This window comes from Typopeltis vanoorti, chromosome 11 (assembly GCF_054136105.1).
Source record: "Typopeltis vanoorti isolate ZY-2024b chromosome 11, IOZ_Tvanoo_1.0, whole genome shotgun sequence".
Taxonomy (NCBI): Eukaryota; Metazoa; Arthropoda; class Arachnida; order Uropygi; family Thelyphonidae; genus Typopeltis; species Typopeltis vanoorti.
Genome location: NC_143559.1, coordinates 44,386,932 through 44,531,110, shown reverse-complemented (window position 1 = coordinate 44,531,110; position 144,179 = coordinate 44,386,932). Strand labels below are relative to the sequence as shown.

The 144,179-nt window shown below is 34.5% G+C and overlaps 1 protein-coding gene across 1 annotated transcript; it reads right to left on the bottom strand.

Annotated features, from left to right (window-relative positions):
* Window positions 1-60,651: 60,651 nt before the first annotated feature.
* On the bottom strand, window positions 60,652-121,329 carry Dtd (D-aminoacyl-tRNA deacylase). The gene is made up of 6 exons (XM_090400662.1): window positions 121,151-121,329; window positions 108,102-108,192; window positions 92,343-92,445; window positions 91,090-91,222; window positions 82,313-82,401; window positions 60,652-60,779 (listed from the first exon to the last, which is right to left on the bottom strand). The coding sequence occupies exons 1-6, from the start codon at window positions 121,191-121,193 to the stop codon at window positions 60,720-60,722; spliced, it is 519 nt and encodes a 172-aa protein (XP_090256788.1). The 5' UTR covers window positions 121,194-121,329; the 3' UTR covers window positions 60,652-60,719.
* Window positions 121,330-144,179: the final 22,850 nt, after the last annotated feature.

Below are 144,179 nucleotides of genomic sequence, written 5' to 3'. Positions count from 1 at the left end.
TGTAGAGGACGGTGTAGGGATAAGGTGTTATTCAGCTATTAAAGCTCTGATCATGGCAGGAGGGTAACAGCAATAGCCGAGCCTCAGTTTGAACTTCATTGGCTACAGCATTGCCATGCATTATCCTCCAAGGGTAATGGATTGAATGAATCAATCGAACATGATTCACTCTCCCTCTCGCTGAATGGGTAGCTTTATCAGTTTCAGTTATAATTATATAATATAAACGTTTTAAAGGTGTATGGTTTGGTTAGTGTTTCTAAAATTAAAATTAAGATAAAATATTTTAGTTTTTGAACTTTGATTTTTTATGTAACTTTATAGTGTAATGTATATAAATATGTATATATGTTTGTATATATGTATATAAATATATGTATATTAATAATAATTAATATAAATATTAATTAATAATGTATAGAAATATTCCTATGTTATGACCTGTGTGCTACTCATTGGCTAGATGGGTCCTTCTAGTCCTTATATAAGGACTGACTTAAAGGGGCGAAGCAAGAATGCTTTTCATCTTCCCCGTTATCGGTAGAGGACAGCGTAGGGATAAGGTGTTATTGAGCTATTAAAGCTCTGATCATGGCAGGAGGGTAACAGCAATAGCCGAACCTCAGTTAGGACTTCATTGGCTACAGCATTGCCATCCATTACCATCCAAGGGTATTATTAATCACGGCATCTCACGACCAGCTTCAGTTATAAATATATGATATAAACTTTTTAAAGGTGTATTGTTTGGTTAGTGTTTCTAAAAATAAAATAAAGATAAAATATTTTAATTTTTGAACTGTGATTTTTTATGTAACTTTACAGTGTAATGTATATAATAAAATTAAAATCTGAGAGTAAGAAAGTCCAAAACATTATTCACCCCGTTTTATAAGAAAACATTGAAATTCATTATGAACTATACTGAAAATCGCAATAAAATAAGTCCTACAAGTCAAGTCGTTTCCGAGAATAGGAACCATTAATTCAACACATTATTTCCTTATACAATCTTAAAATCTACGGATAATAGCGCATGTTCATAAATAAAGCGAATTAACCGTAAAAGACAATTTCATAACTAAATTATATCAAAATTATTGTGTTTTTTATTTATTTTTCCTATTATTATACAAATTAATAATTATAAAAATGGGAGACCTTGACAATTGCATGCGACAGGTAAACCATAAAGTTGTTTGCATGTCGTGAGAAGAATTGCTGTTTAGATGAGGTAGGAAAGAATATAATGAAATAATTGGCCTAAGCCCTTTGGAACAAGAATAAGATACAATCATATACTAAGGCTTCAAGACACATCAAGAAGTTTCTAAATGCCTGCAATAAGGAAATATCCTCTTCAAAAGGTTTTATATCAAAAGGAGCTTGTATCATTTTATTTTGGTTTCCTTATTAGCTGTGTCTATTTTGAAGACATTGGTAAATACGTCTTAAGAGTATTACTCAGGAAAAGGACTAAAGGCTTTGGAAATCTTGAAATTACTCCTTGAATTAACAGTAACAGAAAACGTACACTTAACGTTAATTAATATAAATATTTACTTAATAAATATTTTAATTGTTCTGAAAGCATGGCGTTACATGCTTAATATATTTCACAGCAGAGACATGACACAATTGTTCTAAATCTGTGATCAGGGTGACCACTCAGCAAAAATATTTAGTACCTTTTTCCTGCATATAAAACATATGTGCAGGAAAAAGGTACTAGATCTCAAAAAAAAAAAAAAAAAAAAAAAAAAAAACACTACTAAATTTTTATTTGCTTTCGTTTCATTCACTCTATTTAGGATATTTTACGGTATTACTACCTTATTATCATAGATGAACGCAATGCAAAATCGCTAAATTAACACATGTACGACAAATATGAAAAAACAACAAAAAAAAAAGTCAAACTCACCTCACAGTAGTCATCTATGAGTCTAAGAGCTGCAGTTGTCAATCATCATAACAGAAGTCCCAGTTGTATCTACCACTTAACATGTGCATTAATTTACTATATAATTTTTTGTCTCATTTTAATGTTTAAAATAATGTAACATTAAATTTTCAGTTGTTTAATATGCTATTTACATATATACGGGGGTTCCCACTCACAAGAAAAACACTGGACGTATTTATTCATTATTTTTAACAGATTTTGCTAAATTAATTAACTCTTCAGAAATAGTAAAATCTGTAGCTGATGAATGTTTCAATTTTTCTTTTGCCAAAAGGAGTCCATTCATCAATTGAGTTTGTAGTTGATTTCTAATTTTATTCTTATTTATTTTCCCTGCTGAAAATATTCTTTCAGTTTCTGCTGATGAATGAGGAAGGCACAGTACAGCTTTAACTAATGTTGTTAAATTAGGAAACATTTGTTCTCCTACAGCATTTTTCATTTCAAAAACTTTATTCCAAAACACCATGAATTCTTGGCCTTTTTTCAATGCTTTTTATTCCTCAAAGTTGCCATTCTTCATATATATTTTCTATATCTAAAAACTGACCATTGCCGGCTGGATTTCTCTTTTCAATGGGATCCAAATTACGCTGTGCATCAATAAAAAGTGGTTATTCATATTAAAATATTTAATTTTTTCTTTTGTTTTCATTGTTGTAATGATCTTATAACGCCGAGAAGTATTTCAATAGCGAAGAATATATTTTCATTGGCTAATACCAGTCGGATTACGTGAGTATGGGATCAGGGAGTGGGGGGGGGGGGAAGAAAAGGTTAGCGAACAGTGAGAAGGGGAGAAAAAAAAAGAGAAAAATCATGCTTGTGTCACTGAATGTAACATATGGGGAGGTGGGAGAAGAGAAAAATATTAAACTCATATGTCTAACTCTCATATTCTTATTTTAATTATTATTCGGAAGGAAAGAAGTACTAGATCTGTTGATGAACGTACTATAACACTAAAAATTTATATTTATAAAAAGTACTAGATCTAGTACGAAAGTACTAGTGGTGGTCGCCCTGCCTGCGATAAAAATAAAATGGTCCTTAAGTTCTTAAAAGGACTGGCTTAAAGGGGAGTAGCAAGAATGCTTTTCATCTTCCCCGTTAAATGTAGAGGACAGTGTAGGGATAAGGTGTTATTCAGCTATTAAAGCTCTGATCATGGCAGGAGGGTAACAGCAATAGCCGAGCCTCAGTTAGAACTTCATTGGTTACGGCATTGCCATCCATTATCCTTCAAGGGTATTAATCACCGACTATTTAAGTAAATTTAAGTAAAGGTGAAATATCAAAAAAATCGGACGATCTCTAAGCCACTCCATAGTGGGCGAAAGACCGTCCATATCTCATCTCAGCGTTGGTTCAACTCAATGACGGGCACCGAGCAGAACCGCTCAAATTCCGAAGAAAATAATTAACCGACAAAACACCTTCCCCGGAGACTCAAATCGCTCCCTTAAGGCAAAAACCTAAAGAGAAGTTCTTAAAAGAACTGGGCGCTGGACTGATTCCTTGACTCTTTATCCCGTCATGTGAATGAAGAAAATCTGTGTGGATGGAGTGTTATTGAGCTAAAAAGCTCTAGTCATGGCTGGGTAATGGCAATAGCCGAGCTTCAGTTAAAACTTCATTGGCTACAGCATTGCCATTTGTTACCCTGGAAGTCCTAAAAAGGACTTTACCAAACCAAGAGAGTCCTTATAAGGACTGGCTTAAAGGGGCGAAGCAAGAATGCTTTTCATATTCCCCGTTATCTGTAGCAGACAGTGTAGGGATAAGGTTATTGAGCTATTATTAAGCTCTGATCATGGCAGGAGGGTAACAGCAATAGCCGAGCCTCAGTTAGAGCTTCATTAGCTACAGCATTGCTATCCATTACCCTCCAAGGGTATTGGATTGAATGAATCAATCACCGCATCTCACGGTCGATTTATTGTCAAATCCAGATACCATATACCAAACCAAGGGAGATTAATTAATAGAAATATAAATATTTTATATGTATTTTATTTAGAGGTGTTTATTTTAATTTAGAAATTTATTTAAAGATATCTCAATTTTTTTAGAATTTTAGAAACATATTAGACTATTGAAGTATTTACGTAAAAGTTTTAATTAGAACATAAATTTTTCTTTTAAAGGAAATAAAAAAATGCATTGATGAAAAAATTTAAAAGTGGCACGTTCGAATTGCATCATTTCTGTCTCAAGCTATCAAGCATATTACATAGAGATGGAAAGACAAGTTAAATGAAATTATTAAAAGTATTATAATAATTTTAATAAAGCCGTAATTCCAAGCCATCATATCCGGATTAGAAACTTTTAAATAATGTTTAGAATCAGCATTTCAGTGCTTACGGTTCTTAATGTAAGACAATCCCGTAGAACGCTGACACAAACACAATACCATATTGCCAGTAGATGGTTTGTTTTGTTTATGTGAGAGAGATAAGCTAACCCTATTAGGAGGTTTTAATAGTCCTCTAACCGTACCTACCACAGTGTGAAACTGATGCCATTAAGACAATATCTACAGTCATCTTCTGCTGGCCTAAATCAAACCTCTCATCAATGTGAACTAGATAAAAAGTCACATATCCGGTCTGATGCGTTAGCCTCGTAGGTCAACCTTCTGGCTCGTGCACTGAACTCACGTTACATGCAGCTGATACTACAGGCGGTAAAGTTTGCGGCCTATCATCCTGATAAGGGGAAGTTCCCTACTCAACTCTGTGCAGCACAGGTCAACCATACATCTCTCTCTCTCTCTCTCTAATAGAGTCATGGCAAGACTGATACAACTCTAACTTGAGCTTTCACGTACAGAAATTGCTTTAATACCACCACTTTTTTTTTTCTTGCACAAGATAACGTCTCTTTAAATGATCATGAGAGGAGAAAATGGGAAGCCGAAGAGCAAAGAATTTAAGATAGCAGGCTTCTAAAAAATTGAGTGTAAGTCATTGAGCACAGCGTCCAATTTTCTAAAAAGCTTCTGGTTAAATGAAACAGGATATTAGTGGTGTTAATAGTAGGCAACTTAACTTATGCCATAATAGCTGACACCAAATCCTGGGATCATAACAGTCATTAATAATAATTTTCCTAATAGACAATGAAATAATGAAAACTTTTTTTTTTTCAAAATAACTTTCAAGACGCTTCTCACTAAATTAAATAAATTTTATTTTATTCATTTTTTATTTTATTTATTTATTTTTTAGATAAAAGAAAATAGCAATTGGTGAACAAATATACACACCTTTTCTTTTTCTACATAGAATCTATTCAAAATTTTCAGTCCTAATATTCCTAAATTTCATTTTCGTCGTCTTGTATTTATTATTTTTTTTTTCCCCCGGGAAGTTTCAAGTATCAAGTATTTATTTATTTGTTAGTTAAAATGTACAATTTAGAATCGTCCTCCCGCTGTGTCCTCTTCTCTTTAAGACAATTTTATATGAGAAATTGTTGAAGGAACCTCTTCTCTGATAACTTACTGTCTCTCAGAAAATAAAGAATCTATCTCTCAATACAGATGTGCATAAGCGCACGTGCTTCCAATTATTTAGCATTCTCATAATCAGCCGCAAAATATTTCATTCTTTAAAGAGGTTTATCTGTTCCAGTAAAGTGAAAAACTCGTATAATTGTTAATCTACTCTCTGCTACCGGCATATATAAAACCATATATTATTGAGAAAGAATTAATAATGATAATTACTTAATTTTTAAGACAAGAAATAGAACTAAATAAAAACAGAGAAAACTTTAAAGTGTATAGAATATAAAATTTACTGTAATATCAAATTCAAAAAAATCTTTTCGTATACACCATTATTAAATAATGTTATCGTTTCTATTAAAAATCCAATTTTGGAAATGTAGCGATCGTTAATTAATATTAACGAATTAATAATGTAATAATTAAGTCAAATATATAATGAATATAAATATATTTAAATATTAAACTTAAATATAAATACATAATGAATATAAATATATTTAAATAAATAATGAATATAAATATATGTAAATATTAAACTTAAATATAAATATATAATGAATATAAATATAGTTAAATAAATAATGAATATAAATATATTTCAATATTAAACTTAAATACTAAATAAATAAACGCAATTATTAAATAATATTTAAATAAATAATGAATATAAATATATTTAAATATTATTAAACTTAAATACTAAATAAATAAACGCAATTATTAAATAATATTTAAATAAATAATGAATATAAATATATTTAAATATTAAACTTAAATACTAAATAAACGCAATAATTAAATAATACTATTATTTCTATTAAATATCCACTTTGAAAAGTGTGGTAATCATTCCCAATAATATTACATAGATCATAATTAGATCATTCTTATTAAATTATATAATCAAAGAGAGCCAAAGGCTTCATTCGGCGATGTTAAAATAGAAATAGAAGATATTAAGGATCCATCCTTAATCATAGACGAAGAAAAAAAAAAGATGGAACCTTTTGAACGTTCCCCAAAATTTGACCATAGAGCTTATACTCGTAAAATTACAATCTTCGGCATCAGAGTTGCCTTAGCTTGCACTATATAAAAGACACGAGAACTGCCCAGGAGTCTGTATCGAACTGGTTAGTTCTCTTCAGAGACCAGGACCTTAAGAGGACAAAAACCCTCAGTCAATACCAAAGCAATCCATTGTCAGAGAGTTGTATTTTACATAAGTGAACTCCAATCAGTTCGAAGTAGTGTAAGCTAAGGCAACGTTGATGCCGAAGATTGTATTATCGTAAGTAATCTGGTCAAATTTTCGGTAACTTTCATAGTATATATTTTTTCTTTAGCTATGAAATAAGAATGTATCTTTAATATTCAATATTTCTACATATATTAAATATTGTAATTTTCTATTGGATAAATATTTTATTCTTTTTATTTTAAGCACGCACCACACTATAATATTATTTTTATATTTCTATTATATAACATTATGTTGCTCTATGGTGGCTGGGATAAGAATAGCTCCACTGCAGCCCATGCATGTCGTACGAAGCGAATAAAATGGGCACCCAGGGAGGCCAATGGATAGAAATGATGTAGCCAATGAAGTTTTAACTGAGGCTCGGCTATTGCCATTACCCAGCCATGACTAGAGCCTTTAAAGACAAGTTCACTACATCTTTTCGTTACACATGCTATTAATCTACAATATTTTATTTCTATAATATAATATAATATAATATTTATATTAAAACGATATTCATATTTCTTTAAAACGATATTTTATTTTATTCCTATAATATATTTATATTATTAAAACGATATTCATATCTCTTTAAAACGATATTCATATCTCTTTAAAACGATATTTATATCGTTTTAAGAGAATACAATTTGGCATTTATGTTATTTCTAGTAAATATATAAACTGTTGACTAGTTATAATTAATATATTCATTAAATACAATATTATTTCTCTCAAATATCCAATTTTGATAACAGTAACGTTGATTATTTGTCTTTAATTTTTATTAATTAAAGAGAATAATAATGCTAATCATCTGCCATTATTATTCAACTAATTAACGACCATTCATTAAAAATAATTCCAAGTATCATTTAAATAAATTCATCAAATAAACATAATGGTGACATTTCATAATGAATTGATATTCAGTAAACATTTTTAGATATAAAATACTAAGTGAATATTTGAATATCATTTATAAATTAACTGTCAAAGCTAGTTTCATGTTTCTTTTATAACGAATGTAATATTTCTCAGCCAGCTCGAGAACTACTATACGTATTGAAGTCTACATCTTTATTGTCAGCATTTACAGCTATTTCTCAATCCATTTAAATTGCTATTTAATGACGTATCCATTGTAGCGTGCTCCAGTTTACTTGTATATGTAGTAGTAAAGGCGAGGAAAGGGTGGGAAAGAATCATAAAACATCTTTCCGAACCATTGCATGAAATACAGACCCCGAAAACCTATGCTTGTATAGAAACCAAACTGCGGCTGGGTACTCCATAAAGTGTTACTAATGTTGCCAGGATAGAGGAAATAAATGATACCGCGGTAAATGATGGCCCCTCCTCCTTCTCAGTTTAATGCCTTCCCCTCTGTCATTAGGACACGTGCACAGAAAGATATTGGTAAATTTAGGATACCCAGCTAGATTATTACGATGCGTGACGTATCTATGAAGCTTGTAAACGTAGCATTCTGAAACGGTTGTGCTTATGTAGGCCGTAATCATGTGATTCGTTTGAAAACACTCCAACAATGCCACCTTTTACTGCTGACGTAGAATCTTATTAAAGGTAACGCATGAAAATATTTTGCTCAACAACAAAAAAATAATCGATTTTGGTCTTCAAAAATGTATTCAAGTTAGTAGAAGTACTCTGTCCTTTAGTGCATTGTTTGGATAAGTAGTCTTGGATTATAAGTCTGGGAGTTCAACATCTGGCTCCATTTTTGTTATTTATTTACGTATTTTCTATTTTTTACAGTTCTCTATAATGCATGGCGCACCAATTTTATTTATTTAGAATCTCAATATATCCAGTGAGTATTTTTTTTAGAAAGTATTTAATTCTACTTAAAATAGCTTTTCTATTATTTTAACACCAGTGACCTTATTTGAGTGATTTACCCCCCTTAACGGACTTGCTCCTGCCCACACCCTTCATTAGTGTGTCTCAATTTTTCATAATGTGTTATCGATCCAATTTAGTGTAAATGAGAACGAGAGGTGTGCACCATTTTTAATTTGTCTACATTAGTCATAGGGATCACGATGGCTTATTGCGTGTGCCGCTTACCTACTGAGTGAGACAACTGGGAATTGGATTTCAGACAGGTCACTAGGAAGATTGTTTTTAATTAATTTTCCCCCAGTTTTATTAATAATAGATTGTTATTAAACAAAGTTTGGGATTATTTATTCTTATCGTGGGTATTATAATTTTTTTTTCTTCCAAAGAAACCATCTAATAAGGGGTGGGGGAATATAGTTTTCGAGCTTGGAAAGTCAAGTAGGATCGAGAATAATCAATTTAAAGAAAATTTTCACAGGAAATTAAATTTGAAAAAGTCACATTTAAAAATGTTTATAATTAAAAAGCACCGTTCGAGTTGAAATTTAATTTTATAAAACGAATTATTAATTTATTTATTTTTATTTACTTATTTATTTTTTCCCGAAGATAGCAAGCTAGTATCTCACATAGATACTAGCTTGTTCATCTTTTTTCCCCAAGAAAAGCGTCCGGAGCCATTTACATTTTTAATTTATTTTATTCTATATAAATAAAAATTTATTTTTATTTCATACACCCTTCATATTTTTTTATTAAAGAAAAATAAAAAATATACATATAGACAGAACCTAAAAACCTGCAATTTGGCAAACTAGTAATAAAAATCAGGATATGGGACAGCCCTCATTATTTTTATGCCAAAATAGATGAAACATAAAAGTTTTGAATGTATCAGAGAGTTTGCGAGAATAAATCAGCATAGGAGTACTTTGGTTTTGTATAAATTAAAAGGCGTGGACTCTGCCCAGGAGCTCATATAGTCGCCTTTTATTTAGTGTATACTGTTTAGGTTGATTGGCCTGACTACTTTTCGACAGACAGATAACCTAAGAAGCCAAAAACTTTGTTCAGTTCGCAATTCACTGGTAAATATATATACAAGATATAAAAGGTGACTATAATATGGGCTCCTGGGCAGAGTCCGTGTCTTTTAAGTAGTTCAAGTCAAAAGCACTCGTATGCTGAAGGATTCTCATGAACTTTCTGATCACATTTAAAACCTTTATGCTGCATCTATTTTGGCAAAAAAATAAAATAATAATAAAAATAACGACGGATGACTAATGTCCTCATTTTTTATTGCTTTTTATTTATTTTTCCCTCTTATTTTTAACTCTATAGAAAGTATGATATTGCATTGCTTTGATTCATAGATTGTGTTGCTCAAGGTGAGTTTTTTTTTTTTGTTGTTTTTTTATGACAAAGTAACAAATGAATATTGTTCTCTAGTTCTATCTCATTCTTCAAGCAGTCGAGAAATCCATTCAATTCAAGTCAAGTCAATATTTTAATGGCAAGAAACAGTGTCTGGCAGTTTGCTAAATAACAGCTGAGGCAAAAAAAATGTAACTTGGTCCATCGGCTTGAGGTTTTTGTATTTAACATAGCCTTTTCAGTGCCAATTTCATCGAAACAATCCTTAATATCTTGGCTATTAATTATTCTAAAAAATTACAAAAAAAGCAGTATCGGTAATGAGAAACATTTCTCGTTAGTATACAATAAAACATTGCAATAAGAGGAGTCAACATAACAGTAGGATTCTCAAATCTGTCTCTAGGAATGCTATTTTAATGCTGCTTTTAGAGATTGTTCCTTCTGTCGCAAATTATAAAATATTTAACATTGTTTAACAAGTGTTTATCCTTATAAGGATTGGCTTAAAGGGGCGAAGCAAGAATGCTTTTCATCTTCCCCGTTATCTGTAGAGGACAGTGTAGGGATAAGGTGTTATTGAGCTATTAAAGCTCTGATCATGGCAAGAGGGTAACAACAATAGCCAAGCCTCAGAACTTCATTGGCTACAACATTGCCATCCATTATCCTCCAAGGGTATATTAATCACCGCATCTCACGGTCGATCTATCATCCCATATTTATTTATTTAAGTCCTTATAAGGACTGGCTTAAAGGGGCGAAGCAAGAATGCTTTTCATCTTCCATGTTATCTGTAGAGGACAGTGTAGGGATAAGGTGTTATTGAGCTATTAAAGCTCTGATCATGGCAAGAGGGTAACAACAATAGCCAAGCCTCAGAACTTCATTGGCTACAACATTGCCATCCATTATCCTCCAAGGGTATATTAATCACCGCATCTCACGGTCGATCTATCATCCCATATTTATTTATTTAAGTCCTTATAAGGACTGGCTTAAAGGGGCGAAGCAAGAATGCTTTTCATCTTCCACGTTATCTGTAGAGGACAGTGTAGGGATAAGATGTTATTTTGAGCTATTAAAGCTCTGATCATGGCAGGAGGGTAACAGCAATAGCCGAGTCTCAGAACTTCATTGGCCACTGCATTGCCATCCATTACCCTCCATGGGTATACCCATTTTAGTCGCCTCGTACGACATGCATGAGCTACATTGGTGATACTTAAGTAAAGCCAATCTCTAAAAATTAAGACGATCCCTAGACCACTCAATAGTGGCCGAAGGACCGTCCATCTCAGCGTTGGCTTTCCACCCACACACCACTACCGAGCAGAACCGCTCATATTCCGAAGAAAAGCATTCACCGACAAAGACAAAGCGGGCCGTGCCGGAGAACACTTTCCCCGGAGACTCAAATTGCTCCCTTAATGCAAAAACCTTAAGAGAGCGAATTCAAACTATCGAATCTCAGCGTCCAATTAGTCGTCTCTTACAACATGCTTGGATTTACAATAGCGCTATTCTTATTCCGGCAACCACACGGGGTTAACACGTATTTAAGAATTCAAATCACAAAGTTATTGTTTCATATTTCAACTCATAAAGGGTGTATTAAACTGTGAATTCCGAAAAGATCAGAAAAGGCCATATTTGAAAAATATAATAATAAAAAAAAGAACTATAAACAGTTACAAATAAGTTATAAACATCATTATCACTAATACCAATATTTCATATGAAATAATGTACGAATATAAAACAATCCAGTCTAGAGAGTTCATACAAAAGGTTCTGTTTATCCGTATACCACCAATACTCCGATGCTCTTTGTTTCATGCGTAAAGTTTAATTGCTGTATTAGCTTTGATAATAAGCCTGAAATCATGTGCAACAATATGGCAAAAAAAAAAAAAAAAAAAAAAAAAAACCTCGTGCCCTACTACTTGGTATTCAGGAGTCTCTCTCTCTCTCTCTCTCTCTCTCTCTCTCTATCTCTTTTGTAATGCTAGGAACAACATCCTTATTGCTCCCTAAAAATCTTTTTTGCGATTTGAAGACATCCATTAGTAGAAACATGCTAAAAATATTTTTAGCATTATTATTAATCAGTAGAATGATGACTCTATTGTAGTAAGATCGCAACCCACAAATTTGCACTTTTCACACTCCCTCTGTGCTCACCCCTCTCAAAACTAGTTCATAACGCTGGGAAACGCCCACGTAGACACCATACCGAAGCGAAAAACAGTAGCAAAAATAGAATTCGCAACGAATATTCACACTCATTCTTTTCACGTAGGTATTACCACCTGCGTCGTGGGCTATTTTTATTCGACTTTCTCCCAGCACTGGTCCATTTACTCGCCGATAATCACATTTACTCGCTGATAAGTCACATTTCGGAAACTGTCAAAGAGTCGTGAATCACCCACCAAAAGTGATACGGCGAGCGTGGCACATCATACTAGGCGAGCACGTGCCCGAACTAACGCCAACCGAAGCTATCGGTCTTCTACTAGACAGCTGCGTTCATCGAAGTTTCATAGCGCACGTGAAATTAGAGGGGGGGGGGGGGGAAGAATAACTAGATTGGTCTCGATTGCCGAAACCCATTGATGTAGTAACGTCTGTACCTGTGCTTGTGGTATGCACGGCAAAAATTGTATTTGGTCTGACTTTTCCGATATTTCTACGATTACATAGATCTGAACTCTTACATGATGACTACTTTGTGTCATTGAAATGATTTTGTTTCATATTTTGTTGCAGATTATATTATGTAACCCGAAGGAATGGCTGACTAAGAAAATCGATGCAAATACACATTTAAAAAAATCGGTAGCATTACAAAAGAAAAGAAAAAAATAAATGCCATTAAGGACATCCTATTCTTGATTACCAAGGGTTTGGAAACCTCATCGTCTTACCCACTTATCTACTCTTCCTCCTCATCAAACTTCAAGTGCACTACCAAAGAAGATGTGTACAAAAAAAAGTGCAAAACAGTAAAAAAAAAAAAAAAGACTGAAAATACATGACACATTGTCATTTTACGTACTTATCATCATATCTCATACATTACGTTAATTTGCAATCATTTTGCCATTCACGATTTAATTTATTTAATGGAAGGAAGGCAGCTGGTCTCCATGTAACCTAATAAACTATCCCTTGTAGTTTGAATAGCTGATCACATATGCTTATAATACCTATCTGAAGCAACATGCAAACTCAAACTATGAAAGGAAGATTTCGTTATCTCTCTGGGCCTATCACCGATCTAACGCAATCAAGTTGGGTACTCAGATGCACACTCCGGTATTTAGAAACACACAGGGACAATGTGAACGTTTTGCCAATTTGGGAAACTTTAAAAGCGGTTGGAGTGATAGGTTGATCACCTCATCTTAAACATATAAACGAGTAGTACGCTTATTTAGTGATGTACTACCTCAAAATGCTCAAAGACAAGTTTAAAAAAAAATGCTTTAGTATTCTATCGCGTGCCTTTTATTTCCGGCCAGTTTGTTCCTAGACTTCCCTCGAGTCTTTCTCTTAATGAATGAAAGAGATTTAAGCCGGATCTACTGGTTATAACAACCTACAGAAGACCTCCACTCACCGCTACATGTTTATGGATTGCATGTATTTTAGAATCACTTTTCCCTCATGAAAAAAAATGTCATTAAAAAAACTTGCTGCCGAGTTTTTTTTGGAGTGAAGTGTAGAATGCAAAAGCATCGTCCAAGATTGTCCGATTAACTCGATATTGAACCGAGAAACTCCTAAAAAAATGATGATGATATTGAAATTCCCCAGATACGATTCATTTGCTTATTATACAGCCAGATCTGAGTTTACCACGGCTCAGCAAGGTTATCAAAAACAAGACGTATATCTCGCTGTGAAAGAAAGAAAAATAAAGTTCACACAGAGCTGTATCGCACGTGCGAAGCCAGATTGGAGACATCTCTAATATGATTACAGATGGAATGCGTTTTCTACTCATGCATGCAGTAAACAAACAAACAAACAATAAAGGCAGCTAATAAGTGTTCCTCTTACACATAAGCGAGCAGCCTTGCCTTTTCTCACGAAATACTTAACCCTGACTTCGTTATCCAAATCGGTTATTCTTTTTCCCATTACTGAGAAGAAAGAGAAGTATCGATCCGTTTTTGTAGCGTGCGCTAACATTTCATTTTACAACCAGGAAAAAATACTCATTACAAAAATTATCGTATAATAACTCAGTCTAAGCTTGTTAGAAAAACATCGTTGTCCAATAGGTTGATAAAGCGATCAGAGGGGTTATCTCTTAAGAGGGGGGGGGTATTGTTAGTGGTGTTTTATTAAGTCATGGATTGTGGGGAAAGAAAAACTCAGCTATTACGACTAATAACTCCCTACTTCTTCTTCTTCTTCCACTTGAATTCATCAAGGGGGCATTGAAGAATCAGGAACAATAGATGCTGTACTAAAGTAATCTTTGCAATCTTTATAGTTCGCTGCTTGCTCTTATGATAGTTGATCCATAACCAGACACAAGAGCCTAACTGTAACATGATATATTCAAAACACGTGATACACTTATTGGTAAAGAAAAACGGGTAGCATTAAGTAGTCTTGTTTTTTAAGTGTTTCCGGATAACGAAAACTTTTAAAAACAAGATAAATAACAAAATTGGGATAGAGATAGAAATGTTCAGAGCTTCATGTCTGCTTGTACTTTCTACGTTGAAAATTATGCAGGCTGAATGCACTCAATACTCATAAAAACATGGCAAAATAGCTGTACTGTAAGAGCAGGTCTATAAAATATAAACCTAACATTTTATATATATTTATATTGGGGATATTTCATGGTATACATATCAACAATTAAATATGGTACAGGCAGAAAATAAAGTATATATAACATGAACGTTGAATTTAAAATATAGAATTCTATAAAAATATTCGTAATTCTATATAATTGTCTACTTTTTCTTGAAATAATAATTTCTGCAGTCTGTTTTCTTTTTTTTCTTAAAATCATATTTTGAATATAGAAGGCGTGGTTGGCCGAGTGGTTTTCCACTCTTTAACCGAAAGGCTGTGGGTTTGAATCCTGCCGTGGGCATGATGTTTGTGATTTTCTGTGAAAATGCTAGTGGTGGTGGGCGGTAGATGGCGTTGATGTAGATGATTGTAGTTGGGGCGCGTTGCAGTTAGTGAATTGAGTGGTGGAGAGACAGAGTTGTAGAATAGGTGTTGTATGAGTCCTTGGATTCCCTGGAGGTGTCACGTAATAATAATAATATGTTACTTAAGAAAATATAATTGCACCTGAATGAAATATCTGCACGTGAGCTTCGTTCAATATGAAATAGCTGCACTTGAATACGATCCAGAGTAAAATAATTACACCTGAATGCGATTCAGCTTAAAATAGTTGCATCTGAACACTATTTAGGTGACCGATGGTTCATAAAAAAAAGTCATATTTTACGTCATCATTTTGAACTGGCCAGGAGGACATTACATTAAAAATATGCATCTGCTGAAATCGTGGGCTTTATACCATACGATCATATTTGGATGAGTGTGTCATGATAATCCATACTGTTTCACAATTTTTTTTTTTTTCTCTGATAGAGGAACTGAAACTTGTGCTACTAACGGCTATACTTGCACAAGGGCATTTCTTAAGTACCCACTCTGAGTAGCATTGAAACGGTTATTTTTTAGACCCCTCATGCGTGACTATCGTGACTAGTCATCGTAAAGTTCCCCCAGCAGGTGAAAGACCTGGGCGAAGGTTAAAGAAAAAAGTTTGAGAGGAACTAAAATGGGTGGATATATCGATCCGTCCTCGGGCAACTAGCTACTAGGGGAACTGAAAGACAAAGTTTTTTTTTTTTTTTTTTTTTTTTTGTAAGCCTAGATATAAAAGCTTTGCAGTTATAGCTATATGAAACTACTAACAACGCGGCATTTTTAATTATTTAAGTGAGAATAAAATGTTTTTGATTAGTCCAAACAACGCATCGTAAATATTATAGTATTCATTTAGTCATAGCCTTTATAATGCCAATGAAATTACGATACCTTTCAATGCAATACTGCGCAAGCCTCCTACTGAATCACGCCCACCAAAATTGATTGAGTAGGAAACGAACCAGTATTGATCACACGAATCAATGACATGGCGATTTACAATATGGATCACCAAAGTGAGGGGCGTAAATGGTCATCCCTACGGTATGCCATCTGAAAAGAATTTTATTTGAAAATATAAGGGATAACATTTCTTCGGCAGTGATATTTTCAAAAATCTTTATTACATTAACTATCAGAACACGGGGAAAAAGTATATAGTAATTAATAACAGTGATAAAAACGTGTCTTTAATATATTCATAAATTAATTCATGCATTAAGAGTAGAAAGGATGACTCATGATGAGAAGATCAATAATTAATCTCTTTCTTAGATATTTAGATTATTCTCCGGCACGGAAGAATATAAGTTTAATTAAACTCCGTCTAGTCCTGGATTACTAGTTCTTTGAAAAAGGTATTTAAATTATGCGCGACACGGAAGAATACACTCGGTTTAATTAAACTTTCCGTCTAGTCCTGGATTACAGGTTCTTTGATGCAGCTAAGAATTTATTCTTTGACAAACAGTATGAGATTTTGAGTTATGCTCGGATCATTGGGCAGTAGAATCATAACTGAATAATAGGCAATCTTAAAGTTCTTAAAAGAACTGGGAGATGGACTGAGTCCTTGACTCTTTATCCCGTCATCTGAATGAAGAAAATCTATGCGGATGGGGTGTTATTGAACTAAAAGCTCTAGTCATGACTGGTTAACGGCAATAGCCGAGCCTCAGTTAAAACTTCATTGGCTACAGCATTGCCATTCGTTACCCTGGAAGTCCTAAGAAGGACTTTTCTTCGATGATCGCCGATCACCTTGAATAATAGATAATCTTATAGTCCTTATAAGGACTGTCTTAAAGGGGCGAAGCAAGAATGCTTTTCATCTTCCCCGTTATCTGTAGAGGACAGTGTATGGATAAGGTGTTATTGAGCTATTAAAGCTCTGATCATGACAGGAGGGTAACAGCAATAGCCGAGCCTCAGTTAGAACTTCATTGGCTACAGCATTGCCATCCAACGGTATTGGATTGAATGAAGCAATCACCCAATCGATCCATAACCTGTAATGATGAATACATAATCTCAAATATCTAAATCATATATTAAAAAAAAGGGGTGTGCTTTGTTTTACTTTCCATTTATCTTCATTTATGCCATATAATTATTTCTGAAACACTTTTCTTGCTGAGTAAAAAAAAATTATTTTCTTTATTTTTTATTATTTCCATCTTTATTTTTATTTGTTATTATTTCGTCTTTCAAATGTCTTTCTTTCCCTTATAACGAATGCATTTCCAATTTTTATAAGAACGAATGCTCAGAATAATTCTAGAAAGAATCTGAAATTTGAGAAGAAATATGGAAGACCACTCAAAAGTTTCGAAGACAGCGCCGAAAGATCGTCCAACTCACCGTTGGTTCCACTGAGTGACGAGCCTCCCCCACCACTGAGCAGAATCATCCACTGACAAGGCCCCTCCCAGAGACTCAAAATGCTCTCTCAGGGCAAACCCCCCGAAATCTAAGCATCCCCCCCCCTCACCGGGAGCAAAATTTCGGAAGAAACCTAAGAGAACGAAACTCTCGAAACTCTGCGTCCCATTTTAGTCGCCTCTTACGACATGCATGGGCTACAGCGGCGCTATTCTTATCCAGGCCACCACACGGGGATACGAGATTAACGATTAACATTTCTGACCTAAAGGGTCAAGCAAAATGCTTTTCATACTCCCCGCTATCTGATAGGGAAACAGTGAGTGGAAAAATTTATAAGCCAATTGCTCGCCCTGAGCGGGATGAAGATTAAACATCAGAAGTTCAGTTTAAGATGGCTTTTGGTCTTTTATGTTTGAAGTAATCCGTTGCTACGTAATTTGCAGCTAATTGAACCAGTTTGTACAGATGCTTTTGAAAAGAACTTTGTTACTATAGTTTGCAGGAAAGTGTAAATATAGGGTACATCTGTGTCCCTATGGAGAGTTTAGGATCATTAGATTTCTTACGAACCATGGAGCGTTTAGGATCATTCGTTGACATTTATTTTGCACACGTTGTAACTTGAGAATATTAGTATCAGTGGTACGGCTCCAAGCCGGAGAAGCGTAAGTGGGTATAGGACGAACCATCAGTTTGTAGATAAGTAATTTGATTCTGGTGTTTAGCTTACTGTTACTGTTACTTAATCCTGTTGATTAGAGCAGTGGTCTCCAAAATTTCTGATCGCGTACCCCCAAGACAGAAAAAATAAATACCGCCCACCCGCAATTGATTGAGCAAAAATCTATTGTAATAAGTATTATAAAGAGGAAATATGCCTTGTATCATCATATAATAATTAAAAACGCTAGATATTTCTACACATTATTTTTATTATTAATAGCTTACAAATATATTTATTACAATACTTAATGTGAACAATGGCTTTGCATTTCTTTCATAATTTCTTGAAATTCTGGTTTGATGGCTTGTGATACTGCGATACGAAGGTCTGGTTCCAAGTTTAATTTATTTCGATATTTGGTTTTAATACCTGTCATTGCAGAAAATGATACCTCACATAAATAAGTAGAACCAAACGGTAGGAGTGCATCATTTGCTGTGTTTACTAACACAGCAAATGATGTGTTAGTAAACACAGAAGAAATTCGTTTTTCAAAGTTGTGTTGTATCTAATGTCAATTAAATGCTCTTGAAAAATAATCGGAAGGTGGTCAATAATTGATGAAAGAAAGTAATATTCTTTATCTGTAATTAATTACTTAATTTTTCTCCTATCAATATAAAACCTTTTTTGACGTACCCCCACGTATCGACTCGCGTGCCCTCTGGGGTACGCGTACCACACTTTGGAGACCACTGGATTAAAGGATAGAGTTGAGCAATGGCTTTTGATGTCTTTACACAGAGAGCCTTGATATGGCAGCTGAAAGTTAGCCTTCTGTCCAGTAGTACACCAAGGTATTTGACTTCTGTTTGCCACGGGATTTTTGTGTTAAACAGGAACATGTCCCCCTTTAGGAACATTGGTCTTCTGGTGAGAATACAAAATAGTTCTTATAAAAACTGGGCGATGGACTGAGTCCTTGACTCTTTATCCCGTCATCTGAATGAAGTAAATCTGTGTGGATGGAGTGTTATTGAGCTAAAAAGCTCTAGTCATGGCTGGGTAACGGCAATAGCCGAGCCTCAGTTAAAACTTCATTGGCTACAGCATTGCCATTTGTTGCCCTGGAAGTCCATACAAAATAGTTAAACAACGAGTAAACTTAATATATCAATCAAAATAGAAATATGTTGGTGTCTTATAAATTTCCATTGTTAGTATTTAGGCGATTCTTTTTATGTTTCTTTTGCACACTTGCGAGTATTATTTATTTTCCGCTAAACATTTTTATATTAAAATAATGACCATAAACTCTAACTCACGCTTCAACAATTTTCTTTACAGTTGACTCCTCGTTTGTAGAACCGTTTATTACAAGAAACGAATTATTGTTGACAGTTATTGGTGCACTATGTCATTTAAAATGAGGGTACAACGCATGCACATATTGAGTTTCGCTTATTTTTCTCCCGAACATATCCCACTCGATTTAGCAACAACTGTTATCCATTATCATGTAAAATACGTTAAAAGAAATCTTTTTTACTGCATTGCAGGTTTTAATTTCCTTTCCAATACAGTAATAGTTTGATCGTTGAATGCAAGAAATCCCCTAGCGGTTTACTTTCGTTTTAACCGTTACGGCTCATTTATTTCTACGGTAAAATTATTGGAAAATTTAAAGCAAGTTTGATTATTTTTTGTAGCACGTACATTGTCTCCGATGACTTGGAATCACATTAATACAGCATTATCGTAGTAATTTAAATGGATTAGTTTTCTCTTTTGCAAGTTATTCAAGTATTTATTTTATTCTGTCTTATTAGTTGAATAACAATTTTTTTTTTTTAGTTGAAAAAATAAAATCTGTCGTTTGCGTGTTCTGATTGTTTAGAATGAAAACTCTAGGCATTAAGTAAATATTAATAAAACATTTTTAGAGGTATTTCAAGGTAATATTAAGATAAATGTCTAGGGATTCGCTGGTTTTTGAAGTGTTTTGTTAGAAATTATTAACTTTAGTACTGAATTTCCAAAAATGCAAATCATTATGGACCTTAAGATTATCTCAAAACGATTTGCTGTTTTCTTAAATTCTCAAACATTAAAAAACTATTTCCCCCCTTCTTCAATGTTTGTAAATTTACACTGTTTTCACTGCAAAACAGTTTCATACTAATGTCCACAAAGCAGATAGAGTGCCACAACTCCTTCAGGATTAACATATCTTTCCTTAAATTGATATGGTAATTCCACAGGTTCAATTGTTAATTGCTGGAGATCAAGGATTTGCCAAAGGAAATCGTGGTCTGTGGGATAATTAAGGCACTTCCTTTGACCTAAATATTCAAGTGGACATCTAGTTATAGGAGAATATTCGAAGTCAGTTCGTGACTATTTTGGGCAGCCCCGAAACTCCTGTAAATTTCATGTATAGATAGAGAGAGAGAGACTTTTCTTACTATGCATCCCCCCCCCAACCATTTTATTTTTCTAGTTGCTAATCTCTCAAAAACTTGCTGTAAATCCTTAAGGATCCGTTGGTTTATAAACTGTATAGGACTTGACACTCAAGAAAGTTTCGCTAATTTATTTATAAACCATCTTACTCTCGTGTAACAGGAACTAATTCAACGGTGAGCATTCCATTCACCAATGAAGCAGCAAGTCCGCTGATTTTTCCATGCTTGAAAACAACCTTCAATCACCATTGAATCTTTTCTGTATTCAATTCTTTTTTTTTGGTTGTTGTGAATAAAATTTAAAAAGTCCTGAGACTAGATCAAACAAGTAGGGAGGAATGAGTGAATATTACGCTTTTTTTCTTTTTTCTTTCTTTTTGTAAGAAATCCCTACGAACACAAAGCAAAGTAAGCCAGTGCACTCTCATGGTAGAGATACTATTCCTCGCCACAACTTTATTTTTGTGGCTCTCTCCTCTCCTCTTAGAGTACCTTCCGCGTTCACAGATAGGTCTTGAAGCAAAAAAAAAAAAAAAAAAAATTTTTAGCAGATCTGCTTTTACTTATGACTCCGTCATCATATGCAGCCTTAAAATCCCACAATTAAAAATTTTTAAAGTTAAAAGTAAAAAGCATTTAAAATTTCACAACCTTCTGAATCCTCCCAGACTCCAATTTCACAAAAACACTTTGTTCTTAATAACTCATAGCGGAAGAACGATCTTAAATAATCTTAATGATCGAACGAAGGACTCTACAAAACTCAAGGATATATTTCGATTAGAAGAAACAGTCTTTGCTATTCCCAACTGACTTGCCTGATCGCAGTCGAGCTATATTGTAAACGAAGGCACAGAAAAATAGTGATTTGTTCGTTTGTTGTTATGATGGCGATGACAATCGGAAGACCTATATAAATATATAACAACATTTGTAATGTCGATGGGTGCTATAGGTTACATGATTCAGGAACTCTATTCTGGACTACTCTTCAAGTTTCCCCAGGACTCCAATATTCAGAATGATAATCTCACACTGGGTGATGGTAGTTGTCTATCACCTAAAGACATTCCATTCAACCATCTACAGGATTCTAACCACAGTCTATAAGTTGAAAAGTGGAGACACTGTTCACTCAGCCGAACAGACAGACATAATTGTTGGTATGTGAATTACCTGCTTTCCTACGCCTCAGTAACCGGGACAACAGCTAATAAGAGTTAGTAGTATTTTTGTATTGCTTTTGTTCATCATCCATTGCCTTCGATGCGTGAGTAGACTATAGTCGTCGCGAGAAAGGGGTGGCCGTCTAGTAGCCAACTTCCGAATCTTTTGAATGACACCTAGTCAATATTGCAAATATTTTGGAATCCATCGAATCATATTAACATGTAGACTGTCTCATTTCCATACTTATGCATTTCAGTAACGCGGATGTCTGAACAGTAAACAGAAGTGTCGCAACCAATATTATAAATAGATTGTTTGGCGTCACGCTACGTGTCCAGTTTTATAAAGAACGTGTATTCATATATATGCTTACTGATTCTTTGAATACATCGATTTTCGTTTTCAATATGAAGCCATTTTTACGTCAGTTATCAACATTTTTGTAATTAATGATTAGGTGAGATTTTACCAAAATACACAGCAAAATTCAAAGACAATATTTATAATCAGTACAAATATAAATAAATAAAAACATGATTTCAATGATTCAAAAAGCTTTTCTTTAATCGTGCTAAAAATAATTAAAATTCCATGAATTAAACTATATTAGTATTCTAAACACGAAATCGAAGAGACTGTTGATGGTGATCATATAGTTGTCACGATCGACAGTTTCAAGAGGCGGGGGCAATTAGTAAATCATACATGAAGCTAAACCGATGTGAAAACTTAATCCTTAAGCCTGATAGATTGCTCACATAAACTATAAAAATGAACATGTTGGAGAAACGTTGACATGTGAGAAACACATTACAGGCGTTTCGTACACGTGCAAGTGAGGGGTTCGATTTTACATTAAGTAATGAAATATAAATGCTACAAATAAAATCTCCTTAAGAAAAATAAAACAACGCTATATCCCCACCACACACAGTAACAAAATACCAGGTATTTTTTTTTTTTTTTAGTTTAATTTTTCTTCGGTTGTAATTACATGCTTTAAAGCATCACATGAGCTTTGTGCTTAATAACAGGAGCCTAAAAAGTTGAATATTAGGAAAATACATTCAGTCTTACTGCACAGGAGGGAAGGTATGATACCAGCTGAGCACTTCTGTACCGTATCTGAGTTAGCCCACACGGATTCGAGCCCACCGAGAAACCTTTGTGTGCTCGTTCGAATCCCTTGAAGAATGAAAATTTTGTAGGCATTCTCAAGGCTAAGTTGGGTGGTCTCAGGCAGTTGTTATTAGTTTTTTCTTTCCCTGAACACGAATGCAACTGACATACATAATGTAGGCTTTAACTGCTACTATGCTAATTCTAAACAACCCTCACCCCCGAGGGAGTTTGTTTCTCTAACGTATATGTAATTAAGTCATTAACTTGAAATAGCCACCAGCTACGCTGGTGAAATCGGGACTAGGCTATTCCGACGATCACAAAAAACATTACACACAGTCATTATCGAAACTATGTTATTTGTTAATTTAGTTAAACCTTCAAATTTGAGTTAAAAATAGCTTGTATTTAGGCTGAAATAATTTGATTCACAAGAATAAAAGCTAAAGAACATGCATTTCATGGATGAAAAATTCCATTATACACTTGGAAGATTTTGAATAATGTGCTGATCTGCTTTGATGAGTAGACAAACAAAAATAAAACGGAAATTTTTATGGTTCAAATATAATGAAAAACGTTTATGCATCAAATAAATGTCAAACGGATTTAATTTGTTTTTGTTTCCATGTTTTATTCTTGTCCTAATTTTGAGTTGATGTTCAATTCGGAGAATTAAGAGTACATCGGCGTTGCACTATGAAGATAATCCATTCCGAAATCGTCATGGTTTATCCTATAAAGAAAGGTAAAGCTACTCTTGAGAGACGTGTTGCAGTTTTTCAAAACCTGAACTTTGGTGTAATACAGTTTTCGTAGCTGCATTTTGTTTTAATAAATCAAGAAGTGAAATACAGTAACAACAAATGTATAATAACAATTTGTTTTGTTCTAGTGCAACTGATTTTTATATCTGCTTTCATAAATCGTTCAATTTATACACCACAAGGACAGCAGAGTCGTTGGAATTGTACACCAATTAAGCACGGAAAGATCGTTTCGAAAATAGACCACATAAAAAGCCTAAATCTAGCATTTATGTGTCTGAGACCAGAGCCTTTCTCCTCCTCTTTCTCTTTCAGCCTTTTGTGTTATTCATTTAAGACACGTGCACATGCATGCACTTTTAGTACTTCAACGAACGTGAAGACCATCCATAGTTAAACTATTGGAAGAATTCCAGAAACAATGAAATATAAATGCTACCGAGAATTTTCTTTTCTTTCTTTCTATTGGACAACAATTCGATTGCTTTTTTTTTCTATCGTTTTGTATTTAATCCACTTCTCAATGTGTACCGGAGTAATTAGTATGTTCTATAACTGTAGACCTTTCTTCCTGTAGGGATTTCTGATGAATAACAGTCTCGGAAACGAAACAAGGTAATTTCAGGAGTGATCAATTGACCAAAGGGAAACCTCTCTGGCTAGAGGATTAGCAAATTGCAGTGCTTTACTGAAATTACCTCTACACATGCAGGAAAAGGAGAAGAAAAAATAGTGGCAGAGTATCGATTTGGAGGCCGCCTCTCTCGTTTTTTCCCGAGTTCTGAATGGTCGTACATTTAGCAAATTTGGAAGTCTCATGAAAGTGGCACATATGTTTAGTACATGACGCTGTTCACCTTTCTGAAAACACGTGACTATAATGCATTGGTATGCTTAACAGTGAGAAGAAAACAACTGACAATGGAAGTGGTTCTTTGTTACACAGAAACGGAACTTCAAGATAGAAGTGAGTGAGAGGGGGGGGGTGACAGGGGGAAGGATGGTGAAGTGGAGTAGGTAACACCAAGGAATGAAAATCAATACTGCCGCTCCATTTGTGCAAGCGGGAAGAAAGGCGAAGAGGGGAAGGAGGAATGAGAGTCAAAATTAATGACATGGCACATACTACTAGCCGTTGCTAGGCAACGTACTTTAGTTCGGGAAGATGTCAAGCAACCGCCAAAAAGGACAGTGAAGTCAGGTAGCTGCAGAGGCCGTGTATCACATAACTGATGGGGAAGATACACGCGAGTAAATATACGCTAATGAAAAAAAAAAAAAAAAAGAGAGAGAGAATTTCATAAATTTTCTTTTCAATTCTGAAAGCTGTATTTGTGCGAAATCATCGAGCTTTGCATAGCGTGCATGACATGCACACAATGGAGACGACGAGTTTGAGGAAGGTCAGAAATGTGTTATTTTAATCAAATAAAAACTGAAACTTGATTTTGCAATGACGTCTCTTTTACTCTCCCGGTAATTGCGAGAGCTTATTCCATCATAGTTGTGAAATGGAGAACCGATGCGCAGAGCCATCTGTTAGTAAATTTTCGAAGTATTCAGTCTTGCTTTTTTTTTGGATTTCAATAAATGAATAAAATAAAAACAGAATTATTGTTATGACATTTTAACTAAGCTGCTTTTCTGATGATAATAAATTCATAAGATTCATTTGGGAGTGGCTGGATGACATTCAGAAAGAAAATATGTTTTTTTTTTTTTGTTTTTTTTCTAAATATAAAAAGTTTTCATGGGTGCAAAATAATCCTATTAAAGAAAATCGTTATGACAAAATATTCTTCTGGCCTTGCTTCGAATTCAACGCCATTGATTTTTTTTTTTTTTTTCCCCAGGAAGCGCACCTTTACTTTTGCGGCATTCTAAAGTAGCACCCACGTTCCTTGACCCGTACCAAGGTGGAATACGTGGTGATGCATTTGTAAATGCTGGCACTTCTAAACTTTTCTAAGTTTATGTACCTCTCATACCAAAATAGCCTGAGCTTGTAGCAACAATCTTCGCTGTTGGGTTTTATCATCTGTAAGGCTTGTCACCCATAATTTCGTTTATCCAATGGCTAACAGACTTTCGAGAAAAAGTAGATCGTTGTGCGATTCAGTTACAAAATTTTATGTCGCCTCAATGATGAAATTCCAACTTATGTTGACCATAATTTAATACTTATGAATTGCTATTTTAAGTTACAATTTAGTCAACTACTGCTTACTATGTAAATAGAAAAGGTTCTAGAATAAAATCGATACCTATCTCGCATTGAAATGGAGTCGTTTACAGAGCTCCTGATGAAGAGGGGTAAAAATACCACTAAGGCTCATTTAGGGCAGACTTTGGGAACCTTTCTGTATCTGCCAGCAACACAATTCAAAAATAAATAAATTTATAAATAAATAATAATAACAGAAAAATTCTAGTATATACATGAATTTTTAAACTTTCCAAGTAAATATAGTTTTATTTGTATGATTTCAGTAATTACAGATGTCATCCATATTACATATTTTGGAATCAAAACGTGATTCATTTTATTTTTAATTTAATTAAATTTTTATTTTTAAATTAATGAAACTTACCTACAAATATTACTACAAACATTTAATGAAGCAACAAAATTATATAATATGAAGATATCAAAAACTAAAATAAAATGTATGACAATATCACAAGAACCACAAAGATGCAAATTAGAATTGGAAGGTACTATTATTGAACAAATAACGAATTACAACTATTTAGGTATACAACTGAACTGCGAAGGAAGGCCACATCTAGAAGTTGCAAAAGCTGCAAGAGTATCAGGATGCTTGAATGAAACAACATAGAAAAATAAACATTTTAGAGTAGAGACAAAAACCAGAATTTATAAACCAGTAATCAGGCCTATTATGACATATAATGCAGAAACAAGATAAATGGTAAACACAAGTGAAATGAATATATTAAGAAAAATAGCAAATAAAACTAGACTAGATAAAATAAAAAAATACAGATATAAGAAAACAATGTGAAATACAAGCAATAAATAATCGTATAGCAACCCGAAGAATAAAATGGATTGAATATGTGCAGAGAAGTGAAGAAAGAATAATAAAACTAAGTCTATAGATGGAAACCAAATAATAAGAGAAGAGCAGGAAGACCTAGAAAAATATTAAAAGATACTATTAAAGAAGATTAAGTCTTGGTCGCAATAGATATTGCATCTAATGCATGAAGAAGAAGATTTTTAAATTAAGGCTTTTTAAGTGCTTTAAATTACAAGATAAAATATCCGGATTTTCCAAACAAAACTTGCAACTGTCATCATTTACAATTACAATTTTAATTTTCAAAACATAACATGCATAACTTTCCATATGATCTACTCCAGAAATGTTGGGTTTCTATCTGATGGGGATCAAAAAGATCGAAACAGTGACAGGCCTAACTTGATGGAAACTTACGGATAGCTTATTCTTTAATAAGTTTCAAACTTGGTTTCGAAAAATGTTTTAAAGTATTAATTTTAAAAATCCGTTTTTTATCAAAAATTTTAGGACACCACATCATTAAGTACATCATTTTCCCATCACCTCAAATGTCATAGATTTCAAATTAATTTCCGAACACCAAAAAAAAGGGGGGTCCATAACTGCGTCGAATTTTTATACGTTTTTCATACGGAGGATTACTCTTTCAGAATAATGCTAATTTGAAAAGCATCGTTAAAAAAAAAAAAATAATAATAAACTGACTAGACGTACAAGAGTACTTTAGGAAATGTGAATTGAAGATGGCGTGCTAATAAGATAATGCATAAAATTTTAATAAGACGCTGGTGTGTACAACTAGAACCTGAAGCTATCGACCATGATACCTCGGTATGAAATAAATGACTGTTTCGCTGTTCTTCTCTTCTTATAACGATAGCGAAGGGCGTTCACTCAGTTTGAAGGAAATTGGACTGATAGATGATTAGTTCAGTTTGTTGAGCTCGTAGATTTTCTTACATGAACGTTGCAGTTCGGAGAGGGTAATTTATTTTTATTACTTTTAATTTATGGCATTTCCATCGTATGGGATGTATACATTTCCAGAAGAGCAAGATATTTCATTTTTCGATGTTTTTGAATAAATGCTTTCGAACGATAACGTAGTTGGATGAACGACGGGAACAATGAACCTTTCGGTTGGACAAGGTCCGAGTTCGATTCCCATCATAGGAAGAATCTATATATGGAATTTTTCAACTGAAAATGTGATAGCCGATGTCATACGGAGGCATCAAGGTTCTTTTCCCGAGGAAACCTTTACACGTATATCCAGCATACGGACAAATCGGTCAGAGAACACACGCAGTAAACGCATACAAAAATACTATTACTGGGCAATATATGGCGTAGTGCGTCTCCTTAGAAGTGCCACGTAATAACATCAAAATATGTGTAATGAGTTTCCTATGTCTAAATTGTTTTTCGCCTTTTTTTTTTTTTTTTTTTAAGCAGTGTTAATCATAAAACAAACTATTCCTTTTTACACTGGGATAATACATCATTACTGATTACAAAAGAAATTGCATCGTTTTACTGCAATAAAAATACATAGCAGTTATGAGGCATTTTTGTAATATCCAAAAATATATTCCTCTTTCTTGCCTTTATTTTCAATAGTATCCTGTTGGCCTTGTAGTCTTTACACGAAGATTCTGCAGTTGATTGAAACTACACATGCATGACGTGGCGTAGCAAATCATCCCCCCAACAAGTAGCATGAAAGTAGAAGCAGTCTGAACGTTAGCGAACTCTGTCAAGCATGGCGCGTAGTTTTCCATGAATGGACCACGCCCACCTGCTTGTTATCATGTTTGCAGTTAGTCATGTTTTTCATTTCGATTACAACTGAGTACCAATCAAATATACACAGTGCATATTACGTATTTAAAAAAAAAAAAAAAGGTCTGCTCATAGAAAAAATAAAGTTGTTAAATGAATGAAACAGAATTGCGTTTTATATACAGTATATATATATATATATATATATATATATATATATTTTTTTTTTTTTTTTTCTTTTCGAAAAGTCATTCATATTAATGAGTTAACAAAATATAATGCTGGTTTACAGTGGTATATTTCCACTTAAATAACAAGTCACGTCTGTCCAGTTCCATACTTATATTTCCGATCATATTAACCACTGCCATATTCGAATAACCAACAATATAAATTTAGTATTACTTTACTGCCCTCTATTGAGGTCAGACGAAGTTTAAGTTTCTTTTTTTTTTTTAAACCGCTCCATTTAATAACAGAGATTGTAATGCATTTGTTGAAACTAAAAATGAAAATTTGCCTACGCTCTATTTTTTTTTTTTTTTCATTTTTTAATTCATATGATAATGGATACATGAAACATTGAAACCAACAGTCGCTTTGGTAATGGGATGGCATATGAGAGAACGTAATGTCGGTTGCCGATGCAGGTGGTCAAGCTTTCTATTTAGAGAACGAGATTTTCATTATTAATAACCGTGGCACGTTAATAAGCAGTAATTATCAAAATTAATAATTACAAGAGTGCGTGCATCGTGGCGGGGCAGCTTAGGGACTGCTAAACGGAAATGTCTCTGGGTTGATGTGCTGTCAGAAAAGGATGTTTTCTGATCAACCTGCACACGAGCTGAATTTTTGCCTTTTACCTACAGCGAAAGAAATATCGGAATTATCTTGATTTTTATTACTTTCAAAAATGAACCACCCGAAATTTTCGCTTTAAGAAAAACGAAAAATCATACGTTGTTTTATAGAGTACTTTTGGTGTTGATATTCGAGCATACAAAGGCCATTTTATAAATGATAATGATAATCAAGTCGCGCACTGTTTTTATACATTTCATTTGTAAACACAAAACTGCATTTTTCACAGCAATACAAGTTTAGAAATTAACAGTTTGTAGAGTTTAGTGCAAAAACGAAGAACGACTTCCATCATTTAAAAACGCGAAATGATATAGTTGAATCGTGGTAATCCCATTGAAATGGCGTTTACCTCCATAACGCTAGGCAAGAAACAAACACCGTTATAGATGGATTCTAGTCGCCGACTAGAGAAACATTTTCTAGATTTTGTGGCCGTTTCCCATATTAGTCAATCTTTGACACGGCAAGTAGTTTGCCAGAAACTCGGTTTATTAACCATGCAGCTCATAAAGCGAACTTAGAACTCACTATTTTAGACATGTATAAACTTTTAGGGTTTAGGATCACGAAATGGCAGCACGCGTCTGCTATAATCTCTCCCCTGAAAATCTTGATTCACCATATTCAAAATATAAGAAGTCGCTAAAGGATGCATTTTATACTGAATATCCCCATGGCAAAGGACAACTGATAATCCTCCCCATTAGGTAGGTGGTCATAATGTTCTGGCTGAGTGTACACAAGTACATACCATTGGCGCACCCAGGGAGGGGGAAAAGGGGACCCCCCCAAAAAAAAAAGAAAGAGGGAAAAAACTTAGAAAAATTTCCAAAAAATCTTTTCCTAATTAATTTTTTTTTTTTTAAATTTATGTTGTGTCGTGTTCTTCTGTTTCTATACTACTTATGAATTAGCGGTCACATAAGTTGGGAATACCCTCTGGCTCTCGGGAATCACGGCCGTTGTGAACGCAAGGCGAAGTAGTAGTGCTCGGGCGATACTTTGTTTGCCCGAGCCGGACCAGAGATCACGGATATCATGTATTGGCAATCATTGCAGATGCTCAGTAGGTCGTATGCAATGCGTAGTGTGTACTGTATTCTCAAATCGTCTACTCAACTCGCCCCCCCTCAAGATTAAATCCTGAGTGCACCACTGGTGCATACTGTTGCAAAAAATGATTAGTTCAAAATAATTCGGTGATTCAGTTAGCAGAGCAGCCTGATTACTATTAATTGATAAGAGAATATTAATTGGCGTCATAATTTTGACTAGATCTGATCATATCAGTGGGTCTGAAAGCTTATACACTCTGTCCTGCTCTTGTCCACTACTTGAATTGCCATTAGAGACAGTGTGATATCAAGATACATGGAAATCAAGTATCATGATCTACACATACTATCTACAAAGACAAGAAGCTAAACATTCCAAACAAATAACAACAGAGAATCTAACATAGCATTTGCAGAATGCATCTTTTTTTTTTTATTCAAATAATTTTCATGTCATTTTTTTATATTCATGTTCCGTCTGAGATTAACTTCTGAGAAGTTAGTTGTTGAAAGTTTTTCCACTTGGTTACACTATAAATTAAAGATACTAAGAAATTATATGATTGGTTTAATCCTTTATCCAAGTGTAAGCAAACAAAGTTTGCACCTGAAGTATCTTCAGGACTGGGGCAACTCGTGGTGAAGGTGGTATGACTTCATATCACTTGCCTTAGTATCCCATAATGCTATGCATTATGGGAAGGGTCACTACCCAGACCGGTTTTGACCTTTATTGAGGTCTCATCAGTAGGAGCCAGGCCAAGAGGTGATACAAGGTTGAGTGTAATGCAGAAGTCATATTTCTATATACAAGTTGCCAAAAAGGTCTCACCTTATTATAATACTCTGGATTAGAGATAGTTGTTGAAAGTTTTTCCTGTTATACTATAAATTGAAGATACCAAGAAAAACCAAGTATATAATTTCTTGGTATCTTTAATTTATATTTATTTTGAGAAGGTAATCTTTGATGGAACTATTTTATTCGGTACACATAAGTGTAAAATGTTTTGTTAACTTTGAAATAACTAAGATCAATACGATTGTTTTTAATGTTTAATTTTTTTTTTAATAATACACTCAGATTATTCAGTGATAAAATTACTGTTACAGTGATTTTATCACTGTGAATAATCCTAAAAAAAAAAAGATGTATTGGGATACCATCATATATAAATGTCTATATTGTGAACTTGTGAGCTCCAAACTGCATTTTACACCCAATTAGTTTTACACAGAGCTTTTACCCCTTTAACTGCTGATTTTATATTCTACTGAGATTGTCCCATGTGCTGAATTAATTTTGCAAAAAATTTATAAATAAAATAAATTAAAATTCTTACTGAAGTAAGAAGTCCGGACATCATCATACATTCTTGATATATTGATATACACTTGTTCACTCACAAAAATGGCAATAATAGTGTTTTATAAAATTTGCATAATCAAGGGGTGTCAATTTGATTATGCAAATTACACACATCAATTTATGTAGGAATTAATCAAAATATATAAAGAGCATATGATTACATGATTAATTGTACCAGTTCAAATTTTTCTCTTTAGATGTCATACAAGGATAGAAACCCAAGTCAAATAAACTTCAATTGGTTGGCAATAGATGGAGGAATATACCCGCGAAGTTTGAATACCTTACAACGATTCGTTCCATACTAAAAATTGTCTGAATGTGGGAGGCAAGCGAACCGTACATGTACGGGCTCAGCAAAGCAGGCATGTATTTCCGAACGAACGCGTAATAATACATCCTCAGCAGTTAAAGGATTAAATAATATGCAAGCATACTGCTACAAGTTATTTTAATAAAATAATTGTATTAACTGCACGTTAGGGACTGCTAAACGGAAATGTCTCTGGGTTGACGTGCTGTCAGAAAAGGATGTTTTCTGATCAACCTGCACACGAGTTGAATTTTTGCCTTTTACCTGCACAAAAGCAATATCGGAACTATCAGCTATTGTTAGTTATATGGCAACTGAGTTAGCTGTTTATTATTGATGAAACCCAGTGGTGTAGCTAGAGCTTTTGCACCCAGGGCAGTTCCTGAGTTTGCCACCCCTCTCAATACACAAAAATACTACAAAAAGTCAAAACAATGTATAGAGAAATAAATTAAAACACTATATTTATGTTTATTTTAGTTGTAAGTATAGTTGTTAAAAACTAATCACTAATTAAGTAATAAAAATTACTAAGTTAACATAAATAAAAGAATCACCGAAAAATAAAATTGTCTCACGTGAAAAGTGCTGCCCGGTGCAGACTACTCTCTCTGCCCACCCTAGCTACGTCACTGATGAAACCATAAAGAAAACAATGCTATAGTTCAAGATATGCTATTAAATTGGTTTATGCCAAAGTAATCTGATAAGAACTTTACCAATTTATAGTACCAGAATAAATTAGTATTTATGTACATTTCACAAATCTGGTCTTTTTTTTTTCATATGATGGATGTGCTGTACAAAATGGTTCCAAATCACAAAACAAAATTCTTTGAAATATGTCATGACAGCAAACATGGTCTATATTCTTGATATCTATATCTATGAATAGTCCATATGTTGCCACAGGCTATTACAATTTCCAAGAAACACAGTTAAGGATCAAAACAGTACCTTTTAATAAGGTAATACAGTATATGCATATTCTATATTGCTACAGGTCACAATGTTGTATTTGCCACAGACAACTTAAATCTATATTGTAAACTTTCCATACTTCTGACAAGATTCATGGGAAATAAACGTCCATTCTTCACACAGGAGTGTCTTGTCTCAAGTACTGCCAATGTTCGTGTGTAGAGGCTTAAGTGCTGTGAGAACATCATGTTGGAGGCTTAATGGATTGTATACAGCACTTTGGAAGTATTAAATTCTGTTTTAATCCTTTCTGAGTGCTGAATACAATCCATTAAGCCTCCAACATGATACTGCCAATGTTGTTTGTCTCCAGGGATGATTCTTTTCATTGTATAAGTTCAAAGATTTACATCAAGATCTGAAGTAGCCAGGCAATTAAAGGCATGTTGTTATCCTCAAACAAAGCCATGGTAGAATTTCTTGGGTGACTGGAAACACTGTTTTGCCAAACAGGCATCACTCTGCATTGCAGAATTCCTTAGGAACAGCATCATCTAGAAAGATCTAAAATTTACTGTTCATGAAATATATAAAAACCAATAGACTTAATCCATACCAAGAAAAATACTTGGCATGGAGCAAGTCTACAGGACAATACAGTCCTACTTCATAGCGTCAGACTTTTATGATAGATCAGACCAAGCTTGATTGCAACTTCAAGCTTATTACATCATTGGTGTAAGAATTTAACTATCCACTTTATGTTCATAAAGTTTTTTTTCTGGCTAGCAAAACAGACAGCCATGGCACTTGCCAAAAGGTTTAGTAAGAATAAAACAAAGTTTCCCAAACTACTGTTTTCATTAAATATCCAATAATGCAATGAAACCATTTTACAAGCTGATCTATTATCATATCAAAAGTTAATAAAAGTAATGCTTTTCTAATCAATATGGTAATATTATAGAAATGGATCCTGTAGATAACATAAAAGCAAGAAGTGTCCAGAAATATACTCACATGTGAATGGGAAAGACTGGGAAATCAAGGAAGAGAAGGAGGGCTGCAGTATTCAGAGGGAGTCGTAATGCAGTTCAAGAGAACCTCAAGCATTGAATCTCATGAACCATATGTGCTATATGCAACCTCTTAATTATCAGAGGTAATAATTAAGATTTGGTTTGAATGGAATTACAGCCAAAGCAACTAAGGCTATGAAGCCAATATGTTATGTTAGTTATCATCTGAGGATTACTGAATATTTCTGAGTTTAGCTAACTTAGTATAAATTCGGTATGTTAATTATATCTTTTCCAGGTAATCTGTTTAATGGGATGAAAAAACCAAAGTTTTTTTGTTTTGTTTTTTACGAAAAAAAACTCTATGCCTCTATTCAAGCACTGGCTAACACATTCAATTAAGTCTTTATAATGATTTCTATTGAATTAAGGGAATTAACTAAACAGGAATTTTAGTTAGGAGTTACTGTACAATCCTTGAATAATGATTATAATGATGATAGTTACATTATAGTAATTAGTCAAGACATAAAAAGAAAATAGGTAGTTCAACCAGGATATACCAATTAAAGGAATTAATGAAGGAGACAAGGAGAAGAACCCAAACTCTAGTCATAACGTCAAGAATGTCACCAAGAAAGCTTAATCATATTTATTAAGTGCCACTATTAATAAGCAAAAGCTTCCCAAAGGAAATACAGTTAGAAAACAAAGAACAAAATCTTTTTTTTAAAATGAAAATCTTGCCCATGATAGGTTGAACATAAATACTACATATAGGCTAAGGGTTAGATAATCCACTATAGGTAACAAATTAAAACTTTCTTTTAAGCAGCTTCAAGTCTCCAATAAGCAGGACAGTGGTCTCGCATGGTGATGGAATTCACCTACTACCTAAGAGCAGTTGCAAACATCCATATCCACAGCAGGATTTAAATCCAGGGCCAAATAACTGGAGAGCAGAGATGATATTCCAACAGTCAACAAAGACTGGGTGGGTTAGAAAATTAATAACTTCGTATATGAATTGACGACTGGTATTCTCTCTTTCTCTACTAAAGAATGAAAGCAGAGATGGAAAAAATCAAGTATAAATTCATAATTTTTTGGTGAACACCTGCCAGGGATGTACCATACATTATAACAGCCCAAACTAATTAATGTTTCATTGCCATTTTTTTTTTTTTAACCTGCAATTTTCTTCCAAACTGATTATTATCTTTCAGGTCTATGATTTGACCATTTGCTATTTTCCAATGTTCAGAATGCATTCCAAACTACTCTTATATTTTCTTTATTTATGCTGTTTGTGATATCTTCATTTTCAATATAGTTCTTACCTGTGGTCTCAAGTCCAAGTGTTTTATTTCTTACACAACCCACAGATTTATATGTTAAAACTGGATGAAATATAATCTTGTATATGCTACCTTGATGTTTTGGCCGATCCTTTCTTGTTTCATATAAATTTATTTGGCTTATTCCATATAAATTTATTGGCTTTCTCCCATCTCCACTAAAATTCATGGCTAAATAACTAAAATGGTAACTGAATTATTATAAGTTTCTGCTGAGAACACATCTGATATTTTCTGTTTGTCTGCTTTCATTTAACTTTTTTTTTTTTACTGCTGATTTTCATACTAACTATACTATAATAATTTATTTATTGGATTAAAGCCTTTCAAAAAGGATGACATCTTATGCATACAGTAAAAACACTTAGCTTATTATCACTTATTTGAACATGATCACTTTCCTTTAAAAATGTGATCCATAAAAATTATGTAAAAGTCAAAATAGAGTACAACTTTGCTTTATACTGTACCTGACTTGACTTGATTTAACATCATATGCATCAAACCATATACATCCGTTAAATATTTGACTGCTGATTTTCCAATCAGCAATCAAATACAAGATGCTAATCTAATCTTAGCAAATGATCCTTTCCCAAACCTTGCTAGTCCTTTAACAATTTGTCCTTCAACTATTCTGCTTGGAATGTTTACATAACTGAAACACTCGGTGGAAAATCCCTCTTATAAATCTGATTGGGCTTTATTTCTCTTTTTTACAGACTGATATAATTAGCGCTCTACTGCAATCATTTGAGACTCGACTGGCTAAACCAAGCCTTTGAATTATGCATTGTAACTAATGCAAAACGTTTATACAGCTGTCTCTGAACTATACCAAATTACTGAAAAAGAAAAAAAGAAAAAAAAACAAAGCATAATGCTATTCTAAACAAAATATTCTAGAAGAAACTATTCACTATAATTAACTATGCCTGTGGTACCCATAAGTTCTTTATAATGAGAATTAACTATACTGTTATCTCTAAGTTTCAGGTTGAATATCAATTGAATATCCATTACTTGTTTTAACTCACTGAAAAATTCTCGCAATTAATTACTCCATATATTCCTTACCGTCAGTTTTCATACAATCGACTAACTATAGCAAACTCATAAATAATTTGTTACAGTGTATTTCCTTTAGAACAACATGGAGCTTTCTGGCAGTCTGTTATAATGGTGTTCGTTACACTGACAGGCAAATATATCACCTTTATAATAAATTTAGTTTAATCCTTTATCCAAGTGTAAGCAATCTGGATAAAGGATTAAACTAAATGGGGTGTTTAAGGGTCAAAGCTGTATAACTGAGAGGAGACCTCCACATAGCCTTTAAGGGAATTCGGAGAACCAACCAGGGCTTCTGACCTAATGTCCAATCCTCACATTCTCGTGGTGCACCCTGTTGGGTATCTACCTGGATACTGAACGAACGAGGATGGGCAGGCAATTTGGGATTTAGCTGACCAAATTGTATTCCTATTGGTTAAACCAAAATACAAAATGATGGTACAACATGACAAAATTTCATGCCGGCTGGGGCGTTGCCCGGTTAAACAAGACCCCAGTTTTTTTGCCAGGGAACCAGGGCGAACAGCGCAAAGTCAGCTACTGGAACAAATCTGAAAACACACCCCAACTCAACATCACCAGAGTTAAAGATCGGTACTATCAACATAAGAAGCCTGAATGACAAAGAAATGGAGCTAGCGGAAGATCGACATAATAGGGGTGACTGAAACAAAAAAGACAAAAATTGGTGAGATTTTTCTGAGCAATAAATACAAAATGTTATATTCAGGCAATGACAATCAAGGAAAAGAAGGAGTAGCCATAGTATTCAACACAAAATACGATGCTCATCTTCTTGAATGGCAGGCAGTGTCAAGTAGAATGATTTGGGCAAATATCAGAATGGGGAACTGGACAATGAGACTTATTTGTGCCTATGGTCCCTCAGAAGGTTCTACTAAGATAGAAGTGGAGGAATTTTACTGACACAATGAAAAAGGAGAAGTTGGTCCTTGTCGGGGATCTAAATAGCAAAGTAGGAAATGATTGTCAGACATACAAAAATGTTTTGGAAAAATTTGGAGAAAAGATCAAAGCTAATAAGAATTGCAAATACCTGTTGGATTTCTGCTCAGGACATGGACTGGTTATTACTAACACCATGTTCCAACATAAAAATGTGCACAAATTCACATGCAGAGAAGAGGCAAGGAATAATAAAAGTCTCATTGACTATGTTATTGTTGATAGTGATGTTTTCTCCCTGGTGCAGGACACCAGAGTGTACAGAGGATTTGAAATTGGAAGTGATCACTATTTAGTCTTGAGCAGGATAAAATTGAATTTCATATTGAAAAGAATAACATATAAGAAAGTTTTAAAGCGAATAAAAGTTGAGCAGCTCTCAGATGTGAACTGTAGACTAAAATACACAAAGATTATTGAATAAAAAATGAAAGAGTTTGAGAACAGGAACCAAACCTTGGAGATTCAGTGGCAAGCCTTGAAGGAAACCCTCATTGATTCAGCTAGAGAGGCATGTGGTGAAGTTGTCTGCAAGGATAGAAAAATTAGAACTCCATGGTGGACACAGGAAGTTAAAGAGGTAGTGAAGAAAATGAAGAAAGCATATCAAAAGTTCCTGGCAAATAAGTCAGTTTGTGCTCTTAGAGAATACAGAGACAAATGTAAGAAAGCTAAACACTGTGTAAAACTAGCTAAACAAAAGTCATGGGAGGACTTTGGCAAGAAAATAGAAAATAAATATCAAGAAGGTGGCAAAATATTCTGGAGGTTGTTGAAGAAGCTAAGGAACGGAGGAAAGAGTGCTGTAAAAGGAGTTAGAGATGATAAAGGTGACATGAAAACGGGAGAAAAAGATATCCTTGAAGTATGGAGTAATTACTTTGAAAAACTGCTAAATGAAACAAGCAGTGGTGACAGCACAGTGATAAAAAACACTGCCCAGGCATGCAATCAGGAATACATATCCATACTTGAAGTAGAAAAAGCCATCAAAGGCTTGAAATGTGGAAAGGCAGCAGGAGTAGATGATATTCGACCAGAAATGCTGAAGTATGGTGGTATAAAAGTCTTACAGTGGCTGCACTGCATAGTTCAGAATGCCTGGACAGAGGGACGAATTCCAGACGATTGGAGTAGAGCTCACATAGTACCCATATATAAAAAGGGAAATAAAACTGAATGTGAGAATTACAGAGGTATATCCCTACTGAGTGTTCCTGGTAAGATATATGCAAATATACTTGAGAAACGGTTGAGAAGAATTGTGGAAGAAAAGCTTGTTGAAGAACAAGCTAGATTCAGGTCAAATAGAGGCTTTCAGTATCAGATCTTCACTTTACGACAAACAGTGGAGAAATCATGGGAATATAACAAAGTTCTGTATTTAAGTTTTGTCGATTTGGAAAAGACATATGAAAAGGTGCCAAGAGAGAAGCTATTCAATACGCTACAGTTATATGGTGTCAATGGGGCATTATATCAAGCAATACTTATTCTTTATTTGAGTTGTAAGTCAGCAGTTAGAATTGAAGGAAGTACGGGAAGATGGTTTAATGTTAAAACTGGTGTGAGACAAGGATTTACATTATCCCCTCTGTTATTCATAATCTATATGGATCACATTATGAAGGAAAGTGGTATTAAACATGATATCAAAATTGGAGATGTTAATGTCAGCTCTTTGCTTTATGCGGATGATGTTACACTTCTAAATAAATTTGCTACAAGTCTGCAAGATTCACTGACTAAATTGAATAACTGTTGTGATAGATATGGTATGAAGGTCAGCATAAAAAGGCAAAGACAATGAAAATAGGCAGAATCATTGAAAATGTCAACTGTATTGTGAATGGAGAACCTGTGGAACAAATAAAATATTTCAGCTACTTAGGCACGATTTTTAGTGAAGATGGTAAATTAAATATAGAAATAGACAACAGAATCAAAAAAAGCTGGTATGGTAGGAAGTCAATTGAATAAATTCATATGAAATAAGAGAGAAATTAGTTGGAGACAGTGTTCAAACCAGTTTTAACTTATGGATCTGAGAGCTGGGTCAGAAGTAAAACACTTGACCAAAAACTAGAGACCGCGATATGAGAGTCCTGAGAAAGATTATAGGCGTGAACAGATGGCATCAATGGCAATATCATATTAAAAACAGAGATATTAGGAAAGAACTTGACATTGTCAGCATCCAGGAATGCATTAGCAGAGCTAATCTCAGGTGGTATGGTCACTTAAACAGAATGGGCGAGGAAAGATTGGCAAAACAAGTGTTCTCTGACAAGTTGGCAGGAAAACGACCCAGAGGAAGACCAACATATAGGTGGATTGATACAGTACAAAGTGCCTTAGATGATAGAAATATAAGATCTGGTAATGTTGGAGTCTTGACAAGTAACAGACTGATTTGGAGGAAAATTGTAGATAGGAAGTTAGTAATGATGTAAATTTTTCATGTAGTACTATCATATCCTATACACCCCTTGAGGGTACATGGCAGGAATTTGATGATGATGATTAAACTAAATTTATTATAGTCTAACCAAGTAGGAAAAAAAATTTCCAACATATAACCTTTATGTTCTTTGAATGCTTTTTTTCCAGTGACACATTAGCATGACTTTCGTTTTGCTACTTTTACACATTACTTTCTCATATTTTTCTCTATATTCTTTAAGATTATATTCTGTCTTACTAGCCAGGACCTTTCTTATCAACACTTCTTTAACTTCTTGTGTACATCATGGGTAATTTTATGTATCTGAAGCAATAAATGTCTTCAAATCTTGCACCCAATCTCTAAGGTTTAGTTCAAACTTTCACTTTTCTCCCAACGACATTTGTATACTGGAATCTTCAATACCCATCTAAGAGTTGTTCAACTGATTCTTTTTAAAACCTTTTTAACATTTTTCTTTTCAGTGAGATATTCATGTTGATCCTTCTTAAGACTAAGTGGTGGTAACTTTCTATTTGAAATTTGCTGTATCTTTATCTTGAACCAATTTGAAAACATTATTAATGATATTGTAACCAATAAAACTTTTTTTTTGTCTTTTTCTCCAGCAAAATTTATGCATATTGCGGTTTAGAAAGAAAACAGCAAAATGGCATTTGCTTCCAAAGTGCTTAACTGCCTGAAGAAAGATCGTTATTGGTCTGATTCTAGTTGCTGACTAGAGGAACTTTTTCTAGTCCTTTCTTCAGCCAGTTCTTGAGTTAGTGAATTTTTGGCAAGCAAGTGGCTTTTCTTCCCAGAAACTCATGTTTTTAATCCCAAAGTTAAAAAAAAAAAAAAAATTCTCGCATTATTTCAATATAACTATTTCAATACAGATATATACATATAATGGTTTAGGGACATGAGATTGTGGCACTTGGTTACTGTAAAATCTTCCCTGAAAGACTTGATTCATTGATAGCTTTGAGGAGGAAATTAGCTGTTTATCAAGCTTTAGAAAGTTAGAGCCAAAGGTACTCCCTACTCTCCTGGAGAATAAAGACATAAGGTTTATCTAGTCAGTCTTCTGAGTAGTAATCCAGAAAGAAAGATTATTTATTAGCTTTTCCTTTTTCTTCAAATTTTCCCTAAATATTTATATATTTTGCAGTGAAGAATTTATGGAAACACAACACACATGTTAGAATCATTACTTTACTTATCATTAAGAAAGTAACATTTGATATTTTGACCACTGTATCGAAGTGCCTGAATGCAGAGGTTGAAACATCGAATTTCTTTCTTCATAATATGTAATTATTCTAACATGTGTGTTGTGTTTCCATAAATTCTTCATTATGAATGCTAATCACTGTGTAACCTTAAAAGAAAGACATATATTTTGGTTGTTTTTGATTTACAGCCAAAGCAGCTGAGCCTGCTATTTTCTGGGTTTTTATCTCTTCCTATGCTGTTTAGGTCTGTAATGAGAGCCAGCTTTTCCTTTTAACTGCTGCTCTCTAACAAAGACTACTTTTTTTGAGTCTTTGGGATCATAGTAAAAATAAATCTTATTTTCTATTTCTCCATTTTTAAATCTGTCCAAACTACTCAAAATTGACTCTCATTCAAAAAGTTCATGTTCTGACTTGGCATTCAATACCTGAATAAATCATCTTATACTTTAAGATTCAGAAATATCAGAGGTGCTTCTTAAGCTGATGTTGCCATCTTCAATTCAGATAAGGCTGTTTAAAACAAAAGCTGACTCAAGAGACCTGCCCTGGTTCCCTGTTCAAAGATTATGTCTGGGACCTTTGTATTATGATGTTATGTCCATGATATCTGATTATGTTGTGCCATCATGCTTATTGCAAAACATTAACAAATCTAAATCTGACTGTGAAAGAGCTAAATGCAAAATCCCACCCATTGCACAATGGTACTCATGCCTTTTGGTCCTTTGCAAAAACCATGGAGTGCAACTTCTGTCCATCTGTGTCTCAGCTAAAGATCATCAAGATGACACTTCTCCCACTCCTGCACAGATGATCAAGCAAATCACCTCCAGTCATACAAGGAACAATGCACTGTATGCTTCCTGTAGTTTTGCATCAAGCCAATAGAAGAATTTTAAATAGCCTGGATACCAAAGAGACTTCTGGCCCTGACAGTATCCTATTCCAACTGTATGGAAGATACATACTTCAGAACTTATTGTTATACATTACACATTACTACAATTAACTATACTCAGTTGGCATCCACCCATGGGCTTGGTTCCATGCTATGGAACTAAGCCCACATTCAGCACATTCCAAAAACACAGGAGACAAAAGTCTGCCATAAACTAGCAATCTACTGACCTTGCCTTGGTGCTTTTTAAAATAATGACCTTCTAAAATTAAGATGGTCATTAACCATCAACTTCTTTATCACCAGGATACCCACCATCAATGACTGGCAGTACCGATTTTATTACTCAACATCCATGTAAATTATAATAGACAAGACACTGTCTACTATGAGTTAAAAAACATAAACTTGGTTACTTTGCAACCAAGCAGATCTCTTGCCTATGAGAAATCTCTGCTGTTGCATTTGACAGGATTTAGCATAGAGGGTTGTTTAGCAAACTTATCTTGTGGTCCACTTTCTACCCTTTATAACTGGTAGCCAGTTTTCTCTCTGGTAATTCACTCTGAGTAATGGCAAATGTGTTCTCTCTTTGAATTACTCTACCAATATAGGTGTGCTTCAGGAATCTATTACATGACCCACCCTCTTTATTCCTATATATTAAAAACCTAACATCAAATCCTATCCATAGCTTCACTAATGACAGTATGCACCATTAATCATTCGTTTAACAAACCTTGCAGTGCTCAAACACTCTTAAGATTCAAGATCTACAATCAATGTTATAAACAATGTTCTCCATACTAGTATTTAATGGGGTGATGACAACCTAGACATCTTCAATGCTACCAAAATAAAGTCCTGTCTTTTTCCTCACACAAAAAAAAAGTTTGTTAATCTTAATGGTAGATATGGTTTCTCTTCAGATCTCTTTAACAATACATGTGTTTCAGGGATTTATTATATAACTCATCCTCTTTCTTCTACATATCAATGACCTCTCACCAACTCAAGATGTATTAATAATACATACCTCAACTGAAAAAAGCCCCTAGCCCTCCCATGGCACAATCACATCACATCACATCACATAAATCCTTCAAGCTATGGCTCCTTTCCCCCTCAAAATGTTTCTTTTTTGCCTATATAGTAACAAATGCAAGCAGTATTGCTGGGTTGTGAAGATTCAGGATTTGTATATATAAAATTCTACACAAATCTCAAATCTACACAATCTAGAAAAACACTGTTTTTACATTCAGGGCAGTACACTAAAAGCTACCTAGTTATGGCTACTAAACCACAATCCTTCTCTTTCACAGATAGTCTGCTCTTTTTGCCTTTTCTACAGATATGCTTCCACAGAAGTGACATTCATTATCCTTCGACAGCTAAGCTAACCATAACATGAAGCATTGGTACCCAAAATTCACTTACAGTTCAACTACTAACTCATTAGACCTGCTTCTCCTGCTCCTCTTTTATTCTATATACTTACCTCTCTTCTGCAGAAGAACTATCTCCACGAAGTATATTCTCCAAGGACCACAACATCCAGCTGCTTGTAAAGAATGTTAACAGGTCTTTTAACTCTTGGCCACACATGGTAGCAATCTATTATAAGGTTCAGACACTTCCCATGTGTGAGATTGATAAAAAAAAGATGATATAATTTGATCAGCTAAGTCTCAAATTTACAGCACATCCTTGTTTTTCACTTTCAAATGGGCACCTAGTAATAGGATGAACAACCATAAAAGATAATAACTAGATACTACATAAGAAGCCAATCAGTTCATATTTGGAGCAGAAAATCAGCTTAAAATAGTTGTAGATATATAAATAAATAAAAATTAGAAGTAAGTATATAATAATGTCTTACAGGGGTGAATGCTGGTCTTGAAATTCACGCTTGCTCTTGTTATCATTCAGGGAATGAGAGGTGTAATTGAAGTCTGATTAGCGGAATAATGAATTACACCATTTAAAATTATGTACAGGTAACCCTCTTATAACAAGGATGTTAGGTTCAGCAGAAATGCCACGTTATGCGAGTCTCAGATCACATAGAAAAAGTAGGGTTATGTTCCGAAATTGTTTTTTTTCTTCTTCTTTTTTGAAATTATATAAACAACAATGACATATCCAACAAAAAATATATTTCTATTTAATTCAGGTAATTCATGTAAGTTAAGAAAACATATAAACTATGAAACAAATACATAGTATAAAAATTACAAATTGTACTTAAACTTCATTGCACATAATGCATCAATGTTTTAGGCAAAATAAAATAGTGCATATTTTAATCTTTCATAGCACAAGGAGTTGAAGATTGGTTAATAAACACTGGTTCTGTCATGTAATCACCTGATGCATTACTACAAAACAGTAGAGTAATTCTATCTTTGGAAACTTTGAATCCAGGAGCTGATCTTTCATTTTTTTGAAATATAGGTGCGTTTTTGTACCTTTTTTTTCCAATATAACCCGGATTCATCTGCATTGAACATCTGGTCTGCATTATAAATGTTTATAAACTTTGAGAGTTTTTTGTTTAATAAGATTTCCATTCATAAGAATTTTCTTTTGAGGTGCAATCTTCTATCGAAATCATTAAAGATTTCTCCATTTTTATTAGAATATCGCGTACACGAGCAGCACGCTTTGCATTTATCGTTGATCCAGTAATAAACACTTTCTTGGATTTTATGTTCATTTTGTTTGATTGTTTGAATTGTTGATTCATTTAAATTCAAAGTCCCTGCAAAAACTCCTTGTTTTTCTCCATTTTTCAACTGATCCAAGATTTTGAATATTTTTCTTCGAGAGAAATTAATTTTGTTTTCAATGTTGGTTTTTCCCTTTCGTTGCAGTTTGTGGCCATTACTATAAAAATAATTTTTTACACAAAAAAGCAAGCATTGCATATTGTATGTAACTTACCAGAAAATAAAGTACTCAGCTTGAGATGAACACACTTATGATTTTTAATGCACTTTCCTGGCAGAAACGAGGACAATTTTCAACAACAAACGTTTTATACGGTAAACAATTGAGGTACATGTGTGCTAAAGGGTATTTTCCCTAATATAAATTCACTACTTATAATTACATGTGGGATACAAGCAGACACAACTTTAATGAAGATAAAATTTGATTTTTAAGTCGCACGGTGAAAAACATATGAAAAGATAAAGGGCTACTACAATTTGTAGACCGTGTTTTTATCGGAACCGTGTTATATCGGAACCGCGTTATACAAGGGTTATTACCTGTATTTAGAAATTTATGTACATTTAATCATACAAATACAACATTTATTTTACAAATGCTATTCTATCTTTTTTCAATTTAGCTACTTGAATACAAATTCTATCCTACAGTTCTTCTTTATGAACTGGTCAATAACATCGTCATAAAAAGTTGGTTGTAACTTAATTTTCCCAAGCAACATGCACACTTGTAAAGGCTGGCTGAAGCTCACTGGCTAGAGCTACTTTGACTGCGTATGGCCCGTATTTAAGCAACAGGGTGAGATGACGTGGAGGGAGCAGAAATGGCTACGCATGAGCATGAAATCACGGTGCTGAAGCGAGGACCTGGATGCTCCCACAACCGAGCAAGCCAAGGTTGTTTGATTAGTGTCAGCCTTCGATACACAACGCAAAGCTCAATTATTGCCACTGTTATGTCATTGTTTTTTCTATATTTTACTTTATTCCATCTCTAATTAGCACACTATCTAATCTACTATTGTGCCTCTTAAATATTAATTCAGTACTATTTCCTTTTCGGATACTGGCAAAATTTATATTATGCTGCGCCAGCCAATATCCTATAACAGAACAGACTCTTGTTTAGAAGAAACAATTCTAAATTCAAAAGGGATTCGCACAATAATTAATCTCACGCTAGCGCTGTACAGATTCAGTTAGCAGTCGTGACCTGAATCTCACTTAAGCAATAATATCTATTTCCCTCCCACCATAAGGTTCTATTTCATAAGTGGTGGTTTGAATTCGTAATCAGGCATAAACTCAGGTATAAGGTGCAAAACATGTTTATTGGATAAGCACAAAACATTTACAGTTAAGAAAATTCAAATACTCAATAGAACAAAACTCACTCTAAGTTAAGGTTCATACTAAATCACAACAATGAAACTGAGTAAGCTAAATCCTTCAGTTACGAAAAGATAAGCGAAAAGTGTAAGCATAACACTACTAGGATATAATTCCTTTCACAAGTTATTCACATAACACGCATTGAACACTCATTAATACTCTATCAATAACTATCTTAATTCCAAATTTCATTAGTCAAGCCTAGCCATTCTCAATCAAAACACTGCCTATCAACAATTCTTCTTTGTTCCACGGGGTTTTAACTAATTCAATCAAATTCTCACTTAAAAGTTCTCTATTAGTGTCCTTAGTTTACAGTATACACAAAATTTTTATTCTTCTAAGCGATTTTTAACATAGAATGAAATTCTTTACATTACCAGATCCTTTCTGATTTCATGCCACCATCGCATGTAGATCTGGATTACCTTACTGTATCATTATCGGCTGTCTCTGTGCCTGGCGATGCACTACGCTTTTCTACGCTTTGAATCATTTCCAGACTGTGGCGTGCTTTCTACCACTCCGCAGAAAATTTTCTCCGTTCTCTTCGATGGGACTTTATTCAAAGGCTCGATTCTACATAGGCCGTCGTAGCATGATCAGCTTCGCTTGGAAATCCTCAAGCATTCTCAGGAATAGGCCTTGTCCGACATCACTGTAGTTAACCCACTGCTCTCTCATGAATCACCTGACAAACCTCCTAAAACTGAAATTCAAAAACCGAAGAAGAAAAAGCCCTTTGATATCGTACACATAATCTTTTATTCGCCCTTTTGTGCGCCCTCTATTCGATCTCCTTTACTGCACGAACTCACAGTTCATGCCCCTTGGGTGATCCCACACTCTCCCCAATCTGTTAGCTCACCGTATTCCAGGTAGCCGTTCTGACGTCATTTTCCACGTAGGTACAGCCTCCAGCGCTACGCTCGACTCATACAGATTACATACGATTATTTTGGATTACTACTTATTATCTGTTTGGAAATTTCGTAATGTACTAGACAGCTTAATGGGATTTACAAATAATTTAACAATTCCTTTACACAATTCTCACTATTCTAACATAAAATTCTCTGCTTCTGAATTCAGTTATGCAGGAATAAACTTCAGTATATAGCACATATAGAACATATAATATCACATAACACAAGGAAATCTTCGCAATTATATGCTGATGTGCAGGTATCTCCTTAATTAGTAATATTTATTATGTTAAATCCTGAATAAAGAATTTCTTTGCAAGATTCCTTCATTCAGGATCTAACACTGTGCAAGCTTAAAAGTCTTCTGTCTACAAAAATAAAAGCCTAAATGGAATGCTTATAAATGCATGCATTTATTAACAAATAAATATTACTTCTTTCTTAATTAATGAGCTTGCATAGCAAGCATGGAGAATTTGCCACTGATGTCTTAGTTTTGTTTGGACTCGGTCTAGGGACATGACTACCCTAGTAAGATAATGTTCGACATTGAAGACGAGAACTGCATCTGATCAGGCATCTCGCACTCCTGACCTGAGTGACTAAACGGATAATATCACTGGAAAGGCTTATGTGTTCACAGTATGTTATTTATTTTCACAGTATCGATGACAACACAGAATGATAAGAAAATATTTATTAACTTATTTGCTGATATTTCACTGGTATTATATCCAGCATCTTCAGAGCACAAAAACAGTTTGTCACAGAACGCAAAACAACAATTTGGTATAACAGTGAGACTAGTTTAAAAAAATTGTAACGGACAACACAAGAAACTAAAGTCCTAATTAGGTGCCATCTATGTTGGAAAAAAGAGAGAAAACAAATATTAATTAGATCTTAAAATGACTGTCTCCCAGATTTTTGGTAATTTATACAACCATATTTGTTGAGGGTTGGAGTATGTTTTAAAGCTTCTGTTGATTCCAAAAACAATCTCTCTGACTTATGACTTCTTTGTAGCACCTTTTGTTTTCTTCCAATTGATCCTATGTGAAGTGATATCCAAAGGTGTTGTGTCCTGAATAAACTAAGAAATGTTTTAACATGAATTATTCAGGACACAACTTTATTTAAACATGGGCAGAGAATGTGGCATGTTGGCAATAGATTAGAAAGATAACTTTATGTATATAAATCAAAACTAAGAGCAAGGAATTGTACAAAAATGTATAAAAATGTTTGTAAGACCTAATCTGTAATGCATGTGGGTCAGATATAGAAATTAATTAAAGCTGTTAATTCTATTTAAGAACCCCAATTCGTGTATTATAAAGTAGCAAAGCCTGTGAGCCACAGTTCAAGGGTCACCTTTAACCGTCCTATGTTATGCTTACCAAAAGGGGGGGAAGGTAGTTATAGGAAAGAGAAACTAAAGCGCCTTCCAAGAAGAACACAACATGTGCACGTGCGATGTAATAGAGGGAGCTGGACGCCATGATGTAAACCCACACGACCGCGTTGGCGGGTTATCGCGATAGCCAAGAAACACCGAGAAGAGAACGAAAACAAAAAGGCCAAGCAAACTCCACTCAAGGCTCTTTTTTTTTTTGGTTCCTGTTTCCTGACCTCTCTCGGACATAGGGTCCAGTCCACTCCGACGGAGAAGTTCCTGGCTGGCCGTGGAAGGCATTGGTTCATCTGTCACAGCGTTTGAGAAGGGCCTAGCTACCTCCTAAGACTAGGATAGCTGTGCGATGTCGTGCGACGGAGGAACCAAGCAGATGCCGTCCATTCTGGCTATGCTCCTGAGCCATATCCCCTTTCCCACTGAGGTTCTGACCATATAGTCGATCAAAGGTGATCAGACAAAAAGCAAAGTGAAGAAGCCTTGATGACCAGACAAGGCAAGAAGAAAGACATAGCACCAATACAGAGACAGTAAAGTAGACTTTAGTATTGATTTCCAGTTAAGAAAGAGTGTTTCCCTAAGAAAGTTTGTGAAGTGGATTAATTTTATGGAACTTTAAGAACTATCTACAACTTGGCTCAGGCCCATTTGTTTGAGAATTATCTGCCTAACAAGGCCATGTTTATTCTGCAGGAATTAATAGTAAATGTGTAGAATGCTATAACCAATGACCACGTGAATGTAAAAGGTGCATTAGATATTAATGAGATAATGTTAAGATACTTATAATGGTGGTCTATGCAAGCTTATTTATATGCTTTGTATATTAGTATTGAATGAAGGTTCTTACTTGAGAATAATTCAGATTAATTAGTAATAATGCTTACTTGTATGATTTCTCTATTTTATTAAACATGTTTCTTAGTACCTGCCTGACCTGTAGTTAATATATGAATTCAAACAGCCGCTCATAAAAATATTGACGAACTTAGCGGAAAGAACCCACGTGTATGATTAAACAAAGCGAGTCACGACTGCATGCAAGAATTTAGTGTACTGAACATAAATTTTATTGTAGTTTAATTATTGTGTACCATTCTGAGAAAGCCATCCTGGGTAAGAGTCCCATCTATCCTCGGTATTGGCAGGCGCAGTTTATAAATTTTGTCAATGCTCATCGGATGGACTCTTTTAGAATGATGTGTAAATGGTCACATCCCACACAAGGACAAAGCCCTAAACACTAAGTAACCTTCACGTGGTTAAACTATAGAGAGGCCAATAGGACTGTTTATAAAAAAGGGGGAGATTTAAAGAAAGAAAGGAATAAGTATAGTATGTCTAAAAATTGAAGATTATATGCGGGAATAAGAGATAAGTTTAACAAGGAAGTAATAAAAATAAACAGCATATAAGAACCAATAAACAAAAGGTAGCGACATAACAAAGGCATGGTCTGCTAGACCCGACTTGCCATAACAATAGTGCTGGATGTATTTTTTATATTCACCGAGGCAGATGAATTCATTTAAGGTTTAAATAACTAAACAAGAATTAGAAATCAGCCTGAAAGAAACAAGAAACGGAAAATCACCTGGAGAAGATAAACTACGTTCAGAACTATATAAATATGCAGGAACAAGATTCAAAGAAAGACTCTTATTATTTTTAAATAAAATTTATTCAACTGGTATCCCCCCAATAGAATGGAAAAAAGCAATTGTGATTCCTATCTTTAAAAAAGGTAATAGAGATGACCCTAAAAACTACAGAGGTATCAGTATACTAAATTCCTGTTACAAAATATATAGCAGAATCTTAAATAGCAAACTAATGAAATATTCCGAAAACTTTATTTTAGAAGTACAGAATGGATTTAGAAAAGGAAATCATGTATAGACCCAGCCTTCTGCCTAAAATTAATAATAGAGAAAAGAAGAGAATACAATTTAGAAACAGATATTGCATTTATTAACTTTGAAAAAGCATTTGACAAAGTTAAAAGAAACATTATTTAACATATGAAAAGAAAGACAAATACCAAATAATATCCTAAAAGCTTTATCACAAGTATATATGAAAATAATCAAATACAAATAAGATTAAATCACAAGTTATCATATACGAGAGAGATAAACCAAGGGGTCTGACAGGGATGTCCCCTCTCAGTAACTCTATTTAATACCTACTTAAATGAAATAATAATAAAATGGAATAAAAATTTACATCAAGGAATTAAACTTTCTCCTACAGTAAACTTAAACACTCTCCTCTTTGCCAACGACCAAATAATAATTATAAATTCTGAAGATAAACTACAGAAAGCTATTTTAGATCTAAATGAGATATCCAAAGATTATGGTATGATAATATCAACAGAAAAATCAAAAACTATGGCCTTTAAAGGACAGGATCCAGCAAGAATTAAAATAGTAATAGATAACAAGACTTAGAAAAGGTGAATTCATTTAACTACCTAGGATGTACAATCACATATGAAAATGAAAAAGATATAAACGTAAAAATTGCAAAATATTTAAAAATAACAGGTGTAATTAACTCTATATTTAAACCAAACCTAGTTCAAAAACAAACCAGACTAAAAGTATACAATACATTAACCCTAGCAGTCTTAATGTATGGAAGCGAAATCTGGACAATAAAACAAAAAGACAAAGATTAACAACAGAAATTAAGTTTATGAGAAAAACTGCAAAGTATACCCTATTTGATCACAAAAGAAATGAAGAAATTATGAAAGAATTAAACCAAGAACCAGTAATAGAAAAAAATTAAAAAATATAAACATAAATGGATGGAACACGTTCAAAGAATGAAAACAGAAAGATTACCAAAACAAGCCTTCACGTACAAGCCATTAGGAAAAAGAAAACCAGGACGTCCTCTTAAACAATGACTTCTAGCTGGAACAGGCCATGCTAGGCCTAAATCTTTGATACGCATGATAATGATGATGATCATGGATGAATTCATAGCAATTCTGTGTTGGAAAGTTGCATTGCATGTTAGACCTGCAAAACCTTAAATTAAAAGTACTAACAAAATGTGAACATACAGGCAGAGTTCATATCTTTTTAAGTAGTGTCATACCAAGGCAACCCCAATAACAAAAGTAGTCATAAGCGATCTGGTCAAATTTGAAAGTTTTTTTTATGTTTCAAATTATCAGTCTACGAAATAATGGATTTATAATATCTTATACCTACAATTTACAATGCCAAATTGGAGACCTCCAACCTCTTTCTTTTTTATTTCTTTACTTTTTTTGGGTAGAGTGGGAGATATTTAATCTTAATATCTACCTCACAAACAATATATAGTTAATTTTTTTAAATAAATTATAATTCTGGTAGTTATTTTTCTTTCTTTTTCTAGGGGAGAAAAATAATGCTTAAGCATCAAGGCTAAATAATTATGAAATAACCATGTATTCTATAAGGAATGTAGAAATTTAATGGACTAAACTAACCCAATGTCAGATTTCTCACCTCACTACAGTGCACCCTATTATTAGGGTGCACTGTCCACTGTGACAAAAATAATTAACTAACAATCTTAGCTGACCAAACTACACTCTATTAGCTGAAGTTATGTGGGTACAAAATAATCATACATGTTGTGCCTGGCCAGAATATCTCAGAATCAAAGAAAATAGTGAATAAATCAAAAGTAGTTTAAAAATTTTTCCTGCTACATGCTGCACCATTGTATTATTATTTAGTGTTACCTGGGGGGAGTAGGTAACAGTAAATCCAGCAAAACTTCCTAGTTTGCAGGATATTGTTAATCATCGTGTATTTATTTATATTCCTTTTTCTTTTTTTGACAGGATGTGAATGAAGTATTTAAGTTCTTGATCACTCTTGTCTTGTATTATTAGAAATGTATGTGCTGCCTCTTAGTGTTTTAATCATTCCTATCTTTTGAATGGGGCAGTGGTGACATGCAAGTATCTTCCAGCATGGGTAGAATTTCAGTACACTGAATAAATAAGTTTGTTACCTCTGGCAGTATGCCAAGAAATGGTAGCATCCAGGTATTTTCTAAAGTTTCAGAGTAAAATTTATGCATGGATAGACTGTTCAAGTATACATACCAGCCACTGAATTAGAAACATTTATGCAGATGTATATAAACGTCACAAGGCATCTATGCAAAATACTTGGTCACATGTTCTAGGCAACTATTTAAGAATGCTGCTGGTCAATATTCATCAATAGTGTTGATTACAATGGGAAAAACAAAGGATCTTTCAGAGTTTGATAAAAGGCTTACTGTGGGTACCTATCTGGCTGGAGCCATGATTCTGAAAACAGCAGAGCTGACTGGTTTCTCAAAAGGTGAGATATCTCAGGTCTTTAATTAGTGGAAAAATAACTCACATTGCTTGTCTAAAGGTGTAACTGCATCTGTCACAGTCTGTCAGGAACAAGATCACCATTGTCTGAGAAGGCTCGTATGGACAAACAGAACTTCCTGTGTGCAACAATTGACTGAAGCTTAATGATGGCTGTTCCTGACCCATATTTCACCGAATTATGCACAGGGAATTGAAGAGGATCGATATTGGCAGTCACAGAGTGTGACTGCCAATGTCGTTCAGAAACCACTAAATTAAATAAAAGTTCCTAATTCAGTGGATTGTGTGTAAGTACGTGAATTCTTCTAGCTGTTTCATTGCACCTAGATAGACAATAGCTACTCTGGTAGTTATCTTTGGTACTTACTTCAAATGATCTAGAATTAGAGAAAGCTGTAAATCTAGAGCAAGACTCTCTCTGTTTTTTTTCTTCAGAGTATTTTCCTTCACACTGAAAGAAAGTTTTGTCTATGCAATGTCATATATGGAAATCCAGTTTGTTCTGGATGCAAATAATTTATGGCTCATATATTGTAAATTACATCACCAAATAAAGAAGATCCCAGATTCTTAGAGGAAAAAAAGTTGATGCAATACAATGCTGAATTAAATATTCAGCCAATTCATACTGTAAAATTTAAACATTTTTGAATTAAATTTTATAAACAAATGGTTTCAACAACAACAAAAAATACACTAATTAAATTTTTTTTATCAGTTTTAAATGAGAATACATACACCACTGATTTTCTGGCAACAGATGATTTGCCACCTCTTTTAGTCCATAAAAAATTATAAGAGGGTACTTGAAATTACTGCAACCACCTGACTATTAACTTTGACAGCAGTAGAATTCTCTTTAATAGACAGCATGGATTTGCTAAAGGAAGACTGTGTTTTGGCAATCTGCTTACTTATAATAACAAGATGATGAATACATTGAACAAGGGTTGTGTTAGATCTTGAATGAGGCCTCTTTCAAGAAAGAATCATTCATTCAAGATTTAACAAGAAACACAATTCTGAGCTAAAAATACTTGTACTATTAGTTAAGAAAGCAAAATATAAAAGAAAACACGTCAGAATTACCTTAGAAAGAAGTAAAATAGAGGAGAAAATTGTATGTCTAAATAGAATTATATTGTTTAAAATTATTGATGTCAAAAATATACTCTATGTAAGAATGTATGTCTAAGTGCAAACAAAGATCCAAAGGTTGCTAGCTAGCTGCCCACAATGACGTAACAGCCAAAGTGAAATGGAAATCAAACTACAAAAAGAGTGCGCATCAAGGAGAGAGGTATGACGCCACTTCGTAAGAGCGAACAGGAAGGCGCCATGATAAAATTCGAATGCGGAAAGAGGGCACTGTGACAGAGGATAAATACGAATTCGCGCGTGTTTGAATCCCCCTATTTTTTCTGTTCCTGTTTTCTCGTGCGGACCAGCGATGCTGATGATCGGAAGGAAGCTTGATGACAGCGAGCTGCAACCAATTTCCCGTTCCTGACTAACGCAAGTCGGACAAGGCTACATGCGAGATGATGGCAGTTCTCCAAATTGGGCCATCAGTAAAGCTTTCACCGATGTTGAGATAACAAAGGATTCCTTTTGATGGAGGTTGAGCTAGCAACAGCAATCCATGAGATGAGTGAGTGTCCAGCAAAGAAAAGTGGCCATTTTGTAATGAACACTACTTCCATGTGGCAGCAATCTACCATAGCAGAAAGATACCCCCTCACAAAGGATGGACGAAAGAACCGCGACATCTTCATGTCAAGGTGGTAAAGTACTGACACTTTTTTACCTATGTAATAATTAACTTTAGAGGAAAGAAGGAACAAGATTCTGACTAGGAAGAAAAGGAACTTTAAAGTAACTTTGTGCTCAGTGATTTAGTGACTGTGTTGGTCTGTTAGTCTGAGAACTTAAGATTGTGCAGTTCCTAATTTAATGTAAAGGGTCAAAATGACAGAAAATTTAGTTTAGAAATTGATCTTATATTTTGTGCTATGTGTGAACCTAATTCACCCATGGAATGTGAATAATATACTTGTCAGTTTGAATATTTCTTATTTGCTTAATTAGTGATTTAGTAATGATTTCAATGATTTGCCTTTGACATGTTAAACTTAATTGTAATCTCTTTAGCCATTTAATAAATATGTTTTTCTATGTAAGCCTGAGTTTTGTCTGAGCATGAGACTAATTTTACCACTCACAAAATTATGGACCAATGCATAAGGGGAATATAAGGGGAGTTAAGAGTATTTTGGCCATGACTGTATGCTAAGATTACTTTAGGCTACTTAATTCCTTTAATAAGGTTAGGTAACACTTGACCTCCGGGAAAGCTTCTTTGGACAAGAATTTTCCGTCCTAAAGCTCTGACTGGCACAGCTAAAACAAACAAATATTGTCAGAGCTTGAAAAGGGAAAAGGGTCCCAGAGAGATTGTTTAGAGATTTATTCTTAGTTGGCACAGGAGAAATAATAGTAGCAAAAGCTTTCAATAGTTTGTCATGTGGCAATCTACATGCAAATGCAGCATCATCTGTGGTGGCCAGTTAATCTACTATCCAATCCCATTTGTTCCAATTTAGCTACTAGGATTGGATAGTATGTTAACTGGCCACTACATGTGATGCTGCATGTGCACCTAGGCCACTTCACAGTAGTGGTAGTGTCAACAATAACTCCATATCCAATTGCATTTTATAATTTATAATGTATTTTATTTAATCACTTAATTGACATTTAATTTACATCGAGTATTTAAATTTCTAGTCGTCCATGATAGTTTAGAGATATGGGAGGGGTATAATTTGGTTAAAAGTATACTCAGTGGTGGCCGGTGAAAATTTTAAGTGGGGGTGCTGCATATACAAAAAAAAAAAAAAAAAAAAATCCTAATCAGTAACGAATTTATTAATAAATAAATTTACATATTAAAAATTGCTTTATTAAAAATATTTCATTCTCACCACGAACAAACACCAATAATAAGTTTTGTATCGATAGCAATGACAAGTGCAAATGAATATCGGTGTTAGATTGCAGTGCATTTGTTTCGTGTAACGATAATTGAAAAATATAATTCTTTTCATATTTTCAACAGTGACACTCGTCATAATTCAGCCTTGTATCTATAATAAATAAATAATTATATGTTATTTTAACAAAATAAAATAAGATTTATACAAAATAGTTCACCACGCACACACACACCAATAATAAGCGTTTCATATCTAACAGAAATAAGGCGCGTAAGCATACTAAAAATACACTGCCGTTTGAGCAATTACAGTTGGGAATGACGTAACGTGCAATGACAAGAGCAAACGAATATCGGTGTTAGATCGCAGTGCATTTGTTTCGTAATCTAAAGCGTTAATCAAACAATTCCAATTATTAATTATTCAATCAATGTCAAAACATAAGCTTTAACCTTTAACATGTTGTACTGCATTTATATAATGTTGTAAGTATTGTTATTATTTATAAACACAAACAAAATTTAATTTTTTCATTTTTTCCTTGGGGGTGCTGCAGTGTTGCAGTGCTTATGTATGGGCCGCCACTGGGTATACTGGTAGATTATTATTACATAACCTGGTTGAATGAGGATGACATTCTGACAGGAATAGAGATTGAGGGATATGTAGTCTTTGGAGAAGACAGACAAAGCAAAAAGGGAAAACTAGGAGTGTTACTGATGATGGTAGAGGAGAAAGGCCCATTTGGGATGGATATGGGCCAAACTGCTCCTAAGGAGCATATAGTGACAGTGGTTTTGAAGCAGTATGGTGTGAAGTGGAGGTGAACAAGATGAAATGTTTAGTAGGATGTTGTTATAGACCTAGTAATGTGGAAGGGTGTGAGAAGGATATGTTTAGGCAAAGCGAACTGGCCAGAAAAGGGTGATCACTGGGTGATTTCAATTTTGATAATATAGACTGGAATGAAGAGAATGGAGAAATGAATGATTTTCTTGGGTTTTTATGGGATCACTACCATAAGAAGTGAGTAACAGAGGCCACACAGATCAAGGGTGTTGGATTTGATTATCTCATCAGAAGACACTGCTGTAAATGAAGTGTCACATTCTCCTCCAGTTGGTGAAAGTGACCATGAAATGATCACTTGGGTGGTGGCCAGCCATATCAGGACTTGTGAGAAAGGATTATGTGTGTAACTACAGGGCAGGTGATTATGGCAAGCTCAGGAGGTGGCTTGCAGCGATATCATAGAATAAGGAATTGCATGGAAAGGAAATCAATGCTGATGGATCTAGCAGAGGCAATGACTGAATGTATTCCAAAGGTCAGGAGATCAAATATGGTAGGTGTAAAAATTGATGACTGAAGAGGTGTAAAGCATGCAATCTGGAAGAAAAGGCATCGTGGAGATAATCAGTTACGAGGGTGGTCTGAAAAGATCTTGGCCTAACAATTAAAAAACGAATTTATAAGTTCAAAATTATTTTTATTTTTCACAATAATCTCCCTTAAGACTAATACATTTATTCCAGCGATGCTCCAGCACCATTATTCTGTGCATGTAGTGGTTCTCAGTAAGATCTGCAAAATATCCCTCTACAGCTGCAATCACCTCTTGATTCAAAGAAAAACGCTGACCAGCGAGGAAGAGTTTTAGTTTTGGAAAGAGATAGAAGTCAGAGGCAACCAAATCTGGGGAACAGGGTGGATGTTCCAACAATTCATAGTGCAGATCCCTTAATTTTCCCATTGCCAAAACACCTTTGTGGACAAGTGCATTGTCCTGATGAAAGATGATTTTTTTGTTCTGGAAAGCGGGTCTTTTCTCACAAATTTTTTTGTCTAGTCTGGTTAAAAGATCAGAATAATATTCCCCGGTTATTGTTTTACCCTAAAAAAATGCCTTTAGCATCCCAAAACACCGATGCCATGACCTTTCCTGCTGATGGAACCGACTTTGTCTTCTTTGGCACTGAACAACCGGCTTCTGTCCACTGTTTTGACTGCTGTTTGGATTCTGGTGTGTAATGGTGAATCCAAGTCTCATCCATAGTAATAAATCGATGCACAAAATCAGTTTTTATTCTTGTTAAAATGCTCCAAGTGCTGTTCAGAGATTTTCATGCGAGTGCGTTTTTGATCTGCTGTGAGAAAGTGCGGCACCCATCTTGTGCAAAACTTTTTCATTTGCAATTCTTCATGCAAATATTCTACATGTTCTTTTGAAATGCCTATAGTCTCAGCAATTTCATACACACTTTCACTCGCCAGTCATCCAATACCATATCATGCACTTGATCAATGATTTAGCATTGTTACACTTTTTGAACATCCTTCACATGGATCATCTTCAAGGCTGATATGGCCACTTTTAAACTTGGCAGCCCAAGTGTCTTAATTGTCGAAAACGAAAGAGAAGAGTGCCCATAAACTTTTATGAACTTCGAATGAGTTTCTTTTGGCATTAAACCTTCTTTTACAAAGAATTTTATAACCGCACGATACTCAATTTTATCAGCAGTTATAATTAAAAGAGATATGGACAAGGTGATTTGATGTTAAATCAGATGTAAGATAGTACGTAAGACATACTATCTCCACTGTTATTCATTATCTATATGGATCACATTATGAAGAGAAGGAGCATTAAACCTAATGTCAAAATTGGAAGTATTCAAATTAGATACTTACTTTATGCAGATGATGTCATACTCTTACATAAATTCAGTACCAATCTTCAAGACTCTCACTAAAAACTGCATAATTGCTAGGTTTGAAAATTATCAATATAAAGATGAAAATTTTGAAAATAGGCAAGAACCTGGAAAACATCAACTGCGTTTAAATAGAAATCTAAGGAAGAAATAAAATATTTCAGCTATTTAGGCTCAACTTCTAGTGCAGATGGCAAATTAAATTTGGAAATAGACAAAAAAGAGATGGTAGTTTAGGAAGCCAGTTAAATTTATATGGAATAAGAAAGAAATTAGTCAACGCATTGTGTTCAAACCAATTTTAACTTATGGATCTGAGAGTTGGGTTAGAAATAAGAGCTGATTAAAGATGATAGATTATATACATGCAATCTGAGAAAAAAATACAGGAGTGAACAGTGCTAATCATAGATATTATGATTACAAGGGGGGGGGATCTGGAAAGTTCTGATAAACACTTAGAGCAAAAATGACATTAAAGCAACTGATATAACTATAAGAAAGAACGTACAAGGATATAAGAACATAAGTTACCTTCATAACTCTGCTACTAATATTTTCTTTCTTATGGTTATATCAGTTGCTTTAATATCATTTTTGTCTAGGTGTTTATAAGAACTTTCTGGACCCCCCCCCATACTTAAAGAGAACAAGAGAGGAGGACCCATAGGCCACCCAACATCTAGATGAATTGGTGCAATTAGTAGCACTAAATGTAGAAGACCAAAACATTAGATGTAACCATATTGGAGACTTGATAAATAACAGATTAAAATTGTAAACAGGAAGCTAGTAATAAACTTAATTACATAGCACTATCATAATATCCTGTACATCACTTGAAGGTAAGTATAGATATCAAGAAGTAATGGCATTCAATCAAGGACAGAAATCAGTCCATAACAAAAGGAAGCACTTTTGACAGTTTATTTGCATCATATTTATTAGATTAGAAATCTACACAAGTTATTTCAGTTTCACCAGTTTATATGGCCCTATACGGAACTTTAATTGAACAGTGCACTTCAAAGTAGCAACTGCATAAATTATCAAACATCTTCCGAGAAGCCAGAAAAGAATTTAACCATAATCAGATGGGGTGTTTTCATCGATTTTCAGGAACTCTGCTAGCAGACATAAGATGTACTTGTGTCTAAAAGAAGATGTAAAACAATTAACAGACCTCCTTTAGAGTACTTCATTCAAGTTTGAAGTCTATCTTAGAAAGAATACTGATGCTGTTGGGAAAATGAGAGTGCAGAAGAGAATGACTAATCAGACAGATATCTGGAATTAGCAACTACTCTTACTTTGATTTTGTAGGATAAAACCTTGGACACAAGACGAATAAGATAGGATTTGATTGAAGTTTATGAAGCTGTTCTGTTAAGGAAATGAGCAATTTTAATTGTGGAAATATTTTACATTTTCCCAGGAATCACATACTAGATGATAAAGTTTTAAACTGCCAAATGATTGCTATAAGTTACATTAATAGAATATTCTTTTATGAAAAAGCAGTCAACCACCGGAATAAGCTCGAGAAAGTATTGTAACAGTAGATATTTTAAACAAATTCAAAACTTAAGTATTTGAAAAGCGTTCATTTAGTACAACTGGTATTTTTGTAATTTGTACACTGAAGTTCTAGATGCAGTAAAAAAATAATAATAATTAAAAAGCAAAAAATTATAAACAGTTTAACCAAGGATCATACCATAAGCATTGAATGAGAAGCACTTCATGCATATGTACATATGTAAAGAAAGACAAATACTGAACATTATATATAAACAGGACTGCTATAATGTTACTGTATGGAAAATCATGGTAGTATAGAAGTCTTCCAACTGAAAGAGATTAAAAATGGACGAGCCCAGTCTTTGATCACATGATTCTCTGTGATGCATTTTAATATAACCACATCAGAAGCATATAAATAAAATAGTTGTGTTTGAAGTAAAAAGAAACATGATATTGACACATCTCACATAACAATAACTTATTTAATTTATATATACATAAAAATTTATGTGATGCCAGTTTAATCCTTTGTTAATATTTTGTTTCTTCTTCACTTCTGTGAGGCTCAGATGTATCACCTTCACATGGTTTCTGAAATATTAATATAGTATCTCATTTTATATATCTATACATTATCTTTGGATTCATTTTGAATAAACAATCAAAAGAAAAAAAAAATATTCTTAATAGTATATTACAATAAATCATTGAAGAAACAATAAATAAAGAACTTTAATTCATTATTTCAACAGAACAAACAAAAGAGTTAATAAAAACTAGACCTTATTATAAGAAAGATATCATGTATTAATCACACAAGTAAAGATTTTGTTTTAAGTTTCATAAAACTTCAGTGTGGGTTGAAAAAACAATCACAGAAATTTGATTTTAATGCATGTGAAATACATACATTAAAATGTTATTCACATAATTCACATAATTTTAGACAAAATTCACATATAATGTTATATGTGAATACATGTCTAAAAGGTTTTGATTGTAATGCACATTTCACCTCTTTGTATTAAAATTCTACTATTGTTTGTCAATCAATTTAAGAGAAATAAAATAAAACATTTGCTTATGTCATTAATAAATCAGTATTTCAATGTGCATACATGTATTATGTAATTATAAAGACTAACAGAGAAATTACAAGACATTTTACATTCAAAATTCATCTGAAAATGCAATGCCAACATTTAGCATCAAATGAAACTCTTCTTCTTCCTAGCATTTGTCCCATTTTAAGGCATAGTCTGCTCATGTGGAATGCTTCCTCCATCTTGCATGGTCTTGGGCAATTCTACTGGTGACATCTGCTGTACACGTCTTTAGTTAGGCAATCAAGTCAACATGTCTTTTGTCGGTCTCTTAGTTGCTGGCCGTCGACATTAAACCTCATCGCCGATTTTTCCAGAGAGACTTCATTGCTACATAGCATCTGGCCATACCATCTTAGGAATGCCTCTTGCATCTTCTCTGTTACTGGTGTGATGCCAAGGATCTTATGTATGTTGATGTTTGGTATTCAGTCGAGCCTGGTGATGACAAGTGTCCATCTCAGCATTTCCATGGTGGCAGATTTGCTCGTGTTTCTTTGTTGTTGGCCAGCATTCTGCTCCGTACATGGCTACTGGTCTAACGACTGTTCTATAGACCTTTGATTTTAAATATAGTGGGATCTTATCACAAAGAACTCCAGTGACTTGTTGCCACTTCATCCAGGCAGTGCTGGCTTGGGCTTCACCATCTGTTGTCATATTGCCATTGGAGCTAATGCTGGACACTAGGTATTTGAACTGGGTGCATTTGTTCAGCTTTATGTCATCTATTGTAGGTGTGTCACTGGTTTGGTCACCTCCTTGCATATATTCTGTCTTCTTGATGTTAAGTTCTCATTCCACACTCAGGTAAGCAGATTTTCCATTTCTGCACAAGCTGTTGGAGTTCATTTTGCAGTGTAATGCTTAGCACTACATCAGTTTGAATATTCTTGGTTACAGTGTCCATACAAAAGATGAAGAGCAGGGGTAAGAGGGCAGATCCATGATAAACTCCTACCTTTAGTGGGAAAGTGTCAGAGCTTAGCTGTGCAACATATTGTGCTGGTGATGTTTTGATATAGCATTTTTATGCATTGCACATAGGCTTCAGGTATATGTGTTCTCAATGCCTTCCAGGTGAGATCGTGTGGTATATGGTCGAACACCTTTTCTAGATGTTTCTCCATTAAGAGCCGACGGCATGGATTTCATCTGTTGTTCCACAATTTTTAATGAATCCACACTGGTTTGGTGAAATTTTTGAAAAATTCAAAAATCTTCACTGTGTGGCAAAGTAGCTAAATTGGTCTGTGGTTTGAGCAATCACCAATGTCCCCCCTTGCCTTTCCAGATGAGAATTGTTATACTGGTTAGCCAGATTGATGGTATTTCATTTTCATTTATGATCTTGTTAAATAACATTGTCAGCCATTGTGCTCCTCGTGGTCCAAGTAGCTTCCAAATTTCTGCTAGTATATCATCTGGGCTAGTGGCCTTGTTGTTTTTCATTTGATGGACCACAGCACGTATTTCATCAGTGCTGATAAGAGGAACAAAGTGCAAGGATTGCTGTGGCTGTTTGCAATGGTGGGTGTAGGAACTCTTCTTAGTATCAAATGAAACTTATCTGGCTAAACAACACAAAGATTTCATCTTAAGCTCACCATTATTTCTAAATGATGCACTCATTCTTTAGAAATGTTACCTAAAATCCAACTGTTTCTTATATGCCAAGTATTAATATTTTATCTAGTTGTATAAACTAAGAGATAGTAGCCTGCTGTGCATGTATGGAATTCATCCTACTGTAATGTATTATACTGTTAGTATCAGTTTGCTAGGATAGGTTAATAAAGCTACAAAAAAAAAAAAAAAAAACTAAACATTTTGTTCTGTGGTGATTTTTATTAAAGGGTGTCCCAAAATTCACGCAAGATTTAAATTTAGCGCCATTTGTGCGGTAAAGTGTTGCCAACGAGAAAAAAAAAGACAGCGTGACAGCTGACAGTTCAGGGTTATTAAAAATGGGGCGCTACATGAAAGAACAACGCATTTTCATTGTTGAGCAATATTTTAAAAATAATGAAGGTTTGGCAGCTACAGTTCGCAATTTTCGTATAAAATATGGTCAGAATAGTGATTTAACTTCATCAACTTTGAAAAGATTAATTAAAAAATTCACTCTGGCCATCCTTCAACAAGTCGTTCAACAGAAAACATCGAAGCAGTTCGTGAGAGTGTTGCTGAGAGTCCAGGAACATCAATTCGGCACCGTGGTCTTGAATTGGGCATTTCGAGAAGCTCTCTACAGCGTATTCTCACAAAAGATTTGCATCCTTATGCTTACAAAGTTCAATTGACTCAAGAACTGAAGCCTACTGACCACACACAGCGAAGAGAGTTCGTTGAATGGATTATGGAACAACAACAAGCGGATGCTTATTTTTCGAACAAAATCATCTTCAGCGATGAGGCTCATTTTCATCTTGATGGCTTCATTAATCGACAAAATTGTCGCATTTGGGGTTCAGAAAATCCACGAGTGATTGTTGAGAAACAAATGCATCCACAACGTGTCACTGTTTGGTGCGGATTTTGGGCTGGAGGCATCATCGGTCCATTCTTCTTCGAAAATGCGGCTGGTAAGGCAATAACAGTTAATGGTGCTCGCTATCGCGACATGATAATCCAGTTTTTTGTGCCTAAATTGCAAGATATGGATGTGGACGACATGTGGTTTCAACAAGACGGTGCCACATGCCATACAGCCCGAGAAACAATTCCATTACTGCACGAGTCATTTCCTGGTTGTGTAATTTCCCGTTTTGGTGATCAGAATTGGCTGCCCAGATCATGCGACTTAACGCCGTTGGACTTTTTTCTTTGGGATTTTTTGAAGTCTAAGGTTTATGCCAACAAGCCCGTGACCACCCACGCCTTGAAGGAGGAAATTGAGCTCTGTATCAACGAAATTCAGTAACATTTATGCAAAACGGTCATGGAAAATTTCGACAAAAGAGTGCATATGTGCCAGCAAAGCCGTGGAGGCCATTTACCCGATATGCTATTCCATGCATAACCCTATACTGTATACTTTATGAATCAATAAGAAATTACAATTTTTAATTAAAAACTTGTGTTTTCTATCAAAATTACTTCTTGCGTAAATTTTGGGACACCCTGTACATCTATTTAAACGTTTTTAACCCAGCATTAGTAAGGTAGGGTGTCTGTGACACCTCACCTTACCAAAGATATAGAAAGAAATAATTGTAACAATGCCACCTTACTAACGCAGAGTTAAACTGACAAAATTGTCTACTGAAACATGAGATAATAGTATATGGAGATGCTGCTATGGCATGTACACAGGTCTGAGTACTTCTATCATTTTAAAAGGCAAATAACTGAAAGTGACATGTATTCTCAATAATGATCATCAGAGTTCAATAAATTATGCAAAACCCTATTTAATATGCAAAAAATGTCTTACCCAAGACCTGCACTCTAATTTTAGGAATGACATTTCCAAATAAGTCAATAGGAGTTCCACAAAGTGATTAGTAGTGTATTTTCTTAAAGTTAAAAAAAAGATCTTTTTTTTTTTTTTTTTAGAAAGTTTTGTTATTAAATAAAAGATATTCGATTTTATCCAGTCTGCAGGTGCTCGGCATCTGGCAAAATCTATTCATCATGGGTGAATGGGCAAGCGTATTTGTCAAGACCCGATGATCATCAAGCAATGATAACTGTGGAAAATGTACATAATTTAGTTTAATATGATCAATGATTAACTTTATATAAGATAACAGACAAGGCTGAAATTTTCATCCACTTGGACAGTTTATTCATCCACTTGGATAGTTAATTTCAACTGAAAATCCAAATGCGAAATGAGATGCTCACGTTTTGCCAAATCTTTTTGTCAGGGGTAAATGACCACTAACACAGAGGCCTCCATACCTGCTGGATTTAACAGCATGCAACATTTGTTCCTAATACCCAAGGAAATTTGAAAAAGCCACCTTTTATAACATCAAAACTATTAGAGGTCAACCAAGACACTTTTGATCATAACATAATTTCAAACAGTGTCATAAATTTAAGCTGTATTGATGCAGAGGAGGACTTTAAAGGAGAGTGAATTTCAAATTACTCTAAGTCAGGGATTCTCAACCTATGGTATGTGTACCACTGGTGGTACGAAAACAGATTTGCTCACTGGTACATCTAATATCTTGAATTAAATATAGTGGTACGCCACTGGAAAAGGTTGAGAACCCCTGCTCTAAGTCTCTTATCCTAAATGCCATTATATCAGATGGACTTGCCTTTTATAAAAATGGAACTTATTTTAATACAATACTTGAGCTTGTTGGCTTTTGCAGATTTCAGCAATACCAGGTCTAATATGCGATATTAGCTACCTGCATCTCTTTGTCTATATTAGTAAGTTTTTCACGCTTTTTAGTTTTTATTGAGAAACTGAGCTCACAAATACGATGCTGAAAACTGTAACAAAATTTTCAGTGTGGAGAGAGCTGGGTATTCGGCTTGGACAAAAATCCAAAATTCCTCAAGAGCTATTTCAGAGAATTTCATTTTTAGAGCACGATCCACTGACAAGGTAACTAACTGTTCTTCTTGTAAAGAAAATTCACAACTCAATGTATTAACTGTGCCAAATGGATTTCGTATCCAGTCATAATTGTATGTATTTAAGGAAGGAAAGTAACTTGAAATCTTTTCTTCCAATATTCTTAAATGCTCTGTTATAATGGAAATACCTGTTTTACATTTAAATATTTTACATTTTTATTATGGAGCAAAGGAAACATATCCACTGTATTTTTTTCTGATATGCGGTTTTTCCAAAGAGACACTTTTTTCTGAAAAGCTGACAGTTTGTCAATGGATGTCAAAATATTTTCAGTTTTTCCTTGGATACTTGTATTAACACTATTTAAGTAATGAAAAATATCAGCCAAATATGCCATTTTAGCACACCAAATATCATTTTGAAGACATTTTACATCTGTACGTTCATTTTGAAAAAAATGCCAATAATTGATTCTTAAGTTCTAAAATTAGGAATAGCACTTTACCCATGGATAATCATCTTATTTCAGTGTGCAAAAGCAAGGATTCGTACTTGGCTTCCATAGATATGCAAAGTTTTTTTTAAAAAGGCATGCCTTTAAAGGTCTTGACTCGATGGAATTTACCATATTTACAACTTGGTCTAGTACAGGTTTAATATTGCCAGTGACGTTTTTGAAACTAGGGATTCTCTGTGCAAAAAACAGTGTGTAGAAATAATATTTGGGTTTATTTTCTTTGCAAGGGTAACAAATCCTTTAATAGAGCCTACCATTGGTGGTAGGCTCTATTAAAGTACAAATTCCTACACACTGCTTCCACAAAATTTTAAAATTTTCTAAATATGACATAATAGAATCAAAAATATCTTGTCCTGTTGTACGTTCGGTAAGTTCTCTGCAGCATAGAAACTAATTCACTATTCTGTTTTTATTAATGAAACGAACGAATCCTAATACATGAGCTTCACTGCTGATGTCAGTGGACTCATCATTTGTAAAGCAAAATGTTGTTTGGAAAGTTTATTGGTAACTGTTTTCTCAATATTATCTGACATATTTTTAATTTTACGTTTTATTGTATCGTCCGAATGAGGAATTTTCATAATTTCCTTTTTTTTGCTTCTTCGCCAAACACAATGTTCACTATTTCACAACATGCTGGCAAAATAAGAGACTCTGCTATAGTATGTGGTTTTAATTTTACATCAATTAATTCAGCTACCTTAGATGATGCAAGTTTTGCCTTAATGGAAATTTTAACAGTATTTTCAAAATATTTTACTTGTTTAACTTGCATGTCCAACAATCTCTTGAAATAATCTTTAGTTTTTGAAGCAAGATTGGCGTGCTTCGTAGTAAATTGGAGTTTGACCTAGAAGGAACCATTGTGCTACTGAATAGTTTTTCTCTGCATACAAGATACTGGTGCATAGGACATTCTGCATCATTGGTCCACGTAAAACTGCAACTTAAATATTCATATGAATATTGTCTATCATTTTTTTAATTTACAACATCATTACTACCACTTCCAGTTGTACTTGCCCCATCATTAATATTTGCCTCAGAATCACATTTTCATTTAAAAATAAATTTATCCATTGTGTGCTACTGCAATGTTAGACAACTCACAAAACCAAATACACATTAAAATGGACTATGCGCTATTACGATGTTACACAACACTTCTTATTTGGCACTACAGCCCCATGTAGGGCGTTGGCCTTCAATTTTTGGGCTTCATAACTCACTACGAGGTGGCGTCATTACCCCCATGTTCAACCATGTGTAATTGTCTGTGAAGAGTTGCATTCTTAAGACCAGTTTGCCTGCTTTGCGGGAGGAAAAACCAGATAAACTGGGGAGAAAAACCCTGCAGTCCATGTCCAAGACCGGATAATTTAGCTATGTCCGAGAAAGATCCTTAAGCTCCTCACGTCGGCGACGAGAATCAAACGCAGGACAGTCCTTTCCCAGGCATGTGGTTGCCTGGGAAACAATATGGTTGTATAATAACTCAGCTAACCGCATGGGCTGTTACACAACATACAAACCAAATACACATCGCTGAATGACTGTAAAAGAGACCTCCTCCCTGCCCCTCCTGGAAACACATGACCCATAAATGATATTCTATTGGCTAAAATAAAGAGCAAAAAGGCTACATTTCGGCGGTGCAAAAATTATAAAAATCAAGTAGATATTAAATCCAGCATTATTTCAAAGCTGAATACAGAAACTATAAAAGTTTTGTGTGAAATTTGACCAGAGAGCTTATGGGAATACACTCGCCGGCATTTACGAGTTGCCCTAGCCGGACCTTATAGGAGACATGATCACTATGCCCAAGCATCCATATATTTGGCTAGGGCAACTCACAAATGCTGGCGAATGTATTCCCATAAGCTCTCGGGTCAAATTCCATATACGAAACTTTTATAGTTTCTGTATTCAGCTTTGAAATAATGCTGGAATTAATATCCACTTGATTTTTATAATGATATTCTATTGGTTTAAGAGTCCACACCCGCAGCAGTCTTCAGTTGTTAGGATCAGAGTAGCCAATTACACTCTGAACTGTGTTACATGGTATCTTTCACCGGCAGAACACTTGTAACCAGTTCACGGAACAGAACTGTTCCGGGGAACAACGATTAAGAACCACTGCATTACATCAATCTGAATACTTTTTGAGCAAATCTCTTATTGTGAGGCTATGGAAACTTTATTAACACATTCACACTGAGCACAACACAAATTGTGGTGTTTGGTAACTCACATTCTACTCCATGAGCCAGTACTAAATCGTCTCATATTTTGGGTTAGCTTAAACAGAGCATCTATGAGAAAGTGACTGAAATGTGCATGCATGTATGTGTGTGAGAGAGAGAAAGTTCATCAATTAACACCATGTTGTCCTCTTCGAGTCAGCATCAAAAATTTTTAGGGAAATTTTTGTTGCACCAGATGAAGTGTGGAAAAGTAGTTTGGAGAGATTTGAAATAAATTTATAGTTGTGTTGGTAGCTGAACAGGTAGTAAGTTTTGTTTTCTTGAATAGAAAAAGAAATTCCAAGTTTTTGGAAGATAAGGATGTGATATATTTGTGTCAGAAGAAAAATCACATCTTTCCTGGAGATTTGAATAAAAATGTCCTGTACTCTGAATACAAAGGTACAGGAAAATAAAATGAGATCTTTTTTTAACCACAAAAGACAAGAAGATTGTGTTTTGGTAATATTGAAGTTAACAAAGTTCTTCTCACCACTAGAGAATGGCAAGAGATCAAGAAATCAAAGTCAATCATTATGGAAAGTCTTGAGGTTTGCACCTTCTGAGTAATACAAAAAGTATGTCAATTAAAGAAGAGGTGCAGTATGTACTGTATACTGTAATCAGCAAAACTATAGATAGGATATGAAGTTGGAGAGAGTGATCATTTAAGTATAAGAGGAGGGGTGTAGGAAAATTATAGGAACAAGAGTATGGGCTCTGATTCTGGCATTGTTAAGTATGAAGAGAGAAAGAGTGGAGTGAGAGAATCCATATTAGTAGTCAGTGATTAATTAGTGAGTTGTCAAGTATTGAAAAAGCTAAATAATGATTTCTCCATTATTTTCAAGAGAATTCTATTATTTTTGAGGGTAATGGAAAGAGAGCTTGAATGGCTAACTTTTATTTCCCAATGTTATCTCTTTTTTTTGGGGGGGGGGGAGGATGGGCTGAATACAGATTTACTTCCTGCTACAGAACAGGTACTGGATTAGAATGAAAGATTATAAAGACTATAATAGGACAATCGGTGTTAATTTTTAAGCACAAGTGGGGAGTGTGAAGTGCAATGGGGAGGGAATATCATCAGAACAGAAGACTTGATATTCAAGCTAATCAGAATTTTTTGGATGTCTTTTTGATTAAAAACTAGAGGATATATGCAGTGAGCTGTTCTTAATAAAGTGGAGAAAATATTTTGCCTTGGTTGTGGTCATCTGTGCAGACATTCGAGAAGAATAATGCAAAGAGGTCAGCTGCAATTTTGGGCAATGAAATGACAGTATCAACTGGATGCAACAGAGGTGGAAACATGGAAAGGCAGAATTGCACCTAAAGACCTTGGCAGAAAAAGTAACAGGGGAAGAGCAAGAGGCAAATTTTCTGCATTTGGCCATTTCAAAGTCTGACTCCGAATTATTAGTGGTCTTCAGCCTCTAAGAAAAATCTAGGCTTGGATCATGGTTTACAATTTAATAATAAACCCTTTATATTTATATATATATATATATGCAGAATGTGAATGAAAGAGAAATATGGATTTAAATGCTGGTTCACCTTGAAAGACCACAGGAGCTAGATGCCCTTTGGTAGAATGGGAAATACGCATATCATTATTTCTTGATATGTAACCTCAAGGAGAGTACAGAATGCTATGATAGTACCACATAATTACATTTACATTATTACTAGTAGCTTCCTATCAACAATTTTCTTCCAAATTTGTTATTTGTCATGTCTCCAAAATAATGATGAATCATCATACATTTTGGTCTACTAAGATACCACTAACTGCAATAATATATCAAGGTCTTTTGGTAACTCTGAATTTTTTCCCTGATTTCTTGGCATCTAACGATGCCAAGAAATCAGGGAAAAAATTGTGTATTTGGTTTGGTCTTTCAAGGTGAACCAGCATTTAAATCCATATTTCTCTTCCATTCACATTCTGCATATAAATATGAGTGGTTATTATTAACTCTTATTATTATTATCCTTCTGAGGAATCTTTATTATGAACAAGAAGCTACTGTCCGAACAGATCTTGGAGAAACTGAGTATTTCACAATAGGTAAAGGGGTGCGAATAGGATGTATTTTATTTCTGTACCTGCTTAACTTGTATACAGAGAATACACTTTAAGAATGGCAGGGCTGGAGGAGTCTTCAGTTGGAATTCAAATTGGTGGAAAAAATATTAATAATTTGAGGTATGCAGATGATACCACCTTGCTAGCAGAATGCAAAGAAGATTTGAAGGAACTTATTATGAAAGTTAAAGAAGAAAGTGCTAAATATGGTCTTAAACTTAACCTCAAAAAGACAAAAGTTATGGCAACATGTGAACGTAATTATTTTGAAGTAGATGGGGAGAAAATGGAAGCAGTTAACAATTTTGTGTTCCTAGGATCACGAATTGATAAAGATGGTTATTGTACTGAAGAAGTTAGAAGATTATTACTTGGGAAAAAAGCAATGACAAATTTAAGCAAGATCTTTAAAGATACTTGCCTCACAACAAAAATCAGAATCGTGAAAGCAATGGTATTCCCTGTGGTGTTGTATGGATGTGAAAGTTGGACCCTGAGAAAGAGTGAAAGAAGGAAGATAGATGCATTTGAATTATGGATTTGGAGACGCTTACTAAGAATACCATGGACTGCAAAGCAAACCAATAAATCAGTGATAGACAGAATAAAGCCAGATTGCTCCCTTGAAGCTATAATCATCAAGCAAAAATTGTCATACTTTGGACATATTATGTGAGCAAATGACAATCTGGAGAAGATGATGATGCTTGCTAAAGTTGATGGAAGCAGGAGAAGAGGAAGACCAAGAATTGGATTGGTGGATGGAGTTAAAGAAGCCACTGGAGTGCGCTTGGAGGTTCTGAAAGACATGGTCAGGGACAGATCAGAATTGAGAGTGTATGTTCGTGGAGTCGCCAGGAGTCAGAAACAACTCGATGGATCATAACACACACACATGATTAACTCAGCAAAGATCTGGAGGGAATTCTGTTTTATGACAACTTTCACACTAATAACATATTTTAATCCCTATACAGCTGATCAAATCAAAACATGATCCTTTAAAATACCTTGAACAAATAATGATTGTGAAATAAGTGCAGTGCAGTATATTTTCATTAATGCAAAAAAAGTATGCAGGAAGTTTTGAGAGATTTCGCTATAAATCGTTTAAGAGACCCAGAGTATAAATCCATGCATCACAAAAAAATGTGTGATTGCACAAAATGTGAAATTTATCTGATGTTTATCATGTTATTATGCATGAAACATTAATTATGATAGATGAATGGTAGCATGTAAAGTGTTCGTGCCATAATGGTAGAAACATAGTTTATATTCTGCACACGTGCTTTGCCTGAGGAAGCTTCCCTATAATGGAATAGAAATTAGTTATGATCAAAACATATTCCTGTTATTGTCTGCTTCTGAACTTTTTCCTCGCAGTGTAAGTATGTAAAGATTCATATACATTTCTGAATATTAAAAATAAAAAATGGAAACTCACATAAAATGATATTTGTTTGTAAAATTTTTGCTTATGTTTCACAGACATCTTCAGTACAAAAATAGAACAGCAATAAAACAATAACAGAAAATTCTAAAATGTGCACCACAGTAGCTAGTGCAAGATAACTAAAACAGTCAATCTTTTCCTAACTAAAAAGAAAAAAAAAGTAATTACATATCATTAAAAGGTTAGGAAAGATGATTTTAAAAAGTACCACTTCCTATAAAAGAACACAGGCTATTTGATCTCAATGGAGCAATGCTTCGCAAGTTTCTTTATAAAGATGTTCTATAAGAAATCAACTTTCATGAATGATTCTTGTCTTGTATATTACAGTGAACTCTAAGCTTCATAGAGATGACATGTTCAGCAATTTGATAACAACTTATGTTCTTCGCAACGAATAAAAACAGATCTTCCAGTTTGTACATAATGATAAACCACAAAAACCAAGGAATCTGGTAAACACCCAGAAAGCCAAGAGGAGGAGCTTGACTTTAGGAGAAATAAAGGAAAGTGAATTTTTTTTTGACAGAATAAAAGACAACAAACATCTTCAGTGGTTTTAAAAATTTCACTTTGCATTCAGAAATTCCTTGTATCAGGAATAAGAGTTCTATCCTCCTGAACAGAAGAGGCAGGGATCATAAACTGTGAAATGCTTTTTTTGTTTTGATGAAGGCATCACTAAAATCATTTAATAAGAAAGCTGACTTAATGTGTTGTAATTCTTTCTGTAGAAGTTATCCAAAGAACATAAAGAATGAGTACTATGTAATAAGATATTAGGATGATGTAGTGATTCTGCATGAATATAATGGCCTGTATTTCAGTATTTTTTATCAATTTTCAGTTGATAAAGAATTACTAGATCCAGAAAGGTTATTTAATCATCCTCGTCTTTTTCTTAAGTGAACTGGATTTTGGGATGAAGTGCATTTATTTTGGATAGAAGCTGCTGTAACTCGGAAGAAGTATAGCCATTCCATAAAATAGTTGGAGAAATAGGACTGCTCACACAGCTGTCAAATAGCATTTATGGATCGGCTAATTCTACATCAGCTGGATGGCAGCCTACAATTTTCAATTTTTTAGAAGACTCATACATGCTATTATATTCATGCAGAATTACACATCATCTTAGGTCAAAAAAGTTGGATCTATGAAGACTTTATAATATTGTGCCCATTTTCAGATATATCTCTCCACTTTTTCATGTCTTTTAAACACAAACTTCCTTCTTATAGCTCTCTAAGTATTTACCAGATTCCATGTTCTTGTAGCTTATCATATTATAGACATACTGTAGGATTCTTTTTTTATTCCTTGTGAAGAACATAAGTAGTATATCAAATATCATGAACACAAGCAGTTCAACTTGCTGAACCTGCCATCTCTAGACATAAAATTCACTGGAATAAGACAATAATCCTTCATAAAAGTTGATTTCTTATAGAATATCTTTATAAAGAAACTTGTGAAACATTACTCCACTGTCCTAACCTAAACAGATTTGATGGGTCCCTGTTTATCTCCTTTATGAAAGAAAGTATATTTTAAATCAGCTGATCTTTCCTAACTTTCACTAATAAGTAATTATTTTTTTTGTTTTAGTTAGAAAAATATGGGCCATTTTTGTTATCTTACACTAAGGTGGTGCTTTTAAGAATTTTCTGTTATTGCTGTTTGATTTTTGTACTGAAGATGTCTATGAAACATCAGAGAAAATTTTATAAACAAACATCATTTTTAACATGAGGTTTACCTTATTTGCATTTTATCTAATCTTGAAACAAACTTTTGAATATTTTGCTGTTGAAGGCCACAAAAAAAAAATTCACACACACACACACGCACGTCATTAGTGATCAATGAAAACTGCTACTCTTAATATCAAGGTAATTCCTAGTCTTTGTAACTTGTAGTAATAATTAGCATCGATAGATTTTTTGGAAGGGTATTTGGAGATTTTAATCAGCAATTATTGTAACAGTACTGTCTCCAGTGCTTTACAGGACTACAAATATCTTGTTCTGCTATAAATATGATGCCTGGAGAGCAGCTGTTGAGGTTTAGGAATTTCAGTGTGTTATCAGACCTGTGATTCCAAATGAAGATAGTATCAGTTCGATGTCTATCTGTGTTATAACTTAAAACATTTCCATATAAAGGTATGGAAGTAGGGGTGCTTAAGGGTCAAAGCTGTATAACTGAGAGGAGACCTCCACATAGCCTTTAGAGGAATGCAGAGAACTGACCAGGGCTTCTGACCTAATGTCCAATCCTCACCTTATCATGGTGCACCCTGTTGAGTATCTACTTGGATACTGAATAAACGCGGATGGGCTGGCAATTTGGGATTTAGCTGACCAAATTGTATTCTTATTGGTTAAACCAAAATAAAAAATGATCGTACAACATGACAAAATTTCATGCTGGCTGGGGCATCGGCCGGTTAAACAAGGCTCCCGTTTTTTTTGTCAGGGAACCAGGCGAACAGCGAAAAGTCAGCTACTGGAACAAATCTGAAAACACACCCCAACTCAACATCACCAGAGTTAAAGATTGGTACTATCAACGTAAGAAGCCTGAATGGCAAAGAAATGGAGCTAGCTGAGGAATTAGATAAGTACCAGATCGACATAATAGAGGTGACTGAAACAAAAAAGACAAAAACTGGTGAGATCTTTCTGAGCAATAAATACAAAATGTTATATTCAGGCAATCACAATCAAGGAAAAGAAGGAGTAGCATAAGTATTCAACAGAAAATACGAAGCTAATCTTCTTGAATGGCAGGCAGTCTCAAGTAGAGTAATGTGGGCAAATATGAGAATGGGGAACTGGACAATGAGACTTATTTGTGCCTATGGTCCCACAGAAGGTTCTACTAAGATAGAAGTGGAGGAATTTTTTGAGGCTTTAGAAAAAGCAGCTGACACAATGAAAAACGAAAAGTTGGTCCTTGTTGGAGATCTAAATAGCAGAGTAGGAAATGCTTGTGAGACATAACAAAAATAATTTGGGAAAATTTGGAGAAATGAGCAAAGCTAATAATAATGGCAAATATCTGATGGATTTCTGCTCAGGACATGGACTGGTTATTACTAACACCATGTTCCAACATAAAAATGTGCACAAATTCACATGGAGAGAAGAGGCAAGGAATAAGAAAAGTCTCAGTGACTATATTATTGTTGATAGTGATGTTTTCTCCCTGGTGCAGGACACCAGAGTGTACAGAGGATTTGAAATTGGAAGTGATCACTATTTAGTCTTGAGCAGGATAAAATTGAATTTCATATTGAAAAGAATAACAGATGTGAACTGTAGACTAAAATACACAAAGATTATTGAAGAAAAAATGAAAGAGTTTGAGAACAGGAACCAAACCTTGGAGATTCAGTGGCAAGCCTTGAAGAAAGCCCTGATTGATTCAGCTAGAGAGGCATGTGGTGAAGTTGTCTGTAAGGATAGAAAAATTAGAACTCCATGGTGGACACAGGAAGTTAAAGAGGCAATGAAGGAAAAGAAAAAAGCATATCAAAAGTTCCTGGCAAATAAGTCAGCTTGTGCTCTTAGAGAATACAGAGAGAAATGCAAGAATGCTAAACACTGTGTAAAACAAGTTAAACAAAAGTCACGGGAGGACTTTGGCAAGAACATAGAAAATAAATATCAAGAAGGTGGCAAAATATTCTGGAGGTTGTTGAAGAAGCTTAGGAATGGAGGAAAGAGTGCTGTAAAAGGAGTTAGAGATGATAAAGGTGACATGAAAATGGAAGAAAAAGATATCCTTGAAGTATGGAGTAATTACTTTGAAAAACTGCTAAATGAAACAAGCAGTGATGATAGCACAATGGTAAAAGACACTGACTAGGCATGCAGTCAGGAATACATATCCATACCTGAAGTAGAAAAAGCCATCAAAGGCTTGAAATGTGGAAAGGCAGCAGGAGTAGATGATATTCGACCAGAAATGATGAAGTATGGTGGTATAAAAGTCTTACAGTGGCTGCACTGCATAGTTCAGAAAGCCTGGACAGAGGGATGAATTCCCGATGATTGGAGTAGAGCTCTCATAGTACCCATATATAAAAAGGGAAATAAAACTGAATGTGAGAATTACAGAGGTATTTCTCTATTAAGTGTTCCTGGCAAGATCTATGCAAGTATACTTGAGAAGAATTGTAGAAGAAAAGCTGGGTGAAGAACAAGATCGATTCAGACCAAATAGAGGCTGTCAGGATCAGATCTTCACTTTATGACAAAAAGTCGAGAAATCATGGGAATATAACAAAGATCTGTATTTAAGTTTTGTCGATTTGGAAAAGACATATGACAAGGTGCCAAGAGAGAAGCAATTCAATATGCTACAGTTACATGGTGTCAATGGGGCATTATATCAAGCAATACTTAGTCTTTATTTGAGTTGTAAGTCAGCAGTTAGAATTGAAGGAAATACAGGAAGATGGTTTAATGTTAAATCTGGTGTGAGACAAAGATGTACATTATCCCCTCTGTTATTCATTATCTATATGGATCACATTATGAAGGAAAGTGGTATTAAACATGATATCAAAATTGGAGATGTTAATGTCAGCACTTTGCTTTATGCGGATGATGTTATACTTCTAAATAAATCCGCCACAAGTCTGCAAGATTCGCTGACTAAATTGAATAGCTGTTGTAATAGATATGGTATGAAGGTCAGCAATAAAAAGACAAAGACAATGAAAATAGGCAGAATCATTGAAAATGTCAACTGTGTTGTGAATGGAGAACCGGTGGAACAAGTAAACATTTCAGCTACTTAGGCACGATTTTTAGTGATGATGGTAAATTAAATATAGAAATAGACAACAGAATCAACAAAGCTGGTATGGTGGAAAGTCAATTGAATAAATTCATATGGAATAAGAGAGAAATTAGTTGGAACACTAAATTAGCTGGACTGTGTTCTATATAAATTATACAAGACAGTGGTCAAACCAGTTTTAATTTATGGATCTGAGAGCTGGGTCAGAAGTAAAACATTTGACCAAAAACTAGAGACTGCAGATATGAGAATCCTGAGAAAGATTATAGGCATGAACACATGACATCAATGGCAATATTATATTAAAAACGAGGATATTAGGAAAGAACTTGACATTGTCAGTATCCAGGAATGCGTTAGCAGAGTTAATCTCAGGTAGTATGGTCACTTAAACAGAATGGGCGAAGAAAGATTAGCAAAACAAATGTTCTCTGCCAGGTTGGCAGCAAAACGACCCAGAGGAAGACCAAGATATAGGTGGATTGATACGGTACAAAGTGCCTTAGACGATAGAAATATAAGATCTGATAATGTTGGAGCCTTGACAAGTAACAGACTGATTTGGAGGAAAATTGTAGATAGGAATTTAGTAATGATGTAATTTTTTTCATGTAGTACTATCATATCTTGTACACCCCTTGAGGGTACATGGCAGGAATTTCATGATGATGATGGTATGGAAGTAATTTTTCTACATAGAAGTGTACAGTGGAACCTCAGTTGTCAAACATAATTCATTCCTAAAGGCTGTTTCAGGAACCGATTTGTTTGAAAACTGAAACCATTTTACCATAAGAATTAATCTAAAATGGATTAATCCGTTCTCAAAACCGAGATGATTGTTTATTTAAACCTTTATAACAGTACTTCATGCATAAAATCATATACAAAAACAATGAAAATGCATAAAATCTTACACAAAAAGAATAAACACAATAAATAGATAAAATATAGACAAAAATTTAACTTCACTTTAACTATATGGAGGGGAGTTGATGGAGTAAGTGGAAGGAGGTGAGGAAGGACAGTACCTTTCTATAAAAACATCAGGTAACTGTCCTTCTGGTTTTTTTTTTCCCTCTTTCCTGTCTCTTGGCACCACTCGACTCTGCTTGAGACACACTGGGTCTCTGTCTCACTAAAAACCAGTCCAATGAGATTTGTTTTTACCTGTGTTTTAAAATGGGAACATCCTCCTTCCTTCCTCTGTGTCTGAAGACATTTCCTCCACCTCCGTCTTTTGCTGCTCCAAGGTGTTCCAGTTCTTCCATGGTGAGCTCATTCCTGTGATCTTCCACTAACTCCTCCACATCACCATTGTCAACTTCCAAGCCCATGCTTTTGCCAGAGACACAATATCATCAACAAGAGCAACATATTCGGCCTCAAAGCCCTGAATGTCTCTGTCTGCTACAAAGTCTGGCCACAATTTCCTCCAGCCGAGTTCATGGTCCTGTAAGTCACTTGTGCCCAGGCTTTGTCAAAGATACTTAAGCCATGAAGGATGTTGAAGTAATTTTTCCAGAATTCTCTGAGTGTTAATTCTGTGTCAGAGATCACCTCAAAACACCTTTGAAACAGTGCTCTGGTGTAGAGTTTCTTAAAGTTCAAAATGACCTGCTGGTCCATGAGCTGGATTAGAGGAGTTGTGTTAGGGGGGCAGGAAACTTCACTGTGATAAAATCAAACTCCTCCACTAACTCCTCCTCCAAGCCTGGAGGGTGAGCAGGAGCATTGTCCATCACAAGAAGGCATTTAATTGGCAATTTTTTTTCTTGAAGGTATTTTCTCACAATTGGGGCAAATACTTCATGGATCCACTCAATAAAAATTGCCTGGTAACCCAAGCCTTACTATTAGCCCCCACATAACAGACAATTTACTTTTCATCATGTTATTTTTCTTAAACACCCTCAAGATTCTCAGAGTGGTACGCAAACAATGACTTGACCTTAAAGCCATTGTTTTTAATACATAGAAGTCCCACTTGCGTTTGTACATAGCAAAAGAGTCAACCTGTCCTTCATTGGTTTGTGCCCTGGCAATGCTTTTTCCTCCGAAGTGATGTATGTCCTCTTTGGCAATTTTTTTACAAAATAGGCCGGTTTCATCACAGTTGAACACTTGTTGGGGAAGAAAACTCTCAGCCTTTACATAGTCACTAAATTCTTGCACATATTTCTCAGAAGCTTCTTGGTTTGAACTCACAGCCTCCTCATGCCTAACCACACTATGTATACCACTTCTCCTCTTATTTCTCGAAACCACCCTCTACTAGCTTTGAACACATCAGTTTCAGCACTCGTACCAGGGTTTTTCTTTAACAGGTCAACATGTAATCACCTCACTTTTTCACAAATTATAGCCTCAGGAACACTATCACCAGCAAACTGTTTCTGGTTTATCCAAATCAGCAACAATTTAGTAAGAACTTTCACTCCTCTTGCAACATCAGCTCCCTTGATTGTCTCTTTACTGTTGAGTATTGTACAGTTCGTTGATTTTGCCATACTGAACTACATAGCAAGATCAGAGACACAAACACCATTTTCATGTTTGGATATGATTTCTCTTTTCACTTCTATCGTGGTGCTAATAACTTTCTTTTCTTTTATGAGTTGTGGCACAGGCGAAGGCCATGGCATATCAAGATCTGTATGATCAATTAGAAACAAAGGAAGGACAGAGAAAAATTTACCAACTAGCAAAATGTAGAAATAAAGCAGCAAAGGACATCTTACATATGAGGCAGATCAAAGATGCTGAAGGAAGAGTATTATGGAGGGATGTGGACATAAGAAACAGATGGAAAATATACTTTGAGGAACTTTTGAATGAGGAAAATGCAAGGACTCACAGAGAAGATGGGCAGCCTTCTGAGGGGATGGTGCAGAACATCAGTAGAGTGGAAGTGATGGAGGCCATGAAGAGGATGAGGAATGGAAAATCGGTGGGCCCCAACAGAATTCCAGTGGAGGTATGGAAGGCACTGGGGGAAGAGGGAATTGACCTGCTGTGGGACCTGTTCATGAAAGTTTGCGAACAGGAAAATATACCCGAGGAATGGAGGGAGAGTACTCTTGTTCCCACCTACAAGGGTAAAGGGGATGCACAAGACTAAAAATTACAGAGGAATAAAGTTGATGTCACACAAAATGAAAATCCTAGAAAGGGTTCTTGATGGTAGATTGAGGAAGGAGGTGGAGATTGCAAAGGAACAATTTGGCTTCATGCCTGGTAGATCAACAACAGATGCTATCTTTGGGTTATGGCAGATGATGGAAAAGTATCGAGAGAAACAAAGGGAGCTACATCTGGCATTTATTGATCTGGAGAAAGCATACGATAGAGTGCCAAGGCAAGAAGTCTGGAGGTGTCTGAGGGAGAAGAAGGTTCCGGAGATATATGTCAGGTTGGTGCGGGAAATGTACAGAAATGTGAAAACAAGTGTTCGGACCTGTCTGGGACAGACAGAAAGTTTTCAAGTAACAGTTGGCTTGCATGAAGAGTCAGCATTAAGTCCGTTTCTGTTTAATATTGTGATGGAGGTGGTAACAGAGGAGGTGAGAGAAGATGCGCCTTGGACAATGTTGTATACAGATGACATCTTGCCGTGTGCAGATTCAAGAGAAGCGGGAACTAAACTGGAAAGATGGAGAAAAGTACTGGAAGAGAGAGGTACGAGACTGAGCAGAAGTAAAACAGAATATATGTGTTGCACAGTGGGTGGCGGACAGGAGACAGATCTGGAGCTGGAAGGAAATGTCATCAGGAAGGTGAGAGACTTTAGATACTTAGGTTCAACAGTGGAAGAAGATGGAGGAACTGAGAAGGAAGTGGGATGCAGGATATAAGCAGGTTGGAGGAACTGGAGGGAGATGGCTGGAGTGTTATGCGATAAGAAGGTGCCGATCAATCTGAAAGGCAAAATCTATAGGACAGTAGTGAGGCATATGCTATAGAAACTGACATATGCTATGACATATGCTATAGAAACTGTGGCCCTGAGGAAAAATAACATCAGCAGGATGGAAGTAGCAGAGATGAGAATGCTTAGGTGGATGTGCGGTGTGACCACAAAGGATCGTCTGAGAAATGACTATGTCAGGGGAACAGTGAAAGTTACGAACTTAGGAGCGAAAATACAGGAGGCAAAGTTGAGATGGTTTGGTCATGTGATGAGGAGGGAGGACGAATATGTGGGAAGAAGGGTCATGCAGATGGATGTGCAAGGAAGGCAGAAGCGTGGGCGGCCAAAGAAGAGATGGAGGGAGCTGGTAGAAGAGGAAATGAGGATGAAGAACTTGGATGTGGTGACAGCCCAAGACAGGAAGGTGTGGAAGAGACTCATTACAAACAGTGATCCCACTTAAATGGGAGAAGCTGCAGAAGAAGAACTATATAGCAAGATCAGAGACACAAATGCCATTTTTCATGTTTGGATATGATTTCTCTTTTCACCTCTATCGTGGTTCTAATAACTTTCTTTTCGCTTTGCTGCTATCACTATCCTTCTTCGTCCCCATGGTGGCTTATTTAATTTATATTTATGAAATATTTAATTTATATTTAATTTATGAAAAAACAAGAAAACGCAAAGAAAATCAAGAAAAGGCACTGCAGATTCGAGTAGGTGTCTGTACTGAGTGGAGACTGCCACGTAACTGATGCTCTCCCACCTTACATCTCAGCCCGCGGAGCACGTGGTGGCCGGTTTGCCTATTTGGGAACAGAGATTCTGTTCAGAAACCAGTGCGTTTTTGTTCATAAAATATGTTCGGGAACCGATATGTTTGAGATGAGAGTCATTTAACAACCGAGGTTCTACTACTACAGTGACTCCTCCAATTACAGAGCATACAATGCCAACAGTAATCCACTGTGACAGAATTTCAGCATGCCAATGTTACTATCCTTAAGAGTTAGAAAGGTTTAACAATGATCTAATAGATGACAGCTCATGCTCAGTAAAGTATCACCTGCTCCTTCACTTCCCAACCAGAATTACTACCTTTATCTGTGCAAATGAAGTGAAATCACTTCTCTTGTGCAAAAGCAATTTTCAAAGCCAGAAATGATCTAAGAGAAAAATTTGGAGAACACTGGTCAGAAATATGCATTATAGCTTTATATATATGGTTTTCAGAGTCTCCCTCCTCTCTCTCCAATTATAATTATTGAACAATTTTTTCCTTTAAATAGTGAGTAAACAAAGCTTCTTTATAAATATTACATGGGATATAAAAACAAGTAAAGACAGCTGGTATTTAACAAAGAGCATGTGTTAACTATATCTACAAAAATGTCTATAATTAATTAGCAAAAATAACTCTTATTAATGTTCCATACCTTTGATAACTGTGGACATGATTCAAGATCTATTGTTACAGGACCATCATTTTGAATATGAACTTGCATATAAGCTCCAAATTTGCCATCTTAAATAAATATATATATATCATGATAGTTACTTTATTAATAAAATTAATTAAGTAGCTGCTCTTAAAACTAAATTGAAATATTACGAATATCTGAAAATAAGTAAATTTATCAGATATTTCTAGATACCAGAAAATATAAGCAAGAGAGTTATTTTCTTTTACAGAATGATATTATGACATTCCATAAATGATATTCTGAGAGTTGCACATCAATCAGAATACAGGTGGAAAAACCCATTAATTTTAAACGTATAAAGTCTCCCTCCCCCCATAAAAAAATAACAGCTTTCTTAGGACTTACAAGTATAAACAGTTGGCTATCACCATTATAACAAACTCATTCCATATTATCAATTACCAAAATTCCCATTTCACCTAAAGAAAATTCATTATATCAAACTATCCATTATAACCAACTATTCTTGTGGTCACTAAGACTTTGCCACAGTGGAAATCAACTATGTTCAAAGCAGATATGAAAACTTTATAGCTTATAGCCATTAAAAATATTTTAAAACTGAACCATTTCTTTTTTTGGCCTTTCAGGAACTTGGATTTTTCTCTTCTTCTTCTTCTAAGAAGGTATGGAGACAAAGAAGTCTGAGAAAAAGGTGTGGGGAGGGATAAATAGTTTTGAGGATAATGCAGAAAAGAAATGATTTCCTATGTAAAGCTAAAAAAGAAGTATTTAAAAAAAAAAGTTGGTTCTGTAAGGTGAACTTATAAATTTCATTCTTCAAATGTAAGTTGAATATCCATTTTGAAATTATAAGATTTATATGACTATAAGGCCAGAATGGGCACGATGTTTCCATATGATTTTATTAATGGTATCAATAGTGTGATTATCAATAATATGATTTTATTAATGGTATCAATAGTGAAAAAAGTATAGGAATTATTTGAGTGATTATAGAGCATTTGAAATAAAAGGAACAAGTTCTGGTTGGAAACCTAACAGCAGAATAAGATACAAATTATAAACTTATGAAAACATTCTTGAGCAATAGGCAAAAAACAGAGGAATTATTAATTACTTTACAAGTGTCTATGGAAAAAGGTAGAAATGAAGATGGGATAATTAAAGTGAACACGACAAATGTATCTATAGATCTAAAAAAGGAACTTGAAACTCGTAGAGTTCTTAGTTCCTGTTCTCGTTTTAAACTGTCTGAATTCAATAAGGCTGGGAAGAAGGTATGCCTCATAGTAGTAAATAAATGTCAGGTTTAATTAAACCACTTATTTTCCATGAGTCACTAAGATGATATCCCATAAATAATCAAGTGAGTTAAACTTGTATAATTTACAAATTTAAACTGAATGTTAATTCGACATGTTTCACCATCTTTTCTTGACTAATTTGATGACTAAATTTCTTGACTAAAGAAACAGATTTGTTTCTTTAGAAAGAAACAAATAAAAAGATATTACAAACAAGAAAAAATCTCAAAGACTTTAAACAGCAATTGTTTTTCAAGTCGAAAGATATTGAATAGAGATACACTGGGAGAAGTTTGAAATCCATAAAAAAAAAAAAGCCCATACACACTGTTTTTAGTTTCTTTCTTAGAAGCAGACTTGCATTCTCGAGAATATAACACAGGACATCAAACGTATGATGACTAAACTGTCTATTAATTTCAGCCATGTGTATGATGATTAGAAATCATTCATTCATTTCTAATATCTTCCTGAAGATACTTTCAGCCAAAAAATAATTGTAAAATGGTGAAGGCAGAAATGAAACTTCAGTTTAAATTAGTAAATTCGATGAGTTTAACCTGCTTGATTATTTATGTAGTTGATAAAAAAAAAGTGTGAAGTTATTAAAAATATAAGATAATAATAATGCCAATTCACAAGGGAGGGGGACATTGCACCGAAAGGAGAATTATAGGACCATTAGTTTTATGAGAGTTACTGATAATGAAATTAATGGAAAAATTAATTAGGAACCTTATTAAGTAGATCCTTGAAAGAGAGAAAAAGATCATGAATTCATTTAATAGTGCACAGCATTGTTTTGCTAAGTCAGTAAATCTTGACAAATCTGTTAACTTTTTTCTATAAAGAATTCAAAAGGGAAATAGATTCCAGCAATGACTACAATGTGGTTTATTTAGATTTCAGTAAAACCAGTGTTCCTTGTAGGTACCTGCTGATATCTGATTACGATATTAATGATTATTTAGTTGAATGGATAAGGAATTTGTCGAAAGGTAATATTCTGAGGGGTGACTTCAAGGAATCAGATGGATTATTCTGCAGAGTTCAATTTGGAAACCTTTGTTATTCAATATATTTATAAATAATGAAAATTTCTCTCTTTGTTAAAGATATAAAATTAGGTAGTTGTTGATATGACCTCAAATTTATTCAGCACAATTTAAAAAAAAAAACTAGAAGAGAGGAAAGGGAAGCACACACACACACACACACACACACACATACAGGGTGTTCGGGATAAATTTGACAGTTTCGTAAGGAAAAAGAAAATCTTCTTTGTATCTATTAAATTTAATGAATTGACAAAAAAACATTACAGGCAGAGTTAATTACAATACTATCAACAAGATTTACTCAAAATAACCACCATTAGCATCGATCACAGCTTCAATTCTGCTTCGGAACCTCGAACAAGCTGATGCTACAGTCTCCCTGGGAAGGGCCGCAAAAACTGTTTTAATTTTATCCATTAACTGGGCTTTTGTATTACTGGAAGTGCGATTGGTGTCTTTTTCAACTGCGCCCCATACAAAATAATCCATGGGGTTAAGGTCTGGGGAGTTTGGAGGCCAAACATTTGGACTGGTGAAGTCGTAGAAATTTTGAGACAACCATTTTTGACTTTTCCCAGAGGTGTGGCAAGGGGCCGAATCCTGCTGCCATACATACAGCCTACCATTGGCTACCCTTGTTATCCAGGGCTTGACTACAGTTAGCAACTCCACGAACAAAGCCCGAATTCCAATGCCAGGGTTCTTCAACACCTGTTCCTGCAGATTTGCGAGGAATTCTGCTGTACGAACGCAATCAGATCGTCTGCTAGGGATCTTTCTTCTTGCTACATCCTCGTAGTCACCATTGCAAGTCTCTAGTTCATGCCTGATTGTTTTTACTGTATTCAGGGAGCATTAGGCAGCAGTCGTAATATCCTTATTTTGGTGGCGGCACGAATCATCATGTATCTAGAAGTGTGTGTTAATACATGTAACTTACGGAAAAATATAATTAATTATAAATATGTCAAATTTATCCCGAACACCCTGTATATATATACATATAGAATTTCATGATGAAGAAATTTAAATTCAGAAATATATTGTAAAACACATAGCACCTAGAGCACATTAGCCACATGTGCAGGGAGCAAGAAAATTTCTCTCTTTGTTAAAGATATAAAATTAGGTAGTTGTTGATATGACCTCAAATTTATTCAGCACAATTTAAAAAAAAAAAACCAGAAGAGAGGAAAGGGAAGCACACACACATATATATACATATAGAATTTCATCATGAAGAAATTTAAATTCAGAAATATATTGTAAAACACATAGCACCTAGAGCACATTAGCGACATGTGTAGGGAGAAAGTGACAGTTGAAAAAGAAGTTTATTGACATTTTTCTTGAAGAGTTGGAGATTATAGTTGTTGGAGAACACTTAATGAAGAAGGCTGTTCAAGAAGACAAAAGTAGCTGGAATAAAAGATGAAGAGAAGAAACAGGTTTGGTGTGTTTGCAGTTGTACTGAAAGGGATGATGAGAAGCTACTGCTCTTGTATTAACAGGCATAACAGAAAGTGGAGGAATAATGGTTGTCAGTTCAATGTATAAGACATATTGAAGTGAGTAGTCAATAAAGTGAGGAAGAGATCACCTATGAGTCATACTGCTCTCCTCTGAGCAGCACTGAGAATTTTTAGGGAGATTTCAAGTGCACCACCTCAAACATGTAAAGAGTATGTTGAATTTTTTCTTGACAATTATTTATAAGACTATTACACCTTTTTTAAATGATCTTTGTCAAGTAGCTTTATTTTATCCTCCTACATGTTTCGCCAATTTTTCTATTGGCATCCTCAGGGAATACAAACTAGTAAGCTAAAATGAAGGTTACAGACTAGGTTATAACTGATGGTTCTAATTCTAAACAAGAATCAAGGCCTAATTTTACCAGAAATTTGGAAAACTTTAATCAGATCATTAAACATCAAAGAAATGAACTTTCATAACAATTACGTCATGAGCCATAACGAATAAATCACGTTAACGAGACACACATTGTCACACACACAATACCAATTTTTTGTATGAATTAGAACCATCAGTTATAACCTAGTTGTAACCTTCATTTTAGCTTACTAGTTTGTATTCCCTGAGGATGCCAATAGAAAAATTGGCGAAACATGTAGGAGAATAAAATAAAGCTACTTGACAAAGATTATATAAAAAAAGTGTAATAGTCTTATGTAAAGAGTATTTTAAGATGGGCAAATTTGGGCTTTGCATAGAGTTAGCAGCTCTAAGTGAAAGATAATATCTTGAGTGGAAAAGAATGCATGCCTAGTTTTCTAGTGTCTAAAGAGGCTATACATGTGATGTGTTTATGCCAGGTGTTTGTTAGAAGTAACCAGTCCTGGAGTAAAGATCTGATTCTTCTGTTTAGTTGATTTGTATATTACTAAATGTAAGGATATGAGAGTTGAGATCCCTTTTATGAGAAAAATGGAATGACTGCATTTTGGTAGTACTGTACTACTAACCTACAGGTGAGGTTATCCTTGCCACAGTAAAGGATGGTTTGGAAATCACTCGTTAAGGTAATGTTGCAGATGATATTGAAGCTTAGGATATCTGAGTGCTGCATGGTTTGTTGAATGACTAGAATGAACTCATTAGCAAAGCTGCAGATAAGATTAGTGGTGATTGAAAGTAGGTCATTTATGTATAGAATGTATAGGAGGGTAGGTAATAATTTGGATTAATAAGGCCAAGAACCTTATCTAAAACTGATCTCGGCTTAATTAATCCAAATTTCTAATGGACATTATAAAAACTGAAAGTATACAGAGAAGATTCATACCAATTTATATTGGTATGTTTATTGAACCTTCTTGTATATCTTCAATTATTTTAATGTTTATTAACAAGCAGTCTGGGTTTAACAAATCTTGAGAGCATCATTCAAGAGTGAGCTGTCCATTGACTTGTATAGATATTATGTCTTCATTTTTGTTTGCAAGTAAAGTTTAATCAAAAGAAACTTCACTTGTCTTTCTTTAAATAAAATTTCCATATGCTTTTGCAGTTTTTGAAATGCTAAGTAACTCAGATAATAAAATGTCTTCTGGTCCTGAAAGAGAGAGAGAGAGACTTACAAGTATTAAAACTTCTCTTCTACTGACAAGTGAAGCGTCTTTTAATTAAACCAACAATCCACAATGATTCCTAAGTATTTTACCCAGATTATTTTTGAGCATAAATTATGTTTCTATGAAAATAAGCTACTTGGCTTGATGTGGGATCTTTCTTAGAAATGCAGTTAAACAGCAGCTAGGATTAAAAAAAAAAACTACTCTGGGATATAAAAAAAAAAATGATTAATACAATAACAAGTTCCTAAACTTTTGGAATAGAAAGAAAGAAAAACAATCATTGCTATCTGAGTTAGGCCACTGTGGTAAGGTTTGAACAGTACATTTGAACACAAATTTATAATCAAAAGCTATGCAAGATTTTGGTGCTAGTGCTCTAGATCCCGTCTCGAGTGTTATCAATATCATTTTGATAAGATGAATATGGCTCTGATGTTCTGAAATATGTTTTTTAACTGATTTTTCCATATGACCAATGACCCAAACAGGATGGAACTTAGGAAAGCAGGTAGCAATAACAGAGATGGGTTGTCTTTTGGAGAAGGTAACAGATCATGGATTTGGCTGATATTTGAAGATGACTGGGTTACAATTTCTTCAAAAATATGTGGCACTGAAGTTTTTGAACCAGTGTTCTTTATAGCACTGTCCTTTTCACTTTATTATGGAACTTCTTTGAAGCAGTATTAGACTATTTTTCCCACTCGTGCATATATCATTTGGCTTGCAAGAATAAGTTCTTTAATATGCAAAACATATTTATTATGACATGTACATACACAAATACAAGTAGTTAAAAGGTGTATAACCTTTAAATAAAGGACAGGAGATCTGTGGATTTTTACCTCCCTTGGAGGATGCTAACAAAAACTGTTGATTTTTTGGTAATTCTTGGATCACAGCCATTTAACAGTAGTTTATATGAAAGTTTCCAATTCATGCCAGAAAAATACTTTGGAGGAGCAAATTTTAGGTCAAAATTATAAAACTAAAAAACTAATATTATGGAAGTATAAAATTATAAAAGTCAACTACGCAAACTGAATAAGTTATCAGAAAAGGCAACTTCCACTGATCAAACAATGAAAAAAAAAATACTCAAAACATACTATGCTAAGCCCTTCTAGACTTTTGATGCACCTCAACTAAATAAAAAGAACTGTCCTTTCAATCTCTTATGGATTTCATAGGGAGGTCCAACCTAAAAAATTTCTAAATTTTTGTCTAACCTTATCCATCTTCCAACTCACATTGTTTCTTCCATAAAATTATTCTGAAAAATAAAAGAAATAAAACTCATATCTTCAAATATTATGGTCAACTTCAACATTACAGTTGTTTTCACAAATATTTCTCATGCTGAGTCAGAATTTTTACCCCAATAATTCCCATCAGAAAAAATAGACTTATTTTCACCTGGATAGACAAACTATACAAACAGGTAAAAACAGACTGCTATAGACTCACCATTACCCTCAAATATGGCTGATTTTTATTACAGCAACTCCTGGAAAGAAACTTAAATCATATGCTATGCTAATGATGTTTTCACTATTTGGAACACCACTCATTCAGAGCTGCTATTCTTTCTACATAAAATTAATAACTTACATCTTAGAATCCAATTTTCTTTGGAGAAAGAATTATCATGTGCTTTTTTTTTTTTTTTACACATTTTCATTAAATGTGAATCTGACCTTCACTTTTTGCTTGTGTCTACAGCAAACCATCTTTTATGGGTCACTATGTACTTCTTTCATCTGCATACGCTCCTCAAAAATACGGAATTAAAAAATAGTTTTTTTCACTTGGTTACACAGTACATTATACTTAAAAATTGTTAACAATTTGCCATGACTGACTGTGGTGATGTTCATGTCCAAAAACCATGAAGTTACAGCAGTTATGACACAGTGCACTGTCTTGCTGAAAGAGACACTGCCCAGTTCTGTAGAAACATCACAAAATGGGACACACTGCACTGTTCAGATACCTCTCCGAGTTCAATGTTTGTGGTACCACAAACAGAAGTCCAAAGCTAAACCAGGAAAAACAGGACCATACCATCACACTGCCATCTACAAATTTTATAGTTAGGATTACACACCCTGGTAAGAGACACGATCACCAGGCATCTGCTCAGTAGAGGATGTAGCATGATTAGCCACCCTATAACACAGCTTTCCAAGCTTCCGCATCCCACTATACATGCACTTTACAAAACTAAAGATGATGATACATGTTGGTTCAGGTAATACTGCAGTCCTACCAAGGAAACCCATGTCGTGAGCTTTGGTTCTGAATGTTTTTGTGAAGATTCATGTTCCAGTCAATGCCTGGAACTCTGCATTTGATATGTCAGCTGATGAATCATAGTTTTTACATATTATCTTTCATAACACCCTACAGTAAAATGTTTGGTGAAAGCAGCAGTTCACTCCACTGTGATTAGCACTTGCAGTTGACTTCCTGTGCTTCCATCTTAGTATGGTATCACTGATTGATGACTTGGGATGGCCCAATTTGTTAACAAGCCTCAACATGGCATGCTATCAGTGATACTCTACCAGTTCCCTTCTTGCAGCCATTTCACACGGACATAACTATATCCGAGAACATGATATTCTTCCAATTTATATCAGCTACAAACACGTGACTCGTTACATGGTACGATGCACCTTGCCCATGGGGATGTCTGATGACTTCTTTCCAAGCAGTGTGTGTGTATATATACACACACTGAAGAAATGTTATACAACATACTAAATTTTGGCCTGCTGTTATTACTAAAATGAGCAATTTTAGTAATAACTAAAATTGCTGGTTCTGAGAGATCATTACTCTAGGTTTTCTTTATTAGATATTTTTAGATTTCTATAAAAAGTCTGCAAATATGTTCTTAATTTATAGTATTATTTTGCCTGCCCTTTTATATGAACAGTTATAATACTAAATACCATTAAATATGACAAAGATCTGTTGCAACTACTTTCCCAGTGAGATGGATAAGTAATACTTTGTCTATTACTTAGACAAAGTTTGAATCCTATCAATGTAACATCTGCTCCTAATAAGCTGTATATCTTATGAGTTTTATCTTTTTATTGAAAACATTGGTGAAATCAGATATTTAATGGAGATTACTGTTTAAGATAAACAGTAAATTATGTAAAGTAATTTGCATATTAATACTAATGTATACTGCAAGGTAAAAGAAGGATGAGATGATGAATAATAATGTATAAAAATAACTCTAACCTAATATCTCATAATTTTAAATAAAATAAAAAGTATAAATCAATTACCTTTTACATACTCTGGATTATATGAGTTTCTCAAGTGCTGCATAAATTCCTCATAAAACCTTTTTGATTGGTCTAATCCCATAGAAAGATGAAAATCTGGTTTATTTCCCTTTAATGTGCAGTATAATGTAAACTAGAAAATAATTTAGTACTTTAATTTAATCCAACATCTGTTACTAACATAAGTGGGTATGTATATAGAGAGGCCAGTTAATTAGGTACCTGCATCATCAGACAGTATTATGTGGCCACTTCTGATTATATATATGATCTAACAACTAGAAAGCACAACACAATGAATACCATGTGACCAGAGATAGCATACTAAAACATATAATGCATCAAACTTTGACAAAGATGGAGTACAGCAACAGAACTTCACTAAATTCCACTGCTATGTTTCAATTCACAAGTAGCTGTGAGCACAGTAAATACAGGAGCACCAACACCAGATGCATGCTTAGGAATACGAGGGGAAAAAAAATGGTTGCTTAGTCTGAAAAACAGTGATTCCAGTTGTTCAGTGCTGACAGCAAGATTACAGTGGCAATACTGTGGCCTAGTACTGGGTATAGCGTTCAAGGGCATTCTCTTGATATGTTACTTTTATTAATGCAATTAAAACAACATCTGATTGCCACAATCTTTGAATACTGTTGCTTCCAGGCCCATTCTAACATGTGTTAGTACTGCAGTTCAGGACTAAGGATTAGGTAACTTCAAAAACCATGTTCCAGAGATCAAACATGGAACTTATTCCATGTATATTATGCTTCCATAAGCAGAAAGAAATTAAATGAAATTCATCTACAACTATGCCCACAATGGAATTCAAACCCACAAACTTGCCAGTGAGTGCAGAGATACTATCTGTCAAGCCAAACAAACAAACATGTGATCAAGTCTGCAACGAATAAGCATTCATATGAAATGTTTTTAGCATCCTGGAATCTATGTCATGACATTGAAGCTATTTTGAGGACTAAAGGGGACTATGCTAAAGTTATTTAATAAATCTACCTAATAAACTGGCTTCTCCATGCACATTAAACACATAATATAATGGTGTGTGGCATAACTTCATTAAAGTGAACATAAACCTTAGCACATATTCTTCCTAAAAAATAAGTATGCACATTCACATCAAGATATTCCAAAGTGCTAAAGGACTGCTATACTTATATGCAAGGTTTATTTTATAAATTTAGAACTTTTTTTTTTTTTTAAATCAGACAAATAATGAATCCCCTTACCTGGCTCACACACAAAATTTCATATTGCTTATCCTTTACACTCTGATTCCACCTTTTCCCATTTTCATCTTCAAATATTCTTAAAGAAAGTAGTTTTCTAACCCTAAAGAATTAAACAAAAAAAAAACGTTTTAGTTAAAGACATCCATCTATTTATATATTACACAATTTTGAAATTCAATATCAATAATCATATAATAGCAAATTGTGAGAGCAATTAATTAAAAAAAATTATGATGCACTATAATGGCCGATTGCTTAGGTATACAAATGTTCAAATTTTTATGTTTTTATTTTAGTGTTATAAAATTTTATGACAATTCTACTCACCCACAACAGGCTAGAAAGCTCCAGCATTACAGTGGTATGGGTGAACCAAGAGGATATTAACTAGGAACTTCATTCTAGAGATCAAACACAGTCTTTTTCATGTTTGGTCTGCAGATTTCCGACTTTAAGTATTTAGTAAGCAGAGCAGTATTTTCATGTGGGAAATTACAATCATCTATCACTTAAAAGCTTCACAAACAACCACACCAAAGATAGATTTGAATCCAAGCTCTGTTAATAGCAAAACTCAGCAATGCTATCAAATCATCATCTGAAAATCTCAGGATGGATAATTCTACATTAACAGGAATAATTATTTAAACAAAATATGTTATCTAATAATCCAAGCAAAACAGAAGGACAAGTAAGTTGGAAAAAACCTTCCCAGGATACAAAGCAACTGATGCTTATGTTCAGTTATGTCAAGGATCTCTGTTCTGTATCTTTTTTTTTTCAAACTGGTGTACTTCTCCAACAAAGGAAGATATTGTTAGTATGCGAAATTAAAATTATCAAAAAAAATGCCTTAACATAAATTTAATTATGAATGTTTAACAGAAACATTCAGGCAATGCAGTCAGCCTTAAAAAAAAGTTATGTTTTATGAAGTAAAAATGATATAATTAAAAAATAAAAGAGAGAGTATTTTACTGTAATCGCAAACATATCTGATAACAATACTACATTTAGAGGGGGAAAAGGATGGATTGTCTTCATATATATCTTTTCACAGATTCACCATGGCACGGAAAAATATAATGTGTGTGAAGGTGACAGACTGAATAAGATTCCTAAAAGAAGAATTATTCAATCAGCAATATAAATACCTTACAGAACACTGGACTTAAAAGAGAACCCAAATTGCCATAAATTAAAATATTATATTGAAACTGAACATAAAAGTGGATTTAATATAATGAGCGACTAATGAGTGCATTCTCTGGATGATGAATTAAGTAAATCGATGCCAATAAACTTCAACACTATTGTCATCCAAACTATAGATCTCAAAATAAATTTTGACAAATACTTAGAAACTGGGTATAATAGAAAACAAAAATGAAGTAGGCCTGTTATGTACTGCATCATTTACTTTCTTAAATGCAGTCCAATTTATATGATTAACATGATTAATACAGAAAGTCCTCACTATAGCCCTAATTTTTTTTATTCATATGGAGTTTCCTCCCTTTTCTCCCCCATCCCTATTGGGGCGAGTTGAGCCCCCTCATGGGGGGTTTAAGTATTTATGTCTATAGATCAGTGTGTGTTCACGGGGCCGTGCTTGCAGGATGAAAAACCCCAGATAAAGTGGGGGGGGGAACCCTGCTGTCCACACCCAAGACCGGCTAACTTGGCTATGGCTGAGGAAGGTCCTTAAGCTCCTCAAGTCGACGACGGGAATCGAACCTAGGACACTCCTTCCCCAGGTATATGGCTGCCAAGCGACTAGGCTAACCGTGCGGACTATAGCCCTAATAAAGCCCTATATAAAAGTACAATGCTATGCTAAAAGCAATTTACAAACTATTTCTGCAGTTCCAACTGGTTCGTTATAGTGAGAGTTGACTTTATTTTAGTTTTCACTTGTTTCTGAGTCAAAATTAGATGACTTCTAGTCTCAAACTGAAATAAATTGTTTATATAATATTCAGGGGTGCTTAAGGGTCAAAGCTGTATAACTGAGAGGAGACCTCCACATAGCCTTTAAAGGAATGCGGAGAACCGACCAGGGCTTCTGACCTAATGTCCAATCCTCACCTTCTCGTGGTGCACCCTGTTGGGTATCTACTTTGATACTGAACGAACAAGGATGGGCTGGCAATTTGGGATTTAGCCGACCAAATTGTATTCTTATTGGTTAAACCAAAATAAAAAATGATGGTACAACATGACAAAATTTCATGCCGGCTGGGGCGTCGCCCGGTTAAACAAGGCCCCCGTTGTTTTCGCCAGGGAACCAGGGCGAACAGCGAAAAGTCAGCTACTGGAACAAATCTGAAAACAAACCCCAACTCAACATCACCAGAGTTAAAGATCGGTACTATCAATGTAAGAAGCCTGAATGGCAAAGAAATGGAGCTAGCTGAGGAATTAGTTAAGTACCAGATCGACATAATAGGGGTGACTGAAACAAAATAAATACAAAATGTTATATTCAGGCAATGACAATCAAGGAAAAGAAGGAGTAGCCACAGTATTCAACACAAAATACGAGGCTAATCTTCATGAATGGCAGTCAGTCTCAAGTAGAGTAATGTGGGCAAATATGAGAATGGGGAACTGGACAATGAGACTTATTTGTGCCTATGGTCCCACAGAAGGTTCTACTAAGGTAGAAGTGGAGGAATTTTTTGAGGCTTTAGAAAAAGCAACTGACACAATGAAAAAGGAAAAGTTGGTCCTTGTTGGGGATCTAAATAGCAGAGTAGGAAATGATTGTGAGACATACAAAAATATTTTGGGAAAATTTGGAGAAAAGAGCAAAGCTAATAATAATGGCAAATATCTGTTGGATTTCTGCTCAGGACATGGACTGGTTATTACTAACACCATGTTCCAACATAAAAATGTGCACAAATTCACATGGAGAGAAGAGGCTAGGAATAAGAAAAGTCTCATTGACTATGTTATTGTTGATAGTGATGTTTTCTCCTTGGTGCAGGACACCAGAGTGTACAGAGGATTTGAAATTGGAAGTGATCACTATTTAGTCTTGAGCAGGATAAAATTGAATTTCATATTGAAAAGAATAACATGTAAGAAAGTTTTAAAGCGAATAAAAGTTGAGCAGCTCTCAGATGTGAACTGTAGACTAAAATACAGAAATATTATTGAAAAGAAAATGAAAGAGTTTGAGAACAGGAATCAAACCTTGGAGATTCAGTGGCAAACTCTGAAGGAAACATTGATTGATTCTGCCAGAGAGGCATGTGGTGAGGTTGTGTGCAAGGATAAAAAAATCAGAACTCCCTGGTGGACACAGGAAGTTAAAGAGGCAGTGAAGGAAAAGAAGAAAGCATATCAAAAGTTCCTGGCAAATAAGTCAGCTTTTACTCTTACAGAATACAGAGATAAATGTAAGAAAGCTAAACAGTGTGTAAAACTAGCTAAACAAAAGTCATGGGAGGACTTTGGCAAGAATATAGAAAATAAATATCAAGAAGGTGGCAAAATATTCTGGAGGTTGTTGAAGAAGCTTAGGAATGGAGGAAAGAGTGGTGTAAAAGGAATTAGAGATGATAAAGGTGAAATGAAAACAGGAGAAAAAGATATCCTTGAAGTATGGAGTAATTACTTTGAAAAACTGCTAAATGAAACAAGCAGTGATAACAGCACAGTGATAAAAAACACTGACCAGGCATGCAGTCATGAATACATATCCATACTTGAAGTCGAAAAAGCCATCAAAGGCTTGAAATGTGGAAAGGCAGCAGGAGTAGATGATATTCGACCAGAAATGCTGAAGTATGGTGGTATAAGAGTCTTACAGTGGCTGCACTGCATAATTCAGAAAGCCTGGACAGAGGGACGAATTCCCGATGATTGGAGTAGAGCTCTCATAGTACCCATATATAAAAAGGGAAATAAAACTGAATGTGAGAATTACAGAGGTATTTCCCTACTGAGTATTCCTGGCAAGATCTATGCAAGTATACTTGAGAAACGGTTGAGAAGAATTGTGGAAGAAAAGCTTGGTGAAGAACAAGCTGGATTCAGGCCAAATAGATAGAGCATGTCAGTATCAGATCTTCACTTTACGACAAATAGTTGAGAAAGCATGGGAATATAACAAAGATCTGTATTTAAGTTTTGTCGATTTGGAAAAGGCATATGACAAGGTGCCAAGAGAGAAGCTATTCAATACGCTGCAGTTATATGGTGTCAATGGGGCATTATATCAAGCAATACTTAGTCTTTATTTGAGTTGTGAGTCAGCAGTTAGAATTGAAGGAAGTACAGGAAGATGGTTTAAAGTTAAATCTGGTGTGAGACAAGGATGTAAATTATCCCCTCTGTTATTCATTATCTATATGGATCACATTATGAAGGAATGTGGTATTAAACCTGATATCAAAATTGGAGATGTTAATGTCAGCTCTTTGCTTTATGCGGATGATGTTATACTTCTAAATAAATCCGCTGCAAGTCTGCAAGATTCTCTGACTAAATTGAATAGCTGTTGTAATAGATATGGTATGAAGGTCAGCAATAAAAAGACAAAGACAATGAAAATAGGCAGAATCATTGAAAATGTCAACTGTGTTGTGAATGGAGAACCTGTGGAACAAGTAAAACATTTCAGCTACTTAGGCACAATTTTTACTGAAGATGGTAAACTAAATATAGAAATAGACAACAGAATCAGCAAAGCTGGTATCGTGGGAAGTCAATTGAATAAATTCATATGGAATAAGAAAGAAATTAGTCGGAACACTAAATTAGCTGTATACAAGACAGTGTTCAAACCAATTTTAACTTATGGATCTGAGAGCTGGGTCAGAAGTAAAACACTTGACAAAAGACTAGAGACCGCAGATATGAGAGTCCTGAGAAAGATTAGAGGCGTGAACAGATGGCATCAATGGCAATATCATATTAAAAATGAGGATATTAGGAAAGAACTTGACATTGTCAGCATCCATGAATGCGTTAGCAGAGCTAATCTCAGATGGTATGGTCACTTAAATAGAATGGGAGAGGAAAGATTAGCAAAACAAGTGTTCTCTGCCAAGTTGGCAGGAAAACGACCCAGAGGAAGACCAAGATATAGGTGGATTGATACGGTACAAAGTGCCTTAGACGATAGAAATATAAGATCTGATAATGTTGGAGTCTTGACAAGTAACAGACTGATTTGGAGGAAAATTGTAGATAGGAAGTTAGTAATGATGTAGTTTTTACATGTAGTACTGTCATATCCTGTACCCCCCTTGAGGGTACATGGCAGGAATTTGATGATGATGATGATGATGATGATATAATATTCAACCTTTTATTAGCAATGGAACAATTTAATACATTAGCTTGTGAATTGCTGCACTGTAACTGAAAATATGCGTACATAACACTGCATATTATGAAAGTAACAAATGTTACTTTCATATTAAGACATTTCTATTTTGAATAAATGAATAACAATTGCATAATATAAAAAGGATACAAATAATCACCATAATATAATAAATTTGAGGTGACAATCGATGCTATAAAAAAGTGGAGAAATGGAATAAAGAGTTTAGATGAGTGTGACAAAACTAAAGCAAAATTCGGATATTTGCTATAATTACTTTAAAAACATCCAGGAGAAATACAATCATGTGTACGAGGGTGTCCTGAAAAGTTCTCGGTCTAACAATGAAAAAGAATTTATAATTTCAAAATTATTTTTATTTTTCAACATAATCACTCTTAAGACTAATACATTTATTCCAGAAATGCTCCAGCACCATTATCCATCCCTGTAGTGGTTCTCAGTAAGATCTGCAAAATACCCCTCTACAGCTGCAATCACCTCTTGATTCGAAGAAAAACGCTTACCAGCAAGGAAGAGACAGAAGTCAGAGGGAGCCAAAGCTGGGGAATAGGGTGGATGTTCCAACAATTCATAGTGCAGATCCCTTAATTTTCCCATTGCCAAAACACCTTTGTGGGCAGGTGCATTGTCCTGATAAAAGATGGTTTTTTCTTCTGCAAACCGGGTCTTTTCTCAAAAGGTCAGAATAATATTCCCCTATTATTGTTTTACCCTTTTCAGGATAATAAATAAACAAAATGCCTCCCAAAACACCGATGCTATGACTTTGTCTTCTTTAGCGTTGAATAACTGGCTTCTGTCCATTTTTGACTGCTGTTTGGATTCTGATGTGTAATGATGAATCCAAATCTCATCCATAGTAATAAATCGATGCACAAAATCAGTTTTATTCTTGTTAAAACACTCCAAGCACTGTTCGGAGTGTTTTAACACTCCGAACAGTGCTTGCAATTCTTTGCAATTCTTTGCAATTTTTCATGCATAATATTCTCTACACATTCGTTTGAAATGCCTATAGTCTCAGCAATTTCACACACACTTTGACTTGCCAATTATCCAATACTATATGTGCACTTCATCAACGATTTCTGGTGTTGTTACTCTTTTTGGATGTACTTCACGTGGATCATTTTCAAAACTGGTATGGCCATGTTTAAACTCGGCAGCCCATTTCCTAATTGTCAAAAACGAAGGAGAAGAGTGCCCGTAAACTTTTATGAACTTCGAAAGAATTTCTTTTGGCGTTAAACCTTCTTTTACAAAGAATTTTTTTACCGCACGTTACTCAATTTTATCCATTTCAAGAGAGACAGACAACAATTTTGCTTCAGACAGCTATATTAAAAAAACTACTTGATAGAATGACTTGCAATTTTACATGGATGCTTGTGACAGATGTACCAACTTAGAAAAAAATAATTGTGCCGATAGTGTTGCATCTATGGTTGAGGCCGAGAACTTTTCAGACCACCCATGTATATTTCAATAGTGGACAATTAGAAAAGTGAAATGTGGAAAAGGAGCTAGAGCCAACAAATCAACACAGAAAGATAAAAGAGAGAATAAGCCTGGCTAGAAAAAAGAATATTTTCATTTTGCAACTAGCAAAAAAACTGTGGGCTTGTTAACCTACCAAATGTGCTAAAGATTTTACTTTTTTTGTAGTTAGAATTACTATAAAAAAAAAAGAAAAAAAAAGCACAATTTTGAAAGTGTGCCAGAAAATCAAATCCCAGATCATCAAGATATGTATATGCAGTGCTTTTTTTATCAAAAATACGTGCCAATACTTATTATTTACAGAAAAAACTGAAAATTAAAGGCTAGGAAAACAAAACTGAAAAATTATTTGCTGATATTTTTACTTCATAGTGTGATAATGTTTTTGGAATAAGAAAAACAAATTAAATAGAACACAGTTTATTAAGCATCAGTTTATTAAAAGTATATAAAAATAAGTAAACTACAAACAATAATTTTTAATTGAAAAATGTAAATATCATTAAATAACTAAGCATATCTGCATGACAGGTAAATATGTAAAAAAATAATTACTGAATGCAACTTAAATTTCTAAATGTACCATATCCATATATCACACATCACTATTAATAAGGGTACCATACACCATACTGTTGAATACCATCCCAAAAAAAGTGATGTGTACAAAAATTAAGAAGAATATCTCTAAGTGCACTTTCCAGACAAAATTTATACAAGAAAAACAGCTGAAGGCAAAGAAAGTTAAAAAAACAACAACCCAGCTTCATCAAATAGAAAATGCTGAGATTCATGTTTACTTTAAAGCAAATATACAACAGCTCAGTCATGAGAATATAACAATCTCTAGTTAAGGTTGTACATCTTAAAAGCCAGTCATGGAAAAGGAGAAAGTGTACCAAGAGTTCCAAGCAAATAAATTAGAATATGGTCAAGCAAATACAGAGAAAAATGCATGCAAGTAAAGCAATGTGTAAAACTAGTAAAGCAAAAGCAATGAGAAGACTGGTCAGAATTTAGAAGATAAATATGAATGGTGCCCAAATGTTCTGGAGGCTATTGAGAAAGCACTTAGGAATAGGGAAAACAGTGCTGTAAAAGGAATCAGATGATCAAGGTGGCAAGAAAACTGAAGATAAAGCTATCTGAAATGTGGTAATTACCCTGAAAGATTCTTAAATGAAACAAGAAGAGACAGAATAATATTAGCTGGTACTCAAAGAAACGCAATTATATATATATATATATATATATATATAAATAAATTTGTATAAAGAGAAATTAATGACTAAAACCGAGAATAATTGTAAGATTTTAATGGTATAACACACTACTAGTTTCGGCTTTGGACAGCCTTCTTCAAGTGTCTTTTAAAAATAGGAAACAGCAATAAAAACACTGAAGTTTAAAAAAACTGAGAAACACAGGAAAAAAATTGCAGTACATAATTAACATGAAAAAACGTAGTTACATTTAAGTTGTTCTTTCAATCGTGGCATTGTTTGGTAAGTGCGTGCTTGCAGTCTCTCGTGAACGCCAGTACTGAACAACAGCAGAATGGCTATCTGGGAGGTTGTAGCTCAAATTTATATATATATAAAATATACATAAGGTAAAAAGAGACATCACAAAACATGAAATGTGGGAAAAACAGCTAAAGTAAATAATATCTAATCTTCTAACTATGCCTTCTGGAGGATGCAACGCAATGCAACTACTACAAAAACTTTCATACCTCCATATTTGAGCATTTCTGGTCAAATCTCATCTATTCCAGCACCTTTTACACATTTCAGGTTTTCATGGCTTTTTTTAACTCACATATTGACACACACACACACACACACACCTATTGAAATAATAAACGAATAATAAATAAATGATAGTAGAGGGTCAAATTAAGAAACTTTTAAAGAATAAGAGAAATTAGTAAAACACTCAACTAACTATATGCAAAACAGGGTTCCTCTTCATTATTTTCTATTACCATTCCACACATCTTGTTTCATTTCACAATCTTTTTGGGTAATTCAATGCAAAAAATAAATGAAAAATAAAAAAATATGTAAATAAATAAATAAAAAATATATATATTTTATTTTTATTTATTTATTTATTTGTATTTTTGTATTTATATATATACAAAATATATATATATATATTGTATTTTTTCTACCTTATTATTTCTACCTTAGCACACCGGGCCAAATCTTTACTAACAGAAGAAAGAGAAATTGAAAATGAACTCCTTTTCCTTAAAAAGACTTTTATCAATAATGGCTTCTCTCCTAATAAGATTGAAAAATTTCTTTCTCTCCGTCACTCAACTGCTTCTGAAGATTCCACTTCCCCCAGAGCCTTTATTTCTTTGTCTTACATCAGCTCTCTTTTACCAAAACTAGTTAAAATTCTCAAGAAATTTAACTTCAGAACTTGCTTCACTACGCTACCAAAACTTTGCTCCATACTTAGTAAACCTAAAGAGAAACATCTTCAAACTCAGTTTCCAGGAGTCTACAAGATCTTATGTGATTGTGGAAAGCCATACTACGGCCAAACTGCTAAATCCATCCTTCTACGTTTTGAAGAACACCGTAGAGATATTTCCTACAACAGGACCAGAGCCAGCGCTCTCTCTCTAGCCACGTTCTTTTCTCCGTTAACTCGGATGAAGGCCGCCAACACATTGTGGACTGGACACAAACTTCTAATATACATGTGTGCTATGATGAACTTGAAAGAAAGATTGTCGAATCCAGAGAAATTGCCTTAGATTCTTCCCATATAAATAACTCCCTAAGTTTCAATCTTTCTGATGCACACATTGCCTCTGTTCAATACTGGTGCACTCGTGACAGCATGTAGTCAACTTTTATTTGGAACTCAAGCTCGCATTACTGTTTTCAAAATGTACTACTGTATTTTTCGACTAGTACTGTTAATGCAATTTTTAAGTCTGTTATTTTTTGTATATTTCTTTGATTGTGATACCTGAAGAAGTTGATCCATTCAACGAAACTAGTAAACTAGTAGTATCTTTTTAAATAAACCATGTCATCTCTTTATCTCTCGGTATCAGTCATTTAAAATAATTTATAATATATATATATATATACACGCTGTATATGTCAGCATATAAGACAACTCTCAAATACTATAGAAAAAGCCCTCAAAATCATGGGTCATCTTATACGGCAAGTATAAAAAGGGAAGCTTAATTTCTTGGATGAACATTTAGGTAGTTACAATACATCATTATATAAGAAAATAGGCAGTGTTTATAAACAAATCAGATTCATTTTTTGTTACATAAATTTATTTAAAATATTACAATACATATGTTTCTTAAAAAACAAACACTAATCATTAACCTCAATTTTCATGTTAATTTTCTTCATCATCTGTTGAAAATAGATGATGAAGATCAGATTCATTGTTTAAATGATCATGATATGGATCCCAGTTCGAATCCGGTGAATTGATTTGGTTTCAGTGTCCCACAACAGATCATTTTCCGTACCATCCATAAGATTAGATTAACTTGGTTCCATTAGCCAAACATGACAACATAACCGTAAACCTTGTTTTTTCATGATCTGTACTTTGAACTAGCACACTCTTACTATCCTTAGACTCTACTGTTTTATTGCTTATCATATCAAAGCTCATAGGAGTTTCATCCATGTTTCCAATATTTGACAATAAAAATTTATGTTCTTGTCTCAACTGAATAATAAATTTATGGAAACTGGTAAGTGTGTGGTCAAGATCTGTTGGCAGTTTTTGAGCAATTTTCATTTTTTGTCATATTACCAGATTTTGTCTGTTCATAAAACGATTACACTATCCTGAAGTAGCTTGAAATTCTATTTTTTGTAATAAGTTAACCATTCTGCCTTTGTTCAAATACCCATTCTGCAATGTGATTTTCCAGTTGCAGCCATCGGGTGATCCCCATTCTCATTGCACATTTTTTCTTTGGCAATTTTTTTAAAAATATCTTCTGTCTTCTTCCATTCTCTTACCATCTTCTCAGTGTTATATCAGACTTTCTTACAGCAGCACAGTTATTAGCTTGCTTTGCCATTTCAATTACCCTTATTTTAATTAAATCAAGCTTCATGCTTTCTTTGTTTTGTTGCTGGTTCCATGATTTTAAATGATAACAATTTTACTAATCCTAAAATTTTTTTAAAAAATGCAAAATTAATAATTAATTAAAATTGGAGCTAATCACTTTTAATTAGGGTAATTCAAGTAAATACTAAATCTATGCTATGCAAAAAAATAACGGATATGCATAGATATAAAACTAACGGATACAACAACAATACCTAACATTGCATTAATACAAGAAAGAAGAAATTGGGGAGTCATCTTATACAACCGACATAAGATTAAAACCTAAAAATAGCTTAAAATTTAGACCTCGTCTTGTATGCCGGTCGTCCTATATGCCAACATTTCTTTCTTGTATTAATGCAACGTTAGGTATTGTTGTTGTATCCGTTAATTTTATATCTATGCATATCTGTTATTTTTTTGCATAGCATAGATTTAGTATTTACATGAATTACCCTAATTAAAAGTGATTAGCCCCAATGCTACAGGTTTACAACTAACCTTTCATGGGTGGGAGTAATCCACCTCTGGATTACTGTGCTTAGGTCTGGTCTCTTGGGTTTTTTGGGGATGAGAAGTGGTGGAGAGGATTCAGAGGTGAGCGACCAAGATGGTGAGTGGCTTGTGGAATGTTCCCTATGAAGATAGATTGAGGGCATGTGGATTGCAGAAGTTGGTTGATAGGAGAAAAGAGGGGATCATAGAAACAGAGTTTTATAGGATAAATGCAGGGGGAATGTTTCAGCACTTGGCTATAGAGACCAGAACAAAGGGTCATCCCTGGAAGTTGAGTAAAGATGTGGTTAAGTAGGAGTGTGAGGACTAGATTTTTTTGCTTAGAGAGTTGTGAATGAACAGAATGGGTTGCCTGAGTCACTTGTTAGCACTTTAGAATTAGAATACCTCTCCATTAATGAGTTCATAGAGAAGTATGACAAACTATGTGGATAAATCAGGTTTCCAGTGATAAACCTTCAGACTCTATGTATAATAATAATAAATAAATCCTTAACTCATTTTTTGTAACAAATTTTGCATGAATACCAGCAATCAAAAGACAATGAAAATAGGCAAGAACATTAAAAACATCAGATGCAATGGGGAACCAATAGAACAAGTAAAATAATTCAACTATTTAGCATAATTTTTAGTAAAGATGGAAAAACCAGAATAGACAAAGATAATATAGTGGAGGATCAAATTAAGAAATTTTTAAGACATTTTTAGCACCAATTTTAACTTAAGAATTTCAAAGCGGGGTTAGAAGTAAAACAGCTGATCAAAGACTAGAGACCACAGATGTGAGAGTTCCATATGGGATCATTGGCAGAAGAATATTAAGAATGAGGATATTAGGAAGGAAACTGACACTGTTGACATTCAGGAATGTGTGAGCATGGAAACAATGGTCAGACAGTGCAAAGGAGAAGTCTTAGAGGTCTTTCTATTTGGAAGTGTTGTAGTAGTGCCAAAGAATACAAAGCAGGAATGACAGAGGAGGACATTCCATTTTTATGATTTTATGATCTGAATTCCCAACAGGAGAAGTCACCTCAACAGTGTACCTAGAAGGAGATATGCTTAAGAAAAGATCTAGTTTGTTGGGTGAGTGGAAAAGACTGTCAGGTATTCTAGTTGGTAGTTGAATAATTTCCTTTAGGTCACTGATTATAGGAAATAGCTTAACATCTCTTCTCATTTGGTTTGTGGAAAAACAAATAAACAAACAAAGCCAGTTGGAGTCGTGGACACTGAAGTGACCAAAGAAGATGACTTTACTATTAGAATTTTGGGAAATCAAACTTCAAGAATAGGAATCTAGAAGGATATGATTTTCAGAACTAGAATTGGTAGAGACAGCAGATGAATGATACATAATGAAAACAGGAATCTTAAACCACAGAAGCTAAAAAGAGAAGATCCAAGATTAGGCATAATCTGGCAAGGAATATCTAACTGCACAAAAGCACAATCCTTGTGGCAGAAAGAATTAAGTAAAGTATAATTTGGAAAGTTAAGATTGAAGTGGTTGTTGTGACAGCAATTTGGGATTCAGTAAAAGTGCAGGAAATGAAGTTTGAATGTATGTAGATGGTGGCACACATCATGTAAGCTGGTGTTTATGCCATGAATGTTGGTGAAGATACTGTGGAAAAGATTTTTGTAGGGTTTTATGAGCTTTGAAATTTTTTTCTGAATTTTTGAGGGAGGTTTGTTTTTATCTTATCTGCAGTGACACTCTCCATGCTATAACATGGTCCTGACAGTGCTCCCCAGCACACAACTATATGGCCTCCATCCAAGCACAATTTGGCAATAACCAAATGATTATGTTGGGGACAAAACATAGATGGCAGCAAAATTATGTGCCAGCTGACTGAGAAGCCATTAGAATGCATTATCCTGGTTGTCTTATATGCTATGTAGCAGACAGTTGCAAACTGCTTTACCGTGCCCTCGAAAATGGAGAGGGTAAGCTCTTGATATCCATGATATATTTGACAGACTCTTGAAGGGTATCATTCATAATGCATGGTTAGAAGATTGGGAGGGAAAAACAGAAGACCAAATGATTATGCTAGGGACAAAATATAGCATCACATAGTTCAGGACCCCAATAAGCAAGGTGATGGTGATTCACTGGCCAACTAGGAAGGTCTCTGCTGCTAGCAGGATTGCTTGCCAACAGCAACAGAATCTCTTTGGTGGAAATTGGCCAAACTTGAGAAAGTAGAGTTAACTTGGCGAGGAAAGGCTCCATATCGTAATTTAATATACAGCGTATTACACCACATAATCGTAGCATTTAAAAACAGCTTTTCTCTAGGTACTTTATCATATGCCGTTTTCTAGATCTACAAAACAAACACATATTCTTTATATATATCATATGCCGTTTTCTAGATCTACAAAACAAACACATATTCTTTATATATATCTATATAATAATATAATATATATTATATATATATATATATATATTATATTATGAGTCTGCACGGTTAGCCGAGTGGCTATATGCCTCACAACCATATGCCTGGGAAAGGAGTGTCCTGGGTTTAAATCCCATCGCTGACGCGAGGAGCTTAAGGATCTTTCTCAGCCATAGTCAAGTTAGCCGGTCTTGGGCATGGAGAGTAGGGTTTTCTTCCCAGTTTATCTGGGGTTTTTCATCCTGCAAAGCAGACAAACTGGTCTTGAGAACTCAACACCACTAAGGACATAAGATATACCGGGGCATAGGGCTGACCACCTTATCGGGTGAACGGCTGAGGTTGGGTGATTAATAAACCCTCGACACCGCAAGGTAAAAGAGGGAAAAGGAAGATGAGATTATATATATATATCTGTAATTTTTTTTTTTCCTGGTCCAGAAACCTTACTCTGGAGATCTATTTCAAGACAGTTCAGGCCCCCAATAAGCAAAGTGATGAAATTCATCACTTTGCTTATTGGGGGCCAATTAAAAATTAAGATACTGGAAAGAAACTTGACATGTTAGTATTAAAGAATGTGCATACAGAACTAATCTAAATTAATATATCATTTAAGCAAAATGGGAGTTACAAACGAAAACCAAGATCATGATAGCCTGTTGCAGTTAAACTCCTGTCTCAAAAATTGTAAAAATGTTGACTTATTGAAAAATGTCATGATATCATGTGTCTGCTATAACACAGAAAGATAAAAAAAAATATGGAGGGACATCAAAATTATAGAAACATCATTCCCCGTAACTTCATTTTGAAGTAAACTAAAAATGTTTATTTCAAAACGAATTTATATTTATGTATTAAAGAATTGTCACATTGAATTTCTATAAATAAAATATAGGAGGACATTTTTTGTATGATTGTACTTTCATTTAAAATTTCAATAACTACAGTCAGTATACTTTAGTTTCCTTATTATACTTGCTAATTCTTGGAAAGTATGATAGAAACTGTTCCCTCTATATACAAGTAGCATAGTATATAAGTGGAGTAGTAGCCAAGTAGCTTATACTTGGTAAATTATACTTGCCAAGAATTGTATTCTTGTTTAATCCTTTATCCAAGCATAAGCAAACCAAATTTATGTGAAATACTTTCATGGCTATACTACTTGTATATAGAGCTGTTAACATCAAATCAACTGCCTTAGTATTCCTCTATATACAAGTCGTGTAGTTATGGAGATACTTCATGTGCAAACTTTGTGTGCTCACACTGTGGTAAAAGATTAAAGAATACAATTCCTTGACAAGTATAATTTACTTTGTAACCAAATGAAATATCTAAATCTGGTGGTACATTATCTACTCAACTGTTTCCCAACTTCACAGGTGGTGGATTTCAAGCCGGCACACTCAATACTATTCTTTCAAAGCAACACTACTGAATCAAGTCAAATGTGCTGGATGTAAAGATTAAGGAGTGGAACCATTACATGAAAAGTGGTAGATGAGTAGAAAATGCATATGAGATTGAGGAAGAAGGATAAGAGAGGATAAAATGCATAATTATAAACTCATGTAATGAGATTGATGAATTCTATGAAGATCTTATATATTAAGAGATGAGAATTTAGAGTGGTTGGAAAAAATTAACAGAAACTTCCTGTATAAACTTATTCTACATTACAGGAAAATGCCTGATAATTCAAATTCTGCACAGCTCACCACACAACTTACTTCAAAATTTCACTTCGCAATTCTAAATATGTAAATAATTTTGAATCCAAATAATTAAAACAGTGACATAAAAATCTAAAACTGCAAAGTCACTTACATATATTCAATATCTTTCTTAGTATCATTATGAGATATTCCTATGAGAACACAGATTCCTCTTCCTATAGAACTGATAACTTCATCATCCACTAAAATAAATAACATTCATACTTAAAAAAGAATACAAGAAGCAAACTAATGCAATAACAGTACTCATTAATAACCAGCAAATGATATTTACTCCATGCTGCTATAAACTAACTGTGGTGCAAATCTGATAGTAAAATCAAGTTGAGAGGTTTGCACTTATTGAATTTAAACAGGTTAAATTTAAAATTAACATTTTTTCAACATTTTCCTATCACTGAATGTTGTCAACTCTCATGTCTATAAATATAAATAATGAAAAGGGAATAAATACATTTATTAAACTGACTAAAATTTCGGCAGTTATTGGCATCATCAGAGCACAATGATAACTTTGACAGGCACACAGCACTAAACTAAGCAATTGAAGTCACAATTTAAATTGTAAATGAAACATAATGTCGTTACATGGTGCCTTCTATGGGCCGGATAACTACAAAGTTACTTTGGAGAAGTCCAACTATTAGGCCTTAAAATGATAGTCTCCAAGAATCTTTGGTAAATTAATGCAACCATACTTGTTGAGGTTGGGAGAGTGCTTTATGGCTAATGCTGATTGTAAGAATAGCCTCTCAGACCCGTAATGATTTCTATGTAATATAGATGTTTTTCTCCATCTGATCCTATGTGAAAGAGCATGCAAAGAATGGTCTACTAACGTACCATACAGATGATCTTGGATGTAATTTTTATGTTGTTCCAGGCATATGTTATCTGCTAGAACATAAAAATCTACCAGTCTGTCCAAAGTAGGCAAAACTGCAAGCACAAGGAACTTTATGCACTCCCAGATGTTGAGGAGGATATAATCAATCTTTAGAACATATGAAAGTAGCTAGCTGAATGAAAATTTTGATAGTATGGTATTTGCAGAGACATGTGTATTGGGTGTAAGAGGGATGGGAAAGGGGGATGCATGTATTATTTCATCTATTTTATATGGGCTGTAGCCATTGGTTAAAAAGGTGTTGCAAAAATAGCTGCTGTCCCTGAGATCAGTTTCAAGAGCTATATCATTTGAACAAATAGCCCTGGCTTGATGAGTAAGAGTTTTGAGGATGTCATACTATTGGGAAAGGTAGTAGTGCAACTGTTTATGTAAACTACCTACTATGAGTGGGTTTTCTGTAGATGAAGAAAGATAATGAGCCATTAGGAAATCATGTCACTAGTGCAGCTAAAAAGGGGACACTATTATTACTTATAGTGAAGTTTATTTTACGATGTTGGCTGTTAAGATGTACCAAAAAATGTATCTAATGTGTCTGGATCATGAGGCCAAACAGCAAACACATCAACATAGCAAGATAAACTGCTGGTCTTAGTGTGGCTGTGTTGAGTGCTTGGTTTTCAAAATGCTACATATAGAAGTCTGTTAGGGGGGGGGGGAATCCATAACAGTCCCATCTAGCTGTATGTATATTGTCCTTTCCACAGGAAATGGCCTACATATTAGATGGATCTGAATAATTCAATTATGTTGGGGGGAGATTGCTTAATAAGGTCAAGGATCTCTGTAAAAGGTATATTAGTCAAAAGTGAGGTGATATCAAAACTGACCATGATGTCAGAATCAGTCAGAGTTAAATTTTCTATTAATGTTTTAAAATAGAAAGAATTTTTAATAGACAAGGGACAGTTGCCTGTAAGGAAGGAAGGTGATTTGAATAAATGTTTAGTTAGTTCGTAAGTGGAGCTGTCTATGCTAACCTAGTACTGGATGTAGAGGGTATTTGATTTATGAATTTTAGGGCCTAATATATCCAAGGTGGTTTGACATGATAAGGTTTAAGTTTTTTGGTAATTTCTTTAGGCCTGGAGGTAACTTTTTTTTTTTTTTTTTTTTTTTTTTTAATAATTTGTAAACTTTTTTCTTTTGGGATTTTGGAGGATTCCAATATAATCTGTAGAGGAGTCTGGTGAAAATGAGCAAAAGATTAGTAAGTTTAATAAATGTATTTTTTTGCTCTTGGTGTGGGTTATACCACTAAGCATTATTATGAATAACAATACAACACCTAAGCCTTTCTTTATGTACAAACAATGAAAGTTATTAATTAAACAACTTTGTATGTGTACATCCACACCCACTATATGTAGATGAAAATTATCCAGGAACCCTACTATACTAGCCAAGCACAGTAGTTTTCCAAGTCAACCTCAGGACTGTAAGAAGCACAAAGGTGATCTCATACAAGACGATGATAATTATCTCCCGGCTAAAGACATTTTCAAATACTGGAGAGGGGAGATTATTCAATGATTAATAACAAACTATTCAAATATCAGAATAATGCACTTAAGATTAAGTACAAAATTAAACTATAAGTTTAATCATTGTATAAAAAAGTATACAATGATTAAACTTATAGTTTAATTTTGCTTTGTCTTAAGTGCATTAAGACTAAGTACAAATCAAACATGAGTATATCACAGAAGGCAGCTTGATTCTACTTCAGAAATAAAACAAGTCATAAAAAATATTATAACGGATAAAGACAACCTTCCTGTAGAATACTGCAGTAATTAAAAAAAATCAAACACTAGATTCATATTGTTTTATTGAACTAAAATTTTATTAAACTAGAATGACTTCCAACATGCAGCACTATGATAATGGCTCAAACACAGATCTTGAACAAAGCTCCTTAAGTCTGAAAGAAAACATTTACATGAATTAACAAGCTTGATTTACAATATCTTCCTCTATTAGGAAAATAATCTTAGCTTTACATATTTAAATGTGAATCCAAAAATTGAATGCTGTAATAGATTTATGGACATCAATAACAATTATGCATGACTCGTGAAATTCCTGGATTTCTGAAATTCTCATAGTACTATCTATAAAAAGGGAAATAAAACTGAATATGAGAATTAGAGAAATTTCTCTTCTGAGTGTTCCAAATAAGATTTATAGACGTATACTGCGAAGAGGCAAAGAAAAACTGTGAAAGAGAAACTTGGAAAACAAGCTAGTCAGGCCAAATAGAGGTTGTTAGGATCAGATTTTCACTTTAAGATAAACAAATGAGAAATTGTGGGAATATAGCAAAAATCTGTATTTAAATTTTGTAGATGAAAAAGGCATATGACAAGGTACTAAGCAAAATGCAATTCAACATGCTATAGTGAACATGCCAAAGTCTATGCTAGATGTGAGCTATAAATCAGCAGTTAGAATGAAGAAGGAAGATGATCTGATGTAAAATCAAGTGGGAGACAAGGGTGTGGGCACTATCACCACTGTTATTCATCATCAGTATGGATAACATTATGAAAAAAAGTGGCATTAGGCCTGATATCAAAATTTCAGATGTTAATCTCAGATCTTTGCTTTATCCAGATGAAATTATCCTGATTTTTCTGTTATTTTTGGGTAGCCATTTCCCAGTAGGGAAAAGGCTACTCAGTGATACTGCTAGACTTTGCAAAAGCATTTGACAAGATCCCACACAGAATGTAATTGCATAAAATGGAATAAATGGGGATGGATACAAATCTGGTGATTTGGATTACAGGGTAGCTGATAGGCAGATATCAAAAAGTGATTTATGGATGAATACAACTTGGCTTAGTACTTGGTCCTATGTTGTTTAATTTGAACATCAGTAATATAAGAACTGATATAATAGAAAATATTTAGCTGTTTGCTGATGATGAAAAACTAGGAAGAGCAATAGTAAATGAAGGTCATCATCATGCATATCAATGATTTAGGCCTAGCATGGCCTGTTAATGAATGAAGGTGAAGTAAATGAAAGTGATGCAGAGATTGTGCATGTAGATTTAATAGACCAGCAGTATGGGAAAAGATAAATGGCTGCTAGTTTAATGTGGCCAAGTGTAAGGTACTTTGTACTTTGGGAAGAAGAGATCACAAGCTGTATATTATATTAATGGCGCTAAACTGCAAGAAAGTGATGTAGCCAAGAACTTGGGGGTAATTGTGGATCGGAAATTAAGTTTAGAGGGCATATTGCAAAAGTAGCAAAATCAGCATATCAGATTACATGGTTGTTGAATATTAAAATAAGGTTTTAATAAGGCCACATCAGGGCTACTGTGCACCGATCTGGACTGCTGGATTCCATGGGGATGAAGAAATGGTGGAGAGGATCCAGAGATGAATGACAAAGATTGTGGCAGGTCTATGGAATGCTCCCTATGAGAATAGATTGATGGTCTGTGGACTTCAAAAATTAGCTGACAGGCAAAAATAAAAGCATTCAAGTTAGTAAAGGGTTTTTTTATAGGATTGCCACTGAAGGTTTTTTTCAGTACATGGCAATAAAGGGACACCAGTGGAAGTTGAGTAATAGCATGGTCAGCAAGGCTGTTAAGACTAGATTTTTTGCTTAGAGGTTGGTGAATGGGTTGCTGGAAGTGGTTGTGAGTGCTTCATCAGTAAATGACTTTAAGGAGAGGTATGAACGGTATTGTATGAATAATGGCTAGTGCATGTGAATAATAGATTTACTATGATAAGTCTTCTGACTCCATGGAGATACCTGTATAATAATAATACATCAGTGATCTTCTCTCACTAACATCAAATCCTATTTTTAGTTTTGAAGATGTCATCCTTCACAAAACCATGAAGAATAAGGTTTCAGGATCTTCTATGGCAAATGCCTTAAATGCATATCTTCTAGGCATTCTAATACATTTTAGTAAATTTTAATGCCATTAAAACAAACCCAAATGATTAGAAAATAGGCAAAATCTTGTCTACACATAAAAAATGTGATGTTCAAAAATGTAACAATTATAGACCAATTATTCTTCTTTGCCACTCTTACAAAATCTTTGTAAAAATAATACAGAATCATTTAAATAACATTTACAAACAGCTAATAAAAGAGTACAAGCTGGCTTTAGAAAAAAAAACAGGTCAACAATTAACCATGTCTTTACTCTTCACAGTCTAGCTGAAATCACATGGAACAGGGGGAGAGACCTTTATTGCTGTTTTGTGGATTTTAAACATGCATTTGGTTCTGTAAATAAAGGAAAACTTATTCAAATATTAACAAAGTAAAACATAGACTTTGAAATATTAAGATTTATTTCAAACTACTATCAGAATACAAGTGCAGTAGTTCAATATAAGCATACCACAACTAAGAAACCTGAAATCAAATACAGAGTTATGCAAGGATGCCTACTCTCCCCATGCCTTTTTAACATTTTCATCCAAGAACTCATTAAAGAAGCACTGTCCTCAACAAAAGGAGTAAATGGCAAGAGGGAGCAATCACACATCATATATGCAAATGATGTAGTAATTATTATTATTACGGGCAACTCCAAGGAGTCCATAGACTCATCAAGGGAGGCCCCAACATCATGTCAAGAACAACTATTCGACATTCACACAATATCTACTATACCTCGCCTTGAACTCATTTACAGTCATGGCATCCACAACAGTTTATTCCACTCATTCACCACTCTCCAAGTAAAAAACCTAGCTCTAACACCACTGCTAACAACGCTCTTGCCCAGCTTCCATGTATGGCCCCTAGTCCTCCCACCAGCCATTCCTATTCTCAAAAATATCTTCTGAATTAATCTTATAGAAACCCTTCAGTAATCTGAATGTCTCAATCAAAAAACCCCTATTCTGCCTATCAACCAATTTCTGCAACCCACAAATCTTCAACCTGTTCTCATAAGGTTCATTCCATAGACCTGCTATCATCTTGGTCACTCGTCTCTGGATCCTCTCCACCACCTCCCCATCCATAAGAAACCCTGGCACCCATATCTGGGCACCAGGGCTTCTGACCTAATGTCCAATCCTCACCTTCTCGTGGTGCACCCTGTTGGGTATCTACCTGGATACTGAACGAACGAGGATAGACTGGAAATTTGGGATTTAGCCGACCAATTTGTATTCTTATTGGTTAAACCAAAATACAAAATGATGGTATAACATGACAATGTTATACCATCATTGGTGATATATCATGAAATGATGGTATTTCATGCCGGCTGGGGTGTCGCCAGTTAAACAAGGCCAACGTTGCTTTTGTCAGGGAACCAGGGCAAAGAGCGAAAAGTCAGTTACTGGAACAAATCTGAAAACACACCCCAACTCAACATCACCAGAGTTAAAGATTGGTACTATCAACTTAAAAGAAGCCTGAATGACAAAGAAATGGAGCTAGTGAAGGAATTAGATAAGTACCAGATCAACATAATAGTGGTGACTGAAACAAAAAAGACAAAAACTGGTGAGATCTTTCTGAGTAATAATTACGAAATGTTATATTCAGGCAATAACAATCAAGGAAAAGAAGGAGTAGCCATAGTATTCAACACAAAATACGAGGCTCATCTTCTTGAATGGCATGCAGTGTCAAGTAGAGTGATTTGGGCAAATATGAGAATAGGGAACTGAACAATGAGACTTATTTGTGCCTATGGTCCCACAGAAGGTTCTACTAAGGTAGAAGTGGAGGAATATTTTGAGGCTCTAGAGAAGGCTACTGACACAATGAAAAAGGAAAAGTTGGTCCTTGTTGGGGATATAAATAGCAGAGTAGAAAGTGATTGTCATACATACAAAAATGTTTTGGGAAAATTTGGAGAAAAGAGCAAAGCTAATAATAATGGCAAATATAGTTCGCCCTCTGATTAGAAATCCTTCGACACTTCTGTGCATCTCAGAAAAAGCAGATTCCATTCCGATAATAGGGTAATCAGTCCGTATTGTGGGATGAGTTGTTTATTATTACTGGTCAGAAAATTAACTTCTCTTTTATGATTATTATAGTTAACTATGTTGCTTGTATAACAGTTGGAAAATTTCACCTATAAAGCACGTGATTTCGCGTGTTGGCGACCAATTCGGACGTCTTTTTTCTTTCTCCTCTTCAGCATGAATCGACTATTCTTGGAAAGACGCGAAGCAGGGACCTACAAACGGTGGACGAACTATACCTGTTGGATTTCTGCTCAGGACATGGACTAGTTATTACTAACACCATGTTCCAACAGAAAAATGTACACAAATTCACATGGAGAGAAGAGGCAAGGAATAAGAAAAATCTCATTGACTATGTTTATTGTTGATAGTGATGTTTTCTCCCTGGTGCAGCACACCGGAGTGTACAGAGGATTTGAAATGATCACTATTTAGTCTTGAGCAGGATAAAATTGAATTTCATATTGAAAAGAATGACATGTAAGAAAGTTTTAAAGCGAATAAAAGTTGAGCAGCTCTCAGATGTGAACTGTAGACTAAAATACACAAAGATTATTGAAGGAAAAATGAAAGAGTTTGAGAACAGGAACCAAACCTTGGAGATTCAGTGGAAAGCCTTGAAGAAAACCCTCATTGATTCAGCTAGAGAGGCATGTAGTGAAGTTGTCTGCAAGGATAGAAAAATTAGAACTCCATGGTGGACACAGGAAGTTAAAGAGGCAATGAAGGAAAAGAAGAAAGCATATCAAAAGTTCCTGGCAAATAAGTCAGCTTGTGCTCTTAGAGAATACAGAGACAAATGTAAGAAAGCGAAACACTGTGTAAAACAAGTTAAACAAAAGTCATGGGAGGACTTTGGCAAGAACATAGAAAATAAATATCAAGAAGGTGGCAAAATATTCTGGAGGCTGTTGAAGAAGCTTAGGAATGGAGGAAAGAGTGCTGTAAAAGGAGTTAGAGATGATAAAGGTGACATGAAAATGGAAGAAAACGATATCCTTGAAGTATGGAGTAATTACTTTGAAAAACTGCTAAATGAAACAAGCAGTGATGACAGCACAGTGGTAAAAGACACTGACCAGGCATGCAGTCAGGAATACATATCCATACTTGAAGTAGAAAAAGCCATCAAAGGCTTGAAATGTGGAAAGGCAGCAGGAGTAGATGATATTCGACCAGAAATGATGAAGTATGGTGGTATAAAAGTCTTACAGTGGCTGCACTGCATAGTTCAGAAAGCCTGGACAGAGGGACGAATTCCCGATGATTGGAGTAGAGCTCTCATAGTACCCATATATAAAAAGGGAAATAAAACTGAATGTGAGAATTACAGAGGTATTTCCCTATTAAGTGTTCCTGGCAAGATCTATGCAAGTATACTTGAGAAACGGTTGAGAAGAATTGTGGAAGAAAAGTTGGGTGAAGAACAAGCTGGATTCAGGCCAAATAGAGGCTGTCAGGATCAGATCTTCACTTTACGACAAAAAGTCGAGAAATCATGGGAATATAACAAAGATCTGTATTTAAGTTTTGTCGATTTGGAAAAGGCATATGACAAGGTGCCAAGAGAGAAGCTATTCAATACGCTACAGTTATATGGTGTCAATGGGACATTATATCAAGCAATACTCAGTCTTTATTTGAGTTGTAAATCAGCAGTTAGAATTGAAGGAAGTACAGGAAGATGGTTTAATGTTAAAATTGGTGTGAGACAAGGATGTACATTATCCCCTCTGTTATTCATTGTCTATATGGATCACATTATGAAGGAAAGTGGTATTAAACATGATATCAAAATTGGAGATGTTAATGTCAGCTCTTTGCTTTATGCGGATGATGTTATACTTCTAAATAAATCCGCTACAAGTCTGCAAGATTCTCTGACTAAATTGAATAACTGTTGTAATAGATATGGTATGAAGGTCAGCAATAAAAAGACAAAGACAATGAAAATAGGCAGAATCATTGAAAATGTCAACTGTATTGTGAATGGAGAACCTGTGGAACAAGTAAAACATTTCAGCTACTTAGGCACGATTTTTTAGTGAAGATGGTAAATTAAATATGGAAATAGACAACAGAATCAACGAAGCTATTATGGTAGGAAGTCAATTGAATAAATTCATATGGAATAAGAGAGAATTTAGTCAGAACACTAAATTAGCTGTATACAAGACAGTGTTCAAACCAGTTTTAACTTATGCATCTGAGAGCTGGGTCAGAAGTAAAAAACTTGACCAAAGACTAGAGACCGCAGATATGAGAGTCCTGAGAAAGATTAGAGGTGTGACCAGATGGCATCAATGGCAATATCATATTAAAAACGAGAATATTAGGAAAGAACTTGACATTGTCAGCATCCAGGAATGCGTTAGCAGAGCTAATCTCAGGTGGTAAGGTCACTTAAACAGAATGGGTGAGGAAAGATTAGCAAACAAATGTTCTCTGCCAAGTTGGCAGGAAAACGACCCAGAGGAAGACCAAGATATAGGTGGATTGATACAGTACAAAGTGCCTTAGACGATAGAAATATAAGATCTGGTAATGTTGGAGTCTTGACAAGTAACAGACTAATTTGGAGGAAAATTGTAGATAGGAAGTTAGTAATGATGTATATTTTTCATGTAGTACTATCATATCCTGTACACCCCCTTGAGGGTACATGGCAGGAATTTGATGATGATGATGATTTAGCCACTTTTGCGATGTGCCCCCTAAACTTCAACTCCCTATCCACCAACACTCCCAAATCCCTTGCCTTGTCAATCTCCTGGAGTACAGTTCCACCAATGTGATATACTGTTGCTGATCTTTTCACCCAAAAATGCATAACTTTACATTTAGCCACATTAAATTGATATCCATTCTCTTTAGCCCAGTCATCCAAACTATCCAAATCATCCTGCAAAATTTTGACATCCTGTGCACTCAACTATTGTTCTACCCAACTTTGCATCATCAGCAAACAAATGAACAGTTCCTCTCAGATTCTTTCCTATATCGTTAATGAACAAATTGAACATTAATGGTCCAAGAACAGAATCCTGTGGCACACCACTAGTCACAGGCCATCTTTTGGACTCTACTCCTGAATAAACCACTCTCTGATATCTCTCCATTAACCAACTTCCTATCCATCTCACCAACCCTATATCCATCCCCATAAGCTGCAGTTTACTGATTAGAATTCCATGTGGTATCCTGTCAAAGTCCAGTAGAATCACTGTAAACCCATTACCCTTATCCAGTTTAACCATCACTGTGTTATAAAACGTGAGCAAGTTACTGAGGCATGATCTACCCTTCACAAAACCATGCTGTCCGCCATACAGTATCCCATTTTCATCTATCCTATCCTGTATTTTCCTCTTGACTATTTTCTCCAAGACCTTGACAACGATTGCTGATCTTTCGGTAATTTACAACAGTGGTCTTGGAACCTCCTTTATGCAGTGGAACTATTTTCTCCTCTTTCCACTCCCTTGGGACTAATCCAGACCCAAGACTCAAATTAAACAAAATGGTTCAAGGGCACTGACAATTCTTTAGCCGCTTCACGTACGACATGAGCTGGTATACTATCCAATTCCACAGATGTACTGACATTGAGGTTTTGTAATAGACTATTCACCTCCACTTCATTCACAAAACAAGTCAAATCTCCAATACCAACTTGCAAAAAACCTGCAGAAATTATAATATGATTATAAATTCAAGTAAAACATGGATAATGAAAATTGGAAGACACCTGAAGAAAAAAAAATAATATATATATATATATATATAACGAATATTGGAAGACACCTGATCATACTTTAAAAGGAAACAATAAAACAAGTTAGTGGTTCTAATTATGTAGGAAGATACCGGATTTCAAATTTAAATGACAGAGAAAAAATTAAACACAGACCCTCCACAGAATGGTCAATGGTGAATAAACTTCCTACAACTCTAAAAATAAAATTATATAAAAATATAATACTACCAACAACTCTCTACAGGGCAGAAACCCAGATTTTAAAAAAAAAGCAGAGAGGAAACTGTTGGCTTTTGAAAAGAAATGCTTCAGGAAAATTAACAGAAATCATTGGACAGAACATAAGACTAATGCACAAGTACTACAAGATTTGAATATCCCTAACCCAACAATTCTCAACATAGTTAAAAAGCATCAACTCCATTGGTTTCTTCATATTGTGCAAATGGAACCAGACAGCCTTCCTCACCTAGTATATGAGGACACTATGAAAGGTACAAGATCCAGGGCAAGCCAAGATTAACAAAGCATAAAGTCCTTAGAAGTGCACTGGACTTTCAAAGCTTTTGGAATATGAAAGAGCCTGGACAGAGAATGATGGAAGGCTCTTATCCATTATGGATTTGACCCATCTTGAGGATGGAAGAGAAGGAGAAGTAGAAAACACAAACCTGCATTAATACCCATAAGAAAGACTAATTTCCCCTCATTTTCTGATAAAACACCATATACCAACAAGGATCGGTCTTCTCTTCTTGGACTTTTACATCTAGCCTATCCAAACATATCATATCCATAGTCTCTTCAGCCTCAAAAAAACTTGGTATTCTTTTCTATTCTAAAGATTACTTCTCTTTTGCTGAACTCTAAACACATGATAAATCCCAAATCTGTCCAATCTTAGAGTGCTCTCACATATTGGGTAGTGGCCCAATTCTCCTCCCTTCGGAATGCAAAAATCCAGAAGAGAAATATTTGCCTAATAATGACCCTTCACTCATGACTCCCTCCACGGGCTTTCTATTTCTGCACTATATCTTTGCTATCAATATTTCCATGGAAGCTGCCCCATTAAACTGATATTCCATATCTCTGCCCTATGGAAAGGTCTCCCCATACTGTTTGTCCCAATGCATACAACCTCCATCTCTTCAAGAAACATTAACAAATTCCTTTGCTCTATTTAATCATTTGTCTGCAAATGGCACTGTAGTGTTATAGGTCTTGAGACTTCTCATGTGTGGGAGTGATAAAAAAAAAAATAATAAATAAAACATCCAGTTTTACTGGGAATTTGTAGTAAAATGTAAACAAAAAATTGGAATGGTCAAATAAAATACTATTATCACTTTAGGTCTGTAATATTGCAAATAGGATGGAGGGGCCAGATATAATAAGATACTATAAATGTACATATTCCTTTAGCAGGTTTGCCTGCTTAGAATGATGAAAACCTGGACTTTTGAGAGGGAAAAAAAACATAGTTGCTTCTGTATGGTGATCGGTTAACTTGCCTGATGTTGTAAAGCCTTAAATGTTTCATATCCCAGGCATGATTCAAAACATCTTTTCAACCACACACCATGTTCATTAACAACTTTCTTTATTTTATTCTGTGGGGCTCTCCCCTTTTCTTGACCATCCCTTGACTGGTTGTGCCCTCCTAATAAGAGATTGTTTTTTTTTTATAAACTCGAGATCCGTGTGTGTTCACGGGCTGGTTTTCCTGTTCTGAGGGATGATAAACCCAAATTTCCAGGTGAGAAAAACTCTCTACCTCTGTATGAGACTGGCTAAAGAGACCAGATAAAGATTCCTCACATCATGGATGGGAATCAAACCCAGGTCTTTCTGACCAAAGGGCTTCATCTATATCAACTGAGCTATGGTATATTACCATAGCTGAGTTGCATTCTGCTCTGCTCATTACCAACTGAGCAGAGCAGAATGCAGACATCAAGGCTAAATTTAGGGGTTCCAGGATATCTGAAACTGATAACTGACTTTAACATAAAATTTAATTTATAAATTAATGAAAAAGTTTCAATTTATAAATAAACTGCATGTTATTAAATAGGTGCTAAATAATATTTTAAAAAATGTTGTGTAGGGGTCCTGTTTTTATATTTAAACAATGATGATTAATAAAATTATATTAAAATTGGCAATTTAAATTCATTTAGATTACAATTGAAATGATTATTAAAAGTGCTCCGGAATGTTTCGCATAATGTCTAATGTGCCGACTACATATCTAATCCATGACTGTTCATTGCATTTATATTATGCAACAGAAACTGAATCAGGACAGTGCAAGCAAATTATTTCTAACTTGATTCCTTTAAGAAAGCGACCAAACATATTTAATGGCCTAACTATCGAATACAAAAGACGTCTCTTCTCTATACTTTTCACGTTTAAAGACTAGAAAATACATAAATACCAATTTCTCGTTTTTGTGACAGAAGTCAAAATGATTTACACAACTAACCTGTAACGCTTGCTTTCATAACTCTCTGAATAACCGCTCTCATGTTTATCAAAAAATCTATAAAAAATCGCAATTAACGAAATATATTTGTGCAAATAGTGATATATTTTGAAAATAAATGTTCGCTTGGCTATTTACGAAATAAGCTAAAACTGTGATTGTAAATAGACTCCACACGCTTCGAAACACGCTACCTTAGACGTCTTTTCATGAAGCATTGCGCCCTCTTTACTTTGGAATTTCGATTTCAGAAAATATATTTTGTGAGTTACCCTCTAGTTAGCCATCTTCATACAGATATTTTCAACAGTCGTGCTCTTGGGCAAGGTTTTTTGTGCTACAAAGGCAGCAAAGGCGTTATAATAAAATAAGGTGGAGATAACTTAGAAAAACGAAAGGAGCGAAAATGGCAGTAGTTTGAAGCAGTATGGTGTGAGGTGGAAGTGAACAGAATGAAATATTTAGTTGAGCGTTGCCATAGACCTGGTAATTTGGAGGATAGTGAGAAGGAAATGTATCGGCAAATCAATCTAGCTAATAAGAAGAGTGCGATCATTATGGATGCAGTGACAATGCAGAGGCTGCTGTGACAAACTGTGGAGAAATAGGAAGGTGGTTCCGAACAACAAGAGGCACAAGACAAGGAGACACGGTATCCCTAAGCATCTTTATCATGCTTTTAGAAAGAAAAGTGGAATCATAAAGGATAATATAAGGGGAATTCCGATTCAAGATACGAAAATAAACAGTTTGCGATTTGCAGATGACATGGTAATTATTGAAGAAGATGAAGGGAAAAAAAAACTAAAAAGAATAGGGTGCTGAAGCTAAGTGAAGAAGGAAATAGATATTGACTAATAATGAGCATCGATAAAACAAAAACAATGCTATTCGGAGAGAAGAGAATGAAAAAGCAAATAAAGGTCAATGGACAAGAGATTAGGAACTACACGTACCTAGGCAGCAACATGACGATTGCTAGGTATGTAAAATAAATTAGTGAGTCTCCTCGTAAAGCTGAGACTTCTGGAAACATGCTTATTCTCAAGAGCTCTCTATGGCTATGAGACATAGTAATGGTCAAAGACTCTGTGAGACGAAGATTGGCTTTCGAAAGAGCTTTATAAAAAGATTCTACGAATTGGATGGGTGTAAAAAGTAACAAACGAAAGTTAAGTGCAAAGAAAATATAATGCAGGAAATAATTCAAAGGAAACTAAAGTTTTTTGGACATATCTGCAGAATGATTAACAGTTAATAGATCAACACCTTGAGGTTTGGCGATGGACAGTATAAATAGAAGGGGGACGGCCAAGGTGAGTGTGGATAGACGATGTGAAAGAGTGGTGTGGAAAGAGTTTGCAGGATTTGAGTCATCCGGCAATGGACAGAGAGAGAGAAATGACAAAGAATGGTGAAACAAGCATTAGACACAATGACCATTGTATCCTTGGGCAAGGATGATGATGATGATGATGATGAATATAGATAGGAATGAAAAGAAAGCTTCTGTGGCAAAGAGAATAAATTGAATAAGTTTTTGAGGCAAAACTACCTTATTCAGTACATAACAGAGAGTGTTATTGTAAATGACATGTTGAATCTTCCTCCAGTAGGTGAGAGCGAGGAATCATAGGGAGTTTTTTCGATACGTGGTCAGTAGGAAAAAAAAAGAATCATTATGAAAATGATCAGAGGAGGATATAGTAGATAGTAGAGATCTTAAATGAACAATTCATAAGAGTATTTCATCCTCGTGAATGCAACATTATGCAGCACTTGATAACAGTGGAAAGGTAGCAGATGCCACTAATAGTGAGTGAGCAGGATGTGTATGAGGAATTGAGCCAACTCAATGTCAATAAAGCCGTAGGACTCGATAGTATTTCACCACGTGTCTTGAAGAAATGTTCCAGGGAGTTAACAACAGCTTTAATATGAGTCTTAGATTTGCGAGAGTTTCAAAGGAGTGGAAAGAGGACAAAATTGTTTTGCTTCAAAAAGGGGGTGAAAAGACTAAAGCTTCTAATTACATGCCAATCTATTTGTCTGGAGTTGTATTAAAAGCGCTAGAAAGGCTAATGAGGACTAAGAATCAGAATACTGATTCTTAGTCCTCATTATCCTCATCAACTCATGACAACATAAAGAATACTGTTGTCATGAGTTGATGACAACAGTATTCTCTTTGATGGACAGCATGAGTTTGCCCAAGGAAACTTTAACAGTCTACTTACTATAACATTTGACAGATGCATTGACAAGTGGGAAGCATACACGGTGGTATATTTAGATTTTGTTAAAGCATTTAACAGATTGCTACATTTATCATTATCATCATCATCATCACGAGCCATGGGCTCACTGCCCGTTAGTGTCCGATGTTTCCTTCACTAACCTTTCTTTGTCCAGTGCACAATGTCACAGCTTCTGTACACCCATTCCACACCAGTCCTTTATGTCGTATATCCATACTCTGTATGGTCTACCTCTTCTGTTTACACCATCCATAATACCAAACATAAATGTCTTTATCTTCTGTTCCTCACTTATTCTACAGATGTGTCCAAATAATTGCAGCTTCCGTTTTATAATCTTCTGCATTATATTTTTCTTTGGTTGTATCTTCCGACAGAGCTCTTCATTTGTAATTTTCTATACCCATCCTATTCTTAGAATCTTCCTGTAACAAGTTCTTTCAATTGCTACATTACAAGTCAATAATTAAACTTGAACAGATGGGGTTGGAGATTGGCTATCTGATAGTTATCAGAAAGTTGTGTATGGGAAGCAATATCCCAGAAGAGGAAAGTCACCGGTGATGTGCTCCAATGATCTGTTTCGAGTTCATTACTATTTAATTTGTAAGTAAATATTGGAAGGGCTTGAATGGCAATATACAGTTGTTTGCAAATGATGCAAAGTTGAAGAACCATAAGGAATACAATGGATGTTGTAGCCTTGTAAGTGGACTTGAGGAGACTTTCTCTATGGGAAAATGAATGGGGCGCCTAGTTCAACATAGCAAAGTGTAAGGCTTGAAAGTTTGGTAAGTACCAATGGAATGCAGAGTATAAGATTGGTGTTGATATCTTAGAGAAGGTGGAGAAAAAGATGGAACTGGGGTTGGTGGATAAGAATTTGAAATTTCAGGGACATTTTGCTTAAATTGTGAGGACAGCACAGCGCATTATGGGAATGATGCAGAGAATACTGACCTGTAGGAGTAAGTATATTAAGATTCGTGTATAAGGCTTTGATATGGCGTTGTATGATCCTGTTCTTAAGTATCCTGTTTTTTTTTAACTTCCTCCCACCAATCTTTTGAATTTGTTAGTTTCATCCCAGTCACCCCCCCCCACTAGCGGAGTGCAGACGAATTATAAAACCTATCCAAAATTTCCGAAAGGTTGTAAAGAACTGGTTATAAATTCCGTTTAGCAAGAGAGGGACTTTCTAGAAGGGAATAAGGGTTTTGCGAATGAAAGCGAGATGATATCATGCAGAGTGTCTGAAAGGTTTCCTTCTTTTGCCTTAGCACTCTATTCTCTCAGGACAAGGGAAAAGAACATTTACACACGTGTGTGTGTGTGTAAATGTTCTTTTCCCTTGACCTGTCAAAATTTTACTAATGATAATACATTTCATTCTTCCTATTCTATTTGACTAATCTTCCAGTGCTCAGCCTTCCCAAGTTTCAAAGCCAAGTTGCAACCAGTGCTTTGAACATTGATCTCCACATTCTTCAATGTTCAATGAAGATAATGACAATCTAGCTCGCTTCATTGACTAGGACCTAATAGGAACTAAGACAGCTCCATTTCTTGCTGTTCTCCTTTAATCATGGTTTAATTTAGTGTTTAAGTTTCCGTTCGAAAGAGCGTTTAGTGCTAAAACAATAAAACAGAAAGAATTTGTTCGTTATTAACAACACGTGTGCCATTTTAGAAAGAAAAGAAATGAAGAAATTATAAAAAAAATTAAAAAACCAGGAATCAGTAATAGAAAAAATTAAAAAATATAAACATAAATGGATGGAACACGTTGAAAGAATGAAAACAGAAAAATTACCAAAACAAGCCTTAAATGACAAACCATTACGAAGAAGAAAACCAGGACGTCCTCTGAAGAGATTCAACGATGACGTCTAAAGCTTGAACAGACCACTCTAAGTCTATGTAAATCCTTGACAAGCATGATGATGATGACGATGATGATGACATTTTATCTTAGTATGTTGAAATGACATTTTATTTATTTTACGTTACTTTCAGTTAACGAAAGAAAAAAAAAAGAATTCTCTAGTTTTAAACTTCATAGCTGAAGACCCAACAGCAGTCATTTTTCCATAATACTACTTTTCATATAAGCATATACCGGTAATGTGATGCATTCCTGTAAGTTTATTTACAGTATATGAATTCTGTATGCTAAAAGTTGTAAAATCTTCGTAATACTTGGGTACTTTGTATGGGAAAAGAAGAGACAAGGAAATGGTAACCGTTCAAGGAAATTGGATAAGTAAACTACTCCGAAGAACAGAAATAGATGCGATGAAAGAAGAGTAATGAAAGCCAGTCCAGTGAGGTTTAAGGTGGACAACGTTCGGGAAATGTCTATGCATGCATCGCTTCCGGATTCGCTTTGAAGGAATCTTGTTTTTATAAACTAGCAAGTCAGTTAACGGTACCAAGAACTGTTATCATTATTTTAGTGCACTTAACGTACATCAACCTTCTGTTTTCTACCATATGTACTTTAAACATTTCGCATAAACACAGTAATTACAAAGGTTAATGTTCAAACTGAAAGAAATAAACACTACTGTATCTAATAAAAAAAAAAAGTTGAACACTTTAGGCAAACACCTAGCACGCACTAACTACTGAACATGAATCTGCTTATAAAATAGTTTAAAATTTTCGTCAACTGATTTGTCACCTCACTCGTTTCTTCCTTTTTACAGCTTTCTATCTTTCTGTTAGCAGCTACTTAGAATTAGTTACGGTTAAACTAATAGATTTATGGTTATCTATAATTGTTTTCTGCTGTGGGCATTGCCACCATTCGGATTCAGTATGCCTTCAGTGACCGATGGTACCGATTAGTTAAACGAATCATACAACATATGGCCAAACAATTGCCATTATCCTTATGATTTTGTTTAGCGGAAATTTAAAAGTGGGCTACAGCCTATCGTGAGTAATCCGTTAAGGAAGTTCTTTGTTGTAAACGAAACAATGACCGAAGAATTTCTCAAAAGTAGTTGAACTGCAATCCTGGTTACTAACTTGTTTTTATGAACCTGACAAATAGCTGAAATCCATTTTTGCGGACTTCTTGAGCAGTTGGTTCAAATAATAGTAAGGAAACTGACTTTCAGGAGTGCATATATTTGTTTGTCCACCGTATTTGATTTCAGGTGGCTTGTTTTTTGAGAAAAAAAAAAGTTACGTGAGACGTCATCATAAAAATATTCTCACTTTATTTAAACTATGTTAAGAATAATAGAATACAGACAGTACCATCGACAGGGTGTAGCATAGAGGCAGTCAGCCTCACGGCGTGGCTTAGAAGAGCTTATAAACAGTTTTATTGTGCGATGTCCTCGTAGAGCAAACATTTAATTAATATTATTATGCAATCTTCCTGCATTAATGTTTCTCTTGTAATAAAGACAAAACAGAGATGCAAAATATAAGAAAATTGGAGATTTTCTTATATTTTTGTCTTAAATCAATCCATCAGGGGCAATATTTAATTGTTTACCTCAGGGCGCGATCTAATCTGCCGAACCGCCATGCATATGGAATAAATCTTGTTTAATCTTAATGGAATTTTCAAAATAGTTCATGTTGAATACGTTGGCCAAAATCCGCAGGAACACTTGAAATTTGGTTATATCCTGTCACGATTCTGTAGAGAATGTTCGTTTCTATTAACTTGAATAACTCCTTCTCTCTCTTCTAGGCTCAGTCGACATGAATGAAGCGTTTACTTATTGTCCCAATACTGGATTTAAAAAAAAAAAAAACATAATAAGTGGCTGCATGGCGCAATGAAATCCGAAAAATGATTAAATGTAGTCAAACAAGTAAGTGGCAAAAAAAAAAAAAAAACCGCTATGAATTTCCCAAAGGGAAACTTTTGGTTTATGAGGGAAAACCACTACTGTGGCATGTTTCGTGGCCTCTAAGATTATTGGAGAAATTATGTACAGAAAAAGTACAAGACTGCTTAGATATGTTTGATAAGATTAAACTTAACTTCTCTCTCCACTAATGAGCAAACATTTTACCCTGTGCTTCAATATCAAAATAATGAAATAGTTTAGTATTTCAGCATTAGTCAAACCACAAAAATTCTACGAAAAATGTTATTTAGAATATTTTCTTTTTAATGATATCAAGAAAATGAAGGTGAATATATGGGGGAGGGGGAAAACATACAGAGTAGTAAATTTAGATTTCTGAAGACTTTTTTTTTTGGGGGGGGGCTACATCTGGATGAAAAAAAAATTCGAGAACAGGTTCGAATATGTAAGGGAGTGGGATACTTCAGTGAAAAAATTGGAAAGCTTCACCAGTAAGATCATTTTTACTGGTGAAGCTTTCCAATCAATCAGACTTTTGGCGCATATTCAAGTAACCTGAGATGAAAGCAGAAATATTATAAAACATCTGGAGAGTTATGATTAATATAAGATTAATAGTGGTTTAGAAGAAAAGGAATGCGACTGGAAAAGAAAAGGAGGAAAATGAGAAAGAGAAGGAAGCGACTGGTAACTGTACGTAAAGTGAAAGCAATATCACTAAAATTACTGCTCAAAAGAACAAAGTATTTGTATACTGTATAAATATTAATAAGATAAAAATGATGCAGGTGAATGATAGTCGTATATTATTTTTAAACTATGCATTATGTTTCCAAAAATTTTAGTAATTAAACTATAAGATCATAATATGTCAGTACATCAGCGGACATACCCAAATGTGGGATCGAATTTCAATATGGCATGGATATTTGTCTTCAGGTGTAGACAACCACTTGCTTACTGTTATGTTTTGTGGAAATATTAATAGTATGATATTGGACTTTTTAAATTGAAATACAATGACTGGAGCGTCATGTTTTATAACATCCTAATAACAATTACACTTGAGATACAGCAATTCTGTGAAAGAAAAAAAAAAGTATTATTTCAACAAAACAATGTCCCTGTTTCGTATACAAAACTATAATAGTTTGGTGTGGACAAAACCAGTGGACTGGCAGGCTCAGATCTATTTGCTGTTGTGTATGTTTTGCATGTGTTGGGTTCAGCATATTGCAAATTATTGCTATTGCGTAAAAGAAATACAATCTTACACCCACCACAGAAAATTCGCACGTACATTAAAAATCCACTAGCCTAGTTGGCTAAGTGGTTAACACACCCAGTGTTCAATTCAATCAAAAAGCTGCCGGTTAGAATCCAGCCGCAGTGTTTATGAGTGCTTGTAGGTGGTAGATAAAGCCCTGCTCTAGAAAAAGTTTCTAGAGCAGGGCTTCAAAATTATGTAAAGAATAAATGAAAAAATATATATAAAATTATTTTAAAAAAATAGAAAAAATTTCTTGTCCCATCCACGAAAGTAATGTACTGTGTGCTTATAACCTTTTTTGGGCGATCACCAGCAGAATTACAATTATAGAAAATATTTGAATACAAAACAATAGCGAAATGCGTTTGTCACATTATAACTTTTCTAAATAAGCAATTATGTAGTATCGCTGAGAATAACATCTTTCAAAACTTTTGTAATAGTAGGCAATTATTACGATTTTTTGTTAGGCCGATGGAGTAAAGCTTCACACTTTCTCTGAATAAACGTTCGTAATTTTTTTTTTCTTGTTTGTTCATTAAAAATAAATTATTTTGAGTTGGCAACCCTGAAATATACTTGTTGGCTTTCTCCTCGTGTTCTAATGTTTATGGAAATTATTCTTTTATTTCTTCATTGTAAGTTACATTAGACAATATGAAATTTGAAGTCATTTGGCCTTTATATCACACACACACACACACACACACACACACACACACACACACACACACACACACACACACACACACACACACACACACACACACACACACACACACACACACACACACACACACACACACACACACACTATTGATGAGCAAACAAAAACATATCGCAAAATAAATAAATAATAAAGACACGATGTCTACTTTACTTAAAGGATAGCCTCATTCAGGGCCGCGGCTAGGCTGGACGTCTCCCACCTGCAAAACTGAAATGTGCGCCCCAAACAAATGGCAATTTATTTATTTATTTTTATTTTTGTCATAATCATGTGGAAAGAATTTACAAGAAATTTTTGTGAATTTGTAACTGTAACTTTGTAAATTTGTAACTTTTTCTAACTGTAAATGTGCAGCAATTATTATCATTATATCGACTGACTAATTATTATTACTTAATTCGTTTATAAAAATTTAAAGAAAGAATGAAACTTCATACTAACACTTCGAAAGGGCGACCACCTTGTAGTGATGCCCGCCTGCAATGTAGACCCGCTTCCGCCGGCCCTGGCCTCATTAATATCATAGAATGATATTATATTATTAGCTTAATTTATAATTTCCTTATAGTGAAAAGAAACAGGAAAACTGTAATGAACTGGTATTTGCGAATTCTTAGAATTTTCTTTGGGTATTACCAGGACATCCTATTCATTATCTGGTAAATAAGTTTATCCTGTCTTTCATGTATGCATGTCACATAAGTAACAATTACTATTCAAAATAATTTGACACACACACACACACACACACACACACACACACACACACACACACACACACACACACACACACACACACACACACACACACACACACACACACACACACACACACAAAGACAACAACAACTGAAAACGAGTTCAATGTTCACTGACAAAAATCAATCCCAAAGCAATTCCAGTAACACATAATTAATTTCTCGATTACAAGAATCGTACTGAGGGCTGTCATCAGAGCAGCATAACAGTAATCCAGTGAAGAAGATAAACGAATTTACCTATGAAAAATGAAAGAGGTCTGGAGAGCTTTAAGTTTCATGGAAAAACATCTTCAAGTTCATATTTATTACAATTTTTGTAATAAATGTTGTAATAAATGTTGTAGTAATTAAAAGTTTAATTACCACAACATTCATTATACTCTTTCTATGATATTTTATAAAAGAAACAAGCTAACCTTCAATTAAGCCTTAATACAAGACTGATATATTATACTGGTATTTTTTATATATTTTTATATTCCACAAAACCGATATACTATATTGATACAGGCTGGAGAAACTAGTATGCAACTCGACTCTTGTTTACATAAAAGGCCATATGTTCTTCACTAACTCATATAATCCAAGACAGTTATTCGCAACATAATCGGAGTCCATACATTGCTCTTTTAACTTGTGTTGATAAATTTAAGAGTTGCATCACATCCTGTATTATTACAGGAAATAACTAGAGGGAAAAGCAGATGAAGTAAATAAAGCTGGTAAGGTTGCTTCTCATTCAATGGATTGGGTCCATTCACTTACACCGTACATTTTGTAAACATTACTCTGTTCAAACAATGACGAATATGATATAACAATAACTGTATTATAAGACTGGGGGTCAGCAACCTTATATTTGCGAGAAATATCCGGCTTCAACGTACAACTGGGTATTCCATGTAAAAAAAAAAAAAAGAAAAAAACATAAGAATAAATAAATTAAAACGAACATTTATAAATTTACAATGTACAATAATAGATATTTTCTGGACATTATTTACGTTTTCATTAAAACTGAGATCAGCAATATGTCCATTTGTATCCATTTTATGCTGCGTCCAATTTATAAATGATAAATAAATATTACTTAGCAATTTTATTTAGCACTTAAAATTAGACACAGCATAAGCAAGGCTGCATATTACTGATCGTTATTATAAACATTTTTTCATCCCATAAGCAACGACAGAAGACTACAATCATATCATACACATACGACATTTGATGATTTATATTAAAAAAAATACTTGACTTGTTTAGTTTAGTTTAATTACAACGGAATTTCCATGATTTTTTCACGTAGTCTAAATTAAGAAACAGGATTTTTGTCGTTGTTTTTTAATGTCACACATGAAATAGTAATCCAGGTTTACGTTATATTGATGAAATATACTACCGCACATATAAAACTTAAAAAATAATCAGAATAAAATACGCCCCTACTGTTTTCATTTCATGACTCAAATTTAAAATAAAAAAAATCTTAAAAAGCATGTAGCGCCCTCTGAACGTTCCAGCTTTATATATATATATATATATACCGGTATATATTTGAGATCAAGTTGTTGCATTTATTGCATTAAAGTTAAAATATTTTAATTAAAAAGGAAAAAAAAAAACTTCTGATACCTAAAACTAACAGTTAAAATTAGTTATATTAATCGAAATACTTTTGCGTAACCTAACATGATACCTTGCGAAATAGGAAGACTGATCAATGGTATTAGAAGCGCCAAAAGGAATTTCAAACATGCCAAGATGGGCGCAAAGGAAATGCCTTCAAAGTTCATTACCCTGCATTTCTACAGAAACTAATTTTCTCAAGACAGAGTTATTATTACTAATAGACACTGACAAATCAAGAGTTTGAAAGAAAAAAAAAAAAAGAAAGAAAGAGAAGGAAACGTATGCTTAGTGCCTTAAGCTTTTTACACAGCCAACAGGTTCTTTTATTTATGAAAAACAGTGGACGTCAATTAGAGTACGCAAAAAGCGTCTTCCCTGTCTTCCGAACAACCCAGTTTAGGTAATATCCCGTTAGGCACCTTATCTAAAACCTGTATTATTAGCCTTTTGTGTGGCATTGCTAAATATTTCTAAGAAATACATATATATGCGAGTTGTGTGTCTGTATTAATAGAAGCAAGATTACACTTACTAGATGATATATAATAATACTGGAACTATCGTGAGCAGTAATTATCGTGCCGCCCGCAATGTCTCTCTCTCTCTCTCTCTCTCTCTCTAATTATTAAATTGGACTGAATTTTGTTAGACAGAAGTTCATGAAACAAAGGAAGAACCAAAGTACAAAATGTGAGTGGGCGTAAAATCTTCGAGATCCGGCTGAATTTAAGTCATTTATTTTATAATTATTTGAATGATATAAACTGTCCGTTATATATATATATATATATATATATATATATATATATATAAGCAGAGAAAGAGAGAGAAGTATGCGGAAAGGTATGATATTGGCAATTTTACCACAATTAAAAGGTCAGCTGAAAGCTAATAATAAGTATAATGAAAATTTTCAAGCTTGCCTAGTATAAATAAGATGTCCTTTTTTGTAGCAGTTTCTTCTTCTGTTTAAAACATTCGGGAATTATGAATATCGCATGAGAAGTTCTCAAACTTTTATACCTTTTACCCCATCCCCATTATTATTTTATAAATCTCACTTTTCACTCTCAGAACAAGTGCAAATAAACAGGCCTGACATGAAAATTAGCTATCAGCATACACATTTTTTTTAATAATCCAAACTTTTTTATATCCAAACTATTACTACGAAGAGTTGGATTCTTTTATGTTATATCAGTGGCAAATTTAAATTTTAAAAATACATTTAAAGCATTTATAAAACGTATATTGTCATTTACTTTATAAAAACGACGAGGCTCCATGGGTTTGAATACAATGTAATTACCTCAAGCATGCAAAGAATTTTTTAAAGTGTTTCTCCATATCAATTGATAACACGCCAACTGCCCCAAAAAACCACTTGCATCCTCCCTCCTCCCTCAAAGGGATAGCTCTTCCTACTTTGAGAATCTCTTCAAGTTAAGAGAAGTCAATGATGTTAAATTCTCTTATAGTCATTTTTTTTTCCTCTGCCAGAATTAAAACTACCAGAGTTATAAATAAAGTTGTCACCGAATGGAAAAATTCCTGTGTATGTGAATGTTAAACAGTCCTTTCTTATTTCTTCCAAGAATGTCACGCTTTTGTCTTATATGACGTCATATAATTTCAATGACAGTGGAAGACATTTTTCTTCTTTTTGTCATCTCAACTGATGAAGTATCCTTCTCTAAGAAAACCACTGTTTTTATACAAGTTGAGCCATGGACAGTGGCCTCTTTACCTCGCGTATTGCACCATTCTTATACATAGCTGTGATTTTCAAGAACTTGATTACATAATCTTAGATAGATCAAGGAAAACAATGTTTAAGATTAAACATGCAAATTTTAACACTAAACATCTCTCTCTCTCTCTCTCTCTCACACACACACACACACACACACACACACACACACACACACACACACACACACACACACACACACACACACACACGCATAGGAATATACAGGCATTTTTAATGCACCCGTCTTACCATTCCTCTGCAGTGTCCCATAAGGGCGAATGCACTGTGTCTCGTATATGTACACAAAGAAGGTTTGCTAGCTCGTGCAAGGAATAACAAGAGTTAACAGGATAAAGACCTCCCACCTCTGGAATACTCTTTTTATTCAAAGGACATCGTCCTTACCGACTTAGCCATGGAAGCTCCAGCACTAATTATTAAATTATTGATTATAAGTATACAAAAAATATTATTCTTGATAAACATTAAGTATGCTTTACAGATCGAGAGTGTCTTTTCATCTATCCATATAAGCAGTCCTTCGTGAATGAAGATATAAATGACTACTGGCTTTCATAATTATCTCCACCAGATGAAAGGATATTTGCAAAGACTTGAACTCACATTGGGCATAGTAATTCAAGACTGTATTCTTGAATGGCTGTGATTTTAATGTTTTGGCAATTTTCTTTATATGAATCATTGTATAAGTAAGATATAAAGCAATGAATTCACTGGAGTATAAATTTTTTCGAATATAACTAATAGAATCTAATTGATTCACTTATATAATTTTTACCAAATATTTCTATGATGAATATTAGTTCGGATTCTCCATTCTACTACCAATAAGAACAATACTGAATGAAGCGAGTTAAAAAATTATTTTTTTTTATTTAAAGACCGGTTTATCTGTTTTGTAGGTTGAAAATCTCGCAACATCTGAGAACGGCTAACTCACTTTTCAGTTGGAAAAAATTCTTAAAGATTCCTCGTCCTCTACAGGATTCGAGCCCCAGGTCTTTCAACCAAAGGGTAGCGTCGGTACTGACTGACTAAGCTACGATGTTCGTTCCCTAAAAGGCACTATCTTAGCCCTAACTTCTTTTTTTTTTTTTTAAATCAGTAAGGAGCCGGTCTAAACTTCTTACTATCACCGACGTTGAGTGCATTCCCATGGTGTGCTAGACCAGTGCTTCCCAAACTTCTGGATGTCAGGGCCCCCTTTGCAAAAATTAAAATATTTCACGCACCCCCCCTCGAAAAAAAATCGTAATAGAGAGAGGTTCCTGGACCTGAAATCTGAAGAAAGGACTTTACCAAAGTGTTCCTTTTATATTTTTAAAAATCCATCCCCCTTCGGCATACCAGTTATGAAAGTGATAAGTTTACAATTATACCTGAGAGTAGAAATAAAAATATATTCTAAAATTGTGATTGATATGCAAAGGAAAAAAAAGAATAATTAACAAAGTGAATCGTTTAAGGCTTATTTAATCGGAAAAACGAAAGAAAAAAAATATTCAGGACATCTAAAAAGCCAAAAATATAATCGTGTCTCTAGAAGTGTGTGAACCTGTTATAATTAACTGCCTGGCCCTGAACGATCATTTCATAACTTGATAAAAACAAACAGAAAGGGGGAAAAAATATATTAGAAAATAATAAACATTAAAAATAAGGAAGGTTTTTTTTTTTAATTTTTTTTTTTAAACCTATACACGAGAGGTTGGTAGATCAACCTATAATACATTAGTACCGTGTACGAACGTTCGAGGTGAACGTTTAATTAAAATTAATTGCATTTTTGTTAATTGAAACATTTCATTAGATTAAGATCGACCGAGAAATAATAGATGGCTAATTACAAAAAAAAAAAAGTTTGATTTGAAACATGATTAGAGAAGCCTGTTCTGAATAGACATGTTTGCATCAAAATTTAATAACTTTTTCGCTATCATTTAACAACGTGAATAATATGAAATTCGACTTTAAGGCTATTTTGATGCAGCTGAAATATTCTACGAAGATAAAAAGATAAAGCAAAACAAAATAAAGCAAAAACACTCTCATCGTATTTTAAAGATGACACTAGAGTTCAAAAGTTCATCGTAAATGGATGTGACGTCAAATATACTAATCAGGATAGTTTGAATTTTTGAATAGGTAATACTAGGATGTATTGGCTTCTTAAAGTATTACTTGATTGAAGAGGTCCGCGTTATAATCCTGTCACAGATCTGCAAGTATTTATTGTTATTATTATACGGTCACCTTCATGTCCAAATACTCATTGCGGGAGACCCAGCATGAAGTATGAAGAGTGGGGGGGGGGGAGAAATATTTTCAACGAAGGCCGAGGTCAAACGCGACTTCAGAATTTCTTTCTCAGAAAATTCAGAGAAAAAAAAAAAGAAAAGAAAAGAAAAACTTGCAGCTATTGCAAACCGGTATATGAACAACCTCAAGTGATAGACAAAAAACGTACAAAAACTGCCACTGTCAGTTAGATAGCAAATACTTAGAAAATATATTACCCGGACGAGATATGCATGTTTTATATACTGTGTGTGTGTGTGTGTGTCCAATTCAGTTCCAAAACTTAAACTCATAAATAGAGTATTGATTTTGGAGGTGAAGGAAATAAAAAGTTCTCGATGGATCGCAAAATACTTTTAGCTAACGTGCTGGATCGTGAGATGATTATCTCATTTTGGAGATTAACTGCTTTGTTTTCCAAATATCTGCTAGATTATGTAACTTGACAAAGCATATATTTTAATTTTGAATTGAAATTTGGACTGAAATTTGAAATTTTCAAATTTCAAATTTGAAAATTTCTAAAATATCTGCAGTCACAATATCTGCGATTTGAAAATTTCAAATTGCAAATTGCAGATATCGTGACTGTTACAGATGATTGACGAAAGTTAAAAGATTCTCCCAAGATTCATATATCTTCGATCAACAACCATCGTAATATTTTAATACTTTACGACTTATTACCTATCTAAAAATTCACTGCAGTACGCTGGATTCGATTGCAATACTCTACCGATGAATGCTATACCAAAACGTGTAGAAAGTCAGGCGGGAAGGAGGTAGCAGATCCCTTGAACAAAATATTTTAAATGATCGATCTCCCAGCTCAGATTTTGTCCCCCCCCCCGCACTACAAGTTTTGCAGTCAGGTAATTATGCCACTGATCAAGGAAGTTATTTTGACCTTTATCTTAGAAGTGTTTGGACACCAACAGCGCTTTTTAAATACCGAAAGCTCGTATATATTATATTTTGCACTAAAGACTTTCCTTAATTTTACTTTTTATGTCTTCTCCAGTAAAGGAAAACTCCATGGTGGCAGTTAAGGGATTAAATGTTTCGAAGTAACTTTTCGATAAAAACTATTGTCCTGTTAACCTTGGCATACCTGGAAAGAACTAGGTTTCCAAATATCATTGTCCTTATAGTGTTCAGCAGGCAGTACTTCTTCCTAGATTACCACGAATTCCTTTTTTAAGCACCGCCGTTGGTAGATGTATTACAAATACCACGAATTTATCTTCCACTACCACTCAGAAAGCATTATTCTGCTTTCTCCTCCTGCTTAGCTCACACGCAAAGTAATTTCTGAAGGCTTAGCAGCATAATAGATAGATTTAAAACAATAAAAAGTTGTTTACACATTTAATAGAACAAAGCCCAACGTATTCCAAACATAAAATAATTTTGATAAAATAATTTAATCAATATGTAAACTTATTGTAGCATATTGATATGTAATAGATGATAAATTTAAACAAACTAGACATATCTAATTGCCAACAAATATGTTAAATTAATGTGGATTTTTTAAACTTATAAAATCTGAAAAATATTAAATTTTTTTCAGTTTTTATATACGATCCTTTCATGCGAATATTTAATCATTATCATATTGAGCGTGAGTGTGCGTGTGGGTGTGTGTGTGTGTGTGAGAGAGAGAGAGAGAGAGAGAGAGAGAGAGAGATTTATAACGTGACTTTGGACGAATCAATAATCCAACGCTTTTCCCCTTCACGAAGCATTCACATCGTGAATTTATATTTGTTGGATGCATTTTCAACAGGTATTGATTCCGTTTTGCCATGTTTCATTCCATTTTAGATTTAACTATCTTCTGTGAATATATCCCAGCTTTTATTTTAAACGCAAAAGCGAGAGGTGAATTTGTATTAGTCCTGTAACCTTGAAGTTGTGGATACTTCAATAATGGAGAATTTCAACCTACGCCTGCCTTCTATTAGATCGATGTTACGACTGCGCATGTGGAGGTTTGCAAAAAAATAGACCTGAGTTGAAATCTCCATTCTGTGAGAGGTAGAATGTTATAGGACTTGTCCAAAAAGGTCCATTCAGATTGTTTTAAATGGAGATGTATATGTGTTAGAAATATGTGTACTAATAACTTACGTTTTACTCCCTCCAAACCAGTCAAAACATGCGCAGTTATTACAGCAGACCACAGGGATTAGATTGACCATCGTATCCTATAAAGAAAACGTGTGTGCGAATGTCATTTGTTCTTAAATAGATCACTGGATCAAAAACGTGAAAAAAAATATAAAAAAGGTTATTTAATTGTAGGTTATTTATAATTACAAGTCAACTGTGTGTGTTTAAAAGGAGGGAAAAACTATCAGGAACAAAACAAGCTTCTTTTTTTTTTCCCAAACAAGGCAGCTACCTCATCTAATATGAAACATCTTTGTCAAGTTGAAAAGTCCCAGAACATGTACTAGCTTCGCGGGATTTTCACCTAGGTCTTTCTACTTATATCCAAATGTTGTAAGTTAAAGAACCTCTCGTTTTTGGGAGTTGAAACCTAAAAAACTCTGTCGAACATTTTTTATGCATTTGTGCTTGTATTTTAACTGTACACCTTATCATTGATGAACATTACTTTCAGGGACTCTAAGAACACCTTGTGTGCAATAATGGTTAAATAATTTAACTCCAAATTAATTGAATAAACATTGTATAATATACAATAAAAAGTGTAACCTTTCGTTAGTTTTAAACCACAACCGCTACTACACGATTCTTGGAAAAATGTATGAAATATACCTAAATAAATAGAACTCCTTAATTTTGCAAAATTCTATCAATTACTGTCTTGTTGATCATATGAATAACTATTCATATCGAACTATTAATCTAGCGATTCAAAGAACTTCGTGTGTGTGTGTGTGTGTGTGTGTGTGTGTGTGTGTGTGTGTGTGTGTGTGTGTGTGTGTGTGTGTGTGTGTGTGTGTGTGTGTGTGTGTGTGTGTGTGTGTGTGTGTGTGTGTGTGTGTGTGTGTGTGTGTGTGTGTTTTCCCCCTAGTAATTACTGTTCTATAATAGTAATTCTAATGAAATCAAACTAATACATCAAAGTTACAACCAGAAAATTAAAGAATTGCAAATACTGACTTGCTAAGACTGTTTAGAAATTTTCATACCTGATTCTACTACCATTATAGGTTCTTTCCTTACATATTCTAGTGACTTGAGCTAATTCTTGCCAAATAATATACCATTAAATTTTTATTAATGAAGTATGTAGACCCGTGGAAATAACGTTTACATTCATAGCACGAGATCGCCCGAACAAAGACGGTTCTAAGTTCGGTTCTAATCGCCGACTAAAGGAATTTTTTCTAAGCATTTCTTCGACCGGTTTCCGATCTCTGGCAAGGCAAGCGGGTTTCTTTTACTTCCCGGATTTTTAACCACGTAAACCCAAGAAAATCGAACATAAAATCCACACTATTTCAGACAATAATACATTGTGTTAGGGACTAAGATATCTGGGAGGTATCTGCCGCACTCTCTTTACTGTTTGCCGTTAAAGGTCTGGCTAAGGGAAGAGGTTGACTACCCCTCAGTCTCTAAAAAATTTCATAGAATTCCAACAACCCAGGCTTATCTCTTAATAAAAGGCATTAACGGATTTATTTAAATTTTTGTTGTTCATATTATAGAACTTGCATTTTATACTGTAATCTGAATTTGTGATTTCTCAGAAACCAAGGAAACCCTGACTACTTTTATAACGTCTAACACTATTGATTTTATTCAAAGTTTCATCACATTATGTTTGATTAATTAAGTACATTCAATTAATATAATTAAACTATATTAATTCAATTGATTATTCCATTTATTCTTTGGTAAAAATTAAGAATAACAACAGCCTAACATTGATCCTTGTGAAAAACAACAAATTATAAGAACCCAGTCTAAGGTATAACGACCAGTGAAAACTTCTTACTGGTTTCTCTCAATTAATCACCTTTCATAGTCTTCAGTGTCTCGCTCTTAATGCTCTAATGTGCATACATGACAGTTGTAGCATACTTCAACCCACCCATCCCCTAGAATGGGTACAGTTCCCTTATTAGAGATCATGGTTAATTAATGCAATCCGCATGCCACTGCTGTACTACAACCCCTAAGGGCCAATATTTATGCCTATAGATCTGTGCGTCATGGGGAGATTTTGCCTGATTTCAGAGACCAAAAACCACAGTTTCTAGAATTTGAATGAAAAGACCGAGAAAGGATCCTCGCGTTGGGATTCGAACCGGAGTCTTGCAAGTCAAAAGGCTCATTTATACCAACTGAACTATGGAGACTCCATTTATATACTAATTGGGTCCAAATATAGTATTTGTATTCGACATTATTTCTTATATCTGATTACGTTCTTTACCCAACTTGTTAAACACAATTGGCATTTGACAAATGATGTTGTGATTTGATTGTCATAGTATTTAAATGTTATGGAGACTTCCCTTAATTTTTTTTTCTAACAACAACAAATCCAACATAAGCATTCGCACTTTGCCCACTCATTCATTCCTTACTTACTGGGCGTGATATTTCCACTACACTTCTCCATTTAACTGGAAATTTAATCAAATCTAAAGATGTCCTTGTTATTAAAGTCAGTGACATCACTACCTTTGTTTTTGTATCGTATATTATGGTTCCCAGAATTCTGCTTATATTTTTTATAACACAGATATTTTCCTTAAATGTTTGTCATTTGTAAAATATCTTTGCGTTCAGTATCAACTGCAAAACAGACTGTTAAATTCATTTACAACATCTGTTATTGTATTCATAAGTGAAATGTACGTTGATTTTATTCGTTAGCTACTCTCCTTGGTTCCAGTCTGGTTGGTCGAGTAGTTAGCGTACCCGCTCTCCAACCAACAGATCGCGGACATGACACTTGTGATTACATTATCTTGTGTACTGCTATAACTTTTGATATGGAGGAGTATGTCCTTGCATCATTAAAACCATAAATCATCCTCCTCCTTGCTTTAATATGCTGGTTTCCATTAATTAAAGACAAAGAGAAAAGTCACGATAACTCAAAAACTGTATGATGAATTTTTATGTAATTCAGTGAAAAGCAGTACAATATGAGATGTGAAAGAAACACTCACAAACATTATAAATAAATAGTTCATCTCACTACCTCTACTTATGGTGGAGGCAGTTTGATTATTTGAGGATTTATCTCGTTAAGTGGACGCGTTGATTTTATGTGCTTCCTGGCGAAATCATGAATGCTGCAACTTATAGAGACGAGGTCCGGGAATCCCATGTTCGTCCGTATCGGGTGGGATAGGGAGGCATTTATCCTACAAGATCATATGGTTATCCTCAGTGAAATTCGTGGGCCAATATTTTCAAGAAAAGATTATCGTATATAAGTACTGACCAGCCAGGTCTCCAGACGTTAATGTTTTTTTTTTTTAAATAACGAAACCTGTGGTGCGTTCATAATTAGAAGAAACACACGTATAAACCACAGTGAAAATTATTTAATTGTAAATATTTCATCCTAAGTATCTTAGGACATCATCAGTACAGTATTTAAACAAAATTAGGAATAACATACAGTTAGGGCACATGATTACAATAGAATCTCATGAAAACGTGCATAACGTGGGAAGTAGTACAAAAAAAAAAAAAAAAAAAAAAAACCGTTAATTATTTAACACAATTTTGTATGATAATTTCCCATACTTTAGGAATAGTAAGAAGAACGTCGTTGCTATGGAGGAGTATGGAGACTTTAAAAAAAAAACGTTAAATAATTAACGGTTTTTTTTTTTTTTTTTTTTTTTTGTACTACTTCCCACGTTATGCACGTTTTCATGAGATTCTATTGTAATCATGCTCCCTAACTGTATGTTATTCCTAATTTTGTTTAAATACTGTACTGATGATGTCCTAAGATACTTAGGATGGAATATTTACAATTAAATAATTTTCACTGTGGTTTATACGTGTGTTTCTTCTAATTACGTTAATGTTATTAGGCAGGTCTGAAATGCACTAAATAGACGTACTGCTGCTTTCAACCTCCTCCCTCATCAAAACCTTCAGGGACTTAGGGGAGGTTTGTTATTACCAACTGAATTGCTGGACACCATTATAAACAGTATGAAACATCTTTTGGAGGTTGTGAGGGATGACCCTTATTGAGGCATTCTGCAATCTTGCTTTTGACCTGTTGTTTTTGACCATCATCTTCATGTTCCCATTTGTTACTGAATTAGAGTATTTATGTACAATATTTGTGGGCGTTTTTTTTTTTTTTTCTACATCTCAAATCATGCTGCATTTCACTGAATTGCATAAACTTCATCGTACAGTTTTTGAGATATCGTGATTTTTCTCTTCGTTCCTTAATTTAAAACCAGTGTACTTAAGGCCGTCTTCTAAAAAGACCAAACTGTATTTCCTTTTAACTTTCCTATTATTAAATATGTACCATAATTCCTCATTTCTTTTCTTCGCAATCCTAGCTAAAACTTTCTCATATTCTGTTTTACTTACAACCTTTAATCAATGTTATTACAAACTTCCTTATAACTGCCATAATTAAATTAATATTTCCTCAATATATAATCGCCCACAGAAAGCAGTTTCATTTTTTCCTTTTCTGATCAATCAGATGGGATGTCATTCATTTTGTTTACTTCTCAAGCGGTAATTTTTTAACTGAAAAAATACTGTTAGAGCTGAAGGTATAACCTTCTTGAACATTTCTATTTATCGTTCACATTTAACCAATCTTTATTCAAATAAAATTCCTCTTGATCATTTACGTAAATCTTAACTCTTTTTCTTCTCCTTAAATCCTCATAGTTTCTGAATATATTCCAGAATTTCCCATTATTTCTGCAATGAGCACCAAGTCTCACCCTTTGCAGCATGTCTTACATGATGATGTAAATAAAGCCGTCTATAACAAACAAAAAAAAAAAAAAAAAAAAAAAAACTTACTACAACGAGCCGAATATCGTCCGGTTGTTTCTAACAACATACTGGGCGGATTCATTAAAAACTTATTACTCAGTGATAGTTGCTGTATTAACTTAATTAATATAAGTTAAAGTTGTGCAATATCATAAAACGTTCTGTATTTTATTTCCTTTCTCAAATTCCAGGAAAAGCAATCGACCAGTGACCCTTCCTTGACACAAAGGCATAAAGATCCTCTTACGACATGAGATTGTGGCTTCAGCCAAAGAAGTTAAACAGATCGCTTGAAAGATACGACTATCGACCTTCAACTAAATCGCAAGCGCTTTGGAAATTAATGGAGTGGAAACTTTGAATTGCCCAACTAAGTCACTATCTGTCCTTTAAACACAGTGGTTATCTCCTGGAACGAAGAAGGTCATTTCTAAAACACAAGGAAATGCCATAATGGATTGATTTTGTCTCAGAGAAGGATGTGGTCGTAAATACCTGATGTCACATCCTATTGATGACATCAATACAAATGGGATATTCTTTTACTCATGATCAGTAAGATCACATGAGTAAAAGATATTGAATAAGAGATATTGTCATTATCCATCACCGATTACTCATTTTTAATTGTGACATCCATGAATGATTTCGGGGATTTCTTATTTAAAAAAAAATCCAATTTACAGGATTATCAGATTGCACGCGGGTAACTCAATTTAACAGCAAAACAAGCAATAATGGTAATTGCTTAGTAACAAACAACATAAAAAAAAGTAGTTCGGTCTCTTTCATTTTTTTTTTTCAGAAATACACCGACTTAATACGTGACCTAGGAAGTAACATTACCAATCGATCTGCATAACTTATATTTATGTGCCCTAATTTCCGTTCACTTTTTCTTTTTTTTGTATCGCCATTCTAGTCATGACATGCCTTAAGCTTCGACTATCCCATACTTCTAGGTCTGACGCAATTCCTCTTCAACGTTCCTGTTCGTTTTCGTTTTTCAGCTGTACTAATAGTTTTTCCCTAAGCGACGGGCTTTCTCCGGAGAAAGAGGGTAAAAAAGAGGGGGAGGAACGAAATATTACGTATGGCCGTTTCCAAGAAATTACCAGCGGGTTTACTCCACGCTATGCAACGTCATTTGCACAGCTCAAAGGCATGCCGGGCATTTGCTATTTGAAATTAGTGGAAGAGCCGGAAAGTTAGAGAATGGTCAGACTTGTGTTATAGCCACTGGTGACGGACAATCCTAACAGTACTACGAACTACTACCGCTGTCCAATTCTAAATCAACAGTCATCAGAAGAGAACAATCAGGTGGTCAGCAGAGGCGGGAACGAATAATCAACCTTTGACCCGAAGTGTTGCTGATTCTATACACTACAACAGACCTCACCTTTCAGTTACGGAATATTTCAGTTTCGGATCTCGCCCGTGCAATGGCTCTCACATCTTGGCTCTGCATGTGCTCCATCATCAC

What these genes read in the sequence shown, in the direction of transcription:
- Dtd (XM_090400662.1), bottom strand. Translation starts at nt 121,193, where the DNA reads ATGAGAGCGGTTATTCAGAGAGTTATGAAAGCAAGCGTTACAG. An exon ending in TATGAAAGCAAGCGTTACAG is followed by an intron (nt 108,193 to 121,150) that starts GTTAGTTGTGTA and finishes TATTTATTTTAG; the next exon opens with TGGATGATGAAGTTATCAGT. An exon ending in CATGTCCACAGTTATCAAAG is followed by an intron (nt 60,780 to 82,312) that starts GTATGGAACATT and finishes TTAATATTTCAG; the next exon opens with AAACCATGTGAAGGTGATAC.